The following is a 144,179-nucleotide window of genomic DNA, read 5'->3' as shown; positions in this document are numbered from 1 at the left end:
GGAAAAGAGAGGTAGAAATCTGAGCAGCAAAACAATGCAGCAGGACAGACATTGAGAAAATTGAAGTGAAATTTCTGCTAGGCCTTGCAGCATGATACTCAAAAAAAAAAATATTAGAGGGAGATTTGGAAATGTGAACAGAGAAAACTTCTAACTCTCTCCTCCATGTCTCTCTCAAATCCTCCCTGCAATAACACAAATATTAGCAAACTGCCCCAAACAAAAATCAACTGCAATGGTATAAGTGTGGTCTATGTGATGGCTACAGCATTGACCTTATCAAAATCAGACAGGAGAATAAGAATCTGTTTAAAACTCATTGCTGAACACTAGGTTATTCACATTCTTGTTCTGCCTGGAAACATTTGCAAGAGAATATTTCAGACAGGAACAGCCCGATTCTATTAATAAAATTGCTGGCAAGATATGAAAAAGCCCAAAGATTACGTGACTGCTCCGGTTAGGTGAGCTAAACAAACACTAGTTTAAGTAATTGCTTTGTATATAGAAAAACTCTCCTGAAAGAACAAGAATTAGCCCATTAAAAAATTAAATAAGCTACACCTAAATGAATGCTTGTAAGGTCTATAGCATTGCAAATAAAGACACACTGTATGGGTCCATAGCTCCTACAGAGATGCATGTTAAATACACATTACCCTAAAACTCACAGATCATTCAAACACAGTTAAACTCAGGAAATTGAAGCTGTAGATTTTGGAGTTAATCTTTTGGTGAACACATCCAATAGGTGCACAGTTCCCCATATGACTGAAATTCTTACGAGCTCTCTGCTGGCACTGCTGGTGGTGTTAAAGTTCCTGCATGGTTTCCATTATAGACTCCTTTTCATCCAAGCACTATTTTCAATTTGACCATCACAATTCACTCCAGAGCTGCAATCGGACAGGAACTACTTATTCATTCTGTATGTCTGTGTTCCTAAAACCATCTTTTATTTTTAGAAAGAAATAGAGTAGTTTTCTGAACTGGGTGTTTTTCCCCCAGCAGTAATAATGAAATCTACCCCCAAGCTAAAGGTATGTACCTCAGTCTCACTTTAGCCCCACTTGGAACAAATCCTGCAAACTATTATTCAATATAGAGATTTCCAAATGTAAGTACTATCAATGAGGTGGATAGGTTTACTTATGCAGAAAAATTTATGTTTTCAGGGTCAGACCATAGGCTCAAGACATTTGCATTGTCCTGCCTTTTCACAAAAATAAATAAAAACCAGCTCTCCTCACTTATCTGAGAACAAAAATTCCTGAAAATCAAACAGTAAAAAATTTCCAGTTTTAATTTTTTAACTTTTCCATTTTTAACTTTTCCATGCCATCTAAATAACCTGTCACATTTTGTTTGGTTGGTTGGTTTTGGTTTTTTGGAGAAGGGGAGGGTTGGTTGGTTAGTTAGTTGGCTGGGTGGTTTGGAGGGGGCAGGGATTGGTTTGGGGGTTTTGTTTGGTTTTGGGGGGTTGGGTTTTTTGTTTCTTGGTTAATTGTTTGTTCTTTTCCTACCCAAGGGAAAAATTTTCTCAGATATTGTGTCATGAGAAGAGGAGAGGATGTACTGGTGGGAGACCAGAGGCCTGAAATAATTTTAGAGGAGATTTTTTTTCTGTTTTATTATGAAAATGTAATTAAACAAAGCCACCACTCATTCAGATCCTGCCTTTGACAGAAAAATACATGCAGTCAGTGAATGATCATGTGTTTTCATCACCACACTCACACAAGGTTCAAGCAATGTCTGGACTGCTGAAAAGCACCAACAGGAGCAAGACAGAGCTCTCTGCATTTCAGGGCTTTTCCTTCCTGTCCAGTCTAGGAAGGACACAATTGAATTTTGGAAGGAAAATGTTCTTTAGGTGTTATGCAAATGAAAACATATTTATTGATGGCTTGGGTGTTGTGACAGGTTTGATTCAGTTTTTTCGTGTCTCATCACAATAACTAATATTTCTAACCTTGTTTAATTGGCTACCTTGTTTGCCAGCCTGAGCGGGGTGTGTTGGGGGGATGTTCAGAGGCACTCAGTTATGGCTTTAGGCTCCATATGCTTCCTCTACCGTCACAAGAGGGCAATAAACACCTCAGCAAGGCAATTCAAAGCATCAAAGCAGACCCTTTAGTCAGCTGGGTCTCTCTGTAGACCTACAGGCTTCCTGGGATGAGTCTTTGCTGACTACAGGAAGAGTTTAAACACTTAGCTCATGTACAGGCACACATTTTTACATCCATAAGCACAAGTGTCTTCATGAATCTCCTGCTGAATGAGTGAGGTGAAGCAGCATAACTCTCTTAGACCCCCCCTAAATTTGCAGACATAAGGAAAGATTTTTCTCAGTTTAAGGAAAAAACGAAACCCTACATTCTATCAATTCTGTAATCTGCTATTTTATTGTAATCCTATGTTACATATAGGTTATGGATTTATGGCTCAAAGAAATCTTGCAAAGCAAAAAAACTTAAGAAGTGGGGAGAGATCAGTGCATGAGTTCATTTTATTACAAACCTGACTCAAGGCAAAGACACCCTTGTTCATCAATACAGAGTGTAAAGGAGTGAAAAGTTTCATGTGACACATGACAGAAGAGCTTTTTCTGGGGAGATGAATGTTTCTTCTCCTTTATTTCTCATTTAATACATCCATGGACACTTTCTTCAGAAAGCAACTTTTCTAGGTATTTCTCAAAATCTGCCTGTTAACATTTGTTAGGTATAATTCCTTCAGCTTCTCAGTTGAAGGCAGTGATCCAAGTCATCACCAGACCCTTGGTGTTCAAACAACAGGGCTGGGAACTGACTGCAAGTCCTGAGGGCTTGACTAGAGATCCATGGAGTGAAGCCTTTCTGCCGTGTATTTAAGCATAGGTAGCCTCCATCCCAGATGCCACATAACCAATATTGGGACAGCCTGGGGTTTGAAATACTGAGGCTTGCTGAGAGCTACAGTATGTTAGAATGAGCACAGCATGGTGCAGACATGGCTATATGATTTCTACAGGGGATATTGACTCAAAAGGAGCATTCCATTAATGCAGTTACTTGGCTTCCCAACAGGAGCTTGCCCTCAGATTAATAAATAGGTATAATCTGTATGTGTCACTGGTTTCACAGGACAGTCTGCCTGTGCAAACTACAAGATAAACTCTGCTGTGGCTGAAGAAAATGTAACAAGTGTTATTAAATGTGCTCAAAAAAGATTTTTTTTCTACCCATAATTATTTGAAATGTAAAATTACCGCATGCTTCATGTACAAAGAACTTTAAAGAGAATTTTTAATATTCTTCAGGAGCTTTCCAAACTTGTCCACAATCCTTCAGATCTGAGATAAAAGACAGTCTGTACCTGCTGGCTCTACTAATAAATGATCTTCCATGCCGTAAACTCAGAATGTTTTGAGGCATTCTACCTTTACACAGAAAATATTAAACCTCATACTTAATGATATTGGCCTCGTTTTCAGTGTCAGATCCTCAGCTAGTATCAGCTGATTCATTAGCTTCTTTGAATGGCTTAAATTTACACCAGCTGAGGATCTGGCTCCTGTTCTTGAAAATCCAAGCCAACACAAAAGGACTTTCCTTCCTGCTTCTTATAGGTCTTTCCAGCATTACAGCTACTAATCCCAGATGTAGCTTGTGCTGCTGACAGATGTCCTCAATAATTATATTGTTGGGTCTTCTGCTTACTATGTTTAGCATGATACTGACATATGGCAGGGCTGCGACGATAGTGGGGCACGGAGCCAATGTTGTCATTTCCTATTTACAAAGTAATATGTTTGGGAACCAACACGAATTCAAATAGGAAGGAGCTTTCTGATGAGGACCCCACAGTCAGTGCTGGTTAGTGGGAGGCACAATATGTAAATTGAGAGATTAAGTGCTTTATTTTAATTAATCAATTACTTAATTAAAGGGGCAGGGCTGACAGCTGCATAATCACAGTTGGATCTTTGGAGGTTGAAACATTTTCTTTCTCTTTTCAGGCTTTCAACCTTCATGTCACCTTTCATTTCTTTCACCCCTTTTCCCACCCTAACGTCCTGCTGCTCCTTTTTCCACTGTACCAACAAAATCAGTCTCGTCCTCAACATCCCTGCTGCCCAGACATATTGCCTGTTTGGCATAATTTCTCTTCTAGACTACATGACCTCCCTTCTTCCCTTATTTTCCACATAATTTCATGTACAGCTGTAGTTGTTTTCTGCTTGTCTTCCACTGTTGTGGGGGCTCTCCTGCTCTTTCATTTCTCTATTCTGCAGTGCCATGATTTTCCACAGGGATAATTTAGCTATACCCTTTTCCGTTTGATGCTCAAGGACTTTGTATCTCTTCTGAATTCCACTCCATAAGGGACTCTCTACAGTTCCTCCTTTGATATTCCTGCTTAGAAAACAGTTGAGCCTTGAAGCTAGTTTCAGTTTACAGAAGGTGTGAGTGCTCTGCTCAGGTGTCTTGCCAGTCTCTTTTATTTACAGATTGCACAAATTTCTGTTCAACTGAATTTAGGAGCAAACAACTGGAGATTTTTTCCCGTTAGAAGAGTTTCATGCCTTTTTCAGCCAGCACTTTACCCCCTAGAAAAATCATTCTTGATAAGATCTCTTTTATTTGTTTTGAGAACCAGGCTCTCAACCCTTGTTTAGAGAGTGACCAGTGTTTCTCTCTTGTTTTTTTCACCTCAGTGTCCTGGACATAAATACATCTCTCCTAAGCCAGTATTCCCCTAAATCCTTTGTCAGCCTGAACATCACAAGGGCACTGGTTTTGATGTATGTACTTCATAGGTTTTCTACAGATTTGGCCACATGTTTGCAAGGTGTTTAATTTCATGTTGTCTGAAAAGATCTTATAGGCTTCTGCTTGTGAGGCTCAGCTCAGACCATAATTCTGAAACAAAATGTCCAAAGGCAAAGATTCAAGTCAGACGGGTCTAAGAGAAGGATCCCTTGCAATCAGATACTGTTCCCCATTGTTTGTGACTCACACCTATTGACAGTGAAGACACTTTTGTGGAACAGAATATTCTTTCCTGGTGTCACCTAGGTTGTTTTATCTCCAGCTCAGGTTTAAAGGCAGAGACAACACAGAAAGATTTCTGGGCCTCAGGTCTTTTCTTAAGAGAGCAACACAAAACTTCACACCAGCCCTTTATAAGGATGGTGATGCTCAAATGGAGATAAGGGCATGGTTTGAGTCAGAGGTCCTGCAGCCCACAAGCCACTTGCAACCTGTGTTTTACAGGCAAAGAGAAAATTATATGCAAAGAGAAATTCTACCAGTTTTGACAGAATAAACCAACCATAAAATCTGTACCAATACCTTTTCAGTTGTGCTGGTCCCAGCATGAATAACTGGGCACTCAGGGCCTGAAGTTGGCAGCCAATTAGAAGATGGAGCAGCCTGTCTTGCTGAGTTAGTAGCTAAGCTCCCTGGCTTTAGTCCAGAAAATCCTACATACCAGACTCCAGCTGGTTCTCTTGAATCCTGTCTCATTCCAACAGCAAATCTGCTGCAATAGCATCATACCTAGATCAAAGAGTTTGAGTTTCATCCATTTATTTTTCAGGTCAATCAACCATACCAGTTAAAACTAGAGCATTAGAAGTCTGATAGTTCACCCTGGGGAGTACAGGTACCACAGATCCTTCAGTGACAACCTGAAGGAACAGGAGACTATTTCCCTTGTGCTGTCCAGATTTGTGTCCAGACAGATTAGACAAGCCTAGGTGTATTACTGGGGCTGTGGCTGGTTGGTGCTTTTGTGGTTAGCAAGGGAGAGAGCACCTAAATCAAGAGACAAACTTATAGACCTCAAAATGTGAAAAGAGATGCTTTCTGTCACATCCACACAGTCAAAGAGGCAGTGAATAAAGGACTTGGGACAAGGAGAGATAGAGGGGCAATGGAAAAGACCACATGAATTGGGCTGCCACAAGCAGCTGTATCAGACTGAACTGGCGAATGTGAGGGCCAAGTGTTGCTCACAGAACTTGGGGTGTGTAGAGTGCAAATCAACAGGCGTTAACAAAATATGGCTCATTTCAGCAGAGATTCACCACTGTCAGTCTGCTGAACTGCCAGTCCTCCCAGTTATTAACCCTCCTGGAGTTCATACACCTGTGAGGAATCATATCCCTGGAGCACCATGTGCCTTGGTGTGTATGTGTGTTCAGGCTGAGAACACAGCTGAAAAATGGCACTCTGACTCCACTGTTCACAATGAATCACATTTGGAATCAAAACAGTCTCCAAAGTTTGGTAGTGACAGTCAAGTGTACCCTTCCCACTCAAACATGAATTTAGCAATGATAGTGATCTTTACCTTACTTGAAATTTTGTACTATGTCAGGTATTTCCAGCTCCCTCTATTGAACACTCAATAGTGATTTCAATGTACAATACCTCCATTGCCACAGATGCTACCCTTTTACTCCAAAATCCTACCAGCCATGGTCTGTGGATTAAAGGTTGATTGAGGATTTCCATGAATCAAAAACTATAATTGAATGAAACACTGATGTTTTAGGCAGAAAATCAAGAAAATCTCAATGACTACTTTGATGTCAGCTCACTCTTTAAGTTCACGATTATGGAGAACCCACACACTATGAATAAGAATTTGTTTTTGGCTTGCTATTCATGAAGATGTATTACAAACTGAACTGTGAAGAATTTTTTTTGTTTAGGACCTTCTTTTCTCTTGCTTAAGAGAGCAATAAATAAACTGTGAGAGAATTGACTGAGAGGAGACAATTGGTGCTCAGGGATGGGTTGGGCATTGGTCAGTGGATGGTGTCATGCATCACTTGCTTTTCTTGGATATTTTCTCTCCATCTCCTTTTTATTAGTAGTATTAGTGTATTTTACTTTGTATCAATTATTACACTGTTCTTATCTCAACCCATCAGTTTTACTTTTTTGCTCCTGATTCTCCTCCTCATCCTGCTGGGGAAGGGGGGAGGACTGAGTGAGTGCCTGCACAGAGCTTAGCTGCTGGCTGGGGTGAACTCATGATTCCCTATGATCCTTAGCAAGGCACTTCATCCAGTTTAATGGCTCCTTCCAGCTTCTTGAAACATATCTCCAATGACTCCACATCACTAGGGGAGCCAAAGTAACTATAGCCTTTGAAACAATCAGGTTAACATGCAATGTGCAGAGAAAAGTCATGCAAATGTGTCTGTCTTTTTTATCTCTGTAATATGAGAGGGATGTCAAGCATTGAGGGCCTTTTCTTCATCCTCCCATGCCCTTTATTCTTGTGCCCTCTTACTCTGTGGGTCTAAAGTTCACAGTGTCTTTACAGTAAAGTTCCTTTCTGACAGAACAGGCAGGGGGCTTGGTGAGACCTGCCCTCTGTGATGGAGGCAAACTTCCCTCTGCAGGCTGCACCAGGACAAACTGCTTGGGAAGAACTGGAATCCCCTTTGCAATTATGTAACCCCCTTGACTTCAGTGACAGTAAAAATTTTGACTACAGCATCATTTTTTATGATGTAGTGGTTAAAAACCCTGTTATTATCATATGAAGAAATCAATTTAAATCACTCTGTTTCTTTGGCAAAGTCCTGAGCCCTCTGGATCTGATATTTCTAGGGCTTAGTATGTGGGCTGGTTACCATGCAACTGGAGCTTTTGTTTGTTTTGGAAATACGATTTCTTTTTTTTCAGTGCACAGATTGGATGAAATTGCCAAGTGCAATAAAGGAAATCTGACACAATTAACAAAAAATTATCCCAGCACATATTTTCCTTTTATGAACCTGAAATAAAGGTATAAAGAGGGAAGTGTCTGTGGATACTACTGCCCTAGGATAATCTCCCTATTTTCTTGGCCTTTTCAGAGATCACAAATTAATAGATTAAACGTGCTATTATTGTAACCTCTAAAGTATTTTTTCTTTCAAATCTGTAATTTTCAGAAAAATTCTGTTTTTACTGCCTAGCAACAGATTGATAGGGGATTGTTTCTTCTTCCTCTAGTATGCAGAGGAAGGCATTAGGCAATCATTGAAATTTTAACATAGCATATGCATGAAATACATTGGTAGATAACACATCTTGCTGACCCCATTCCCAGAAAGTCCTATGATGCAATAGTCTAAAATATAGACAATCTGGAGAAGGGGTGGAAAACACACATGGGAGAGGAAAGTGCTGACAGCAGCTGGCTGATTCTTCCAGATGGAAATAGAAATGTATCTGAAAAATGTTCATCTCTCTTTGTCTCAAATTTTGCCATCCAATGTTTTCATCTAATTGATGTTTGCTTCTCAGTTAAGCCAGAATGCAGATCTTTGCTGTCCTGTTTGTTTGTGAGCAGCTACAAAATCAGGTGTTTTGCTACCAATAACCAGAACAGAAGAAAGACCTTCTTAGCTTAAGGGAACAGAATTCATATCTCTGCTCTAAGAGGATAAACACAAGGTGATAGGTAAATTCACCGCTCTTCAAGCAGTTCACATGGTAACCACAGTGTGGGACCAAAAATACAGCAAGTGAGACAAGGTGTAATATCATTTTATATTCTGCTGCTGAGGATTGCTCCTGCATTTCCATTGAAGCAGACAAACACACATAAAATAAAATTATGTACAGAGCAGAACCAGTTCTGTCCTCTTCCAACAATGCTTAAATCACTGGGCTATAAAATTATGCTTTCTTTTGCCTGTTCTTTCTTTGGTCCCACGCCTTTTACATCCTTTGCTGCAGAGTTGCCCATTTCCAACAGCAAAGGAAAAAAAAAAAGAGTTGCAGTTTGAAGTATGATATTTCAAATTAAATATACAAGACAATTAATGCTCTGGAACCACTTTTTGTTGTGTTTCACTGTGAAACTCATTGTTACTTTTATTTATTTTATTCTGCACTTGGTGCTCTCAGCATGTGTTAAATCTGACTTAAGGGGTAGAACATACCCCTTAAGAAACATATACATAAGAAACCCCATACATTAAGAAGCATCCAATGTCTAAACAGATTCAGGGCTTTAGATAAGACTGATGTCTTGAATTTAGAGGTCTATACTCTGTTTCAGAAACGTAAGTGGTATTTTGGGATTTTCACAATAAACTCATTTTCAAACTGTGGCAAGTATGTAATGTTATTTCATACATATTGCATGTTATTTATGGCCTTAAATGTGATATCTTGGTTTTGGCAGAGCTCAGGATCTTCTCCTGGGTGTCATTAGAATTTTCTGTCACATTTCATGTCAGAAGAATAATTTTTTTTCATTTAGTTCTTAAATGAAAATTTAGGATTTTAATGCTCGGAATAAAAAATGGACATTTTGTCCTCAAATCCCCTAGCTCCCAAATGCTGAGGAAGTGTCAGTGATGTTTTACACCCACTGACACTCTGACCCCAGATAGCCAGCTCGCTGCTTTCAGAGCTTAAAATGACCATTTAGGCATTTAACCTTAGACATGCAACTTCAGGTCTTAACTGCTCAGTACTCATCTCCATAAGAGAAACACCTCCCTCAGGAAGATTTCACATGTTATCAGGTCTGGTTTTCATTTAATCAACAAGTAGCATAGCAACTGCCTTGTCTCTTATTAGCTGTGAGAGCCTAAGTAGATACTTCAAAGCCCCTCTTGAAATTATAATGAAAAACAATTTCTGGCTGAGAACAGAAGAATCATTTGCTTTATGTTCCCACGGCACCAGCAAAGACAGAAGAGCACAATGAAGCTGAAGAGTAATGTGTTGACAGAGAGAGAGGCTGAAGGCTATAAAGACATGTAAAACAATAAACAGTATATGTCATGCCAACAAAACATTTCAGAGAGAAAAGCAGTTCAGGAAAACAATCTGCTTTGCAGGCTTACAGTTTGCTTTTTTCAAAATCTATTTATTGCACTAAAACTATACTGGATGTCCCTTAAGTTTCCATTGTAGGAAATGGCCAGCAATCAAACTATATTGTTACCCAAAAGGCTATCAGAAATAGTCATTTAAATTTTGAAACACATTTTTGCAGAAGAGCCTTTATTACTGCAGGTGTTTAAGTCCTTTTTTTTTTTCCGCTTACACATTCATATTTTATGCATCCTGCAAGAATTGCTCTGGTTTTATGCTCAGAATTTTCATATTTTCTTCTCCTTAGTCCTGTTAATGTTTATTGTGATATTGCAGAAACCAAGAAGGAAAAGATAGCCTAAAACCAGGCTAGAGAGTCCATCTCCCTAAAGCTGAGTTTCTCCTGAGAATGCAGGGAGGAGAGGAGGATAAGGTCCCCGACATGAAATCCAGCTTCTTGCTTTGCTGCACCAGACACGTGGCTGGGCCTGTGATGCCATTGCTCACAGATAAAGCAGGTGTATGCTCCATCCTCTAACCAGGACTCACCGGCTACCACAACAAGCCTTTGCAGAACTGACTGACGCACTTGAGGAAGCAAATGCTGTGAAAACTTCAGGAGAATTGGGGTGACACAAAAGAAGACCTGGAGACACCAACACAGTCTGAAAAGGCTGAGGAAACATCATCCAGGAACCATTTACTGAGTACACCAATCCTGCATCTTACTACTGAATGGAACACCGAGGTTGTAGCAATGGCCAACCCACATCCATGAGACCTCCACTCACTAAGAAACTGGTGTTTAGTCCTTCCTGTGACCACAGAATTGGCTTATTTTGCCTTTCTCATATTCCTGTCATATTCAGCCTTTCAGCATAATTCAGTGCTGAGTCTACACTTCACTTTTCTCCCGTATTCTTCACTTCTCCAAACAGCTGAGAAACATTCTGCATTATTGTATTTCTCAACAGTTAATTTTTCAGTGACTCAAGCAATGGAGGAAAGAGGAGCTTCTATAGATTTTTACCCAGCTAATAAAGATGTAAATACTGTGTGTAGAAATAAGCACATCCATGCCTTTTCTCTCAGTCTTCGAGCACACAGAGCACAAACTGATGCTCCACCTTTATCCAATGGCTAATTACTCCTCCCATAATGAACTCATTTACGTACTTATGTCATGAACAGATGTATTTGTGCAGTTGCAGACTGAGGCTACCCCTCTGCATGGGCTGCATGTTCCCCTGGTGGATATGCCACTTTATTCAGATTTAGAATGAGATTCTGCATTTCCACAATAAACAGATCTAAACAGGCCACCTAGGTAATTAGGAAGTATGTTTAATAATTACTAATACTCTTTTTAGTACCTTTGGTAATGTAAGTTTGTAAAATTTATTCATTTATGTGGGCCTCATTATTTATTTATCTGATACCTTCTACTTTCTAAATTCTTAAATTTATCCCTTTCCAAACCCAGAAAAAAATTCTTCTCTTTTCCCCTCCCAAGCACTACCCATTTTGATGTGATATTTCATTATTTCTATATTTCACTCACAAAATTCTGTATAAAATCTCATTAGGATTTTTCTTTCTTTCTCACATTTCTATTTGACATGCTCAGTTGCTGAAGCGTTTGTTTCTGGGCTGATAACTGGTCAAGCTGTTCCCAGGTCTGGAGCCAATCTGTAGGTCAGCCAGCCGGAGCAATGACAGAAACACTGAGCTGTGTTTCATCCTTCAGAGGCCAGCCGCTGTCCTCTCAAAATGTGTTAATTCTTTTCTCATGTTCTGCTGGACAGTGGCCCTTCACTTGACATCCACTCCTTCACCTTCTGAGCTGGCAGTTCTTTTTTGGTTCTACAGTAGCTACATCTGAGTAGCAAAGCCCATAATAGGAATGTTCTATGACAAAATATTATTACAATGTTTAAATAAATATTAAATTAATCAAAAACATCATCTTGAGTAAAGTTTATGCATTCAGGACTGCTGAAGTCTGCACATGTATGAAAAATCACAGCTGAAGCCTCTACTCTTTGTACTTGTGCATTGCATCAAAGAGAACTAGTGAGTTCAAAGAGCTCTGCAGAGCTGAGCGCAATGAGGCAGTTGGGGGTACAGAGGAAAAGCTGTCATTCTGAAGCTACATCACCTTTGTCATTTAATGGTTCAAGTTAAAAATTCAGGGTCAATTCCTGCCCCAGGCGAGAAAGAGGACAGTACAGCACATAGTGCTTGATTGAGCACAGCGATCTACAGTTCCAGGCAATGAAGAAGTGCTGTATGGAGGTGTTCAGATGAGGGTAGCCAGCAAAGACAGAATATGCTGCTACTGTTCACTCCTGTAAATGAATCTGTTATGTGAGTTTTTGCCAGAGTAACTCTTTAGAAAGTTACAGCAATATAAGCTTGTGCTTATAGTGAAACATGAGTAGTGTTCCAACAGTAGTGTTTCATTTATTAAGAACTCTATTTTAGATAACGTCAGAGACAAGAAGCAGAGCAGCTAATCCAATCCACACTGCAGAAACTAAGAAACACATTTGCTGAGCACATCCTGAGGCAGCTTAAAGGTTTTCCTTTGCGGTCTGGCATAATGAGCCAACACGTTCTCTACCTTAAAGCAAAGAGAAATTTAGTGTCCATATAAGTAACACAGTGTAACAAGGGTTAATAGAACCTAAGTCTACCAGAATGCTTAGATCTTCTACATGAAACCTTTTGCATGTTCCTCTCCTCTGATGCATGAGGTTCTAGGGTTTGGTTTACTTGAGAAAAGTAGTATCTGACCTACTTTAGAGAGACTATATAAATTCCTCTAATTTGTCTTTATCAATTTAATCCCATAAATTCACAGACTCATAGAATCATAGACTCATAGAATTATAGAATATTTGGTCTGGAAGGGACTTCAAAGATTATCCAGTTCCAACCTCCCCACCATGGGCAGGGACAATTTCCACTAGATGAGATTGATCAGGACCCCTTCCAGCCTGGCCTTAAACACTGCCAGGGATGGAGTATTGCAGGTGTCTCTTCCACCTGTGTTTACTAACCAGAGGAAGACAGTATGGTAAGCCCACAAAGAAGCAGAAGTAATCCCCCACTGTTATGGGAGAGGCTATTTTGGCTGCTCTCCATCGTCCTGATCAGCAAGCCTTGGAATTTGGATAGTAAATACATAACCCCCTTGGTATTTCTCATCAAGCAGTGACTCCAGCCTGTGACCACAGAATTGTCATTGAGTGTATCGGCTGGGATTGGCACTGCAAAGCAAACATTATCGCAAAGGAGATTGCTTGTGATGACCCTTAGAGGAAGAAGCACCAGGAGACACAGGCTGCTGCTGCACTGACTTTGGTGTTGGGAGAGACTGGCAATGCCATCTGTGTGATCTGAGTTTGAGCAGAGGTCTACATGCCACATGTTGACTGTTAAAGCCACATTCCCACCTTGTGTATAAATATCTGCGAATGGAAGGACAACTGATCTGGTGTTCCAGTGGTAATTCCCACACATGTCCCTCTGCTGCACCTGTTGGTTTCTGCCAACTTTCACTTTTGACTCAACTTTTTAGATATTTTAAAACTGGGTTGAGAACAATCTTTTCATTGTGTGTGCATCATGCAGCATAAGAGAGTCTGTGAAGCACTGTGGTGATGTCTGTACCTCTTGCTCAAGCAGTGTGACATCAAGCCAGGGCCTGAGCCAACCCTGCTGCACAGATGTGTGGCCAGAGCTCCCATGTAAAACAGAACTCCTGCCTGGGGACTTCTCCACTTACCTTGGACAAGAGCTGGTCTATCAGGAACTTGGGGATCCAGGCTAACTTGACAAAAGAGACTTCAAGTGTGGTTTCACAGCTGCCTTGACCTCATCTACCCTTCTTCTGACAGGCTAATCCTGCTCTCTCCTTAGCCCAATTTTTTCCCAATTAATACAGGTTCTCATAGAGGTGCAAGTGCTTTATAATGGAATCTACACTCCTTTTCTCAAAATTTGTTCTCCCTTAAGGAAATAAAGAATGTAAAAATTAATTTCAATTTCTCAGTCTTTGTAAATTACAAACCATAGGTTTCTGTGCTGACTGGTAAAAGGATCCAAGGGAATGGCCTGAAGTTGTGTCAGGAGAGGTTTAGGTTGGATGTTAGAAAAAGGTTCTTCATTCAGAGGGTGATTGGGCACTGGAACAGGCTCCCCAGGGAAGTGGTCACAGCTCCAGCCTGACAGAGCTCAAGAAGCATTTGCACAGTGCTCTCAGGCACGTGGCGTGACTCTTGGGGTGCCCTGAGCACGGCTAGGAGCTGCAGTCGAAGATCCTTGTGGGTTCCTTCTAACTCAGCATATTCTGTGATTCTGTAAAATATATTGTTCTTGACAGACACCACTGTGATAGTGAGTGGGAGCAGAAAGAGACTATGGAATTCATAGGATCATAGAATGGTTTCAGCTGGAAGGGACTTAAAAGATCATTCAGTTCCAGCCCCACTGCCATGATTAGGGACACCTTACACAGACCATGTTGCTCAGAGCCTCATCCAAACTGTTCTCAAAACTTCCTGGGATGAGGCATTCACAACTACCCTGGACAACCTGTTCCTGAGTCACACAGCTCTCACAGGAAAGAAATTTTCCTTAATACCTCATCTAAGCTTGCCCCCTTTCAGTTTGAAGCCATTCATCCTATTGCAATGCACACTTGTCAAAAGTCCCTCTCCGGCTCTCTTTCAGCTCCTTTGGGTGCTGGAAGGTGCAATTGGATCTCCCCAGAGTCTTATCCAGGCCAAACAGCCCCAGCCCTCTCCATCTGTCTTCATAGGAGAGGTGCTACAGTCTTCTGAGCATCTTTGTGATCTCCTCTGGACTATTTTTAGGTCAAGCCTTGCTTATTACAACTGATGCAGGGCTGTCAATTCTACATCTTTTTATGTCTTTGTCTGGGATTTGTAAGATATCATTTGAGTAGATTGTGTCAATCATTGTCTTACAAAAGTAACAGTTCAGATGTTCCCAAAGCAGCTGTATCAGTGCTTTTATATTTCTTACATTATTTTGTCTAGAAGGAAGGAGAATACCTCTTTCAATATTGTGGTCAATATTTAAATATTTGTATTTAAATCATTAATGGAAGAGCACCTTCATCCCCAAATAATTCATGGTGGAAAATGAACGCTGCCAGCAATCTGCCTATCTTACAACAACTTTTCCTAAATGAAGTTGTACTAAAGATGTACAACTATATACCATCTAAAAATACTGAATAAGCTGTGATTTTTAACGTCATTTTACCGAGAAAATATTTCAATATCACTCTTTCACTGCAAACTACTGTGATTTTCCAAATCAATAATCTTTAATTTAAAGATCCCTGACAATCTTTTTGTCAGGCGGGATAAGTGATTCTACAGGAACTGAAATCCAGAAGGATTAGTTTCAGCAATGGGCAGAAGAAGAGTTACAAGCAAGTTAGTGTATTGACTACAGAATCTTTCTATGAAATTGAATTTAAAACAGGGAGTCTTTTCTATTTTGAGAAGTTTGGTCACTTGGAACAGTAGTTGATCTCACTGCTCTCATTCTGCTGTTGAAATACAACTTTTCACACTACCTGGACTTACTCAGGGTCAGGACACTCTTTAATCTTTGACTCAAACTATTTACAATACACAGATTTGAAGCCTGGAGTCTCTGAGAGAACAACACATTTGGGGAATTTTAAGGATTCTTCTGGAAGAGTCCAAACATTCACAGGTTTTATGAGAAGCTGCTGTTATTTCCTTGCAATGCCTGGGATAGGGGGACCTCAGTTGGATTAGAAGTCATTTATGTTGTTGCTGTAAGACATTTTTTATACCTGTGAGTTTAACATTACTGGCATTTCATTTTTCTCTTAATCAGCTTTCAATGGAGTTGATCTTGACTTAAGATAGGGGATGACCTCTCAAGGTCATAGCCTTTCTGTCATCTGAAAAGCATTAAGCATGGGCAATCCAAGACTTTTTTCAATTGGCAGGCTTGTTGCCTGAGAGCAGAGTTTCAGATTCAACTTTTAGTGTATTATATTATTATCTTTCTTTTTCTTTACAGATTCTTCTGTACATATTATGTACTTTGCCTGTAAATATAAGATTTCTGCCCTTTCCCCTCCAAAATCAGTGTCAGCAAGCTACCTGTTCTGAGCAAGAAACAGAACTTGCAACCAGGTCTCTGTTTTTAAAAAAACAATAATGAGAAAGTTACACAGTGCTTTTTACACCTAGGTCTCATGGATTGCCACCCCCTTTCACAAAATTACATGCTTCCAAAGGCACAGGCTTGACTAAAGCTGGACATTCCCCAGATAATTTCTTCCAGTGATGTGTATATAGGAACAATAATACATTTTAACTCAAATGAGCATGTCTTCAACTTCCAGACATTGGTTCTTGTTACTTCCTTCCTCTTAGATTGAAGGGTTATTTAATACCCATTACATTCTCCCTGTGCAAGTAGTGTGATTGTGATCAAGGGCAAAATTACATCATGCTGGCAGAGGCATCCAAGGCATCTGAGCTGTCTCAGTTCGTACAAACCAGCACAAGAGGAAGGGCAGGGAAGAGCAGCACAGACACCCCAGTGCTGATTGCACACTCAAGAGCCAGGAGCCAGAGAACAGCAGAGCTGCATTTGCAGGTAGACTGCAATTACAGCTAATTATCAGCACTTTCACCATGCTGAGACCCCACATTAGGTCACTCCTTCATTTTGATCCCTAGGTCTTTTTCAGGGTCCTGTTTATGAAAAGATCATCTTGCCTCATTGCCTTATCCTTGTGTACTATTTTACCAACTTGCTTTTCTTTTCTCAGTTTTAATTACAAATGTTATCATAAGTAATTAATTATTTACTTTCAAAAATAATCAGTGAAGTCGTTGAATGGTATCAGGTCTGCTACTGATCCCCATGAAACTCCATTATAAGTATGTTCAGCTGTTGATAATTTCCTGGAGACAATCTCTTTCTAAGATCTATCACTTAACCAGTTCTTAATTCATAAAACATTTGCTTTATTAATAGTATATGATGCCAATGTTTAAATCAGAACATGCTGTGCTGCCAAATTCAAATATTTTACAAAAATCAGATTACTCAAACAAGCTTACAATTTCATCAAAGAATAAAGTGAGATTTCTTTGACATGATCTGCTTTTCATAAAACCATGTTGTCTGGAAATAATTTTATTTCTATCCTTTAATTATTTCTCAGCTGATTCTCTTCCCAGCTTTTCTGTTATATTTTCTGGAACAGATGTCAGACTAATTGACCTACACTGAACTCCAGTCATCTTGTCAGATTTTAAGTATTGGCTCACTCCAAACTCAATTTCAGTCTTCTGGAATTTTCCTTGCTGGAATTCTGCATTCCAGAATTTGTCAAAAATGAGGATTAAAGATTAAAGATTTCCTAGAGCAATTTGTGTGCAAAACATCTGTTTCCAGTGAATTAGAAGTGTTTAATTCTACTTAAAGTTGTTTTCTATTTTCCTCAGACCATGACAAGCCACAAAGAAATTTGTTTTTCTTGTATGGTAGAAGTACAGCATCTGTATTTTATTTCTAGGAATCCAGCTATTTTTATAGAATTTTGGAATAGAATTTTAACTATTATATGTCTTCTAAAAATAATTTCATTATTTGTTTCCAACGTCATGACACTGATATTTTCCAACATCACTCTATCTTCAGATACAGTTTTATACCAGCATACATTACAAACCTACATTTTACCATGCTAACATTTTCCTCCCTAATTTTAGTTTCTCACATTATTTTCTTCAGTATTTTTTAGCATGCAAGTTACATATTTTATATTGTGTTTGGGGTTTTTCTCCCAACTGCTTACTTCTTAATGTAATCAAGTTTTATTTATAAACAATTGAGAGACTTGGATGTGCATCATTAGAAGGTTTAAATATGTAGCAAATATGCATTAAAGCAAAACGCGTTGTCAGCCTAAATCTCCAATCCAATCCCTCCTCACCATCAAGCTGGTTTTGCCTTTAGAAACTGAACCCTGCTGAAGACTCTTTGAAGAAAATACTAAATAATATTTGAGATATTTATTCTTCACGTTAAATACTGCAATCGCTGGTTTTTGAGCAGCATGTTTCCAGTCCAACACCATTCTTACCTTTATTAATCACTAAACCAACACCATTCTTACCTTTACTAATCACTTAACACATTCTATTACACCACTATGAAGGCTTGAAAATGTAGAAAGAAGCTTCACTTGTTTCTGAAGAAATTTATCAGCAAAACTGACTTTTATGATTGCATCAGTTTCTGTCCTGAAGAGTGAAGTTGTTCCCACTCCAGTGAAGTGCCTCTCCTCATTCCTTTACGAATGGCTCTACACATGAACTCTTTTTGCAGACATGTTTGCTGTGACTGACCATACAGGTAAAAAAAGGGCAAATTTGGAAAAAATATAGCAACTTCACAGGTAAAGAGCCATTGAAAAGTGTCACAGAGAAAGAACATCAAGCCTGCCTGCAAAGGCTTCAGGTTTCAGCCAAAGCCAATGAGTTGGGTAATTTGCAAAATATTACAGTTTTTCATAAGATGTTTAAATTAACTCGTTATTTGAGCATGTCATGAGCTTTGCAACACTCCTGCAGGACAGAATTGTTTCCCTACATAAGTACCTTCCATATCTTAGTTTTTAGCTAATAGGAAACTCCAAATGAATTATTGAGGATCAAAAAATGAGCAGAAGAGGAGGGATTTGAACCGTCTTCTCCAAAAACTTATGAGATGTTAACTCATAGACTGAACTTCCTTTCTGAAAAAAACCTACAGCTGTTCTTTGCCTGAATGTACTTGTGCAGTCAATTCACCTCCAGCATCTCTCAGATTTACTTTCCCAATTCTCTTTTGCTCCTAAACACAAACAGCAGATAGAGAATTGGGCAAGTCTGGAATGAACTTTGTGATGAAATGAATAATATAAATGTCAGCTAGCTAACTAAACTTTCATCAGTCTACAATGACAATAAGCTCACAATAATCTATATTCCCATCTTCATCTTTCATTGTTCTAGTTAGGTTGTTTGTTTAAGCCTCTTAACCTAATTACTGAGATTCATTGTTCTCATTAGTGCCATTTGTTGCCAAACAAGAAAAAAAAAGGGTTTTCTGACAGAGCTGGAAAAATCCCAAAGTATGTGGCTGGCTCCAGCACTTTTCTCATTCTCTCAAGCTTAGGCCAGCACAGAACATCTTTGTTTTGCAGTTGTCAAGGCTCTAACCAGTTGTTGGGGTCTTTGCACACTTGTCATCATTTAAGGACAATGTAAAATATATTGACAGCAACATGGATATAATTCCCATAAGGAATTACTAAAGGTAATTCTTCAGGAAATGGAAATACTGTGAACTGATGCTAGTGTAAAGATTTACAAGAAGAGAACACAAACAAAGACTTCACTGTGTCAAATATCATTCTTGTATTGTGATAAACCTAACTAGATGTTGCCAGAGGACTTTGCAAGAATTATAGCTTGCATTCCTGTCCATCTCATTCCAGTTCATTGGCCAGACTCATTTTCCCACAGTATATCTATACTCATGACTATCTTTTTGTACAAAATTAGGTTTATCTAAGAAGCTCATCCTCTACTTAATTGAAAACATGGGAAAAGTGAGGGTCTGTGAAAGCATTTCTTCAAGTCCCATCCTCAGGCTCTTGTATTTCGCTTTTCAGTTGCAAGCCAGCTTTTAGTACAGAATGTGGACATGGTCAGATAAAATTTCAGTTGGCAGTGCAATTTTCATTTGTGTAACAGGTGCACTGGAAATATGTGGTGTAAACCCTTGGCAATGATATTGGAGTGAGTGTCATTTTTTTGCATGTGACACAAATGAAAAAATGTGTATTGTTCTTGTATACATTTTGAGAACCCCCTTGTAAAAAAATCTGATTTTTCAGGATGACATCACAATTTTCTAAACTTAGTGGATTTCAAGAGCTCTAGGACATGTTCATTTAGACATCTACACCATATGTGAAAACCTGTTTCTAAAATACAGAATTGCTATGTTCTCTGTGTTTGAACACAGAAATGTGTTGCATCTCTATTTAGCAAGTCTGTATTCTTGAAGTTCTCTTTCTGAAACTACACTTTTGGACTCTTAGTTTTGAATCTATATTAATAGATTCAAAAAACATTGCAACTCCTTCACAAGCAGAAATAACTGACCAAAATTACCTGACACAAAATCATATCCTCATTATTCAAAGTTATTTTAATGAGGTTTAAGGAAACAGTTTAGCTAGGAAGTAATGTTTTAAGTTAAAGCTTTACCTTAAGTCATGAGAGAGGGAAGGGAAGGGAAGGGAAGGGAAGGGAAGGGAAGGGAAGGGAAGGGAAGGGAAGGGAAGGGAAGGGAAGGGAAGGGAAGGGAAGGGAAGGGAAGGGAAGGGAAGGGAAGGGAAGGGAAGGGAAGGGAAGGGAAGGGAAGGGAAGGGAAGGGAAGGGAAGGGAAGGGAAGGGAAGGGAAGGGAAGGGAAGGGAAGGGAAGGGAAGGGAAGGGAAGGGAAGGGAAGGGAAGGGAAGGGAAGGGAAGGGAAGGGAAGGGAAGGGAAGGGAAGGGAAGGGAAGGGAAGGGAAGGGAAGGGAAGGGAAGGGAAGGGAAGGGAAGGGAGGCAAAGGAGAGAGAGGAGTGTTGCAATTTCTGTTTTGTTTTACACTTCTGCCTGTTATCACTGAGCAAGCAGGGCATGGGTTTAAGAGTTAGAAAATCACGTTTAACCTCCAGTCCTGCCAGCCACCTGTTGTCTGTCCATAGACAAGTTACTTCAACTTCAGATGTTTCTTCCCCTGATATTCGTCCATCTAATATATACATACTGCTCTCTCCAGCAGTGCTTGACACAGAAATAGTGCCAAGTCCCATCAATAGAATCATGTCATCCAGTGGGACATGTGCACTCTATTTAATATAAAATTACACCTTGGTTCTGCCTGAAAATGGAAAGGTGCTTGTGCCAGTTATTCCACACTGGTAGAATGTGGTAAAACACTATTGCTCATGAGATGTCCAGCACCAAAGCATCTTGCAATGTAAATATGGACTAAAAATATGCAGTAGATTTCCTTTTTCACCTCTCCTTCTTTTTCTCCCTTCCCTTCACCTCCATCTTGAGCTTAGTAGTAGACACAATCTCTTCCTTTCTACCTTTCAAAGCTTCTATTCTTCAGATCACAGATCATAACCACACATTTTTTTCCTGAATTTTTTTCTTCTGCTGTAGTGAATAACCTGATCAGTTCTCACAGAAACATTCCTTCCTGAGACCATGGCGGATCACAAATCCTTTCGATACAAAGGAGACTGAGTCAATTTCAGGGAGAGAATCCAGAGACTAACACTTCATCTTGTAAACAAGACCAGCCCTTCTAGTGTTTAAACCAAATATATTAGAAAAAATAAATTAGGAACCAGTTTAAATTAACTATACCTATAGAATGTTCTTTTATCCTTTGTAAGAAAAAGAAGCATTGACTACACTGAATCATGATCCTGAACTATTGTTATTTCAAAGTGTTAAAGCTAGGAGATAAGGAGATAGAATTCTTCAATATGATGAACTGAAGAAGAAATGAACATAAATCCTAACTTCAGTGGATCAAGGGGATGGCAGCATTTATTTCAATGGCTGAGATTTCACCTTCTGTAGCAAACTCAGCAATTCTCTTTGCTTGCCAAGTGCTTGGATCAGGCCCCTAGGACATTGCAAAGACCAAAGCATTTTCCTCTTCAGAAGCTTTTCAGAAAGCCCTAGAAATAAAAGGTACCTTTTGATTTGGATGGATCTGTAGGGTGGACTCCACTGGGGCAGGAAGGTCACCCCTTCTTCCTTCCTGCAGCTCAGGGGAATGGGAAAGAGAAGATCCCCAGAGGACATGTAAGTCCCCCTCAGAAATGAACCCCATGCTTGTTACTAAGCAAGCATAGTAATTACATTATATCCATCTGCAGATTTTCATACTTGAATTAACTGACTTTTATTAGCACATTATTTTATTAATTTTGCAGTATATAAAAATAAGCCTCATTTTTTGAGGCTAGATTTCCCAAGTTTTAGTATTTTATTTTGAACATTTATTTATTGCAGCATGGAAACAATGTTTGCACCAGTAAATTAAATTTGAGCCAAAACATTCTCTGCCACTGAGGTCAAAGGACAAAGCAAAACCTAAATTGAGAACATTGCACCCAGCATGAATACACAAATGGAAGCCATTCACCCAAAGGGCCTCCTGGAATTGGTATTTGCCCTGTGATGTCTTCTGAGGCATTTGGGATAGGGAGGATGGCTCTAGCTAAAGCTGTGCCAGGGATCTTCCTAAGAGTTCAATACCACAGGTGATGAAATTCCAGTTGCTGGAACATCCAGTGGAGCTTTTCAATGTGCATTAAATCAAGACACAACCAAACAGCAGCAGGACTGAGCAGATCCATCTGAGAGCACCCAGCACCATGCTCTACCTCTTTTCTCTGCCTTCTACTGCAGGATTTGAAGGTGCTATGAAGTGTGGAGGAGGATGATGGCAGAGGAGATAAGATAGATGGCCCAGTAGAGCCAGCCAAATGACTAATTGAAGTGGTTCTGTGATTAAATACGGAGTTGACAGCTGATCTCCGACTGCAGGATGGGATGAGGTGTATTTAGCACTACGAGTTAATTTCACCAAGTAGGTGCAAATCCTCTGCAGTTTTCTCTTCTGAGCTAATTCCCTGACCCTTGATTAATAAGACTTGGTGGAAATTAGACAAGCTTAGAGCATCAACACAAACTGAAAATGCATTCTATCCTCAAATCAATTGAATCAGCATCTTATCTACATTTCCTGCCTTTTACAAGTGCCAGTATTTAGCTCACCACAGTGACTTCAGAGTGTCAGTATATTTCACAATTCAATTAGTCATTCCCAAGTGAAGTATTGTAATTGATTCTTTTTTGGTCTCCACGGGTGATAAAGGTAATGGATGTTTTCGTGAAGCAAATGGACTTCCTCTAAATATCTGCTTCTCCATGTCACTGCTCTGAAGTAAACGATGAGATGTATTTCTATAAATAGGCAAGTAGCTGGCAAACATGGGGAAAAAAAAGGAACGGGGAAAAAAAGAGTAGAGAACCATATATTTCCTGACACTGCACTTCCAGGACGGTTTAATTACCACAAACGTACATTCTTGAACCGCTCTTATCTTAGGGAGCATGGCAGGAAGCAGAGAATAATTTGAATGCTAACAGTTATTGCTTTAAAAACAAAAAGAAAATGAATCAAACGTCCCTGTACAGTGTCCAAGGTTTCAGTCTGGGGGAACCCATGCCCCCAGAAAAGGCTGCAGTAGCACCTCAGACTAAGAGCTGTGCCTTACAGCAAGAATTGGTGTAACATCTTCCAGCAGCTGGTCTGCACTTGGAAAACAGCAATAGAAAAGCAATCAATCAGCTGCATTTGTCACAGCTCTCTGAAGTCGCCAGCTATGGATATCATTAACTGAACAGAGTTTCCCTGCGTGCAGTGAGGGGCAGCGCGCCAGGAGCAGGGGTAGGGTTACCTCCAGAAACACCCTGACTGCCAGGTTTTAGGCCCTTCCTCCTCACAACCCTTCCTTATACCACACAGAAAATACTTACAGACCTCAGAAACATCCTGGATCACATCAAAATCCCATCACATAGAAACTCACTGGGAAGAATTTTTTTCCTCATGGAAAGCAAAACTGCTGATTCCTTGGCTTGGTGCCAGTGCTGCAATGTAACCAAACCAGGAATACCTGGCATCTTGCCAGGAATATGCACATCTGTCAGTAATGGCCATCTCTTTCCTGATATTCACATGAAGATAATAAAGTAAGAAATTCTGGTATTCTATGGTTTCAAAAAATTCAAAGGCAATAGGAGTACTGTGGTCCCATCTTTCCATTTAGCTGATTTTATGAAAGAATATCATGCATCACACATAATGGAATATGCTCCACTGTAGTCATCAAACCTGTCAGATCTAACATAAATCAAGGACTTGTAGAACTGTACCTAGAGATGAAATATTTCAGAAAATTTTGATGATATTTTCCCTAAATTCTGTTGAAGCCCTCTATGCTGTTGCCCCTGTGTGACATAAAAATGTCATGGAAGATTTTGCATATTGCAGGGTCTGTTTTCCAAGGCAAAAAGATATTAACCTTCAGCCAAACTTGTTTGGGGATAGGCAGTTTTCTCAGTTTTTTCAGCTACCTCAATAAGTTACAGCTGTTCTCCTTTAGCCTGTCTTAAAATCTGGAGTAGTACTTAATCTCATCTCATATACTTCCAAAATACTGTAGAATTTTACATTAAAATGGATAAAGAGATTAATATTTTTATAATTATAAGGAAAGTAATCTGAATCAAACATCCTTATATGTTAATATAAAATAGGATTTATTGTAATTAAAGATGTAAAGAATTGATTAGATCCCATAAGGATAAGATATAATTTTGAAAAAATATTAACTGTTGCTTTTCCTTGTAACCTGTATAAAGGGCCTGAGCATTTAGAGGAATTTGAGAATCTGGTAGTTAAAGGAGCTCATCTGATTTGAACCTGAGCATGACAGCTTAAGGGTTTTCCTCCTTCCATAGGTAAAGAGCACTACAAATAAAACATGACGTGGCCCCTCATGCTAACACCTCTATGAGTCCATTGTCATCATGGGGAATTGTACCTTGTTGTCCCCTCTGGGGTGGAAATAGACTGACTTCACTGGCCTCTTGTCCATTTGAGTTGCCACTTTCTTGTGTGTCAGCATTTCTTCCCTGCTGATAGAGATGGGCATAGAGAAAGTATGGCTTTGCTTGGCTCTTCTCAAGTCCACAGCTGCCTCCCAAGGTTTTTCTATCTAGTGAAAATAATATACTGTTAAGTCCACATCCTTAGCTGCTGTTTTATTACATGATCTTATTGATTTTGATGGCTGCTGATGCCAGTTTATTTCAAATGAGGATTGGGCTGTCACCAAAAAATCACTTAATTTCCAATTGAGAAAGGAGGTTTGAAAATTATGTCCTGCTTTATGTTATGTATGTCACAGATTATAGTCCATATATTTGGAGTAATATTTTGTAACATTTTAAACCCCGTTCAAGTTTAGATACCCAATCAAAGCTACTCATCAAGAACTCCCCTCCTGCACATTAGAAATATGCACAGGCACTGTGAAGGAGTGCCTACAATACGTCCTAAAAACAGCTGGCCTGAATGTCTGCCATCAGAGATGCCTGCCTTTCTCTGTAGAGAGAAATCCTTTAAGCAATTCTCACAGAGAGGAAAATCTGCAGTTTATAGAGACAGGAAAAACCACTTTATTGATAAAAGGAGGTTGTACCAAGCTTGCTCAGACAACTGGATTTAGTTTAGGGAGAAGTACACATGCGCCAAAACCAACTCACTGTCTCCATTAGCAAACACTGGCATACTAGAGGTGGTCTTTTTGGAAAAGGAAGACAAATAATGGAGTTGCAGACATTTTTTTGCTCTGTAAATATAAGAGGGCTCTCTGTTAAACCTTCACTGATCCACAGCTGCCCTGTGATATAGCTCAAAGTGCGCAGAGATCAGAAAGGGAGCAGATGTGGCAGAATCATTCAGCACTGAAATGGCACAAGCCAGGTTTGCCAAGCAGCAGTCAGGGACCACATCCAGCTGTTCCTCAGAGCTCAGCAGGCCAGCTGTGACGGAGAGAGATTAGCTCAAATGAAATGGAACATGAAAAGTCTGATGAAATTGCCACAAATACAGTAAAGGGTGGTTCCTGGAGAGACAAGCAGCTCCATCTGCAACAGATCTAATGAAGCTTGGGGTTTTTTAATGGATTTGTGCCTTGTGGTTGGATTCTTTGCTGTGAGTACCAATTAAAACTCTTCCTGTGGTTGGGGTAGTCATAATAGTTGTCTTCTGTGTGAATTCTGCAGTGGGTGGAGAGCACACTGCAACCTCACGATCAGGGAAGGTCTGACTTGATTAGACCACTGGTGACACCTCTTTTTCCTGCTCTGCCACCTGTTCCTACAAAACTGGATACTTAATTCCTGCTCCCTACTGCTATCCTGGGTTGAAACTAGTTAAGTGATTCAGAGTTTTTGGGATGTAGAAGAGCAGTATGGCAGACCCACATGCACAGATTCCTGTATGTGCACAAGTGGAGTGTAATCTCACACTGCTTACTGCAGGGACCATCACATGGGCCTAGGGTATTATCTCCTGGGTAATGCTGGCTTGTGATTTAAATAACAAAAGCTGAAACATGCCTGTGTCAAGGTGATGATGTCTGCTGAGATGCCAGTGAGTACAGATGTGTTCTTGAAGACAAACACCTTTTGGCTTGAGTCAGTCCAGGCTTGAGGGTAGAGCACTGTATGAGACAAAGGAAACATGAAATCTAACTTTATGCTTTATTTGGAAAAGCAGCTTCAACTACAGCTCCTGTTTGTAAAAGAAAATATTAATTCCTTCCATCCACATTGTTAGCCTCTTAATTACTTTTACATCACATTCTCACTGTCCCTGCAAGCTGAAGAGTTCTCACCCTATATGATGATGATGATGGCCATGACTGTTGATTGCTGGCTATCCCACTTATGTGACTGTGGAGCAGATATTTCATGTAACAGCCATTTCATTTTTGGGAAGCAGAAGTCCCCTTTAAGAGAAAGTCCACAGCTGTAATGTAAAAGTCTGCAAAATTAAAATTAATTTTCTTCATGCTCAGTTCTCCTTGGCAGGGGGACAAGGGGATCAGTTTTTTGAGCTACTTACTTAACTCTTATTTTTAGTAGTCATTAAAGAGTGACAAGAAAATAGAAAAGATGGTGTTATATTTGGCACTACCCTGACTTAATTTCCTGACTTGGTCACAGTCCTTCTTTGTGACTTGAAATCTTGTACCATTTTTCACCCTAACAGGGTCCTTCCTCTTTTTAGGTATAATGATACAAAAGCATAGAAGTCTATACACACCCATGTAAATCTTCAGTCAAGATTAATATAATTCCAGAGCTATTTAGTCACTCACAGAGATAGGATAAACAACTGAGTTCAGAAAAAAGGCTAACTTTTTATAGACCACAGGAAATTATTTGCAGAATTCTTATTTTGTTCCATTATTTAAAACCAACAAAACAAATAAAAAACCTTCCCTCAGCTAGAGATTTAAGCATTAAACAGAACATTTTTGTCAGGGCAATTATTTCACATTGTTTCCAATGATTATTTTAATTATAATGCGTTGCTCCAGAACTATGGCTGTGGATTTTGTTATAATAGGACTCTCAAAACAAGACCATTTCTTAGTTCCAGTCAAAGTGGTGTTCTGGTTGCTGTCAGAGCTGGAACATAGACTGGAACCAAATCTTCTCAGGTGGCAGCAGAGAATTTTCATATATTAGTGGATTGTACTCTTGAGAAATACTATGCCAAGAACACCCCCACTTGGTCAAGGAAAGAAATGGAGTCAGAGAAAGATTACCACATCTGAAATATATTGCACAAAAGCCCCTACTATTCTGTGCTTATCTTTTGAAAGCTGCTCTCCATGAATGTCAGCATGAATGAAATTCTACAGGTCAATGAGAGAAAAAATAAAGTTATATATGAGTTATAAATGGTTTTAGCGTTTTCATATTGTTCATTGAAAATTTCTCACACAAACTACACATCTCAGACTGTAGTGTAAATACTCAAGTCAACTTGCCTGGCATCAGCACCCAGCCTTCTACAACATCATCCTAAGTACAAACTAATTTCTTTTATTGTTACCAGAGAACACATTTTCTACAATAATAATCTCAACTCTACAGTAATTCTTGTGTCTACAGGAACTGTACACAGCCCAGACACAGTCATTGAAAGAATGCTGGGAATGTTAGCACCTTTTAAAATTTTTATTATCATTTGTTTCTTTCTTTTAGCATGAAGTTTTCAGCAGTGTTGAAGAGTCACAAGGAGAAGCCACCTACATACAGCCACATGTAAAGCACAACATCAACGCAAACATTTTTTTCTGCAGCCATTCTCAGCTTTCCCAGAAGAGTGGAAAAGAAAGTCAACAATGCCTATTTTATTTTCTGTAGACAATCAACTTTGAATCATCCCTAATTAGCTTCCAACAAGATGTCTGGTTCCAATCCAGAAGTTCCTAATTAGTGTCTATAGCCATTGATTTCAGGGAGTTTTACCTGAGTGAGGATTTTGAATGAGGTCATGAGGTGTGAGTGAGCCCTGAGGAAGAAAATGGAGCCTCACCCTTGTGCAGGTGTGCAGGTGAAATTTCAAGGAGCTTCACCACTCCTTCTAATATTTTTAGTCCCCTATAGGGAAAAGGCTGCTGTTTTAGCACGGCACTACAGGAATTTAGAAGCATCCAGACAGGGTCAAATGTGCCTCAGAAAAGGAAAAGATCCCAGGAAAACTGAGAGGAAAAAATGTCGGGAAAAGGAATCCACAATAAATTTCACAAACAGCAAAGCTTTAGGAATATGAAATGAGGGTTTGAACTTGACATTGTGTTTCTGTGAAAAAAAAAACACCCAAACAACAAAACAACCTAATAATGATAATAAAAATAAAAATAACAATAACAATAAAGCAGTTTGTGGCAGGAGACTGGGAGGAAATTGTGAGCAGGATGTGAGGAGCTGAGGCTGGGCAGAGAAACAGAGGTCAAAGCAGCTTCCAGGGCTGGGCCTTTGGGAGGTCTCTGCCCAAGCTCCCACACATGCACAAAAAAAGCCTTGGCCTGAGAATATGTGGGTCTGTAAAACTGCAGACAATGAAATGAGAAAAGGAATGACCTTACAGGAAAAATATGGTGACACGTGCTGCTGCTGTGGGAAGATGAAGACCAATATGTTGCAAAATGCAGAGTCTCCCCCTTTTCCATATTTAAGGTCTCATGGCATGTGGGTAACTCAATCACTTAAAGTAAATCACCTCTCTGTAACAGCTATAAAAACATATTTTTCTTAAAGCTCATGTATTAGTTTTCAGAAACAGCTGAAGAATTTTCAATAAAAACTTCTGTGCATAGGCACTGAATCCCATACAAGACAGACTCTTGGATTAAAAAAAAAAATAGCCAAGAAAATAGGAAAACTTCTAAACAACTGAAATTGGTTTCCTGTATGCAGAAATTCCTCTAGCCTTAATACCTAATAACCCTAACAATATCCTTAATATTGGTCCTCCTCTAGGACTAAAAAAGGAAAGATCTGGCAGACTTGTGTGTGCATGTAAGAGTAGATAGATGATGAAGGTCAGTAAACACAATTGCAGCAATCAATAGATATGTATTGGCTTTGTAATTATCTTCCTATTAATGCTAAATTAGCTAAGGTATATTTCAGGCATCTGTTATAATTTAAAGGATTGCCAATAATTCTTATCTTAGTGAAAAATAGATTACTCCTTATTGGAAAGACCATAAAGCAAACCTGAAAATCTTTATTTACGAGTTTGTCTCACAGTGTGCGGTGTCATCAATAAAACATCTCATGGTCCACTCACTGCTGCTGTGCAGACTGAGGACCATTAAAAGTAGGAGGTGTTGATAATTTTCTGTCCTGACATAGCCTAACACATGTTTTAATGGTGGTATTGGTCTTGCATCCTATCTCACTCCTTTAGGACATGTCAGTTCATCACCCAGCCGACCTATCCAGCATTCCTGGCATACCTTCAGTTAAGTGCCATGAGCTGATATCCATAAAAATCCACTTTAGCTGACAGAAGGTGTATAATATCCTGATTTTAACTGCCTGTTTTTAAAAATCTGCTTTGTAAAACTTATTTTTGACTGCCTCCCTGCCTTATCCCCAGCTCAGGGTGTTTTTTACACTTCAGGTGGCTGCTTGTGTCTTCCCCTCTAGCCCTTACCAAACAATCTGAGGGAGGAGAAGGCATTGGTTAAATATCTCACAGCCCAAATGTTAACTCTCACAAATCACCTGTGGGGGGAAGAGTCTGCCTTTCCACACACTCTTGCATATTCTGTGCATGATGCAGTTTCTCTCCTCTGCAGCCCTGGCAGCTTTCTCAGGATTATGTGATTTACATTCTGCACAGGCCTATGTGGATCCATACAGCTCAGCAGGAGTGATTTTTACAGATTTACTGCAGCAACCACAGGCCAGGGTAGGATTTGAATTTTTTTCTTACTTAGATGTGATTCACAGCAAAATGTCAAGAGCAGAACACCCTCCAGCTGCTGCAGGCTTAAACTCCTGGGAAAATCATACCTGTCCAAGGTGGAAGGTACTTCCCAAGGTCCAATCCCTGCCTAAGACTTTTTAAAGGAGCTAAAGAAAATAGAAGGCTCTGACACATGATCAAGTTATTGAATATTAATGAATTACCTTGCCTCAGCTGAACCACAGCAGCTCCTGTGTACTTAATCGCAGCCCATTGCTGCCACCAAGGATAACACACAAGTATTACCTTTTTCACTGAGGTCTAGTGAGACTCCTTTTACATTTGCTACAAACTGAATGCACACACAAAATGTGAGCCACTGACACTCAGCTGGCAGGCACTAAGCCATGAAAGTCTGGTCACAGGGGATACATGGAAATCAGGAGTCAGGTTCATCAAAGTTGCTCATTCACTTGTGAAATGCAATGTCAATTGTCAGTTTCACAGAAAAAGCACTAGCAAATATCTCCTGAGTTAAAAAAGACATCCTTCAGCTGTCAAGAGAACAGCCTCAGTAAATGCTGAGCACTACTTTCAGTAGCTCTGTTTCTAAGCTCTACCTCCACCTAAGCAGCTTGTATATCACGCCAAAAGACCTTGTTTCTCACCAGAACATCTGTTCTTCTCCTATTCAATATGTAGCACAACAAAGTTTTTAAACAATATCAAGTTTATGCACACAAAGACATCTTGAAAAGTGGGTCTTCTGGGTTTGGGTGGATTAATTTGGGTTTTTTTTTGTTTTTGGTTTTTTTTTTTTTTTTTTTTTTTGTTTTTTGTTTTTGTTTTTTGCTACTGCAGAAAATGGTACATGGAGTCTATCCACAAGAAATATTTTGATTTTAGATAACACCAGCCAGTTGGGAGCAGGGAGTAGGAATACTACCAGGTAATTGGCATTTTGTGTGATCTCAGGGGGTAGAAGCCACTGAACACTCTTAAAATGTTATTGCTAAGGAGGAAAAATATGCTATGTTACAGTGATCATCAAAAGTTTATGAACACAAATGCTAGGAGAGGAGAAGTTTCTATGGGCCACCAGGTGTAAGAAATCCTGGATCCTTGCTTTCAAAATTCCTTCCCTGAAATACGTTTCATGGGTGGCACTTTAATGAGACTTGGTGTTGTTCATATTTGTTCTTATTTTGGTATTTTGCAGTTGCAATTCAGCCTCACTATTCTAAGGAACTGAGTCTTCTTATGGGCCAAGAGAAGCAAAATCTCACCTTGAGAAGCAAAATTTCTCACCTAAATTCAAGCTAGCAGCATACAAACACAAGAGTACAGCACATGTGTTTGTGACACCTGTGCATCCAGACCTCCTGTGCATTAATGACAAAAATTACCTTTGGTTGGGTTGGTTGCACTGAGAAAACCTGCAGTGTAGAAATCTCTTTGCAAGTCCCGGTTCTTTCCCCAGTTCTTGTAAAAACTGATTGAAAATGCATCATATTGCCTTATTATTTATGCATTACCTGTATTCTGTCAACCTTATTGATTGTTTCCCACTATAATCTGATTTTTCCAACAGCTTCTAAATGAAAACTCTACGGTGGAATTTCAAAAAGCATGTCATTAAGTGAATATTGCACAAACTAAAGTCACTGGAAAAATTCCAGAAAGAGGAATGTCAAAGGTAGCAGGTTTCTAGAGAAAAAATAAAAACAACAAAACAATCCAAAGAATCATTAACCAAGAACTCCTTTGCCCATTACTGCAAAATGACTTAAAGTGAGACAGAACCCCCCAGTTTTGGCTGGTGAAGAAATAACAGTACGAGGCTAACGTTAACATGAAAAAGACATTTCTTGCTTTTCATAGCATTTAAATTCCAGTTTGGTTACAATTCCATATTGGTGATAGGCAGGTGTAACATTGATTGAAAACATGATTGTATTTTATTTCCAGAACTCTTAGCCCTCTCCTAGAAATTTATGCTTTTCCATACAAGGTAGTTCAAGACCTTATAAAAAGGCACAAATTTTGCAAATAGCCTTTGCTTTTTGTACATTGTTATATCAATGGACTTTTGCAGTCTCACTTTCTCCTCTTCATGTGAGCTCCCTTGGAGACTTGAATCCTGGGAGCACGAAAGAGGCAAAGTCCTGTCCTGGGCTCCCAGGTCAGTCAGCATGAGCTGACTGTATCCACAATATTGAGCTCTTAGCACCAGTGAATAGTTTGGGTTGGAAGGCATCTTTAAAGGTAATCTAGTCCAGTCCCCCTGCAAAAGTGCATCTTCCACTAGATCAGGTAGCTCAGGACGCTGTCCAGCAGGACCTTAAATGCTTCCAGGGATGAGGCATCTAGAACCTCTCTGGGTAACCTGCTTCATTGTTCCACCATCCTCATCCTTCCAGCCTGACTCTACACTCTAAGTTTAAAATCATTACCCCTTGATCTGTTGCTACAAATCCTACTAAAAAGTTGTGTCCTCGTCTTTCTTATCAGCTCCCTTTATGTGTTGAAAGGCTGGATTAAGGTCTCCCCAAAGCCTTCTCCTCTCCAGACTGAACAATCCAATGCTCTTAACCTGTCCTCACAGGGCAGGTGTTCCATCCCTCTGATCATCTTAGTGGCCTCTTCTGAAAGTGCTCCGACAGGTCCATGTCCTTCCTATGCTGGGGACCCAGGGCTGGGTGCAGCACTGCAGGTGGGGTCTCACCAGGGCAGGGCAGAGCAGAGGGGCAGAATCCCCTCCCTCCCCTGCTGCCCACACTGCTCTGGATGCAGCCCAGGATATGTTTGGCTTTCTGGGCTGCAAGGGCACATGGCTGGGTCATGTCCAGCCTCTCACCCACAGCACCCCCAAGTCCTTCTCAGCAGGGCTGCTCTCAATGAGTTCTTCTCCCAGTCGCCACTTGATCCCAATGTTACCAATAAAGGTATTAAACAGCAGTGGTTCCAATACAGACCCTGAGGGACATCATTCATCACCACTCTTGGTGCTTCCAGAACAGGTTGTCCTTGTTCAGATTGCTACTGGGACAAGGTGCTCCTTGCAGAATGGTAGATGCAGACTCTTGTTCCTGTAGTGTTGAGATACCACTCCTTACACTCCACTAGCACATGTTTAATAGATAATTTAAAAATTCATTCTGTGCTTAACAGATAACTAAAAGCTTGCAGGGAGTTGTGTGCAGCTTTGCAGAGTTCACGCTGTCAGCGATGCCACTGCCGGGGCAGGGGACTGTAGGCACAGCCGAGCCAGACATGGAGCCCTGGCTATGATGGGGAAATGCTCAGGGCCTGTGGCAAAGCTCCAAAGCCACATAGCAGCAAGGGAATTGCAGGGAAGGAAATGTAGGGGGATAGAACATAAGTAAATAAAGGTAGTATAGAATGTAATCTTACCCCCTAAAGAGTTGCAGCTGGGTTAATTATTAAGGATTAGGAGCAGGCCTGATGTTAACAGGCCACAGCTGTGGCAAATCAGCAGAGTGTTATAAAAGAGTGGATTGGTTGGCTGAGGGGAACTGGAGTCAGTGGCTGCTGTGAGGGCAAGGAAGAGTCAGTGCCTGGAGGAGCTGCCTACAAGAAGCATCAAGGAGGTATGGAACTCCAGTAATGTGGAACCTTTACAATATAATGATAATAGAACCTTTGCGTTATAATGACAACAAGCAAGTGCAACAGAATCTGCCCCAAAGCAATAGGGGTGTGACGTTGCTGTGACACTCCTCCAGTGTGTGTCACTGCTGGAGGGGTGACGCTGCTGTCCGGGTGTCACAGTGTTCTGTGTGTCTGCTGAGGGCACCCAAGTCTGTGGAAATTTCGTTGGTCCATGTCCCTGGGTGTTGGCTGCCATCAGCCCCTCACACTTTTAATCCCTGCTGGCACTGGATGGCCTTCTCATCAATCATGTACTCTTGTGTGGCTGTAATTGCCATCAGATGTGACTGCTGCACAAATGTTATGGACTGTACTCCTCAAGGCTCATGAAGGGAGACACTTGGAGAGGAACAGGAGGATAAGAGGTGGATTACTCCTGCTCCATCCTTCACTGGACCATAGAATCCAGTTTTTCACAAGTCCCAACTCAAGAAGATTTTAGCCTGTGAACATATATGGTTCTTGTCCAAAAGACAGAAACTGTGTAACCTCCTTAGCAGGTCAAGACTTTGTGGTCCAGTTCATATCCGCACCTCTACAGCAGCTTGTTTAGCTCTCCAGTGTTAGAAGCATTTAACTCTGTGATTCACTCACTTCCCTCAAGACTGTCTAGGATCACAGAATAGTTAAGGCTGAAAGGGACCATTGGAAGTCATGTCCTCCAACCTCTGCTCAAGCAGGGTTCCCTGGGGCACATCATTCAGAGTTGTGCTCAAGTAGCTTTGAACACCTCCAGTGAGGGAGATCCACAGCCTCTCTGGACAATCTGTTCTGGTGTGTGGTCACCTGCACAGTAAAGAATTTTTCCTTATGTTCAGGTGAAACTTCCTGTACATCAGTTTCTTCCTGTTGTCTCTCATTACTTGGCACAACCAAGGAAAGCCTGGTCCATCCTCTTGATAGCCTCCTCTCAGATAATTACAGACATTGATGAGATCTCCTCTCAGTGTTCTCCAGGCTGAACAGTCCCAGCTCCCTCAGCTGTCCCTTCTAAGAGAGATGCTCCCCTCCCCTGATCATCTTTGTAGCCCTATTGATGCTCTCAAGTATCTAAAGTTCTCTTGGATAAGTACTTCAAACTCGTACTTACTAAGAAAAAAAAAAAACCAAAGGCTTTAAAAATTCTGTTAGCACAGCAGTAGTGCCACTTTTAAGCTAAAAAAGATCTCTGATTAGAAAGCAGGAGCTACCCTGCAGTTTAACCTGGATTTTTTCACTCACTTTCTATTATTATATTTCAGATAATGAGATAAGAAGGGTCATGAATGATTAAGTACAAACATTTTAAAAGAGATAATGTAATTAATTAGCCTTGGAAGTGGATAAGGACAGAATGAAAAAGAATTGATCTTTAAAAAGAGTTCAGCTTAATGGAGAGCTATGTGTACAAAATTGAGACTATTTCTAGCTGTTGTCATTAAAACAAGTCTAGAAATACCATATCCATGGCCTTTATAATGCACCAGCATAAGGGTGAGCTTTCTCTGCAAACAGAGTTATTGAGCACAGCTGATTTGGCAGGAGGGGGACTGGGCTTTAGGGAGGGGACTAAATGCTCATCTTCGATGTGCACATAGGGTGGAGTAGTTGCACGTGTAGATGATGATTCGGAGACATAAAAAGAAGCTTTAGGAAGCAACCAGAAATGGTCTGAGCTTGCTCCTGATGGACCTTGCCCAATGTACCCAGTATTGCCCAAGTAGCAGTCAATACCCAAAAACACTTCAGTGAAACACAGGAACACGGACCGACAGAGGCCTCTGCGTCTGCAGCGTTACCCAGCTCACAGCTCACACACCCAAACTCCAGGTGAGCAGTGAGGAATGCAGGCTGCTACGTGGGTAATAACAGAGACACTGAGTGAGAAAGCTCCAGTGAGCAACAGCTACTGGACTGAAAAAACAACAGGATTGAAAGCTGAGGTGAACTGCTCGGCTTCCAAAGGTGAAAGGGAAACCTGGTGTCAAGTTTTAGCTCCTAGGTCTGGCAACTTCCTCACCTCACAAAACACACAGACCTGCTCTTGCTAATTTCATTAAGCATTTGATTCTGCCGATGGACGGGTTTTATTTAAATTTTGTCAGCATATAAACAGGCCATTTAAAAGCAGTTCAGTAAAGTCATTTTAGGCAGTGATACTTTAATTTAAATTTTTAAAAAATTGAATTCAATACAGTATTTGAGAGACTTCCAAAAAATTCAAGTTATGATTGGCATTGTATACCAAATGCTACCCTTCTTGTTGAATAAATCAGCTGCAAGCTGTATGGATTTACATTTAAAAAAATAAAACCCCTAATTCCTTTATTTCTATAACTTGCAAAGGATTATTTTAGGCTGCTTGTTCTCAAACCATTGCTGGCATTTCCATGCTGTTCAATGAATTTGATGCAAGCACTCTTCTGTGCTCAGTTTAAGGCATGAACTGGTGATATCTATGAATAATTTTCTGTGACACTTTGCAGAAAGTGAGAGTGGTTCTAATTAATTTATAAATGGTTTAAACAATTTGTATTTTACTGATTAGCTAATAGAGATGGGTTTGGGACACTGGTGAAATTCCTTAACTGCTGCCTTACAGGTTCCTCCTGCACCTCCCTTTAAACTTGCTCACTTTCTGGTGCTGGATTTCTGTGTTCCTGAGATCAGCTTTAATGAGGCTGTTGGGGTGCTGGAGCACAACTGTTTGCAAGCACATAATATTTTCTTTGAAATCACAGGTGATGTTGACATTTCCAGCAGGCGGAACTTGCACTGGTGTAAAGTTGCTGGATCCAGTCCAGAGGATTTTACTTGGATGAGTGAATAGAGCTGGAGAGAAACCCTGGGAATACCTCTCCTCACTATGACGCAGAGAAGCAGTGCTGAGCACAGGCAGAATGTTAAATTACAATTAAAACCCCACTTGCTTTGTCATTCATGTGTTCCTCATGGCTTTAATGAAACTATTCACATGGTGGAATTGTGAAACATTTATCCCATTTTCTGGGGAACACTACCATATGGTATAACATCATGCCATTAATGTTTGGCTACCTGCGTAATAAAGTTATTTATTTTTGATTGCCCTTATAATATGCTCCCATAAATTATAGTACCTGATCCTTCTGTGCACAGTCCCTGTCCATTTGTTAAAACTCCAACCTGTTCCTTACTGTTCTTACTGATGAAAAATTTTGCTATGAGTAATTTTCTATACATATATATTAGTTTTGGATTACTGAGATTGCCTAATGAGATTACAATCAGCTGTTAAATATTTCTGACAGAAAGTATGCAGTACAGAATTTGGAAAACATCTGTACTTCATGATGAAATCAACTTCTAGAAGATTTTGTTAGAAATATAATCCTTTATACTTTGGCAAGAAATTATCTTGCACAATGCTAATAAAGCAGAATTAGTTGAGGTTGCTGCTGGCAGCAAAAGGTTCTCCATTATTTCACTCCATCAGGCACACTTGAAAATTATTACAAGTAACTGCTAGAAACAAGAAGATGAACATGAGAAAAAGTGGAGAGAGAATCTGGGTTTTGGCCCCTTGGGATGATCATCCTAAAGAGGATCCCAGCTCAGTCAGCTGGGTGAAATTGCCTCCAGTGAAGCACAATTCCAGACATGGGAAAAAATTCAGACTGGTTTCCTAGGAATTCTAAGTTTTACAGAATGGTGAGATTTTGTTTTATTACTCAACACTGCAACAGCAGAATTTTAAAGGGAAGTTCATTTTTATGAAAATAATTTGGAAGTAAGCTGCTGCATAGTAGTGTGCTTTACTCACTGATACTCACAGGCAGGAGTTCACCTGGTTGTAGGGAACTGGACTTTGCTAGTTTTTGGTATAATTCTCTGTTACATCTTCCTGTGATTGCTGAGAGATCAGACAAGTGGCTGAGCAGTTTACCACCATGTCCAGTTGATTGTGGTAAAAAGCATTGTAACAAGTGTATACTAAAGTTCTGACCAATGTTAAATAATAATGGATTTGACCCAATTTTCTTTTGTGGCTGAAAAACAGTGAAGCTGTCATGGTGCTGACATTGTCCCCTGTATGCACATTTTGGAGGTTTTACATAAGACCAGATCTATTCTGGTGACATGAATTGAATGCCCATGAGAAGCCAGAGCTGTGAAAGAAACTTTTGGAGCACATCACCTGGTTTGTTATCAGGGCAAAGTAGTTTTTTGTGTGCTCCAAGACATTTTCACCATATGGGTCAGAGACCTGCTTCAAAGACTCCAATCCCCTGATATATATTAAAAAAACTAAATACGTTGCTCAACTATTACCATGGGCCTGTTGTATATGGATGCAAACTCTGCCACGTCATTCTCCCTCATCTCAGAGGCAGCCATGCAAAATGCTACAGTATTTTGCCGATGCAAAATAAGCCACAGCAGTCCTATGACCACCACACATATTTCATTTGATGGAGAAGAGGGGGTAAATGCAACTCATGTTTCTTCAACGTGAACTGCAGACTGGACATTAAAGAAGTGGGAAATATGTGTCATCAGGCTATGTCTGTGCTTGTAAATAAACCATGCCAAAGATCACAGCTTGGCTCACACCCATACATGTAAGATCTCTTTCCACCAAAACTGGGGTCTTCTCGGGTAAAAGCCTTATTTTCTTGTAGTGAAATTGCACATACCTCTTACCCATCTCCTGATTTTTCTTGTTTAATTTTTTTTTTTGAGAGTTGAATAAAAAGTTTCCTCAGAGTCAGATAAATCTCTCTCTTCAAAAGAGTGGCACTGCAGCTTTTTTTCCTGGGAAAGACAAAGCCTTCTGAATTTGTTGTCTACTCCAGCAGAGACTGGTGAAAGAGGATGTGATGATGAAATTGTATTTCTGTTTGGGAAGTCAGCAAGGTGTACCCATCCCTTATTTTACCATCTCCAAGAAGCAGAAAGCAGAGTGCATGAGCACACTTAAGGTCTGCAGCACCTCCCACCTGACCTCAGACACCAATGCATCCAAAATCCTCCATGCTTTGCACAAAACTAGTACAGCTAAAACCCATTCTGCAGGTTCTGTGTGTGTAGCTTTCCTGGCACAGATGAAGGTGCTGCTGATATCCAGGGGTCCCAATCAAAATAATTTCTAGAGCTGGTAGTTCTGTAGGTGCTGTGGAGTATTGGGTAAAAATTACATTTTATCCTCAGCTCACACTGAAATCTTCCCTGTCTTCTATTTTTGCCTTTTTTATACAGTTATATAACTGAAGACCAAAAATAGGAGCCTGTATTTCTACAGACAACATAGTTCCACAGGGTTCAAGCATAAACTGTCCATATTTTGCCTTAGAATGCAGTGCTAGGTAAGTTCACATCCTGTTCTTTGATTAATTAGAGATACTCATTAAATAGAGCTATTCTGACTTGTTCCAAATTAGGAGATGTTTTGATATGGAGAAAAACTCCCTAAAAATTAGACACAGCATCCTTGAAGACTGATGAAGCAATATATTGCTCACAGTTGGCAGGGACAGTTTTTTGATTTAACATCTCTGCACATATAAAGCTCCTGTCCAAGGATACCCTAGAAGTGCAAAACAATACTTGTCCTAGGAAATTACCAACTTAGCATGAACGTTGTTGCAGGCATATCTGCCTATAAAAATAATAATAAAAAAAACCTCAACAAAATAAACAAAAAAATCCATATTAATCCAAAATAATTAGCTTAAATGAATCTCTTAATGGAAAAATCAGTAATCAGTAGTTCACTGCCAGAAGGAAGGTGTGTAACAAAAGATTTGTAGGTGTCAATTTCTTCTCCCAAGGAAAAAAAGTCATGGCAAGTGGACTAGAGAATATTTCCAACACATTTGTAAGTAATAGCAATGTAAGAATGACTGAGAATGCAAGAAAAAGGCTCAGGTACATCTTGCTACTAAAAATGGTGCTGTTTTCCTGTTTTCTCTCAGACACATTCATGCTGGAGTTGACATTGCACATGGTATATGGGGAAGTGACACCTGGCTCAGAACAGTGAGCCACAGACTTTGTAAAGGCACCTTGCAACTGCACCCCAATAAACACTGAAAAACAGAAACAGAGTTTAAAATCTTGACAAGTGGGATATTCACAGGAAATAGGATTAAATAGGATAGGAGTAAAGTACTGTACTTAAGAAATACAGATGTCCATTGTAGGCAACTTACAGGATTGCAATTCACCCTTTGGAGTTGGGTTTTTGTTTTGGGATTTTGTTGTATTGTTTTGGGTTTTTTTTGGTTGGGTTTTTTTTTTTTTTCTGTTTTGTTGTTGCTGTTTTTTGGGGGTTTTGTGTTAGGGTTTTTTTTGGGAGAGGGGGGGTTGGTTTTTTGGGTTTTTTTATGCCCATGGTGACTTCTGATTGCACCATCTTGATCCTGTACTTCTGTGCTACCTGTGTGGGTTTTGGGTTGTCTTTCCAGTTTGGTTATGATTAAGTAGTAGGGCAAAACAGAGAGAAGGCTGTCTCACAAGTCAGTGAGCTCACAAGTCAGTGAACCTGCTGCCAATGCTTACTGCACATAACACCTGTAGCAATCCCTGTGTTCTGTATAATTGTTTCACCTACAGCCTCCAGCTTCTGCCTTTTCAAACAAGGCAGGAGACAAAACAAGCAAAAAATCTGCTCTCCCAAGCAAAAATCACAACCTAAATGACGTGGTTAGGTGGCTTCACATCTCTCCTACTGTTTATCCAGAATTAAAGCTGACACTGATCTCTCCTCTGTTTTCAAGGAGACCTTACTCAGGTGTAAACCTTGTGGAAGGGTTCAATTCAGCAGACATCTCAGCTGCCTTGTCTAGATATCATTCTATCTTTATATGAATTTGCTTTAATAGACAGATACTCAAAAACTGTACCTGCACCCTTCTATGCTTCAACAGGATACAAGGAATATATAATTTCCATACTGCACTGCCCATGTTACCTTCCCACCATGAATGGAGCAATATTATGTGTATCTAACAGATGAGATTTATCTTCTTAGGCTTTTACCAGAGGGATAACAATTTATTTTCCTAACTTTTAGATGAAAGAAAATGCTTGGTGTCTTTTTATTTTGAGAATTGCCTTCTGATGGGATTTAAATAAATAGAATTACATAAAAACATAAACAATATGCAAAAGAAGAGACTTGGGCTCCTCATCCATGTTTACACAGGCGTCTGAGTGAAGAAACCCTTGTTCTGAGCCACACACATCATTCTCCATGGAATGTGGTTTGTAAAAAGCTGTGTTTTTCCCTCTTCCAACTCACTCTGAGGCCTTTCTGTGGTTTTTTCTGCTTTCCTCTCCTCCAGTTCTGTACACAGCCCATTTTTCGCCTTTTATTCTTACTGCTGCTGTGTTCTGCTTCTTTCTTTGGCCTCTCTGCAGGATGTATCAGAGCTCGGATTCCCGCCTTTCAGCAGGACGAGCAGCCTGCAGAGCAGAGGAACACACTGCAGGGTCAGCCCTGCTGGGGACAGAGGGCTCCTCCAAGCAGGTCCTGAGACCTTTGGCTGCTGGCAGCAAAGGGAGCCAGAGGGTGGGGAACTCCACGGCTCAGCATTCAGCCAGGGTCAGCCGTAACTCACATGGCCCTGGTTTCACTCACATCCATACTGACAAAAAAAAACAAAACAAAAAAACCCAACAAACCAAACCTAACCAAAGGAAAGAAAAAAAAAAAAAAAGGAAGAGATCATAAAATGTGTTAATACTTAAGTTTGCTGCCAAAACATTGTTCTCAACAGTTTATGCTGAAAAGAGAGGAGACTTTTCATCCCCAGGTAAGATCAAGCACTGATGGAAGTGAGACAAAAAATGGGTCACAAAATTTTGCTGTTGTTTGGCATCTATGTTTATTAAATCTGTCATTATAACAATTAGATTTTCATTTGTTCTTGTCTTACCTATTTTGACTATCTGCTGATAAATATTATACAGCAGGAATATAGGAATGAGAGCAACATTTTACCCATATTCAATTATGCTACACTTCACCTTTCTCAGATTATATTTAATTAAAATTCATGGCTTTCACAAACCACTCATAGTTAAAGGGCAGTCAAATAAGGAAGAAAAACAAATGTAATCTCTGACTCCAGGGTATTCATGCAAGCCCTGTTAACCCGCTGATTAAATTATCCAGCCTTGCATAATTATTCCTGCTCTATGAACTGGTAAATAAAGGCAAAATGGTGGCTTTCCTCATGAGTCCCAGCACAAGGAGATCTTACCCACTAATTTCTACTGAAGCTCTAAAAATATTATTGTTAGAATGTTAGTATTTTGCCTTAACATTCATAAAGGTCAGTCAGGACTATTACATTTTAAATCAATTATGGTGTTCTGGCAGGGTACAAGGTACAAGAGATGACATCTAAGTGTTTCACATTTTAGACTCCATGGGAGTGGCTGTATTTTTCATCAGCTAGCTACATTTTTATTAAATATCACCTAATAATTAACCACTTCATTGGACATTTTTCTTGATACAAAAGAACAGATTATGGTGTTTGCTTAAAGGAATAACTACATAAAAAGTATAATGAAATACAAAACCTGTTGGATGAACCATTTTTTCCCCCACCCAACAGCTCTGTCTCCTCGAACCACTGCTACCTGGAGTAAGATGCAAACTGTCTACACAAAAAGGCTTCATCACTACTAATAAATTGAACATGTGCAGTCTCTGGCCAGTGGGCTGACTTGCAGGATGTGGCTACAGCCACGTCCTTGCTCCACCTCTGCCTCCAAAACAGCCCAGTCCCAACAGACAGAGCAAAGGCTCAAGCTGTACATAGACCTTGGTGGGTTCTCAGGTCACAGGTTGGGAGCATGGCTGAAGAGGCTCTCAGTCCTCACCCTGTGTCCTGTAGGGCTGGAATGTCTGCATTCCAGAAAGACTGTTTGTTTATCCTGTCTAGATTTATCTAGACCACATTGCTCTAGCTGCTTACAGGCCACCAGTGTGGGGTAGTATCCAAAGACTCATGGAGGCAAATAAACTTGATATTGCTGCTTCTTCTGTGCTTCTTCCTTCTCTTAAGGAACTACTGCTGCTTGGACATGGTCTGGCACAGTCTGTTATCTATGCAGGCTCGTTTTCACACCCCTACCTGACTTCTAAGGGCAGGCACATGACACCTCTCATTTGGAAGTAACTACACACTGTGCTAACCCAGTTCATCAAATTCCTTACAATGAAGTTCACCAGGCCCAATCTACCTGAAGATATTGCAATTAGCTAAAGCTGGGAAGCATGGAATCAATATTTAAGGATATTACTTGCAGTGTATGAGATCAGCTCAGCTGGTCAGGGCAGGGTGTTAATAATACCACAATTGTGGGTTTGATCCCCATATGGGCCTTTCGCTTAAGAGCTGGATTTGATGATCCTTGTGGGGCCCTTCCAACTCCAAATATTCTGTGATTCTGTGATACCTCCTACTTGGTGTGGAATAACAGTGAATAAACCCTAGCTAATGGACTGAGCAGCAAGTAGCACTACAAAGCTCTTCTGTTACCAGGGTTCTGTTTTCTCATCTCAGTATTGTGCCACTGGAAGCATAATTCCTTTCCTTTCTCCATCCATTTTAATGCTTCCACATTTTTAATATTTTATGTTGAGAAAGTTTATTTCTCTATAAATATCTCCACTACTATCAATGTAGAAGTAGAGTACCTCTACCAAGTCAATGGTTATAGGAAACCGTCTCTGTTTTTAAGCATTCCAAAGAGCTGAACTGCTCTGCAATGTCTCAAGTTCACTGCCTAGTTCTAGAGGCTTTTTGTGGATCTTAAATATTTCCAGGTCTCCCTGTCTCTGGTTGTTTGCATTCACCTCTCACATTCTGATTTCACTGTTTAAAGGGCAAGGAAAGTTTACTGAATGGAAAGACCTTGGAGTCTACAATATCAAACAGCAGAGTGACCTCAAAGGAAAACATATTTCATTAAAAAGAAAAAAGAGTTTCCTTGCAAATCCAGCTTGTTTTACCCACCCAGATCTGCCTTTTTGCTGCCTCTGTGGTGACACATGTTTTATATGAATCTATATTAAGATGAATTTTAACCTACACACAAATAACTAGATACAGCTATGCAGTAGGAGGGAATTCCTACAATATGATGTAAGGTTTTTTAAGCAGTAAAATTAAAAATAGCACGTAAAACCTGACCAGTAGATTTGGATTTGAACCAAGGTAACACATTTGGGAAACATTATCAAGTTTATCAGGGGTAACATATCACAGAAAATCTGCTTCTGTTTATATGCCATTTATTATTCATTTTTGACATTTCCCTTTTTTCCTCAACCTTTTTTACCCCTAAGCAAATATATGTTAGACTTAAGTGAAACGTGAGATAACGGACCAGTCTCTTAGTTTTATTTCTCTATAAGACAAAAGCAGATCTGAGTAGAAGTAAAATAAAAAAGTTCTATGAAATCTAAGTACAAGGGAAAAAAAGTTGCCAGAGTAGGACTGGCAATAAGGGAGAAATCTGTCTCACAATGAAACCTCAGAAAAGATAATTGCCTAATAAGATTAAACTCAGGGCCAAACTGTCCTTCCCTATGCTGTCTTGAATTTCATGATGTATAAATAGCACATGAAAGCCTTTGCTTCATGTAACACACCACATGTGTGATAAAGGCTGTTTTTTATGTCTAGGACACTTACATTAATGGGATTATCCCAGCAGAGAGTTCTTTGCCCAGGGTTGGCAGCATGTTTGCAGTTTATAGTAATCAAGTCCAACTCAGGGAAAAATACAAGCAATAAAAGCAATTTCACTTTATTATTAAACAATCCAGTCCTCCAACTTTAGTTTAAAAAAATTCTCACTTACACCATCACAATAAATTTTGAGAATGAGCTGTATGTTTGATCAGCTGCACCTGATCTGATCAAAACAAAGGCAATCATTACAAGTCAGCTTAAAGCTGGTCCAAAGTCAGAGAAGACTGATGCAGTCTTTCTACTGAATGCAAGTTGAAGCTCAATTTTGAATTCTTTAGTAATTTTTTTCCATCAGTCAGTAGTGTGTAAATTTCTTGGATTCCAATGCAAAATATCAATATTTTTTGAAAGCTGTTATTGAACAGTGGTTTGTTTCAATGCTGAAATCTCTAGCTGAGCTGAATATTTACTATTCTTTGTTAGGATGAGGAAAAGTTTTGGAGTGGTTTCAGGAGCAAATTTTTTCTCTGTGTGCTCTAGAATTCACACTTAGACTTTGCTCTATCAGTAAACACTCCTTATATCTCAAAGAAAACAAACACAGTAATGGGCATAAAATGGGGAATATATTTGTTTTAAAATGCAAGCAAATCCCCAGAATATAATAATATAAATAGATGTTATTTATATTTATTGTTTAGTTTTATTTTAGTAAGTGCTGTTGTTTCTAGAATCTATGCGATAAAAAAGCTCTGCGATTTTATGAGTTGCTGCACAGTGGCTGATGTAAATGCTTTGATTATCTATTGAATAGTTCCATTTGAACAATTATTTGTAATTAGAATTAAGAATTACTTGTAATTACAATTAAGATTCTTGTTATTAAGACATACAATGAGTGCAGAATTGCACCCAGACCTTACTAAAGAAATGTTGAGTAACTCTCCACTACTGCAGCAGAGCAAAAAACTTGTGTTTTGGCAAATGTAAGGTAACATGTCTTAAAACGTGGTATTTAGAGGACATTTATTCTAAGTGGATACAGATGGAAGAGACCAGAGAGAGTAAGTCAAAGGAGTTCCTAGTAACCCAGTAAGGTTGAACTGCTGACCCCTGTTGAGGAAATTAGCATTGCTGGTGATGCTGTCAGGTAGCTGAGTGCTACTAGACAGAGAAGATGATTTATAAGCACACATGAAGAAAAAGGTACAACTTGTAAGAGTGAAGAAGTTTTGCTTGACCTTTTTAAGGTTTATTTTCAGCTTGGCAATTTGAAAGCTAATGACTCAAACAGACTTTGAATCAGATCCTCAAAGATAAACTAAATTAGAATGAAAACCATGTCATTTATTTTATAATGCTGCTTGTGTTGTCTCCCTCTTGCTGTTGCAGAAATCCCAGAACAGGATAGCAACAGATACTGCTCAAAGCAAAAAAACTTTCAGATACTGAGAACACTTAGATGCTTTGATGCCCCTCTTGAAGATGAGTGTAAGAGCTGGCATTTAGTTTAAGGTAATAGCCCATGTTCGTCACAGGCAACAGCGGAGAGACAGAGAATGATGCCCATGGGAGTCTCATGAGCTGCAACAAGAGCAAGTGCTGGTGCTGCACCAGGGTTGGGGCAACCCCTGGTGTCACTCCAGGCTGGGGGATGAGCAAACAGATCACAGCAGCCTGCCTGAGGACTTTGGGGTGCTCTGGGTGGGAGGCTGGACATGGCCCAGCCATGTGCCCCTGCAGCCCAGAAAGCCAAACGTGTCCTGGGCTGCATCCAAAGCAGTGTGGGCAGCAGGGGAGGGAGGGGATTCTGCCCCTCTGCTCTGCCCTGCCCTGGTGAGACTCCACCTGCAGCCAGCCCTGGGTTCCCAGTCCAGAGGAGGCCACTGAGATTATTTGAGGGATGGAGTATCTCTTTTGTGAGGAAAAGCTGAGAGAGTTGGGATTGCTCAACCTGGAAAAGAGTAGGCTCTGGGATGATCTAAATGTGACCTTCCAGCACCGGAAGGGAGCCACCAAAAAAGATGGAGTTTTTACAAGAGCCTGAAGTGACAGGACAGGCAGGAATGGCTTCAGAGTAGGTTCAGTTTAGGTATTAGGAAGAAATTCTTTAATGTGAAGGTGGTGACACATTAATGGAAGGTTGTCCAAAGAAGCTGTGGATGCCCCAGCCCTGGAAGTGTTCAGGGCCAGGTTGGATGAGGCTCTTGAGCAATCTGGTCTAGCAGGAGGTGTCCCTGAGCACTGCAAGGGGGTCAGAATTGCATGAACACTAATGTCCCTTCCAACTCAAACCACTCTATGATTTCTGGGGACAAATTAGTCTTCCCTAACACAAAGAACAAGGGTCTTTAGAGGTCTTTCTCTCCATACCCTTTGGAGGACTGCAAATGTGGTATAATTTGCTACCTCAAATATTTAAAACCTATGGGTGTTTCAAGTGCTCTGCCTTGAAATATCACATGAGTAAGTTTGTAACACCTGTCACCTGTATTTGCAAGATATTTGTGTCAGGCAGGATAAAAAAAATCCATGCTTCAAACAGCCTATCAGGTTAATATCTATATAAGCAAAGCTGTGGAAGAACTGATCTATTTCAAATGGAGGCAAAAATACATTTCTAATTTTGAAAAGAGAATTTAAAAAAATAAAATTAGAAAAATAAAAATTACTGCCATTAAAAAGAAGGCAAGAGGATGACATTTTAGGAACTCTGCTACCAGTATTATGACCATGAATTAGTTTTCACTTTGCTCTTAAGATCAGGGAGGTAAATGACCTGACACTGCCATGTCTAGAACACTATCTTTCATTTTTATGCTTTTTGACCCATAAAGTCAATAGAAGATGTCCCAGAATTATTCCAGCATTAGTTTCCAATACAGTTGGATACAACTGAATGAAAGCCCCAGGAGAATTAACTTTTCACATACATGCAAAACCCCACGCTGACTTTGGCAAGGCCAAATCTCTGCTGTTCCCTGGGCCTTTTGTTTCACGTGGTAATGTTCTCACTAGTACCTGGCATGAAAATAATCTGAGTTAAATGGAAGCCAGTGCCTTTCAAAGCTAAACCCCACAATGTTTGCTTGTTAGACTGGCTAAATTTTATTAAGTATGGCATTTCAAATTGTACTTGGGGTCAAAGACAAATGAATTTTTTTTTCTTCTAATTTAATCAGTATGAAAGAACTGAGAAATCTCTAACTTTCCAACATGAACAGAGATCAGTTTCTTGGGCACCTATATCAAACTCTAACAAAATTGTTGTCTTTTCTCAGCTCAGTTACACTGTACCTCTTGATTTAAACTACTCACATACTCAGGCAATATCTGTAACAGTAAACCCTCAGTTTCTATTTCAAAAAAACAAAATACAAAAATACTTTTACTTGTTTATAAAATAATCTTGTCTCAGAAGTAATATTTTTCAACAAAATAATGTAAAGTAATTTTCATGTAGTATACATTTACTTTTGCTGATTCTATATAACCTAAACATGCATCATTTTAAACTCTGGTCAATTATATAGTAAATGACAAGAATAAAAGAAAAAAAATTTGGTCTTATCTGTGTATCTAAATTAATTACAATTGTACAATATATAATCAGAACAGTGGGTCTCAATGTGAATCTGAAACCACTGAACAAAAGGAATCTTAAGCTTCAAATTTAATAAAGCAAATACCAATCTGACAGGCTGTGTAAAACAAATGTGGTATTCACTCTGTAGTTTCAAAACACCGCTGCAAACAGGCTAAGTCAGTGGTTACAAAAAAACTTTCATTGTATAAGTATCATAAATATTACTATGAATGTATACCTGAATATGGGGAATTCAAAATTAATCAGAATATGTTAATTTAATTTGATACACAAAAAAATCTCCAGAAAATGCTTTAATTAGGTTGGTTATATACCACAACTTTTCTTTCCCCAAACTAAAAATTTCCCCAGAGATGTAATACTTGCTTCAGTCTTGTATTGATATAATTCAGTATCTCAGCAACTAGAACCACACTTACCTGTTCAGTAAATTAATCCTAGACATCTAATTCAAGTCTCCTGGAAGGCATCTTGTTTGGGAAGGTTTCTATTAAAGAACCTTTGAGCTCTGCTGCTGCACATTATTTAAGCCTGAGTTTAATAGTCAAAGTGCCTGTAGTTAAACACAGCTTCATATGCAATACAAAAAAATTGCCTAAACAAAACCAAAACCAAACAAAAAGAAAACAAAACCAAAACAATCTCCAACTTATATGAAATGGATCCTCACAGGATGAGAATTATCACAAGCTGTAATAGCACTTTTGATTCAAGCCACATACAAATAGTCTAACCTTAAAGTTCTGGGAGCAATTTTAAAATGTGAAAAGGTATGTCAAGTTCTTAATAACCAAGTCTACATATTTAATTGCCAACAGCCAAAATATGCAAGACAAGAAAGTTATATTAATTCCAGCTCGAACCCAAATTAATATGTGCTGGAAAATAATGTTTCTTCCTCTTAAACTAGGGAACAGTGTTTGGCTGGCCTGTATTTTAACTATATCCTTATTTTCTAGAACACCTACTACATTGTTCATTTTAGCTTTATTTTCAAAGCAGTTCAGCACAGGAGATCTCTGCAAGACTATCATGTTACACCATTGATCCTCACAAGGAGAAGACTCAATTTGCTCAGTAATAAGCAACCTAGGTCAAAGGCCACGACTGAGAAAAGACAAAGGGCATTGTTTACACCTGTGTCAATCAGAAAAAGCTCTATTGAAGTCCATTGAGTTATATTTGACTCAAATCCATATGAAAAACTTCTGTGTTTGCTGAATCTGGATTATGTGGCAGCCAGGAATTCACATTTATTAGTCTGTACCAGGAAGCATTACAGACTGCTACATTAAAATACTAGTTTGCTACACTGGCTTTTTAATCAAAACTGGGTTTTATTCTCTTATTGGCAATTCAAATTCATGTCACTGCTTCAGCCTGCTCACTTGCACTGTGTTACCTAGTGTGCTGCACAGTACGAAGTTATAGATTCTGTAATTTTGGATAAGGGAATTCATCTGAGGCAAGGAAACAGTAATTAGTGTCCCACATTTTAAAGAAAAAGAACCAAAATTCTACCTCTTCCAACTATTTGCAACTACAAGCAAACTTTGGATATGCAAGACTTTGTATTTCTTGACCTTTGATGTTCAAAAAACACTTCTAAGAGTCCAAAAACATTAAAAGCTATTTCTGACTACACAGCCACAAGATGATTTACAAAAAAAGCTTGGGAATTTCAATTTAGCTTGTCCAGGGAGCTGGCTGGAAGCATTGCATGGAATACAACCCCAGAGAGATTTGTCCAGGAGAACTGGCTTATTTTCAAGGACCACCTCCTTCAACTTCATAAAGGTCTTTCCTGACAAGCATGAAACCAAGCAAAGATGGCATGGTTGGACTTAGGAAAGCTAAGGCCCTTCTGAAGTGAAATTTGGTGAAGGACATGAAAGTCAATAAAAAAGGGATTCTATAGGTATATTGGCATCAACTGGAAAGTTACAGAAAATGTCTGCCTGCTGCTAAATGGGCTATGGGACCAGTGACAAAGAATACTGAAAAGATCAAGGAATTCAGTCCACTCTGCCTCAGTCTTTTAATGGTAGGATTTGCCTTCAGGAATCCCAGGCCTCTGAAACCAGGAAGTCTGAAGCAAGAGAGACTTAACTCTGGGCAGATCATAGATCAGGGTGGGAAGACTTAAACAAGCCAGACCTACACAATCAGTGAGACATGATAGGATGCACCATAAATGTGGAGTGAGCTGGCTGATGTCTTGTTTATCTTGACTTCAAGGCTTCTGGCACTTTAACTTCCTCAGAGGCAAACCGGTGAACTCTGGATGAGATAAACTGGCAGTGGGGTGCACTGAGAACTGGCTGCACCCTAAGCTCAAAGGAGTTGTCATCAGCAGCACAAAATGCATCTTGACAGTCACTAGTGGTGCTCCCCTGTGGCTGTTACTGGGATCAATACTATTTAACACCTTCATAAATGAGCCAGAGGATGGGGCAGAATGACCCTCAGGAATTTTGCAGCTGATACAAGACTGGGAGGAGCTGTTGAGACACCAGATGGCTGTGCTGCCATTCAGAGGGACCTTGACAGACTGAGAAATGGACATCTGTACTGCTTTGGTTCAGATGTGGCATGAAAATGTGATGCACCATTTCCCAAATGGGAATCTACTGAAATGACACTGTATTGTCATAGGAATATATTGATTGCACCTAACTGATCAAGAAATAAATGGGGGAGGGGGAGGACAGATCATTTAATATGAAGAATTTATGTCTGACATTGTTTAATTCAGTACGTAAGAATGCAAGCAATTGCATACATTTATGTTCTACTTCCAGTTCAGATTTAGCTGAAATACAACAGAGAAAGCAACAGAGAGAGGACTTCCTGTTGGTTTGTAAATTTTAGTACACATGGAAAATGTAAGACAATTTATCTGAGAGACGTGGTCTACCAGAGACCTGTAAATGCAATTTCAGAAGCTATCTTTCATGACAGCCACTCAGTAGCAGCAGAAAGCTTAGAAGTCATAAATCATGTTTCAAACACATTCTATTGTTCAAAGTGACAAATCATAGTCTTTCAAATTCATACAACCTTAAAATAGTATTTTCTTCCACCACAAGACTAGTAAAATTTTTAGGACTCTTCTGAATCAAACTATTCACACCTATTTATGAGCATTCTGAAGTTTGAATATTATGAAGCTTAAATGTTTATCATACCACAAACATTTACTCTTACATAACAATGAGACAAAATAAGAAGAAGCATTGACAAAATGGAGATCAATAACTTTGATCTCCATTAGTCTATATGGATCTTCTTCCAAAAGCTATTCATTTGAATTTATCTTACAATTAAATGAATAATCCTCTGGTAACCTTATTGATTATAAACATAACCTGAGCTGGCCCCCACAGGTCAGGATGACTAATGTGAAGATATAAAAGTCAGAGAAGGGATTCATGCCCTCAGCAGTATCAGCAATTCCCCTTGGCCATGATGACAAACAAGTGCTAATATATGTCAGAAAAACAGGATTTTTTAGGTGATGTGAGGTTATACTGTTGTAGCACACAAGTGAAACAAGTGCTTTTAGGACACATAAAGGTGAACCTATGATCCAAAACTTTAAATGACGTATTTCTCAACCTGTTTATGTTGTCACTAAATATAGGGAGTCCCAAAGCTTACTGTACCAAATTTTTTATTATTTCAAACAAACTCCTGTACAAAAACATCAAAGCAGGCCAAGAAATCCCGTGACTTCACAAACAGCACATGACAACTCACAGAATGCTTTAAGGTTTACATTTTTATTATACAAGTGACAAATAGTTTTTCTCTGGGCTACTTAAAGATAAGACTTCATTGTTTGACAAAAAATTGCAGGTAAGCATATATTAACTTCAGTTACCAAAGCTCAACAGAATAGCCTGTCATCCACCTAATTTACCTAACTGGAAGTGACTATGAACAAAGCAGGATTTTCCCTAACATACATTTTAAAATGTCCCCCCATTAAAAATGGAGCCTGTAAACAGTGGATTTGCTACTGTGAAAAAAAGTGTGGTCATTGCTTTCAGAAAAAGAAAAAGATCTAATGTGAGTGAGTTCTACCTCTCTCCCCAAAAACATCATAGCAACCGGCTGCTGCACCTGCAGGGGTGTGACATGAATGCTGGAGTTGTGGCGCTGTCCAGCATCAGGACATGCATGACATTGGCACCTGTGGGTTCTGATTGGGTCTGAGAAACCTCACAGGGGTTGCTCTGCCCAGAAATAAGCTCTCAAGTTAATCCCTACTCCAGAGAACTTGTGACATTAATACTGTTTAAGGACTGAGTTCAAAGACACAGTTTGTCACAGTGCAGCCGAGTTCCAGCAGACCAAATGCATCTTCAAAGTCTTAAGGTAATGTTTTTAGAAGAGATGTGCATGAAAATTCCAGTGAAAGCACACAAACCCTGATTTATCTATATGGGGATAAGCAAATGCAAATCTGAATCTGTGCACAAGCACTGGAGTTTCCACACATACATGCAAGCAAAGTACACAAAATCAAACACATTTTCTGAACGTGACCTCTGCAAGAATATGTACAGCAACTGCAGACCACCCAGTAGACACACATAACAGAGCATGAGCACTTTGCTGCTTTTGGCAAAGTATTTCTATTCCATTAACTGGAACATTTACCAGAAAGTAAGAACAAACAACTCAGCAAGGAAGTTAACTTTTTGAAGTATCAATCACATCTCAAAAGCCAGTGAAGAGCAGTCAGCTGATAAATATTTCTGTGTTGATTCTGAGTCATCTAATGAATAACACTACCAGGAACTTAATGGAGTTCCTAAGAAAAGATCAGCTCTTAATTTTAAACCATCCCTAGTCTGATGCAGCTGATATGACACCAGGAAGTTTGCTACAGAAGAGTGTACTAGTTTAGATCAGCCAAAAAATTACTGGCTAAAGCAGTCTGGTAGTTAATGTTCACTGTGATATATTTACACTGACAAACCTTTTCCAGTTAAGTCAAGGTATTAGTATTTTCCCTTTCCTTTCTAAATCTAATAAAATTATATAGAATTTTCAGAATCTATCAATGATCTTTAAGCATATTTTCTCTTCATTTATACTGCATCTGAAAAAGGATATTAATTTCCTAGGCTGTTGAAAGGTACAGGTTATACTTAATTAAAAAGGTAAAATTACCTGTTTGAAATACATTTTTGAATGCCAGACAGCACATAATCCATAAAATCCACTTATTACAGGAAAGACAATGCATTTTGTGAGTAATGAACATTCAGGTATTCTCCTATTCATACTAGTTTGACAAGATCCTAAAACTGACCAAAAAACTGTGCACATGTTCTTCAAAACACACGAAATGAATTTTGCTTTCTCTTATATTAACTTTCTTCTTCTTTAAAGTTCCTTTTCTGTGGTACCTTTGACATTTCAGTTTGATTTCCATTTTGTCTTCACTACAACTTCTCTGATAGAGAAGGTGTTTATGGATTAAAATGCACAGGTAAATTGTCTTAACTGAAGTATCTAAGTAAAAAAGTATTTTAAAAGTCAAAAGATAAAGGCTGGAATAAGAACTTAGGTTGTACTATATAAAGTCAGTCAGGTTATGAACAGATTTATATATTTTAGCAATGTGAAGAAAATGGTTATGTAAATACACACAAGTATTAACATCAAACTGTATTAAATTATGTAAACATACACATCTTCTGTGATCAATACAAACATCTACTTGTCTGTGGGTACTACTGCAGCATAGCTCGAATTTGTTTTGAAGTAGATTCATCATTCAGGTGTTTTGTAGTGAACCTAGAAATTACAAGTTAAAACAATAATTTACAAAATGAACAGAGACAGGAAAAGTCTGAACACTTGAGCCTGTTTTTGAAATCAGCACAGTTCAGTTACACAAAGGAGAAATTTACATGTTCCTCTACTGATCACTGGAATTTAACTGGCAAGAATCTGGTGCTCTTTATCTTCTAAATACCCTATGCAATAAATTATTCCCTGCTTAAAGGTGGAGAACTGTGGCTAAATCCTGTCTGGTATCTGTCTATGACATTGTCATAATCTTGGGTCAAAATTATCTCTTATTTTTTCTAGTTAAAAGCTTCAAAATAAGAAAAATAATGAAAAGACATAAGAAATATGGTAAATACTAAAATCACTTAGGAATCTAGACTGAATTTTGGCATAATCTATAACTTCAGGCAGTTTTCTTAAATATTCTGAGAGGACTGAAGAGCCTTAGTGTGTTTTTTTCCATTTAAATCCAGGCATTCTCCACTGTTTATGCTAATAGGGAGACTGATTATAACATAAGCTTGAAACACACTTGATACCTGTACATTTAACTCCACATCAACTTTAATTCAAAAGATATGATAAGCAAGTGTAGATATGATAAGGAAGTAAAGCTCTCCCTCTATCCAAGCATTCAACAGCTAGAGAACTCAAAACAGCTCTGAAAAACTTGGGTTTGACAACATTCTCAGCTTCAGAGAAGTATCAGACCCCTCGGTGTCTTCCTTCCCAGGACAGCACCATGAACAGGACTGGGATTTAGGATGCTGTTTTTTTGAAGCTGAGTAATTTAGCAAGATTAAAAAAAAAAACAAACAACCCAGTCTTACTGAGATGGAAAGGGCGAGGGAGAAGGGAAGTACTTAGAGTTTGAGAAATAGAAATGACACTTCATTTCTAAAATGTTCTATAGATTCTGGGGTATTTTATATAGTAAATCTTAGCTAGGATATACTGTTTAAAATATTAACATTTGTTGTTTATTCAAATGAAATGAAATGGGAAGAAATTAATATTTAAAAACCCAGGTGATGAAGAGAAAACCTGAGAGGATAATCTTATTAAAGCAATGCTCTAAAGTGAAGAATCTTAAATATAAAGAGATTGGGAGAAAAACAAAGAGGAATTTTCTATGGCTGAATCACACATACCTGAGAGCATTCAGAAGTCCTTCCACAGAGTCAGGTGGTTGTTCCTTTAAAACTTTTATGCATCCCTTCATCTGGGAACAGAAGCATGCCACTATTGAACAATAATATATGAATTGCACTAGCAGAAAACAAGGAAAAAATTCACCATATACAGGCAGGTTTCTTTTCTTACTGAGTGTTAATGCTGCTTTACATGACACAATAAAAGCATTACAACTTATTAAAAATTATCTCAAAGTTAAAAACTTAACTTTGGAGAAAATATCTACTTTAATAAGTGTTTGTAGAGTGTAAATTATGTATCAAGGGTCTATATTTTAACTTGCACACTGCTTCTTCAAGCCAAGTAAAAAACACAAAAATCAAAACTATCTGATACAAGCTGAAAAAAAGAGATTTTGTGAGTTCTGTGTCATTGCTGTTAACTCTAAGAAGAGATGTTTCAACTCTGACTTATTTTTATATTTGCATACAAGGAAGTAATTTTCAGTATTCAGTTTTTAGTTGTGAACCTAACCAGCGACAACTTATTGTTTCATAACTAGTGGTTAAAAATTTAATCTAAGAAGTCCATGGTGTTGATTTTAACACCACACTGAATGAACATCTTTGTGGAGACTGTAAAAAACAGGCTGAAACTCTGTCCAAATTTACAAAAGGGGAAATGAAGCAGAGAAAGCAGGAGCAGAACTCATTTGACCCATTGTACAGACTCCCTAGCTGGTCAATAGAGAAACAAGGAATTCTTCTAACCTTTTCAGAATATATCTTCCCTAGTAGTACTTTTTTCTTCCCACTGCTATGAAGACACCAAATCTAGCTATTCAGAAATTAACCTAGATTAATTCCATCTTATTCAAAATGACAGACAACAACAGCTGAGTCAAGATTTGAATCCTTTAATTTTCCAAGTCACATTGGAGTGCTAAATCTACATGTAGACATTTCTTTGCAGCTGAAGAGCACCTCTGCCTTATTAAGGAAGCAGATGATGAAACACTTAATTTAAGTCAGGGTCCCAGCAAAAAATAGTTAGAAAATGTAGCTCAGCATCCCTGACAGGGAGCAGCCCAACAAACACTGCTCACTGCTCAGCTGGTTCATTTCTACCTGGAAAGTGTAACTAGCTTTGCAAATACCAGATCAGATGAGATTGTCAGGCTAGCACCATGTGTTCTGAAGTGACACACAGTTATTTTTCCTAAATTAGAGAAGCTCAAGTCTATGTGCACATCACTCAGTACTGGTTTACATGCCCCAGCAGGTCTGATCAGACCTGACCAAGTCAAAGGGGATAAAAATTCAAACAATCATTTTTCATTTCTGTTACAATCAGAATACCTAAACCAAGTAGGATAATGTTGGGGTTTAGGATTCTTCCTTTTGTTTCTTTCTCTCAAGGAATTTTTCTCCCCTTTGTGTTGCTAGGAGACAATAACGACTGCATACTCAAGAGAGACAAAAGTTGCCACAGCTCAGGGGAGGAGAGCAGCTGGCTACTCTCTCTTTTTACCCGGGTGTTTCTCTGGGAAGAGCAGAGACACAACGAAAACTGGATTGGGAAAAAGGGGCTGGGTGCAGCCCCCAGCTCTCTTGTACTCTGGGCATTCAGAGGGGAGAGAGGCTGCAGTCGCTGTGGGGAGAATTCATCACCAGTGCAGGGCTCCATCTCCTGCTGCCTTTATTCTACTGCGAGTGGAGCTCTGCTCTGAAGAGTGGCTGTTGCACTGGGACCTTACGAACACCTCACCTTATTAACACCCCACCTAAGCAAAAAAAGTACTCTTCCCCATCCGCTGTGGCTGCCCGGCCCCTCCGCTCTTTTGGCTGCACTGTAGCCCTGCACTCCCTGCCCTTCAGGACACGCTGCGGTTCCAGCTACAGCTGTAGAGTTTCTCATACAACTCCTCCCTCCACCATGCCAGGACTTGTGCTCCTTCCTGCCATTCCAGCTTGCTGCTCCCGAGGAGCCGCTGGGGCAGTGGGATCGCTGTCCCTGGGGCTTTGTACAGATCGCTTTTTACCCTCCCGCCATTGCCGTGCTCCCGAGCCCGCCCCACAGCGCCCCCTGCAGCCGCGGGGGAATCACCGCGCCCGCCCCACAGCGCCCCCTGCAGCCGCGGGGGAATCACCGCGCCCGCCCTGCCCGCCGGGAGCCAGCAGCGCCCCTGCCGGCCGTGCCCGGAACTGCACCCAAGGGAACAGGGCTTGGAGAGCAGGAACTGTTTGTTGGGTTTTCTGGGATTTTTCTTTTGTTTGTTTTCGCTGCCATTGTTGTCGTTTGCTTGCCTTGTTATACACATACATACTAGTAAAGAACTGTTATTGCTTTCCCCGTATCTTTGCCTTGCACTTAATTTCAAAGGTATAATAATTCAGAGAGAAGGGGTCATATTTTCCATTCCAAGGGAGGTTCCTGCCTTCCTTGGCAGACACCTGTCTTTCAAACCAAGACAGATGTCTAAGCTAGGAGACAGTCATTAAGAGCTTAAAATACAGCCTCCAATCTTGAAAGAGTAAGGAAAGGGTAATATACTCCACTGTCCCTGAAATTATCTTGAAATGGCTTGAATGGCTGAAGTGAATAGTTTGGAGAAAAAAATTGTTTACCACAGTAAAACAAACTCATAATCTGCAATGTTAGGAGATTTTTTGAATTAAAAAAAAAATCATGGAGCTAATTACGCAAATCAAGATTTGGGACCATGTACTCATTTTTCAAAACTGAGTCGTATGTCTCCTGCCTCCCATTTACACCTACCTAACTTTCCTGCACGATGACAGGGCTTTAGGATAAACGTGAGAAACAAAGTACACCCAATGTACATTTGATCCTATCAGAATTTCATTTGTGTTGCCTCTGTAGGCAAGAGACTGAACCAGCATTCAAGAAATCTGCATTCAAGTCCCAGGCTCTATCTCTTTCATGACCTTGAGCAACTCTATTCACCTCTGTGAAAAATCTTTCCCTCTGTAGAGAGCCAAAGAGGAGACATGACAAAATTCTGGTATCCGCAGATGCAAAATGCTAAGGAAGACCCAGTGTCATGGAGAGCAATAATATTTGGTTTTTCCTTCTCTTTTGAAAAAGTCTCTCATGTAAATCGAAAGACTTGGCATCTTTTTCATTATTAAAAGCTTATTTCTGCTGAAAAAAGTGGTGTGTGAGATTTAGGTTTGTAAAAACATGTAGAAAAGACAAGAGTACTCTTTTCATGTGTGCCTGCAATTTCTAAAATGGAAAAATAAGACTGATGTCTCTGTGACTGGCCATGCCAAAGATAAAACTGAAGGGTCATTATCAACATTACAACAGTAACATTTCAGTTCTGTTACTTCAGATGTCAGACAAAGCAGAGACAACATTGAATATCTACTTTTTACAAGAGATCTACTGCCAAAGATGAGCATTTCACCACTGATATACTACATGATAAAAAAAAAATTATGACCACAGAACATATTCCACGCTAAGTGTAATATAAAATTATTTTAGCCTAACTATACAGTTGGCAAAAAAGCAGAGGTAACTGAGAAAAATTATTATCTGTGTCTGTAAAAAAATAAAAAGCTAAAAAGCTAGTCAAAACTGATGTATTGAAGAGCACAAGTGAAGACAAATTCTAAACTGCCATTCAAAAGTAATTAAAATTATTTCTACCAAGCATAAGCTTGTGCTGAAAAAGAGCTGCAGACTAGTACTCAAACCTACAGAGTATTAAAGAAAGACTTCTCTTACATCAATCTTTGATGTCTTTGAGAAAGCTCCCACAGGATGAACGTGATCGTACAGGATAATAACTCCCACCATCACTCGCATGCAGAACATAAGGGTCTCTTCACTGGTGAATCTACTCCTGTACTCTCTGCAAGACAGAACAAAAGAAATAAACATTCCAGACCTTTTACTAGACAATTTAAAAAACTATACTGGGAGTGCGTGAAATCTGAACCAAAAGTATATTTTAAGGTTGTAGATGCACATTAGTAGGACACTGAATATCAGTGAATTCTGTAAGCCTGTGCCAATTTACAAGAATGGTTAGAGAGTAGATAGATGTAAATCTCTCGTCATACCCATGCACAGCTGAGATCCTCAAAATCTACATAGAAAACTTAATGAAATATAATGCAGACTGATCTGAAACACTCCAGTTTAATCACAGAAACACCACATGCCAGGACCTCAAAGGAAAGCCACTGCTTTTGCTTAAATTCCTACTTTGGAATAGTCCAGTGGGACCCAAGTTCAGCAGCTGGAAAGTTCAGGGTTTCACCAAGATGGATTTTACCAGTCATGCTCTCTCTCTCTCTCTTTCTCTGTGTGTGTATTGGAGTACCTCTCAGTCTACAATAACTTCAACTTTTATTCTTCCACAGCATTGTAACATGAACAGACTTAAAGGTGATAGAAGTTTTGATGTGAAAATGCCTCATTATCCCACAATTAGAATTAAATATCAGATAACCTTCTAGATGACTCACAACTTTTTTCTCTCCTTTTGCCAAACAAAGAGCTGACTCGTAAGGCTACTTTTCAATTACCACTTCTATGATGTCTCAAGACTGTGAGATGAGTCCTACCCCTACAGACACTCCTCCAGAATCTTCATGAACAAGCACAAACCTCAGGAGTTCTACCCTTTACAAGGCTCCATGAACAAATGACTCATAGGTAGAAAGACTACCTTGACTTATATGTGTTTTCCAGTTGAAGAGACATCTAACCTAAAATATACTCCACTAAATGCAGAGCAAAATAAAGAACCCTACTGGCTATTATTGCCTACACCAGCAGATATGAACACAATTGTACAGCTGAATACATTTATATGAATGAAAATTCATACAGCTGACTTTTTTCCTATCTAGAATAAGATGGCTGCATCCAAAAAAAATCTACTTAAATGATCCTTGAAATAGCCCCTGTGTATTTGCTAAAGTACTGCCTGGAAGAGGCAAAATCTTGCCCTCTGTGTGCTAATAACTGAGCAGCATGGGCAAGCAGGAGGCCTTTTGCCCTGGTTAGACAAGACACAGACACTGAAGCCTGCGAGTACATAAGATTATTACACTGTATTTTAACCTTTTGTGAAATGCAGGCTGACCATGTAAGCTCTCCCCAATAGAACTCAACACTGACTAATGAAAGATGTCATAAGGTGGTAAGAACAGGAGGCATGGCTTTCTAACACCAGGCCATACTTTTTATACAAAAGAAGTCACAACTTAAGGCAAAGATACAGGAATTCACTTGGAAAAGAATGTATTATCCCAGGTGGCTAATTAAAATATAAGTTCTATCATACAAACCCCCCAAGATTTAAGATAAAACTTACGGCGTTTCCAACATGACTTTACAAACACTGGCCATAGTACTTAGACAGTCCGTTGTATTTTCAATTGGTAATGTTTTGTTCTGGAAGGGTAAGAAAAAGGCAGTGTTCAGTAAACTATCTTGTAAAATTAAAATCAAGAATGTCTGTGTTAGACCTTTCTTCCCCTTTACATACTTCTGATACAAAATGTGTCGTTGCATTACTGAGGGTTTTCAGCATTGGTGTGGCCTCTGCATAGAACAGGGACATCCTATTGGCCATTTCATTGTTCACTTCATTCTCAATGTCTAGCTGATAAAAACAGGAGAAAAAATAGTCAGTAAAGCTCTTTAAAATCTTGCCACCAGCAAGAAAAAGATACACTACATGCTCATGTCATAAAGCAGATTGTTACTTGAATAGTCCTCTTTAATCACTTCATCCGGACTGCTGATTAACACTCAGTGTGAAGGAAAGAACATGACAGCTACTGAATCAAAAGCAAAAACTTTACCAAAAATGGCATAAACACATCCTGATAGATAAATACCTCACTGCATGCAGCACACCAGAGTTTATTTACTTACATGCATGTTGTTTATTCTGTTGCGACTTATTGTCCGCCTGTAATAACTGAAGTCATTCTGAATTGCTGGGTTTCTCATCTTCCAGGAAGAGAAACAGAAAATAATCAGTTTTGGTTCAAAATACACAGCAACAATCAACATATACGGAAAGACTTTATTAACCTTAAGTTCATCAAAACGAAGAGTAAAATGTAAGATTTCTGCAAACTCTTTTGCTAGAGCCTGTTCCCGTTCCAGGTGCTGAGTTGGAGTGTAGGGAGGGCATGTCAAGGATTCCAGTAAACTCTGCAGGGCTTTCTCTGAATAAAAATCAGAAGCACAAATTGTAGTCAGTCCACACCAAGTTTTAACAACATATCTAAAAATACTGCATTTGAAGGAAAGAAACCCTCCAAACATGCCAAGCCCTAAAGATATTTTTTTTTACTATTCTGAAGTGAGAAGCATTAATTAAAGACACCTGCCTCTTCAGGCTCTGCTATTTCTCTCCATTTTGTATGACTGAATTATTTTCCATTTTTGTCACCCTTTATCTGGGATCCTTATCAAAAATTCTAGAGGAGGCATTTTTCTTGCATTCAGATATTCAACACTTTCATCCTCCTCAATTAGCCATCAGCTCAGTATAAAGATTATTCTGGCATCTCTGTTACTAAAAGTGTACTCTTGGGCAGTGATAGCAATATAAATCAGCTTCTGTGCCTGTAATTACAAGCATAACTCAAAAAGTGAAAGACACAGTTAGAAGATGTTGTAGAAGAAACCCCTTGCGCTAGGAGCCCTCTCTCTTCATACATGTATTTTCATTCCAGTGTCCTAATTCAAAGAGTAATTACATCACCTTCTGTGTTTGTTGGGATGACAAAGCCAGTGTACAACAGATCCAACTTTGGATTTTCACCCTCTGAGAGAGTTTATTGATACACTTTCCCCATTATCCCTGCTCTTAAAAAGTCTCAAAATATGACTAGCTTACACTCCTTTAAAGCTCCAGGGGATCCAAATTACAAAAAATAAATTGCATTAATCCAACATGGACCGGAGAAGTGCAGAAAAGTGACAGGAAATAAGAGAAAAACAGCATAGTTTTATCATGTTCTTTTGCTTGTATGCTATTTAGGTAATATAGACAAACTAACAAAATATGAAATTAAGATTAAAGAGATGCCTTGATAAATGCAATTACTGTTAAATGTCCATTGATATCAAACAGAAATAATAATAACTCTATAAGTCTTTTAAAAAGTTTGTGGAAAGACAAAATTTCCTCTTTCATTATATATAAAGAACATATAAAATGGAGATACTAAAACAGGGCTCACCTAATCTGAGTGAAAACTCATAAAAGCGCTTTAGCCTTACAACCAGGGGGCAGACTGAATTCCATGCTTTTTCTTGCAGCTGGATATCATTGGGATTTTGTATTGCCTGAAATGAAAATATTACTGTAAAGACCTGTGATAAATAAATAACAAGCAAGAGGTGGTTTGGAATTTTCTTACATTATTTTAAAAAGTATTGTAAAACATAGAAGGATTCTGAGAAATTACATTCCAAAGGATTAAAAAAAATACCATGTTTTTCACCTTCCCTCTCCCCCTGTAACGTACTGTTTCAAAATCATTCATTACACTGAACCACTGACACACAGAAATATGTTCTAACATATTCTTTTGGAAGCGAAACTACTGTAAAAACATCAGGTAAAACCTTTTGTGTAACTAGTGGTTGCAAAAGTTGTCTTTTTTTTCAGGTTTTAATGCGTTTGAACACTTCAGCGTGTTGAGGTTCTTAAGTAAGCAACATGTCACACTAAGAGTACCCACAAATCTGATACAGGAAAAGTTTTGGTCACCTGAGAAAAATTCTAAGTTACAGTTCAGAAGTGTACTTCAGGACCAGCTTCAGAGAATAAGATGCCTCTAAAGTGGATGGGAAGTTATAATTTCTGAGGTTCATTATTCCACGTACAGAACAGAACTATCTGTATCATGTATTTCTGACAGCTGAGTATTACTTCTTCCATGTCCTCAAATTTGACTTCTGCCATGAGATACATGAAACAATGTATATGAAATGGTGTTTCTTGAAGTGAAAAATAGTAACTAGTTACTAACAGAAAACCAGAAAGAAGTTCCAACCGCCACCATTTAATGATTTCAAGCTAGAGCTTCATACTGAATGCTATGCATAATCTGGTATGTATTTTATAAATACATTTTAAGGAGATTTTCACTTCAGTTCATAGAATGTGCTTGGATAGAGAACAGAAGCAAGGAACACATCAAGTTTTGCCTGATTTTGCTTCTAAAGAATTGTCATTAACAAACATACATCTCTAATTTCTTGTCCAGCTCCTTTGTAAGCCTGAAGGTCTGCAAGCATGCTTTCTGAGTCCTGTAAAACTGCACTGATCTGGTTCCAGACCTCCCTTTCTCCATCCGTGGGCTGTGCATCTAAGAAAGAGAAAAGCAAAACGCACCAAGTCAAAAGGAAGCTGCAGTACAAAAGGCAAGATTACACAGTTCTACTTAACAATACCATATGCAGCTTGAGTATGTGTAACTCCATTCTGATGTAGCTTTTTTCCAAATATACAATTATACAGCCATTCTGCTAACATCCAAGCTTCTGCTTTTTATAGCAAGGAAGGAAGAACAGTACAGTTTTTGTATGCTCTGGCTCATAATGCCTCTTCTCATAATGCAGCATTTTAAAGAGCAGCAGTATCATAAAGCAATGTTATTGGAAAATAGGATAATGCATCAGTCCCTCTCTTTCATGAGCTCCATGGCTCAATTACAAAGAACTGCTCACTTTTCTTGCAGCTTGGGGATTAAATCAGGCCTTTCAATAGATAGAGCAGTCGGATATTGCTCCACTTTGACTTCCCTCCAGGCTCCCTCAACCAGGGTAATTTATTTCTCCTTTTGTAAAACAGATACAGTACTATTAAAAATAATTTTTTCTTATGTATGTCAGGGATCATTCCTGCCACTAAAATAAATCCAGCTCTGCCAGTTATCAGTTTTCAGGGTGTGAGTGACCTGTAGACCTTTACTGTTGAGAGAAATGACATTTGAAATTAGATCAATTATCCTATTCAAATCTCTTCCTATGGGATTTACACGGCAGTATGACACCAGGGAGTTATGTTATCCCCAGAACACTGACACATTAGACAAGGTAGAGATTTTCTGTCTTCTTTTGCTTTAAAACATAAAGATGACAGGCACTGACCAAAGACTGGATGACCTACATATGGGATTGCAGTCTATATGTGAAGGGACAATGGGAGCTCTACAGAGACACAACTATTTCTTCGCTTAGATTTGTTTTAGCCTCTAAAGGTAGAATGTTAATTTTTATGAAAGAAAAAAATCACCTTGAAGTTGAATCTTAGAACTTAAAGACTATTTGTTTGAATTAAAAGCAGTGAGGTAAGTTCAGTTCAAAACTCAAGAACTAGGATGAGCTACTGTATTAAAGTCTACATTAATAGACAAGAAATATTAAAAACACCTATTCTATTTAGGTTGTCTCACTCTCCTTAAGAAAACTGACAGAATTTTCTACCCATGTATCAGTATGGGATTCATTTATCCAGTCCCCATTAGAAACAAATGAACTGGTTCACACTGGAGTATACGGAAAACAGGCATTCTCTCCATGGTGTTTCAGGATAATTTGTTTAAATGTATGAAGTTACCTACGGACCTCGCACAAACAGGACACAAATGTAAACTAGATTTACACGTCTGTAGCTTCAAAGCAACTCATACTTAAAACCCTTCCCATACTCCTATGGAACCATGAGTTCCAAGAGACTGGGCACATAATACTGACTAGACTTTCCTTTTGTTCTGAAGTTTTCTTTTCTCTCATTTAAAAAGTTAAAATAAATATAAATTGGGTTTACTTAGCTGGGTTTTATAGTCAAAATATTTCATCTAGCTAAAATATTCCACTATCCTACAAAAAGTGAGGGAAAGGAGCACCAAAGGGAAAAACTCCCCACAGGAAGATCCCATCTGGGACGTGGCTGTTGAACTGACCCATCACTCACTTTAAATTTACAGTGTTCCAGACTGGTTCTTTCCTCAAGCTGCAAGAAATCTCAGGTACACACCGTAAGGGGTTTGCCATCTTGTGATAAAGAAGCAGAACAGAAAACTCTTCTGACTTTAATGAGGAAAGCAGTGATCCTGAGAAACAGTTTCACACCATACAACAACATAGCAGGGGAAGGTGGGAGTCACATAAAAATCAGTATCTATATTTTATTAGCTAAGATAATGAAAATAAATTTCAGTGAATACTAACACAAAAGAGAATAAATAACTTGTTAGTGCAGTTCATGAATGTCAAATTTGCATGTGCAGGTAACCTGAAGCATCTTGTTTAACCTTGTTGGTTAACAAGGTACTTCTATGTTAATTTTTACAACTTGTTTGCTTTAAAAGTACTAGTGCTTAAGGGGGATGCAAATGCTATAGACTGCCCAGCACTTAAAGACTTCAAAAAGGCCTTTAGTAACATCTTTTATTGTAAGTCTTTTTCAAAAGTTCCCAATTCATCTTTTAGAAGTTGGTGGAAGGAGGAATATTAGAAACTCATTGAGCTTTCTGTAGTATCCCAGCACCTGGAGATAGAGTAGGAGCAAGAGCCAGGTAGGTGTGTGGAAGAGGGAAAGAAAGGGAAGGGAGAGGAAGAGGGCTGCAAAAGCTCCGGAGCAGCAGGCTTAGCTTGCACTTGCAGAAGCAGTTTACATTTATGTTGGAAGTATTTAGCTTAAAAAGAAAGGTAGGGAGGATGATTCAGGCTTCTTTTTTTTTTTAAAAAAAAAAAACATGCATTTATTTATGAAATAGAAGTTAAGCAAACAGATGTTCTGATAAGACCATGGCCATTTTTCAAAAGGGATTTTACAAGAAGATCCTGCCAAAAATGGTCAGCTAAAATAACTGAAATGGATCACTTTGAAAACAATTTCATCTTACTGTCAACAACAATAATAATAATAGCAGCAGCAACAACTAAACGGAATTGAGACTTCTTCATGACATATTTTGACTTTTAGAACTGACTTGCTATGTCAATGAAACCAAAGCTTGTTTCTCTGCTCTGAATTAAACAATGCCAGTCCTGAACCATGGTGTGGAATCACTGGTTGGCCGTGCTCACCTCTTATCCCCACACTGCCAGGGAAGCAGCAAGAGCTTCAGAAACCTGAGCCCATTCATAAATAAAACCATTCCCACTGGCCAACCCAGGTGAATGCAAACCGCCTCAGCAGCAAGTTACCATAATGGCCAGACTCACTGCATCTCAAGGCTGAGTTTTTAGAATGCTCAGGATTAGCAATCAGAGCATTCTGTCTTTAGACAAAATAGAAAACCCTTTTACCTCCCTTTGGACAGATGTTTCTGATGTGAACCCTAAACCAAACACCTACATGAATCCTGTATCAAATTAATGCAAGAGTCAGATGAGGCCTGAATCTCCCATATACAGATTCTACCAGCAAAATTTGAAAATTTTAAATCTAGAAAGAAATACACTTCCACTGGCTCATCAGAAATAACCAGGACATGGTAATTCATCCATTCCAATGAACACATGCTCTTTTTCACATTTACACATGGCCTATGCCATGTTTTGGATGGAACTTCAGTCTTCAAAAAGAACAAGAGGAAACCTGGAGCGACTACAGTTCATTTGTGGATGCATTAAGAATTTCAGGTGAATGCTGGGGCATGAAAGTGGGGTCATGATTATTTTCTTAGCAAAATACCTGTCATTTGTTTCAGAAAAACCCTCCTAACAGAGTTAGTTAGGGTTAGTTATCTACCTCATCCTTCACCAGGTGTGCATTAGAAACAAACACAGAAACTTCTAGATAGGTAAAACATTAGTATTCATAGGATAAGACTAAATATAGAAAGGATGTGATGCCTTTACCAATACCAAATGAAGTACAAAAATACTTCAGTAATCAATTTTAATGAAGAAAGAACAGTACTATGAAGAGTACTAGCAACAGGACTACAAGAAGCACTTCCAACTCACACACCCTTTCTGAATCTGAGAACTTTATTCCACCCCTTCGGTGGTTAAGAAGATTCCTACTGAGGCTGGTTAGTTCTTCCATTACAGTGAATGCAGAATCATATTTGTTGTAAAAATACCATGCCCTTCTGGCCTCCACAGCATAGCAAAAGAAAGTGAGTTAAACAAGAGCTTTCATGGGTTCTGCTTTCAGCTTTCACTGCTGAACATGGCAAATAATTCCTCAGTCAGCAAGTTAGAGTGCAGTATACGTATTTAACTGCATAATGCTGAAGTCCTATTTCAGATTTTGTCACCATGACAATGATTTTTTCCATGCCAATCTGGGACAAAATTAAAAGAAAAGCTCAGAAATGAGCAAAGGCATTATAATTACAGTGAGTAATGCACTTTTGAGGGTACCAGAACCTGCTCCACTCCATACATTAACGAATCCCCAGTACTGGACAGAAACAGTACCCTATCCAGGCTACACGGGATTTTTGAATTTCGTTCTGTCTGAACTAGCTAGAATAAAGTGAAGCTCACAAAACTGTTAATTCTGGCTCCAGGCAGGGTGCTGTGCCAGGGAGATCAGTGCCTGGGTTCAGCTCTGTGGTGGATGGGGGATGGACACACAGCACCTCTCTGGCTGAGCAGCAGTTTCTGCCTCAGGGCATTCCACAGCTCAGGAACTGAGTGCAAACCTCCCACAGGCTGGACCCAGATTATATCCTCAGCCTTGCTGCCTGAGCAACAAGAGTATTAATTAATAGCCTATTATGTGAAAAGTGGGCAGTTGCTCTGCTGCCAGACACATTCTAATAATAGACCCTTTTAATGGTACATGAATAATAACTGAAAATTTCATTAATCTTTCTGGGGATATGGGGACTCCTAGAAAATAAGATTCTTGGAGGGGATGAGAGAGATTTAACTAGGCTCAAGTGAAATTCACCTAGCTAAGAGTAAAAAAAAAAAAAAAAAAAAAGAACCTGCTCACATTAAGGATAAAAAACATAAAAAGTATTTGAGGAGAGGATGGAACTGTAGGTGTCACTTAAGGACATCTTTGAATAATCTATAAGCATAGTCTTTTAGATCCAAGTTAAATTGTTGCCTCAACTTTCAAATTATTTCCAAGAATTCATGTGGAATTATTTGTTTACTTTGCCTGAAATGGCAGTGATCTGACAACAGATTTTCTGCAAAAAGAGCAATTTTAAGATGGAGAGAAAGAACTCAAATACCCAGAAATAATTTATCTGCAACTAATTTAAATAAGGTCAACATTTAAAGTACAAAACAGCTTTTGAACTGACAAAACTGACAAATCCATTTCAAGAGAATTTGATGTGAAATCCCGAAAGCCACAGACACTCAAGACTTGCCACTCTCAAGATTTGCCAGGCACTCACTTTTCCTAACATGACTTTCAAGCTGAGCACTAAGAAGGAATTAAGGTAAAGTAAATGATATATAATCAAACCAAGAGGTAGTAGCTTGATTAAAAATACTCCCATAAAATGGTGCACTTTCTAATAAGGATGAAATTATTTTTCTCTATTTAAACCTTTCAGTAGACCTTAAAAAAGAGTAATTTGGCTGAATGCATTAATTTTGCAATACCCCTTTAAAGAAAAGGTCTTTCCACCTGCATGGAGAATGTTATTCTCCACACAGACCCAGTATAACTGCCCAACTCTAAAATGAGTACTGGGGAGCAAACAGAACTGCATTTGCTATACAACATTAAGTGAAATTAATGCTGGATTCAAGTATTTTCAAGTATGACCATGGAGTTGCAAAACTTGATTTCCAGTTTGAAGAATAATGTTAAGTGTCAAAAAGAATTGCAAGTGACAATGTGGACACCTGCATGAAAGTAGGGGAAAAGAGACGATGTAAAACTTTTTCTTTTTTTCTGTTTTTTTTTTTTTAGTAGACAGCTAATGAGAAAGCCCACAGAAATGAAAAAGCAAGATGCTGATGCAAATAATGAATACAGTAAACACATCAGCTCAGCACACCTGTCATCCTCTGAATGGCCAAGTGTAGTGACCATGTTCACCCATGAGCTCAAAGCCACACGTCCAGCAAGGCCACACCAGACTCTGCTCCATGTCCACTCACTCAGAGCGTCCTTTTTCACTGTACAATAGCCAGCTACAGGAGACCAAAGCACAAAACTACAGCCCTTTTTTTAGTCACATCCCTTTGAGCCGCAACAGATTTTTGTGCCACTAAAAACCTCTGGGACTGTACTTTGTGAGAAAAACTTTTAAACTTTCACTTACAAGCATGAAATTCTCTGAAATTTGGAGTTGACAGTTTTGTTCCTCTCCAGGCAGGTGTGCCTGACTAGTGTGCCCTAACCACTGGCACCTCCTGTGGGACAGGGTACTTCATTCAGTTCTTGGCCACGTGCTTTTGGAAAGAAAAACAACCTTCACTGCCAAGGCAACAAATTTGGTATTTCCCCCTCTCACCACCCCCTCTACCAAGGCTCCCCACTGCCAGAGCAGCTGTTTCCTGCCAAGCCTGCAGCCTGGGTCAGGAACACTTGCTTGCCAACAAGGACACAATGGGGCTGATTAAACCTGTAAGCTCAGGGCAGCTGAAAGTTTTCACAATAGCTTGGCAAAGCCACAGAGCACTGCCAAGGCCCTCAAAAGTTTGGTCGAAAAAAATTAAGTGGTGATTTAGATAGAGGTTTGACATCCTGGGGTGACAGCAAAGTTTTACAAATTATATAGACAGAGAAGAAGGAATAGGGCTCCTCCTAAACCCAAACTAACCAATTAACCATTTTTTCATATTTTAAAACTAATTTTTCATAATGAGGTAATTAAGCTCTAGATGAGAAGATTAAGGTTTGTGCACAGTTCTAGTCATACATTCTAGCTCTCATCTAAGAATGCATGTTTGAACAATTTCATCAGATTTAAATATGTATTTAAATGACTTTTTGAAGCAGTGCTTCTGAATGTACACAGACACACATGCTTATAACATGCCAGTTACTTCTTTCAGAAAATAATTCAGGAATAAATTATTAAAGAACAAAACTATTTCAAGATGACAAAATATGTGTCTAATCACCTGAAATGCTCTTTTAAACCATGCTACAAAAGGAAAATATTTTAAAAACACTAGATTTTCTCAAAACTTTTTGGTTGGGTTATGTTTTTTTCTTTTTAGAACAGAGGTATTAAGAGAGAAAACGTCACAAACTGTGTGTTTCAAATAAAATACATTTCATGTATGTGGTGAAGACAGATTTAACCCATATTAAAGGATTTGGTGACAGTGTCTAGAAGTAGATGCAGGGAAACTGTAGTCAGCAAAAGCGAGAACAGCTTTGGATCAAATATGGATGTGACAAGAGAACTGGAATGGGAAACACTGTTCTGCAACTGATAACCATGCCTGATAACTGATAATCATTTAGAGAGATGCAATCAAGCACATACACTTTGACCATTTCACTACTTTTTAGAAACTATAAACCCAGCTAAATCATCACCAAACCAAGCAAAAATAGTTCCACCTCCATTGCTTTTTTCCCCAGCTTTTTATTTCCACATGTATTTCTATTCAAGAAAGAATCATAATTTTTTTAACCCTGATTTGTTAAAGAAAGCTGAGGTTGAGTTCATTCATATGTAAGTTTAACAATGGTTCATAAATGTTTTGAATTTAATTCAAGATAGGGTTTTGCTTGCATATCTGCCTCTCTGCCCTTTTCTCTGCTCAGAATAAAGTAATTTTGTATTGTTTTATAAATATCAGAAAGTAATATTCTACTGAAGTGTAATTTGATTTGTTTGCAAATCCCTTTTGAATTGCTTTATGATGCATAAGCACATGCAGTTTATTAGGAAATAAGCAAAGAAGGCAAGCCAGGCAAGAAGCTTTGCTCACTTTCAAAGTCAAGGAAAAAATTTGGCCCCTGATCAAGCTCTGTGCAAGTGAGAACTTTTAAAAGATTTCCCATTTGGTTCCTGAAAAATAGAAAAGGAAGAGAAAAGGAGTCCTGAGTGAACAAATTATTTTAGAGACAAGGACTTGGACAGACTGGTTGTGCTGGAAAATACACACTGTAAGCAATCAGATTTTAAAAGTTTTTCCTCAGTTTGCTGCTAAGTCAAGGAAAAGATTTTCTCATTGTCTTGTAATTGTTTGAACTTACTTTCAAAATCCAGGAAAAAATGTGGATAGTTTTCAATTTCCCTGGTAAGGACCTTAAGAAGATTACCCATCCCAGCAAACCTAGTAAATGCAACAAAATCATAAACAGTTATACATGTAAACTCAGAATACTACAGTTAAGAGCTTGACACAGTCTGCATCATAAAATCAACATTTTGGCAAGTTCTGGACCATGAGAAACATTTTGATGGTCAATTCTGTGATATTTATGCAGGAAGAGGAAGACCTCAGATAAACACAGAAATAATTCTGTTTAACAAATTGGAATTTAAACATCAGGATAACATCCTACTGTATAAACAGATATTTATGAATTTATTCACTTAGCAAGAGAAATAAACTCAGAGCTATATCTCTATTTGTTAATTCCCTAAATTGCTGGACTCCAGATTACTTAAAACCATTTCAAATTAAAAACTGACATCTTAACACTTGTCTTAGATCTTCAGCAAAAATCCATGTCATTTTAAGAAAATAACTGACTATAAGGAAAAAAATCTAGTTGTTTCTAGTCAGTAAGATTTATAACAAGTTTACTACAAAATTCTATCAAAAAGGACAGCTAAAAAGCTTTTTAGCTTTTAAAAGTTTAAGCATGCATTTAAAAAAAAAAAAGAGAGTAAAAAGGGGAGGTTTGAACCTTATTTTTTATCTGTTACTCCTATCTTTTATCATCTTGGAATTCTTTGCATTTCAAGTTATGAACAACTTCCAAAAGGAAAAGTGACTAGTTCTTAAAAAAGCAAGTCTCCACAGAAGATAAAAAAGAAAGAGATTTGAAAAAAGGTTCTTTTGCCAGTACAGTCTTTAGAAGGTAAGTTATTCTAACGCCGTGTAGAAGAAGAGCTTTCTTGGTCAAACTTAAACTTTCTCTCAGAAGATAGAAAAATTAAACCATGAAAAGCACGTATCAGGATAAAGAGATCTGCCTGGAGGGATGTAGAAAAATGTAATTTTAGATTTAAAACACAGATTGAAAACTGATTTTTGCCTCAAAGAGAAATATTCTCATTACTTTAAACCACGGCTCTTGGGGATCACATCTGATGTTCATCTGTGATTCAGTTTAACTCTTTTCCCACTTAAGAAATCAGACCACAAAAAATTATTCTAAGCATGTACATGGCTGATACTCCATAAAAGGACAAAAAGCTTTTTTCAAGTTTTCCCACAAGCATTACAGTAGGAAAAGAATCATCAACCCCAATTTCTATGTGCATATAAAGGATGTATTTCTACATCAGTAAAACCTAGGAAAGTAATGTGAGGCTTGGAGATTTCAAAGCAGCCACAGTCATAACATAAAATGATATAAATTTAATCAATAGTCTGTTCAGAACATGCAGTTTCATGTAAGCAAGGCTTTTGTTAAATAAATGGCTTTGTTTTGCATTAAATACTTCTTCAAAGTTTTCTCTCCAGAACAAATCCAGTGAGCAGACTGTCAAGCCCTTCCTAATTAGCAACATCTTGCATACACAAAATTGAAACACAAAGAAACATTTTCCATTATTCATAAAGTTACATTCATTATATGCAGGAAAAATATTTACACTTTTACTCTCAGAACAAAATCAGCACCTTATACACCGAGTTTGACTTTCTGATTAGCCTACAAAGGGGAAAAACATGCAAACAGAGCAAAATAGATTTTATACAGAGTTAAAACTTCTATCTTCAATAATTTAATATTTTCATCACACTGGTATAATACATTTTATCAGCATCAGCTAGGAGAAACACGATAAAGTACACACATTTATTTTCCTTTTCATAACCTTGGAAAAAAAAATTATGTAATAGCATCACAATCGACATGACTGACTCAGCTTGGACTCTTCACCTTCAACTCTTTTTACGCCATAACTTACCTCATTGCCTTCAATCTTCAGAGAGTACCCAAGCATTTCTTCTGCTGCCAAAGCTTGCACTGCATCCAGAACTGGTTTAGCTGATAGCATGCTTCGAACAGCGAGGAAGCCTTTGTGCCAAAAACCTGAGGATACGCTCCCTCATTTGCATGGAGTCGCTTGGGGTCATGTGCCCAAGCTCTGCCTCTGATCCTTCTTAAACAAGTACAGCACATCTCGGCTTGGGAGATTTCGGAGTGCTTTTCCAGAACTTTTGTTACATTTCCTAGCTTGTTTTTTACATTATTCCCTCTCCTTCAATCCCTGTGTGGAAACTGATCCAGCTATTCAGGTTACAAGTATGGAACAGAAGCCTACCACAAACTTACTATACTCACACATGTTCATGCAGGTGACATTTTCCAGTGATCCTGGAGGCTCTGGTTTGACACCACCCATTTTCAAAGCACACCAACCCCAAAAATAGTCGTATTCAACATCAAAATCCAGAAAAATATGGTTGAGGCAGCTGCTAAACATGTTTTAATTATTTTTTATATTATTTCTTAATGGTTTCCTAAAAAACGAAACTAAAAGCAACATCTGGTTCCATGAAACTTACCCTTTCAAGTGTAATTCATCATTCAACACTAAATTTTAGTTTCAAATTAAAAGGCAAAACTTAAAGGAAGTGCTAATAAAATGCAAATCTTTGCCTCAAACTGTATTATTTTATTCTGCATAGCCTGCTGCTTCTCAGTACTTGGCTCTTTCAAACTGTCTTTCCTCAAAAACTCTAATAACATATTCCAAACCTCAGGAACTGAAAGCCACCTCCAGGATAATTTTAATGAGATTTCAAAGTAACTAACAGCACACATTCTGAGCAGGTCTATATATATATCCTGTGATTGCAAGAGAAATGCAAATAACAGCTGATGTACAGAAGCAAATCATAAAGGTTTAACATAGTAGCATAAAACCCTATTTCATTAAACCGGAAAGCATTTTATTTTACTTACTGTAAAATCAGTTTAAATGTTGAACTGAGACTCAATGCATATTTAAAAATATTGCTGATGCTGCACCACTAAATGCTAGCAGCTTCTCCTTAGTTTTTTAATCTCTTAAAATTCCAATTTGTAACTATGCTTTAAAAACTATGACATGTTGACAACGATGTCTGCATTTTTCCCTATTGTTTTCCAAACCATTAAAGCTTACCCTAAGATATTATGTAAGCATATAGAAAATAGTTTTTAAGCTATTGTTGACATTTTAAAGCTCATTGCTTAATTTTTGATGCTCAACATTTAATTAGTAGCACAGAGACACAAATAAACCATAACCCAGCAATGAACAGGAAGGTACATTTAGCATTTTGCATTTTATTTACCATTATCCAGTAGTGGGTTTTAAAACTTGAGCTTTGAACAAAATATCACAGGCTGCTTTTTCAACAAATAACTGTGTTCCTAAGATTCCACTGATTTAGTTTCAACGTTCTAGAGGTATTACCTTGTATGGGAAAATAAATTCCTTCTACCCCACTAAAGCAATCAGTTTATTTCTGAATTGTGATATATAAAATACTATCTCCCCCAAAAAAATCAGAATTCAACCCCACAAATCTGCCATGGATTTTACATACATGTACTGAAAGTATACTGAAATATATCTATTATATGCTTAAATCCACTTTTGAAAATACCGTAAGTGTTCCCAAACTGCGTATTACTAACTGAAGACTGAGTATCATGTTATTCAACACTTCTTTAAAATTTTGGTTTACACTGTTTTAAGCAACTACCCAATTCTCAAGCGTGGAGTTTTGTACCCCTTTCAAGTAACAGCTACAGTACTATACAAACTGCTAGAGAAGTACTGATTGATTTCTTCTCTTACAGGACTAATTTAATCAGTATCAATCCAAAACCAGCAGCAGCACTGCAGTACACTGAAGATTTAACAGAGAGACAAAGCTTTAAAACTTTGTGTTAGTGTAAAAGGACACATTCACCAGCTCAAGCCTTTGCAGCTCATCAGTGCTCCTTTGCCAGATAATATTTCCTAAATCTGTCTGCTCACATAAACATGGTCTGAAAGGCTTTTGTCAAAATGAGCTGGATCAGCAAATACCTACTGCTTAACCCCATTTAGATCATCCTAACGAAAGCAAGGCTTCTGCATGTTTTCATGAGCAGCTCCACTGGGAGTTTCAGGAGAAAGGCTCTCAAGCTCAGGAGTGGCAATGGATGATTCAGAATGATGACTTCTAGTGGCACACCTAAGTGGGTAGAGACAGGAGGCATCCAGTCCACAGTCTGAGGGAAATGTACTAAGCACATCAACATCATTAAGATACTGGAACTGACCTTACTGCATGAATAATTAATTGTGGCTTCAAAAATATACCAGAATCTGAAAAAACTCAAGACCTCTCAGATCAAAAGTATGATTTCAAATCACTGTGATATTCACTCATACAGTTTGTCTAAGTGCTTGTAAGGAAACAGAAGTGCAAGATTCAAAAAATTATCTTGGGGAAACTGGCTGCTCATGGCCTGGACAGGTACACAGGGTGAAAAAAACATGGTGGTGAATGGAGTTAGATCCAAATGGTGGCTGGACACCAGTGGTGTTCCCCAGGGCTCAGTACTGGGGCCAGTCCCAGTCAATATATTTACCAGGGACCTGGATTTGTAGTTGTGAGGCCACACCTCAAGTGCTGTGTCCAGTTCTGAGCCCCTCACTACAAGAAAGGCATGAGGGGCTGGAGTGTGTCCAGAGAAGGGCAGGGAGCTGGGGAAGGCTCTGGGACACAAGCCTGATGAGGAGCAGCTGAGGGAGCTGGGGGTGTTTGCCTGGAGAAAAGGAGCCTCAGGGGAGACCTTAACGCTCTGAACAACCGCCTGAAAGGTGGCTGGAGCCAGGGGGGTTTGGTCTTTTGGTCTCTTCTCCCAGGCAACTGGTGTTAGGATGACAGGACATGGCCTCGAGCTGCACCAGTGGAGGCCCACGTTGGATACCAGGAAGGATTTCCTCAAGGAAAGAGTGGTTAAACACAGGAACAGACTGGCCAGGGAGGTGGTGGAGTCACCACTCCAAAAGTGTTCAAGAAACAACTGGATATGGTACTTGGCACTAGTTGGCATGATGGTGCTCAATCAGAGGTTGGACTCGATAATCTTGGAGCTCTTTTCCAACCTCAATGATTCTGTGATCAACTCTCAGTCAGTTCACAGACAACACCAAGTTGGGCAGGAGTGCTGACCTGCTGGAGGGCAGGAAGGCTCTGCAGGGGGATCTGGACAGGCTGGACTGATGCTGAGGCCAATGGTGTGAGGTTCAACAAGGCCCAGTGCTGGGTCCTGCCCTTGGGCCACAACAACCCCTGCAGTGCTACAGGCTGGGGAAGAGCAGCTGGAAAGCGGCCAAGAGGAAAACAACCTGGGGGTGCTGGTCAGCAGCAGCTGAGCATGAGCCAGGCTGGGCCCAGAGTGGCCGGCAGGACCAGCAAAGTGGTGACGGACAATAAGACAAGAGGAAACTGGCCTTAAGTTGCACCAGGGAGGTTTAGATTGGATATTAGGAAAAATTTCTTTTCTGAGAGGGCAGTCAAGCACTGGCACAAGCTGCCGGGCGAAGTGGGTGAGCCAACATCTCTGGAGGTATTTAAAAGACTTGTAGATGTCGTGCTCAGGGACATGGTGGGTTTGGCAGGATCAGATCAACATCTGAACTCAATGAACTCAGAGATCTTTTCCAACCTAAATGATTCTATGTTTTTATTACTTCTTCCCATCAAATTCCACAGTAGGTTTCTTTTCAATAATCTCTTCAATTTTCTTAAAGTTGAGAATATTTGCATGGATATGGTATTATTACTGTCTTCAGCTGTTTTACTGCTAAGTGTTTAAATCTTATAAATGGCAGTTGCATTGATGAAGAAAAATATAACACCTGATATTTAATATATTTAACATATAACTGATATTTAGTCTCAGTTCTGCAAATACAATCAGTTTGCAAAAATGGTATTACTTCTCTACAGTATTTTCAACTTATTTTTATTCTAAAAATAAGTTTAAAAATGTACAGTTATACTAAGAAAAAAGTAATAATAGTCACCATATATTTGTGTTGAGGTGATAATTGCACAAAACCTCCAAAGATATTTGATAATGAAGTATGTACAGTTTCTCTAGAAAAGCACATACAAAAACATAACCAAACTCTTTCCAGAAAGCAAGCCATATTCATTTTCCAGAAAAATGAAATTATCCCAATGCTGGCCTCTTAACACTGGATTTATAAGGTTTTCATAACACAAATAACATACATAAAGAGCATTAAGTGGCAACCTATACACAAGCAAAGAAAAATCAGCGCCACACATTCCTTAGGCTGGTAAGTATAAACAGACAAAAAGAAACCCCAACAAAACTCAAAGCCAGAAAACAGCTATAAAGAAGTGAAAAGTAGAATAAGAGAAGAAAGTTGCTCAAGGTGAAAATAACTCAAGATAAAAGAATCATTCCCTCTTTGAACAAACATTTTATTAAAATTCCTAGTTAAGGAACACTTCTAGCCAAGAGCTTTTGGTGTTAACTGATATGCAGATTGCAGGACACAATTAAAACCTACAAAAAAGTGATGCAAGTCAAAGGGATTTAATAAATGGGTTGTAATGACAAGTATGTCTTTCAGTAATCATAAAATGTTTAAAGAGTTGGCCAACATTAATGCCTGTAGCCTCAAGGATTACAGAGCTTGGCTTGTGGTTTCTCTAAAATTAAAAGTAAAAAAAGAAAAAATCACCTTAGATGAACCTAAAACCTGTCCAGCAGGGGGATTTTTCTATACGCCAACCCTCACACCTGAATTTACTTTGAACAGAACTCCTGTATATTTTCAGAGTCTAAAATGTCAGAGCAGCCATCATGAAAGAATGAAAACCAGGCATCCAAAATATCTGGATTTTGATTCATATGTCATAATAAAAAACAAAACAAAACACAAACCAGACAAACAAAAAACACCAACAAAAACGTAGAATGGAATCCAATTAAGCAATTAGAGTAAAATTACATTTGAATTTAAGAAAGCTGCACTTTGATCCTTCTGCCTGAGCAGAGAGTAACTAGAGTAACCTAGTCTGAACAGATGCTTTACACAAACCAGGGACACAATTCCTCTGTACACAACAAATGAAGCCTATATCAATTTTCACAGCAGGGAGACACCTTTAGAAGACACAGGACAGGTTTGGATAGTTTGTGTGTTTCTTCCTTCAAAATAAAATCACTATATATTGTTCCAAGTGGAGTTTTACTTAGTTCCTCTAATATCTTGTAAGAGAGCCACAATTTTCCTCTTAAAAGTTTTCTTGTCCTCATCATCTCCCACCAAATTCACAGTGGGAAAAGAAATAAGCCATCTTAGAATCCATTCAGTTTTGGAAATCTAATGATTTGAACATCTGAACATGATGAGAAGGTATCTGGTTTCAATATTTGTGAATATAATGAGTGAAAAATCTATGCTAGATCAGGTAAGAATTAGAATCAGAAGCAGGACTTTTGGGTGAAAACTCAGAAACAGAAAACAAAAAGTTTCTGGTCCTTTCCACCTATAAATACTGCTGATCATTCAGTCTTCTGCCTATGCCATACAGAGTATTTTTATTATACACACAGAAAATCCAATGCAAGTGTCTGAAAGACAGGATGAAAACCATCATATTCTAGTTCTCTGGGCAACTATGGTAAAAACTTTCCTCAAAGTGATTTTATTTTACAGTTATTTCTTGTGCCAGTTGATAACAGGAGTAAGTCTTTACATGCTAGCTTTCTTTTTCTATTTTACTTCTCATTTTAACACATAAATGCCAAAACAGCACATCTAATCTTAGTAAGTCAAACATAAATCCTACAGGGACTGGATTTCTTAGTGCACACTTCCTAGTGATCTGCTCTGAATGTGTCACTATGTAGGATATAATGCATTTTGCCATTTTGTATGTATGGTTTGGAGGGTAATAATTTAGAAGATATGGATCAGAGCAGTCTTTACAAGTATGGTTTCCTAGGAAAGGGAAAAGAAGGTAAAGAATATCTTAAAATACTAAAAGGACAATTAATTCAATCAAAGATATTGACCTTAGTGGAATTAAGACAGCTATGGCTGGCAATAGTTACCAACAGCTCAAGATTTGGGGAATTAGAAATGAAATGTGGATCTTTCTAGGGATTTGCTGCTTTTAGTTTAAAAATTTGTCATAGTGGTCCTATTTAATATCTCCTTACAAAAATAAGAAAACTTGCTGACCTATTACAAGGCTGTTACAAGGCTGCTGATGGATAACAAGAGTTCCACTAGAAAAAAAAATCAAAATCCACCTTAAATAAATTGGAGGATAATGTATACTTTTAAGATGTACTTAAAATTTCAGAAAAAGATAAAACAAAAATTTCTATGTGTGTCTGGGTAAGGAGAAAAAAAGAAACAACAGGTACCATCCCAAAACAGTAACTTGAGAGACCACATAACCCAGGGAAGTGCTTAAGAAGGTTCTGCTGAAGTATGGAGGCATACAAGTAACAGAATGGGGCAAGAAGCTTCAGGAGCATTAATTAACCATGCATCTCTACAAGCTTCTGGAGTAATAAAAGTCCTTCTGAGAGGCTATTATTGACTTTTTTGGTAGTTATGGGGAGAATTAACCAAATATAAGGATGGAAACATGAGAAATTAAAAATAGAGGAGGTTACTAAAGAAGAAAACAGCAAATTAAACTGATTTCACAAAAGCTGTTTCAGTACTCTCAGGTACCTGGAAGGACAGGTCTCTTGGAAAGTTGATTTAATGGATAAGGGAGTGCAAGAAACTTAGCAGAAAATACACAACAGGTTATTCGGATGAACGAGAGAGACAAAACTGAGGCTCAGGAATCAATACACCTGCATAAGCATAGGGCAGAATTGAAAAAATATACAGAGGGAACTTGGACAAAGCACTGGAGACGAGGAAAATGTTATTTACTTCCATAAATTAGCTAGAACACTGAAAATCTGAAAAAGTAGCTGTCAGCAGTTTACTGGCAAAAAAAAAGATGATGGTATTTTTAAACAGTATTTGTTGTGTAGATCTGGTTTTGTTCAATACTTTTAATTAGTGACAGGTAGAGAAGAAGAAAATACCCTTTTAAAATATGCACTAAGCTAGAAGGGAATTAAAATATTCTGGAAAATAGTATTGTAATTCAAAATACTTTAATAAACTAGAGATACTATACAGAAGACATTCCATAAATGCAAATGTAAATTATTCCACTCAATGATAAAGAAATCAATCCCACAGAGCTAGACAGACTGGTAAGCAGAAAGACCAAGGAAAAATATTTAATCATTATACTGGACTATAAATTAAACATAAGGCAGGTTAGAAAGGTGCTAAACTCTGGAATTTTTCAATGTCTGCTCTCACAGTCAAGTTAAGGGAGGAGGAGACTGAATATTGAACAATAAAAGGTTTTCTCCAAAACATTAGCTTAACCTGTAAGTATGCAGGAGTTACTAAAAAGTATAAATTTCAATAAAATGCCTCCTTTCTTTCTTAATTAATTCTGTGTCATTTTTTTAAAAATCCTCCTGATATTATTTTGTTAGTGCACATACTTTCAAATTAAAGACTCAGTTCATTAAGGCATACGGAGCAGAATGGGTTTGTGGCATTTTTCTGCAAAAGAGCCTGCCTGGAAAACTGTGTTAATAGACAAGCACATTAGCCCTCTTAATGATGCAAACACAAAGAGATTCTTAATTCTGCATTGTGCCTAATACTTTAAGAAGCACATTCCCGAGTAAATCTATTTTCAAATAATGTGTTTTACTTACACTGATTGGCAAACAAGCCTTGTGCCTCAACATGAGCTGCTAAAACCACTGCAACTTTTCTGAGTATATTAACAATTCTGTCATTTGCCTGAAATGACAAACAGGGAAGGACTAGTATGGATGGTGCCGAATTAAAACCATCCTTTTAATTAAAAATTAGATTTCTTGTAAGTGTAAATGAAAATTGAAAGCATGTACTGACCCTGGCAGGCTCTGCAGTAATTAATTCCAATCACTCCTGGAAGCCATTCCTAGTATAGTAATGAAATTTGCACAATAACTTTTTATTAAGACCGTAAAATGGATGCACGGTAGTGACTTTATACCCTACTCTCACTTTCCTGCAGGTATGTATGTACTGCTGACTGACCAGTGCGGATGGTGGCTGCTCCCAGACCCATCCATGCCCATCGGTTCCCCACCCTGGGAGGCGCACAGGCCTGCAGAGGCTCATTATTCCTCAGCCATTACCCACCATCCATTATCCTTTATCCACCATCCATTATATGGGATGCGGAGCGCGGCCGGGACGGCGTGGGAGCGCCCCCTGCTGCCGCACGGCCGCCACCGCACCGCCCCAGGCTTTGGAACAGCTCCGGCGAGGCAGATCAACCCACAGCCCGCCCGGGGTATCCACAGCCCCTCCGGGCCATCCACAGCCCCTGTGGGTGATCCACAGCCTCTCCGGGCCATCCACAGCCCCTGTGGGTGATCCACAGCCCCTCCCGACCATCCACAGCCCCTCCTGGCTATTCACAGCCCCTGTGGGTGATCCACAGCCTCTCCGGGCCATCCACAGCCCCTGTGGGTGATCCACAGCCCCTCCGGGCCATCCACAACCCCTCCAGGCCATCCACAGCCCCTGTGGGTGATCCACAGTCCCCCTGGGCAATCCACAGCCCGTCAGGGTGATTCACAGCCCCTGTGGGCGATCCACAGCTCTTCAGGGCAATCTACAGCCCCTCTGGGTGATCCACAGCCCCTGTGGGCCATCCACAGCTCCTGTGGGACATCCACAGCCCTTCAGGACAATCCACAGCCTCCCTGGGCAATCCACAGCCTCCCTGGGCAATCCACAGCTCCCCAGGGTGATCCACAGCCCCTTAGGGCAATCTGCTCCCCCACAGAGAAGTTCTTTCTCATGTTTAGGTGAAACTTCCTGTGCATCAGTTTCTGCCCATTCCCTGTTGTCCTACTGCTGGGCACCACCAGAGAGCTTGGTCCATCCTCTTGACACCCTCCCTTTCACACACATTGACGGGGTCTACTCTCACTTTTCTCCTCTCCGAGTTAAACAGCCTCTGCTCCCTCAGCCTTTCCTTATAAATGAGGTGCATCAGTTCCCTGACTGTCTCCACAGCTCACGTTCCCACCTAAAGAAAGGCCATGGAGCCCTCACAGCAGTTGAAATCAGCCCAACAGTACCAACCTCCCTCTGCACGATCAGCCAGCAGTTCTGCATGGGCTCCAGCTCCAGGGCATGACCTTCTCCTCTACTCTTGCAGCTCAAACAAAACCCAAATTAATCCAGACAATGTAATAACCACATTTCAGAACTAATACCTGCATTAGAAACCAAATCATACTGCTTTCCTTTTCTTCTGGCTGAAACTCAGAATTTAGCTTAAAAGTAACTGTGACTGCATCTGAAATGATCAGAAGTGTCATTTCCACTCAAAGGCTGAGTGGAACACACATGGGGGCTGCTCAGGCTTAGCACGGTGAGATCCCGAGGCTGGTGAGGGTTCTCAGCAGGGCATCGCCGCCTGGCATCTGCCATGAGCCACATCAGCTCTGGCACCAGTACAACTGGTACAGAAACACTGGCTTTATTTACACTTTCTCAAGAAGGATGGATTAACATTATTTCTTTTGAATTCAAGAAGCAGCTTAGAAGTTGAGAATGAAGAAATGGTTTTGTAGTCTGAAAAAAAGAGATACACATGATGAGATCTCTAATTTTAAAATGCCAGTTACCTGCTACCAAAAAAGGAGGGAAGCGGTCACATCCAAGACTTCCTTACTGCCTTTCCTGAATCCCATTTCAAAGACAAATCATGCCTTGTAGAACTAGGAACTATACAAGATATTTAATATTTAGATTTAGAGCAAAATTTAAAATTTTACTTTGGCATAACCCTGTCTCATTTTGACTTGTAACTAACTTGCCATCACACTTAGAGATGACAGAAGTCACATCTAAAATAATGACATCCTTGAAAAGGTACTATCCATTAGTTTCTGAGAACATTCCAAATTATAACTATTTAAATAGGAAATGTAAAAACATTTTAAAACTTTGTTGAAAAACTTAAATTTTGTAAGAAGTAAACGTGCAGACATGCAAACACCGACTGCGTGCATGTACAGAGGGACTTGCAAATGAGCTTGCTTAACCAAGAACTCAAAACTGGCTGCTTATTACAGAAAAAAACGTTAGATATATCCAGATTACAACTGTAACCAAATCAAAAGATTAAACCCATTGACTTAACCAAAGCTTTCTGTTTGGTGACTGAGAGCCATCTATGGGCAGGAGGAATGCCTGGATGACTTCAGCTGCATTAAGAAGAATCCTACAGCTCACGTTCCTCTTATCTCATAACCTATGATGATGTGAGTTCTCTGGAGGATGGCAGAAGGCAGATAAAACCCTGCAATTATTCCTAATTTCATTGTAAACAAATGGAAGATAAGAAATTTTCTAAAAAATATTGTTACTCACAACACCCAAAGTCTTTGCATTGTCTTTCAATCTTCATGTTAATTTAACCAGCCCGTAATACAGCAGTAAAACATGTCTGGAAATTGAATTGTGGTTTATCTTCCTCTGAGCCAATTACTATTTTAGTTGCAAATTATTCAACTGATTTACTAATAAAAAGAGCATACAAAAAAGCCCGAGAGATTAGGTAAAAAATACATAGTGATTGAAAATTATCACGGTTGTTGGAAAATAATGAAAATTTAGTGAAGTAAACAAGAAAGTTCAAAGAACAGAGTTCACAGACTAAAAAGATATTGAAAGACCTAAATCGTACACATTTCAGAAGTCAAAATTTTTTTTCCATTAAAAACAGCCTTTAAATTGCAAAACGGATATCTTTTTGTATAGACTAGATTTTTTTTTAAACACTAAGATTAAAAAAAAAAATTACACAATATAGATTATATATGTATTGGTATCAGACAAAAGATGGAATTTTATACATTTACATTTTGTATCAAATATACCAAGTTATTAATATTACCATCCAAACTACTTAGCAAAAAAAATTATATTTAAAAATATACTCAGGAAATTATAACTTTCACTGACAGTGGTAGAATATACATTTGGTGTCTATCTCACCTTTCAGATCTTCCAAAGGATAATTACAGGATCACAGAATATTGGGAGTTGGAAGGGACCCACGAGGACCATCGAGTCCTGCCCTGAAGTGAATGGCCCATGTGGGGGATCCAACACCCAACCTGGGCATTATCAGCACCCTGCTCTCACCAGTTATTTGAAGTGTGAAGAAGTCCAATTACAGCAGAGCCTATCCCACGCCCATTTTGGATACATCAAACAAAACATATTCACTATTTCCTTTGAATCAGTTCTTGAACTATCAGCTTGTTCCACGTTTGCTGAGCCACCAACCAAAAGGGCTAAAGCAAAGCATTTCCTAAACCACCAAAATTATCACCTTACTATCAATTAATATTTCATTAACCTAAAGAATCAGTGCAAAGTGACCAAGACTGTTGTTTAATGTTTCAAATCACATTAAATATGCAATTAAGATCCTTATTTTTCCTCTAAGTTCAAAATTCTGTAATAAATAATTCCGACATTTTAACAAATTTAATTTAAAAAATGAACTAAGTAAGAAACTTCCTAAAATGTACCTGATAATTAAGTTTCTTGAAAACATGCTATAGTCAACATATTCTAGGCAGGAGGAAAACTCCAATATACAAATTAAGAGAGCTGTCTGGCACCTGATTTGGCTTTGGAACAGGCTGCAGTTAAGGCAGATATCCACTAAGTGGCATTAGCAACCCAAACACCTAATTTTGACAAAAAATAATCGTAATACAGAACACTTTCTCTCCCACAAACAAATTGATGGAAAACATTTCCTTTGAATGATTAATTTTATTCAATTTTGTTATAAGCTTTGGTATAATTCCAAACAGCATTGGCAATTTCCTTTTCAGATCAAGACATCTGCAAATATTTATCAGGATGGTCTGATTAAAAATAAAACAATCATGACAAATGCATTAAACAAAGCAACCAAAATATGGGAGCAATGTGACATCAAATTAGGACACATAAAATTACAGCAAGATATTTTAAAAGTATTTGGGGTTTCAGAAGTGCTGTAAATCAGCAAGCCTGTTGTGAAGTGCAAAAGTACAAAAGTCACACCAAATATTTACTTTACACAAGCCTTTAAAAAAAAGATCATTCTAATAATTTAGATATACTGATGTTACCCGATTCTAGGGAGTATAAAAGATTATGACAACTGGGAAAGTAAGAAAACGACGACACTAATTAAGAATTTGTTTTCAAAATATTAATTAATGGTTAACAACCGTAAATATAGGGTTCTGAAAATTGTTTACTAGAAAAACGCCTTTAGGAACAATATGAACACCAGAGAAAAGTATTAGAACAGAATGCTCATTTTAAAATAGCTTTCCCCTATTCCTATTGTTTGTCTCTGGTCTTTTATCACTGTCAGTTTGTTCATACATAAACAGCTCATGAATTTAAAGGGGGTGGAAAAGTCAGTACTACTGTATACAAGATTACAGAAAAATTAAATGAGCAAGTACTTCCATCTCTCTGCCTCATCAAAGTATATATTTTAAGCTTGTGAAATATCCTATATATGCACTCAAAATTCTCAGCATACTTCAATGCTACAAGGAGTAAGACATTCCTTTTCCTTTTTTTTTAAGTGATTTTTAAGTGATTTTTTTTCTCCTCACTGGCCACAGAGGAATTGCATTAGGACATAGTCCTTCTTCCCTACATCCGCCTACGACAAACATTTGCTGCAAGTCAGCGACTCCAAAACCAAATTGTTTACAATTAACTCAAAAAGCCATTAAAAAATTGTTTCTTTGTTCCAGTTGGAAAGAGAGAGAGCCAGATGTGTGGCTTGTTGATCTTGCTCTTTGCTGACCTCTGAGTGTAGGAAGAACTGCAGCTGAGGAAGGAAGTCAGCAAGTTGTGTTAATGAAGGTGAACATTGCAAAAAAGGGCTTGCAATTTTTTTCATTAAAAAAAAATGTATTTGAAAGACTTTTTATTAAAAAAGAGATAGTACAAGGCCTTATTTTTGCCTGTGGATGAAGAATTTGAGCCTTTGTTTCAGAAGAATTAACTGAGTTTGTGTTTTGCTATTTTGAAAAATGTTACCCTTAATTTCAAAAACTTCATGAAGTTTCACTGAGGAGCCTGTAAATTAGCAGACAACTCATAATTAACACCTGCTGGAAAACCATCATTCTTTGAGGATGTAATACTCAGGAAAAGCCTTTTAATTTTAGGTTCTGAGTCACAGTCTAGCACTACCGACCAAAATCTGGCATAAAGCTGAATTCCAGATTGAGAGTGTGCCCAGTTCTTGGGAAAGCACATCTGCCCAACAATACAAGGCAATCCCAACAATTACCACAGTACTTTTCTTCACAGTTCTCCCTGAAACACATTTATGCATTGTATCTGTAAAATACCTGGCAATGAATTAACTAGAGGTCTGAGTTAAAAACTTCATTATGTGGTACTCCTCATAACCGTACAGAACATGTCGGTACAAGATACTCTGTGAGATAAAAACAGGCTCAAAAACTGAACGGCAGTAGGTGTGAAACGTTATCAACTTGTTTATAAACTTTTAATAACTTTCTAAAATAATGTTTGAAATGCATTCTGAAATTCTACAACCACAGTGCTCCTCTTTTTATCAAGATACCTGAGATGTTAGTAAGTTATCATGGCCTAAGGTAAACTAAGGACACATTTGTGTGTGAAGTACAAATTCACTCCAGAGATTCAACTTCAGATATTAATTCTGGCACTCAACATCAATGCTTAAGCAGTTAGTGAAGACTTCTTTAGACATCCAACTTAATTGTCTGGATTAGGCTAAATGTTTGATCTTACTCTCCCTGCATTGCTAACTTCATCTTTAACACTTCACACTACTTTTGGTGGAAAATGATGCCTAATTCTTGTCAAGCAGTTACTACTTTAAGAACATATTTACCATGTAAAGACCTGAATATAATCACAGTTCATCTTCCAACTGTCTATTATGATATTATTTAATTAAGAAACTTTCCAAAGTATTCTTAGAAAACAGGAAATTGAAAATGAAAAGCAGTTTACTCCCTTCCCACCCCATATTCTCCTGCTCCCAAGGTCATTTAAAAAAAAACAACAGTAACAGATCACCATATACATGTATACACAAAACACTTCTGAAAACAGTTATACTATTATTTAATCTGATAGAGACATTCAAACTCTGGAGAACTAAAGCAATAATTCATGTCACATTTTTCAAAAGTAAGCAATACTGGCCATTTTAAAAACAGTCTACAAGATTCAATTTTCCTCTTTGCACTGACAGAAATGAAAACCTTATCATGTAAAGTTCCCAGCACAGCTCAAACAGCTCACACTTCAGAACACAAAAAATTGCTTCTGCTGTATTAGTATTTAGAATTTAGTATTGGCTTTTCACTTTTATATTAAGATTTGATCTTCAGAACTTTTCCTTTTAGAAACAAAAAAAAATCTTGTATTTAGTTAGTCTGAAAAAAAATATTTTTAAGATCAGTAAAGTCATATTTGAGGGTTTCATTTTGAAAAAAAGTCTTAACTATAAAAGGTCTAACAGCCAGCAGTTAGGACTTCAAACATATATCAGGTAAAAAAAACTAACTAATTTTCTTACCAGATGTAATTACAACCAGTTTATTACCTTCTAACAATGAACTTAATAAGAACAGTTAATCATGCTATAGTAGTATTAACTTTATATGGAATAATATTAAGGAGTGCATAATTTAACAAATCTTTATTTCCTCATTTCACTGCCCTTTTTTCCTCCCCATTTCCTGTTTTCTTCTATCTCATCAAGAGTATTCATCTCCACTCCTACCATTTTTCTTTTTATTTTTTCTTTTCCTTCTATTTGTCCTGTCTCTAAGATTTCCCTTCACCTCCTCTCAGTCCCAGACACTGGAGTGGATAAATCCATGCTGAACAGCTGGATTTCAGATTCTCTCCTCTCTGGATCAGGATCATCCTGGACCATTAACCTTAGTTGAAATGTTATTATAAAATTTAATAGGTATGTCATTTGCATAATTCCTATTTCAACTCCCATATGACTGTAACCAAAAAGGAGATTGGAAGCTCTTTTAACAGAGAAAGTAAAACTTAGAAATAAAAGATGCAAAATAGGTTTGCTGGTTGTGTACACAGTCCTTACAAGTTCACATCAGTAGTTTAAACCACAGAGAATAATTTTCTACCCTGTAGAAATTGTCAAAGCTCTGACTGCAGTCTTTCATCTTAAGTCTCTCCTGCCACCCCTCCCATCCACCTCCTCCCTTGGACCTGGGTTTGTTGACCCATCCACTGAAATAAAACAGGAATATTGCTGTCTTTCAGCTATGCTGGTTCCACATCCTTTGTAACCTTAAACTGATGAACCTCTACACCTTCCACCTCTGCAGGTGGCTTTATTTCTTTTGAACAAATCTCCACATGATCAGTAAACACCTTTATTTTGACAGACTGCCCTGACTCTGCCTGGGTACTGTGAACCTGCTTTGACAGAAACCCAGTCAGGCTGCTGCTGCTGTGTTGGGCTTGTTTTCACCTGCAAGTGGAAGTTTTTGTGGTCTTTTGCCCACAGCACCACTTGTTGGATGCCCCTCACAGCAAGCTGAATTAATGACAGAATGCACTGTTACTAAAGCAGGGTTAACTCAGAGAATCCTTTCTATACTCAGTGGCTTCCACCTCTCTGAGAAGCCACTGGATCAAAGCCACCATCTTCCAACAGTATGGTTAAGATACCACTGCCTCAGATTTTAGGTGTTACATGCTGCAAGCAGTCCAGGTCAGATGTCCTGTCTGCTTCACACTTCCCAGGAATCCAGGAAGGGCTGGCAAACAGCACTGTTTGGGTCACAACCAGAACCAATGTCCGTGAATCTCAGCCCTGAAGCCCTGCTCACAACTCAGCTGCATGTGAAATGTGACAGAGATGTCCCTTCTGGTCCCTATAGTCTTTGTAGAAAGCACAAGAAGCTGGACTGGCACAACCTCTAGTATTTCACTAAGAAGTAGTTTGTTTCCAGTGACAAATTTTCTTTTAATTACATCTACAGATCAAAACCTTCTAGTTCATTTCTATCACCCCGCTGCTTCCCCCTCAGCTATTGAAGTTTGCAGCTGTTCACAACCTCTTCATAGTCCTTCTCATGTATCCTTTTCTTGGAGCAGAGAGAAATAAGAAGTTTAAAGCCAATAAAATGATTTGTTACTGCAGGTACTGGCACTGATTCCCTTGTGTTGATACCAGTACTTGTGTGAATCTGCAGTGAGCTGATGCAGAGGCCTAAACTGACAGAAGAGTAATCCTCCGGGAAGCCTTTGCAATCCCACAGATTTTCAGCAGCAAATTCCCTAAACCACTACATCCTGCTCAGTGAAGGTGTTGATGCAAGAGAAGGGGCAGACAGCACTCAGCTAACTCCTCAAGGTGGCAATGAGCTAACAGAACAACTATACATCTGATCACAAAATAAACTCCTGTACATGTATTGACCATACAGAGTGGCTGGTGTGGTCTCTCTCAGGGAACAAAGACATTTTGGACAAATGAGCACTTAAAATCTCAAGTTACATTGGACTCATTCAACAAACACATCAACAGTGCATAAAGCAAAGTCCAGCATACTGCACTCTTCAGCTTTCTCACAACTCACATATAAAAGGAAGAGGGTACTTAACACAAACCCACAGTTATGTCTTACCTAGAAATAAAGTGGTTCCAATTCACATGCAAAACTCCAAAGAGGCGATGCTAAACATTCAATGTCCGTCTGTCATGAAAAACATTCAAGATTACACTTGGGGTCAGTTTCGCTCTTCCCTATCTCAATTTTGCAACAGAACTTTCTAGTTTAAAAAAGAAATTTCCATGAGAAATAGAGGTTATTCTATTGAAAGTGAGATTTGTAACATCCAAAAATTTTTGTAGTCATATCATTAAATACTGCAGCTGGGTTGAAATGATCAGGTATTCAAACTAAATTTTATATCATATAATTCTGCTGAATAGATGCAGAAGATAAGTTAGATTTTATAACGAGCTGTTGCCAAGACTAGTACAGCCAAAGGAAAATAATGTGCACTGATAGTGGTATGCATTATATTAAGAATTAAAAGATATAATAATGAAATCATGGAAATGGAATACATTTCCAAAACATTTAGCAATTTAGTATAAAGGCTATATTTATTTAAAGCAATATTTATAATGAAAAAAAGTCCAGTTCTAAGCAGTTCTAAGTTCAGAAATTAATTTTCCAATCTTTTGAAACTACTGAAATAAAGAATGTAATTTAAATGTCCAATAGTGATCATTTCATTTTCCAAGTGTTGGGGCAGGGGATGTCACTAGAAAAACAAGGAGACCAGGTGCTTCATAAGGTTCTATACAGACAGCTATTTTAATGTTACTTTTTCAACTCTCTAAATAAAATAACTTAAGAGAGATGCAAGCTTGCTCCCAGAATAAAGGTGAAAGTAATAAGGAAAATAAGTCCACTACAGAAAAGTTTGGAAGTGAACTTCAATTTCAACCATAACCTTAATAATGGTAATAGAGCTCCCCAAACACTTTTCCCAAATATTGAGTTTCACTATCCTCATAGCCTCAGAGGTCAAGCCATCCCGTCCATAAATCAGCTTAATTCAGCTTCATTAGGTTTTGGCTTTGAAAAACACATGGTTGTGTTTCTGCAGCTATATTTATAAATATGTGACTAAAAACTTGGTTTAATCTAATTATCGACTTTTATTCATTTAATTTCAAAATAGTAACCTTGATTGCTGCCTAAAGAGGAATTATCTCTCGAAACTCATGTGGTACAGTGCAGATTGGGTTTTTTTCCCTAAAAATACATTCCTTACTGCAAATTGTAACAATTCATTATAAAAGCAGATTATATCAAAATGTAATACTAATTTCCCAAGTAGAACACCCACACAGGGAACTAATTAGGAATTGCTCCTCTGTGTAAACAAATCTTTGTACCAATTAGTAGCTGGTCAAGTCAGGGAACTCCCTCTCTCTAGGGGAAAAACAATTTTTTTTTTTTTAGCATTGATTTATTTTGCTTCTGGCTGCAAATTCTCTCCAGTTATGTAGCAATGAATGGTATTTGCAACTTGTATTTAAGACACTTTGATGGGAAATTGGTCAAGATCTGGAAAAAAAAATGGCAGTAGAAGACCCATAAAAATCACAGAACCAGGACTTCAAACGGGATGTGAACAAATCCTGCTCTCTCCCTAAGCCAATTCTGTCCCAAGGGTTTAGACAGACCAGAACAATAACAGTGACATGACTCAAAACAAACAGTGGAGTAAATGAAAAAAGTACATGGGAAGAAGAATTCTCAATTGTTGTTCTACAACAAGAAAAGCAAACAAATAAAAACCTCAAGGCGAGAATCTTATGCCCAGATAGCGTTCTGAAAGCATCAGTGAGGTGCAACAGCAAAACTGCATAAAGGATGGTATTCAATGAGGGCTGAGCATTCATTTATCATTGATGATGTTCAAATCTGCTCCACAGCTGTTCTGTGCAAGTCTGAAAGGATGAAAGGACCAGAGGTGACTCTTACCTTGTTGAAGATGATCCAGAGCCTTCCCAATACTTAAACAGAGGCTGCAATCTGTGGATTTTAAAATTTATTTAAAAGGATCGTTATTAATGAAACTGCTTTAATTAATGAGTAAAAATCAGAAAAGTTACTTAAATGCCTTCAATGGAGAATAACTTCCATTTTTTCAAAAGCAAAGAGTACTCTGCAAGGTGTCTTCTACTGTGCATTGCTTCCAGAGCCAAAGGTCAATTAGTCTCACACTAGTGCACACCGGGGTAGTGAAGGACTGCTGCAGGGCAGGGAAAGGACTGGCACAGAACCCAGACACCCACCCATTCCCACAGAGCAGTGATGGAGTACGAGACAACTCCTGACCCTCCAGTTCTACAGGGCTGCAAAAATCAGCTCTAAATACCACTGTTTAGTACAGCATTTACTGCTAGAAGAGGTAAGAAAACATGTCGCCTTCCCTCTTGACCCAACAACAAAAATCACAGGTCTGAAAGACTCTGGAATTCCAGCGCTAGTTACATTTGTATAGAAAATGTAAAAAAAAAACAAAACTAAATTTTGGAAAGAAAACCCCAGCAACTATCAAGGAGAACCTCCTGTTCATCTGAGTTATAAAACTACAAAACCGTTGCAACTTATACAGAATAGCTATCCCTCATAATAGCATAACTCAGGTAGTAGCTAGGACTGAACTTCTGGAAGTCTGCTTTTTAATATATTAAAAAAATTTCTCAGATATCTAAATTTTGTTCACTATAAAAAAAAAAAAAACCACAAAATCAAACGGGATATAAAAACAACGTCAGTGTAATTTACAGGGTTAATGTGATTAGCAGGTATGAAATGGGCATTAAAAAAAAGACTACAAACAGATGCCAAAAACCATTTGTTATCTGTGAGCAATAACTGCATGGAATGGGCAGCAAGGCAAGTTCACTGAGGTATCACATTTGGATTGAGAGAGATGCCATTGAGTGAGAAAGCCAAAGCCAATGCCATGGGTGGGAAGGAGGATAAACTACTCTGAAAAGTTTAGTTTCCAGTTTGGTATCTTTAAAATATTCCTTTAAAAGTGGAGATAAACATCCCAAGACTGGTATCAGTTTTCCACAGGAAAGCTGAGGGAGGGAAGAGGAACAACACTTTAATAACTTCAGAAAAAAACTAAGTATCAAGACACTTTCTTACAGCACTGTGACTTAACCACAGCATGAAGAAATGTATTTATGAGCAACCACTCTTGTTCTTGGGAGAACTGGGAGTCAGAAAGAAAGGAAAGTGATCATTTCTTAAACACCAGCCTGACAAAAATGGACTGAAGTAAATAAGGCACCCTGAAACTCTAGTAAAATGTTGCTCAAAGGAAAGGGTATTAGCAAGGAGGCAAACCATAATATATATTAACACAGAAGAGAAGATCCTCTTTTACTATTTTGGGAAACTACAGCAAGTCAATTTATCTCTAGTTAAAATGCATTTATACAGTGAAACACAGGAGTCAGTTCGGTTCCCTTAGCATAGTAGTCTGGGGGACCTGCTGGGAGTAAAGCTTATTATCCTCCCAGGGATTTGAGCAGTCGTAGTTCACAACCAATTTGACTTAAGGAAAAACACAGCTGCTATTTTGAAGGTTTCCTGCTGTGTAAGAAATAATTAAGGCTGTACGATCAGTATTCAACAAAGCATAAATAGAAGAGATGCTAAATTAATTCTATTTGGAAATAAGGAGTTAAGAGAAGCTACATTACAGAATGGACTACATAATGTTCAAAGGCAAAAAGAGGAGAGTTAAATGAGAGGAAGTGTGTGTCAGAGGCCAAACTCTCTATCCTAACTACGCAACCACAACATTATTTCATGTTTTAGAAGTCCTTTACTCAAGAAGTAGAAAGTACAAGTTCCAAAACAAAGCAACGAGTTTTATTCTGATTTAAAATACAAAACCAAAAAAAGGAGCAGCAACTGAACACACTTATCAATGTAAAAACTGAAAAAACCACAGACTCATTAAAAACTCTACTACCAACCTGGTAATGTTTCTATCTTATGCAAAAAAATGCAAGAGATGGCAATGGCAATCCCAGTAATTCCGGGCAGTTCATCCTTAGAGCATCCTGACCTGAGCTTTGATGCTCACCCCACACAGCCCTCAAAGCACAAACTGCAGCAGGAATTGCCAGCCCAGGAATGGCACTGTCCCCGTGGGCACTGGGAGGTCAGTTTCTGACCACTGGAGCACAGCCAGCTGGAGGAGCACATGACAAGAAGCCCATGCCATCCCAAGAGCTATTCCTCATGTCCTGTAGGAGCGGGGTGGTGAGACAGATGGCCGAGCCCCACGGACTAGAGTCAACCCCCGAGTTGTCTGTCGGACCAGACACTGTTAAGTCATTAGGATGCTAATAGCTTTAACACTGCTTAAAGGAAAAAAAAACACCCACACTCAAAACTTCACACCCTACAGTTTTTGCTAAATAGAAGGTTAGACTTGCACCTCCTAGACATGAGGCAAACAGACAATTATAAGAGGGCTGAGGCATCTGCTGAAGACAGGGATTCTCCAGGGAAAAGCTAAGGATCATGACAACTCAGGTTTGCACTAGCACTGCTCCTTTAGCTAACAGAAAGCAAAGCTTAGGTTAGGGATAAGTTTTACTCTACTGCCAGGATTTACATCCTCTGGTTGAGAACATTGTAGATGCCATCTGCTTAATACTCAGGTTATTAATTTTGATTTAAAATGCCAGGCCATAATTCTTCAAATATATATATATATTTTAAACAATTGCTTTCAAAATGGCTGATTATACTTGTGTATTCTCTGGGGCTTGTCTTATAAAACAAATATGAAACTCAATTATTCCATGATTTTAAGTTGCTCTGGCTCATTTTTCCAGCTTCCCAGACAGCTTCTGACTGCCAGGCTTGAAAGAATTGTTCTTCTACCTTCCTAAGCACACACTGACAATGCTGCTACTGCCTCCCTAAAGAAGCTGCTAAATCCCAGCTTCCTGGAAAGCAGGATCTGTGGCCACATATATGTCAAAAAATAAAACAGACCAGGGCACACAGCCATGTTCTGGGCTTGGAACCAGCAAACACGTTACAGCTTGTAGCTGGACAACTAAAATCCTACTCCTCCATACAGCCCAGCCAGATCCAAACAGACTTTTGGAAACAGTCCATCGTCCCTCCCAACCCCAGAACTATGCTTGGGCATTATCTGGGAGAGTGTTAGCTGGCATAGAACAAAACTGTGTCATGAGCAGGACTAAAAATGTAACAGTAGAGTTGCATGCCATACCCACTCCTTATTTAGTTCCTGCTATGAACATGCATCATAAATACAGTACTCAGTTGTTTCTGGAGAACATCACTTTTATTAGTTAATATGGAAGTTAATTCCATAAACGGCCAAATGTGTTTCAGAATTAACAGATCACCCTTGCCTAGGTGGCTGTTGCTTTCAAATCAGGGAAACAGAATCACAAAATCATGTAATATCTGAGCATTTGTGTTTCCACAATGAGTATCATATGCAGCACACGAGAAAATCTGCACTCTCTAGGTTTTGGAGCTTTTTAATGTGTTCAGATGGATTGAACATGAGCATCTGATTTCTTAATTTCGGCAAGCCTGGACTGCTGCCAGTACCACATTAGTCCTGATTGTCAGCTGGTATAGAATGGGCATAGCTCTATCAACTGCATTCCAATGCACAGCTGAGATTCTGCTTCTCCAAACTTCACCCACACAGGAGTGATGGGCAAGGAAGAAATTCATCTTACAAGATCAGCATTTTAGGAACAAATCTGTGGGTTTATTTCAATAATTCACAAAGTTCATATGTCTTCACAAATTTGTTTTTTTACATCTAAGTCAGAATTCCCAATTACTTTTTAAAAATTCATGCAAACCTGAATTGAAAGCATTTACCCTTATTTTGCACAAAAAGGAACACGAGCAAGAAGTTGTTGTAAAGACAAGAGAGGCATATAAAACTTTCCAAAGGAAAACACAACTACCGTGGTGCAAATATGGACATAAATATTGTACTTGGCAAGAATTACTGTGTGTGAAACTTTGTATAGATGTGATTATGCAGTGTCACAGGGGACTGAAAAATCATTCTGACAATACAAAAACATACAACCCTTTCACAACTGCTGACCCACAGATCATCATCCTCAGTGCCAACTCCTCACCTTGGAGTCTTAAGTGCAGTGGCACTGTGTACTGGGTTTCCGTGGCCAGGTTTTGGTAGTGGGGAGGGCAGTGAAGGGGAACAGGATGGGATGATACAACTTGCCACTGGCCAAGGCCAACCCCATCAGTGATGGTGGCAGCACCTCTGGCATAACTGACTTAAGAAGGGGGAAAAAATCTGCTGCAGAAGAGCATCTGAAGAGAAAGTGAGAACATGAGCACAATAGCCCTGCAGACCCAAGGCCAGTGCAGAAGGAGGGGCAGGAGGTGCTCCAGGTGCTGGAGCAGATTCCCCTACAGCCCCTGGTGCAGCCCATGGAGAGGCAGCTGTGCCCACAGAGCCCATGAAGGACCATGGGGAGCAGAGATCCACCTGCAGCCCATGGAGAGGCAGCTGTGCCCCTGCAGCCCATGAAGGACCATGGGGAGCAGAGATCCACCTGCAGCCCATGGAGAGGCAGCTGTGCCCACAGAGCCCATGAAGGACCATGGGGAGCAGAGATCCACCTGCAGCCCATGGAGAGGCAGCTGCGCCCACAGAGCCCATGAAGGACCATGGGGGAGCAGAGATCCACCTGCAGCCCATGGAGAGGCAGCTGTGCCCCTGCAGCCCATGAAGGACCATGGGGGAGCAGAGATCCACCTGCAGCCCATGGAGAGGCAGCTGGGCCCACAGAGCCCATGAAGGACCATGGGGGTGCAGAGATCCACCTGCAGCCCATGGAGGACCCCACAGTGGAGCTGTGGGTGCCTGAAGGAGGCTGTGACCCTGCGGGAAGCCTACCCTGGAACAGGCTCCTGGTAGGACCTGTGGCCTATGGAGAGAGGAGCCCGCACTGGAGGAGATTTGCTGGTAGCACTTGTGACCCCATGGGGGACCCATGCTGGAACAGCCTGTTCCTGAGGGACTGCATCCCTTGGGAGGGTCCACACTAGAACACTACATGAAAAACTGCAGGCCATGGGAAGGACTCAAATTAGAAAAGTTTATGAAGAACTGTCTCCTGTGAGAGGGGGCCCATGCTGGAGAAGAGAAAGAATGTCAGGAGGAAGGAGTGGCAGAGGTGGGCTGAACTGACTGCAACCTCTGTTCTCCTTCTTCTCTCATTTTTGAGGGAAAGAAGTAGAAAAATTGACAGTGAAGTTGAGCACAGGAAGAAGAGTGTGGTGGGAAGAAGGTGTTTTAAGATTTGGGTTTATTTCTCAATATCCTACTCTGATATGACTGGTAGTAAGTTAAACTAATTTCCCCAGGTGGAGTCTGTTTTGCCTATGACAGTCACTGATGAGGGATCTCTCTCCCTGCCCTTATCTCAAACCACAAGCTTTTCATTATGTTCTCTGTTCTCTGCCAGCTGAGGAGGGCAGTGACAGAGCAGCTTTGGTGGGCACCTGCCATCCAACCAGGGTCAACCCACGGCAATATTGACAAAACTGCTTATTACTCTGTAAAATCTTGAGCACCCATTTATAACTGTTGCAATACCAGCTGCCTATCTGGTCCAGTGAGTCCACCTAATAATCTACCTAATAACCATCTGCTCCAGCCTAATAGTCCCACACTGGTTTACCTGTGAATACTTTAACTGTAGTGCCTTCAACTACAGGTACAATTTCAGTCTTCCAAAGAGATGAAAAGATGACAAATACATCTCAACAATGACATCAACACTCAACTAAAGACCATCACTCCAATAAACCACAAAACTGTCTGATCTTTCAAGAAAAACTACCAGAAGTCTACAACACAATAAAAACCCACCCACATACATGAACTAACAAATTTATTAAATCCCAGTGATGATAACACTGTAGGCATGAGACAGACATCTGTTTTTCACAGATCTTGGCCTACATCCTAGCTCTGACGTGTAAAAAAAAAAAAAAAAAAAAAAAAAAAGGCAAAAAAAAAGCCAAAAACCAACAGCTAGGGAAAAAGAGATTACTTTAGATCCATAATTAGTATGGTCCTTTTGCTCTCTCCCCAGGATACCTACAGTGATAGTAGAAAAGGGTGATGTTAGGAAATGTAGGAAATGACTGTTCATTAGTAAGATCTCAATTTTCTCCAGATCCCTTTGGACTCCTTGACAAAATGCTTCACTTTGTATGAAAGGAAATGTTTGGGTCGAAGATCTCCATAATTGTCAAAGAACCAAGTCTGGTTTGCACAGATATTCTGCTGTGATTTCTAAAACTTCTTGTTTTGGACTGAGCAAGAAGAGAGACAGCTGATTTGTATGTTGCCACATCAAATCACTTCACAGCATCAGTAAATAAAGGGAACAGCAAGGCTGACTAAACCCAAGCTGATCAATACTGTGAATCATTGACTCAGAGATGGCTTTGAACACACACAGGACTTTAGCTGGCAGCATGGTTGGGAGTTGACCATCCTGGTGCTTGCTGAGCACTCTGATGCAGAATCAGTACCCCACCAAACACCATCTAGTAACCCATGCCAGAAACTGGGTGGAACTCATTCAGAGCTGCTAATGCCTTAGCTCTGTGGAGAAACTGTGACCCTCATCAGTGGGAGGGCTGTGCTTTTTGTCAGAATATGCCAAAGGAAGGCAGGCAATTCTTGCTTTACTGTAAAAGAGAGTCACCGAGAGACTGCAGAGTAAGAGAGCTCAAGGACTTTGTGAAAAGGCACGGAGTGGTCCAGATTTGATCTCTGAGGAAATCTTCAGAGAATCACCTAATTAGTCTGCTTTCTGGAAAAACCGGAGATGAAGCTTTTTAACAGCACAAAATTAGGCAATGAATTCAGGCATGTCTACCTACAGTCACTGGCACTAGATGGGAGAATACCACATACAGTCATTCCTCAACAACCAGCAGGAAACTGTCTGCAAGTTTGGAGGACAGCCTAATAGCCTAATCCCTAAGAACTGAAGTTATCTCCTTCCAAACTCATTTATATCCCTTCCCTTCAGAATCTCTCATCCATGGAAAAGCAAAAGAAAAAAAAAAAAAAAAAAGAAGTTATTACAAGAATTAAATGTCTGATTGCAATGTCAGTTGAAGGAAATACTACAACATACTTTGCTAGTAATACCACAGAAATAAACACAGAAAGCACAATGTTTTGTATCATGTACAAGAAACAAAGCTACCTGAATAACTTCCCCCCCCCACCACTCCCTCCCTCCCTCTGGCCCCAACCTCATCTTGTGATTCTCTCTAAAGAGAGTCATATGGCAGCACTTTTCTCCTTTTATGGGCAAAAAAAAAGGATAAAGGAAGTCAGCAGCTGAGCGGGACTGCAGTGCCACATGAATTAAGCAGCTCAGAGCTGTGCTGCTCCTCTTGCATCTCTACCTCAGTGCATTATGGATAGGTACTCTCAGAGAGGGACACCATGAATCAACATCCACTTAATGCATATATAATTACATGTCACTGAGTGTTTCACACTGAACTCGTCACCACAGCATGTATTAAAAACCAAAGGATAGAAGGCATGTAATATATTTGCATTTGCTTATCTACCATCTCCTTCCTTTGTGTGAATGTCCTGTCAATAGCAGGCAAACCTCTTATTTGGGAAACTGCTGTAGTGATAGTATGACACTGAGCAGCAATTAAAATTATAGTACTTTCTGCTGCAAGAATTTCCACATGTTCCACACTGCCCCAGTGCCTACCACCCACACCCACGCCGGTGCTTTTCACCAGCAGCTCTATAAGATAGAATCGGGGAAAGTTATTAATAATCCAGTTTAGCCAATTTGGTGCTTTTTTTGAGAGCAGAAACTGTGTAAATTTCATTAGCTCAATGTAGGGAAAGGTAAATGACACACAAAATTCCCTATGTATCGAGAATAAAAGCCTTATTGTTATTTTGTCAATGGAAAGAAAGGAATCATTGTTTCTGCCTCAATAACTGATACTAGACAATATGAGGACTCACATCCATAACAGCTACAGTATTGAGAAATTATATAGAAACCCACCTCCTCTCCATGAACAGGTGATGGGATCCAGAACTTGTAAGTACTCCCACCTCCCACCCAAGCACAGGCGGCAGGATCCATCAGCCAGTGAACCACAGCGTGCACATGGTCACGGACAGAATACCTGCTGTGGGTACTGGAACACACCTGTCAGCCTTACAAGTACCACCACTGAGTCAGAGCCACCCTGCCTTCCTCCAGCTTCTTATGCATGCTCATTCTGAGTTATATGTGACTATTACAACTTAATTTGACTACTAGAACTTGACTACTTTGTTTGGAAGTGATGCTGAAAACAACTGAATTTAATTACATGAGCTAGGCTTGCTGGGTCACAACCCACACACTTCAAAGCTAAAATGTAGATAAGCATTTCCAGGGTCACAGGCCCTGTCCTTAAAACTTTTTTTGGTTTTTTTTTTTGGCTTTTTTTTAGGAAGGAAGCAGTCTCTCTGGTTATCAGATCATTATAAGGTCAGATCAGAGGGCCAAAACAACAGAGTTCAGTAAGGAGTTTAAAATAATCCCATCATTTTTTGAAGTCTAGCACTACTCTTGCATGAAACATGGAATTTGTTAAATACATGTATACATGTATATTTCTTATTGTTAAAGATTAACTATTTAGTCCTTAGAAGCTTTCAAGTGTTAACTACAGTGTATTTAATTCTCTATTGACAAACGTTATTTCTTTATAAACACTGACTATTTCTTTAAAAAGTAGTATTTAAAACCTGTAGGTGTCCCTTTGCCTTATGAATAAATTAGAAGACACTGAATAACAGCAACCGACAAAGTACAAACACTTTATTACAATTGTGGTGACTCAGACTGTCAGGATTTGGCAGCCCACAGTGTTCCTCAGCAGCAGAACAAAAGGGGATTTTTTTTTTGGCAGTTTTACTTCTAGTTCAGTAAAGGACAACATGATACTGTCTGTGCCTTAATGAATCAAAATCTCTGCAAAACAAAGGCATAAGTAGTCAGACCCCAATCATTTTCAGGCTCACAGTATAAAACTGGACAAACATATTATCTATACATCTAGGACCTCTAATATGTGTGATATGACCTTGTCTTTCTGGGAAAAAACAAAATAAATAAAAGCAGGAAGATTATCTAGCTACAGAAATACAAATCAGTTCTACAGGCAACACAGTCCCAAAATACTTCAAGATCAGGAAATATTTTCTGTTTTCCTGTTGAATACAAGAGATATTGATAAAAAATTCTAAGTGGATTTTTTAAAACACCTTCACTAACTAAAAACATTAACCCCAAAGACCTAAGTATTACACTATAATAACACAATCTGTAATGTATTCAGAGCATAAAATACATTTTAAGGGCGACTCATTTTCCAGCACCCCCATCATGATCTCATCTGGAGCAGCAAAACCATCCCTGCAGTAATTGGTATTACAGAGCCCTGCTGCAGCACAGCCTTGGGAGAGGAAAGCATTCCAGTCAGTCCTACAGGGCTTTTATGCTTTAATAATAAAAAAATAAGGAAAAGAGTTACAAGATATCAGAACCCATTTCCTCTGCCACCATCCCATTCTTAGGGAGAGGATTACAGGCTTATTTCCAGAAGCTTCTAAAGATGCCAATGTCCATCATGAAATCTGGATTTGAAGAAGTCGCCAACTGCCTACAGATGATCCTTGAAGCAAAATACTGCAATTACAGAGCAATACAGTACAGACTGTGTGTATGTGGGTGGGACAAAGTACAACTGAGACAAAATTAGACTGTTCCTGGAGATAAAACATAACAAATTTAACAATCTAGCCTTCTCAAATCTAAACAGATCTCAAAAACTCTGAGAAATGTTACCGAATTTTCCCCTTGCCATTACTTCCTCCTCAGTTTCCTCAGTATTATAGCAATCCCCTCTGAAAAGTCAGGACCAACAGATCACCCATACGAAATAAATATTACTGTATGTCTCCCATGGAGGCTATTTAAATACAATTCTGGAATCAATTTACTGGAGATAGAATCATAAGGACCAGTTACCAGAGAGAATTTTCCTTCTTCTCCAAAACCAATTCTGCTCTGTAAGTGGCACTATCACTCAGCATTCTGATAACAGCTAAAAAAACCAGTAATGAATTTTTGCCCCACAGCTCCATACCATTATTAACATGCATGAGAGAAACCAGAGGATGAACCTTCTCCCCTCTTTCCAGAAAGCCATTAACTCAAGCTAACCTTCCAGATTTTATCTGGGGCAGCTGCAAAATGAAAATTATAATGATTAAGCTAGGTATTAAATACACTCACAATAAGAAAATAAAACAGAAACCAGGTTTGCTCTGAAATATCTTTGAAAAACATGAAAACAACCCTTTCCTCCCACTTCTCAGAATAACCACACACAGCTTAGGCAACAACACTCCTAGGACACTACTGGGCTCCGTTCAGTTGCAGAGGCAAATAATACTGAGCTGTTTTGAAATATCCCAGTAGGTGCTCCGGGACATGGGTCTATGCAGGACATGGGTCTTCTGGCCTCCTTGTGCCTGCTAACCAAGTATAGATGCAACAGCTGTTGCAAAGCATCTCATCCAGGACAAAACATTTACCTGGACAACTGAATCAAACCAGACTCAAACTGCATCCTAAAACCAAAAGACTTTTTCCAGAAGTCTTCAGTCTTGCCAAAGTCTGGCCTTCATCCCTTCAAAATCTACACTCTTCCTAGATTTACTTATCCATATAAGTCTAGAAACCAAGTTGGACTCACAAGAGAATTTTGAGCATGGCTGCAACAAATTTGGGTATAGAAGGGAAAGTAAGATAACTGGGATAGCAAGCAGGAAGCCACCTAACCTAATAGGTAAGAAAGTTGTGAAGGCTGTTCCTGGAAGCTCAAGAGGTACCTATGTTATTAAAAAGGGTTGTAAAACCCTCAGGGCTCTCTAGAAGCAAGATACATTCCTTTCACAAGCTCCTGAGGAAAGGAGTCATGCAATCTTGAAGTTTCGGATGAGAGGGCAGGAGCATGCTCTCAAGCACCATGGAGCTATTTAACAGCATCAGGAAAGCAACCACAGAGGAAGTAGAAGTGGGTGGCAGGCTCCTCTCAGGTTGAGAGACTGCCTCCCAACCACATCTCTGCACACCAGGGTAGAGCCCTAAACCACAGGCTATTGTCTGTCCTAAGACTATTCCTGCAGAAGTTCTGAAATGGAAATATGTTTACTGGATTCAAGAATGAAACACCCATAGAAACCAGATTTCCCTCACCTGAATGCCTTAATCACAGACATTAGGCCTCTGGCCTAATGACTGTTTTTATTTTTTTTTTTTCAGAGGTTGCAGGTGAAATAAAGGACAGCTTATGACACTCTGCTTGTTTCGGTCTTTTGGGAAGAGGGTGATGTGAGCTCAAGGTGCTTAAAGCTAAAAAGGACAGAGAATAAAGTGTCATACTTAATGAATGTGTGATGCAACTAATGCACCATAAAACATGAAGAGGAGAGAGATTAACATAATTGCAAATGCTTTTACTCAAGTTTGAGTAAATAGATTACACTTATTTCATAGCAAAACAAGCTTTTCTAATCCTGAGGGAACATTGCTATCTCTGGATGCCAAAGGCAGTGAGGCAGGAGAGAGATTCCACTCTCCAGAACAGTCTCAGTGAGTAACAGCTATTGACGGATGCAGAACTGTGCATCTCATTTTCTTCACAGTAAAAAATGTAGAAAAGTGTGCTTTCAGACATGGGTTTTAGGACCATCAACCTCAGCTTTGAGGCATCTAGTTGTAAAATAGGCCACTCAAATAATTCATGAACTCAGGCAGTAATACAGCAGAGAGAAGAATTTTCCCCCCTCGACAAATCCCATAAATTATATATAAGAAAGCTTCTAGCAACTATTTAAACTTTAAGTTAAACCTATGTGTATCAGAGAGATACAGGACAGTACAGAATGACTTTTATCTAAAATGTCAGTTTAAGTCTACACATTCCCTTAAAAACACCAAACCACCTCCACAGTGTTTTTATATCGTGAGAACTTGCACTCTGTCATCCTGAGCTCATCACAGACAAATGGGATCAAACTGAACATTTCAGCATGCTCCATGCCACATTCTAGTCACGACAACTCCCATGCTGAATGGATGTTATGGAGGCCCTTCACCAGGCCTGAGGAACACAGGTTCATTAATCACATTTAATAACCCAAGACTTGAACCAAACCAGACTGGCACTTTTGATAGGCACACTTAACACCACAATCTGCACTGCTACTGGAACCTTCAAAATTAATGTTTCACACATTATAAACATTGCAAATTCCTTATACAGATTTACTCAAAGATAAAATTAGAACTTATGCATTAGCTTCACCTTTTGCACTGCTGGTCATCCAAACCATGTTAAAATCTGTCAACTCGTCCACAATGAAAAGCACTACCGAAGTACTGTCATGGACAGGAACAAAAAAAGGTAATATGCACAAAGAAGTCCCTCAGAGCCCTGGTCTTCTAGTCTATTGACAAGCTCATAAATTAGACAAGAGTATTTCAGTTGTTTAGCATGCCAAAGTAACCATTCCTGAGTTAAGGCTGAGTGATATTTAACTAAATCTCATGGCTGGCATCTTCATGTTGGCATCATTTCTAAACATTTTAAACCTACTAAAATACTAAATAAAATAAAATACTAAATATAAATCTTTCAAGCACTTGTGTGTCAGTGCTGCACTGGCTGAGTCCTGAAAGGTTATGTCCTATACCTATTACTGTTATTTTTTTCTGTAGGATCAGCTGCTGCTACCAGTTTAAATCAAGAACTTGTATTGAGCAGTATGTAAAGATAGAAAATAAGACACGTTTTTCATTTTAATTGAAAGCAGGAATTGGAATTCTGTCTAAGTAGAAGAATGGCAAATTCCAGGTACTTCATAACAATTAGGACCTCTACAGCTCAAATCATTCAGATTGCTCTTGTCATCATTCACACGAGTGCAGAGCAGCTTCTATTACAATTTTAATTTAAACAACAAAATTCAAATTTATGACTGCATTTTTTGCAGCTCTCAAACTGCCCCATATATTAAACATTTTAATTCATGCCTCTCAAACTGTTTTCTCTGATTTAGTGTTACTGTTTTGCATTCCTAGATAACATGAGTAGAAAGCACTGCTAAAAGAATGATTGATAATACTGAAATGGATCCAAAGACATACTGAATTCAGTACAGAGGAAACACTAAGATGTTTGGCTGCTTCAAATTAACATACATTGTTAGCATTCATACACCCCTATCCACTGACATTATAGGTCCCAATAAAATACCCTGTTTGTCTCCAGGGATTTTAACGGGAGACTTAATGATGTCTGGATCATATACAGGGCTTAGACATAGAATAGCATTTTCCTAGTTTGTATAAAATGTGAATTGAATGATTAACTTCATATGCTACTGCATGTAATATACATCTAGTGCTCAAGAATGTCAGTAATTCTACAAAAAATATTCTACTTTCTCCAAAAACTCTAATTGGAATGGCATTTGGAAGTAGATAAAAATATGATAAACAGATCTTACTTATAGTACCTGTACACCTACAAAATATTATTTATGTCAAAGTACAGAAATAGTTATTCATCTGCATAACATATAGCATTTAAGCTCGTTTTGTATATCACACAATGTGGAAATCTGCAACATACTGCACATGCAAATCCTCAATGCCTTTGTAAGGCTGCCATACTGCTGAGGACCAGATATTTCAGCCTGACAAAACAGCGTCAAAAGTGATGTCATGAGGACAAGCTAAGCACACTAACAATGAATTATTTTCTCAGCACTGTAAAATTCACTATAGACTCACTGTCATGGCAAAATGACATCTGACGACAGTAATTATGCAATAGTATCCAAGATGATCACCATTTTTCCTTTCTGACTTAATCAAGGGGGTTTCATTCTAATTACTGATATACACTGTCTTTTCAATCGCTTGTGGTTTGTTTATTTTCAGTTTTTAAGAACAGAAGTTCTTGGGGGAAAAAACAAAGCGTCACTGCAAAAGCAGCACAGGAGGGTACTGAAGAAGTACAGAACAGAATACAGCAAAATATTGCACAGTCTTTGAGAAACCATGTAAGTAACTCAGAGAGCCTTGCTTATACTTGCCATAGTTTACACTGAGTGAAACTTTAAAGATCAGCAGTTAAACTATACTACAGCAGTTTAAGTTGAAGAATTAAATTCTTAGAATTTTATTCATGGTTGCTACTCTATGCTCTTTATAAAATTAAGTCAAACCTTTCATGATATTCCCATAACCTGTAATTTATTTTCATTAAAACATTTATTTTAAAGTGTGCCATAGGAAACAGTAGGAGTTTATAATTAATTTTTAATTTGGGCCTGGTGAGATGGAAGATTGGGGGTATTACAGAAGAGTAGAAAAGAGACTTAAATTTACAAGGTTTATTTTTAAAATTACTTTTAAAAAGTATATTGCTGATGTAACAGTCTTCCTTACATGTTACAGAAATACGAAAGTTACCATAACAGAGAAAAAGGAAGTATCAGCTCAGTTCTTCCCTGTGTAACAGGAGTTGGGGTATTTTTGTAGAGCTGTGCTGAGCATGTGAAAATCTCTGCCCACAAGGCAACCTCATGTCACGACAGCATTTCATTCCAAATCCCCCCCACTGCCAAAGTAATTTTAATTTTTTTATGGCCTTGCAGATGATCATAACAGAAGAAGCAAAGCAAAGATATCTCTGTCCCCCTTAACCCACCCTTTCCCCAAACATATAAAAACTGACTTCAGAACTGGTAACAAAAATGCAGTGTAAAGATGGTCAGCATGGCAATTAGAGACCAGGAACAGGCTGGAAATCAACTCACATCACCACCCTCGGCAAGTTATTAGCAGCACCACTGAAAGCCTGTGCAGTTAAGAGCCTCGCTGTGTTGCCAGTGAATTACGGAGCATTCGATTCTACACAGTAGCACAATGTGTTACTGAGCCCTTAGCAAAACAAACCCCAGATAAAGATAAATAAAACTAAACGGTCTTGGAATCAAATGAAAAGAAAAACAGTAATAGGAATAACAGATGCAAGCGTGCTATCTGTTCGCTGTAACACCTCCCAACATGGACAGCAATTTAAACGAGATGAAAGCAGCATTACAGAGCCTTTCATCTCCTGTCTAGGTACATCCCTCTGGAAACACCACGCTTGTGGCACCCTGCAATCACCAGCAGCTGGACTAGAAAGTTTTCGGTGTAATCAAAGTTTGAAGCCTAATCTCCCTATGCCCCCCGCCCTCCCCGCCGCCCTCAGCGCAGGCAGGCACAGCGACGCGCGGTCAGACCGACAGCCCGGGCCGGCGCGGGGCTCCCCGGGCCCAGCCGGCTCCGCCAGGCGCTGCTCGTCCCTGCAGCCGCGGCGGCTCCGGCACCCACCGGCCGGCACCGAAAACCCGGAGACGTCCACCGGGGAGAGCCCAGTGGCCGGGAAAGCGCCTGCCCGGCTCGGCGAGGCCAATCGGGAATCTCAGCTCGGGCTCGCACCGCACGCGATGCCTCTCCAAGCGGGGCTGGGGGCGAAGCCAGCCCCCGGCGCTCCCCGCCCCGGGGCCGCGGGCAGCGCTCCGGGGCCGGCGCTTCCCAGGCAACAGTTGGCCGTGTCCCTCCCGCCACCGCCCGCAGCCCCCCCGGTGCGAGGGGCAGGGGCACCTCGGGGCCGGGGAGCGGGCACAAAGGCGGCTGAGCAGGCTCAGAGGGCGAGGGGAGCGAGGAGACTCCGGGGCTGCAGCGCGCCGTCCCCGCCCCGCCGCGATGCGGGGGCGCCGAGAGAAGGAGCAGCAGAGGCGGCTCAGCCCCTACCCCGCGCAGCCCCGGGCTCCGCCGTCTCTCCCGGCTCTTACCTGGGCCGCCCGTCGCCGCTGGCCGCCGCAGGTACCCTCGTCCATCCCCCGCCGCCGCCTCCGAATCAGCCGCCGGCGCTGCGGCGCGGCCCAGCCCGCCCGGCCCAGCGCGACGCTGGCAGAGCCGCCCCGCCCCGCGGTGGCTGCGTGCGGCTCCCGCCGGCGGCCGCCCCGGGCGCGGCTGCCCGGACCCGCCTCCCGCCGCCGCGGGGCGAGGCGCCCTCCGATGGGGATGGGGATGGAGATGGAGACAGGGATGGGTCTCCCCCCTCGTGCGGACCGTACACGGACACCCCCTGGCTCCCCAGGCGGCGGGTCGGGGCGCCGGGCTGTCCGCTCGGCGGGATCAGGGCAGGGTGCGTGTGACTGTCATCCGCGCTGCGCCCCGCCCGGGGACATCGGCGCTGCCCCAAACCCTCCCCGTTCCGCAGGCATCCCATCCCCCTCTCTCCGGTGGCCTCTGTTGTGGGGTGGGGGGAAGTGGGACGGGACGGTTTCCGTGTGATTCTGCGACTCTGAACCCTGGAGTTCGGAACTTCACATACATTTTTTTTGTGTTTCTGGCTTTGCAGAAGGCAGCGCTTCCTCAAGACGTCAAAACTAGATCTGAGCCCATTCACAGCTCGTGAAAATACTTTGTACTTCCTCTTGCTGTGCTGAGGGTTAAATGAGGTTAAAGTCGCCAGAATGGCTGTGCAGCACTTGGTTTCTCCCTTCCCCAAAAGCCAGTCTGTGCGTCATTTAGAGTGAGAAAGCAAGAAAAGAGAAGCAAAACAAAAAGTGGCAATATTAGAAGTACAGTACAGAAATACCTGCTCAGTTGTTCAAAGGGCTTTGCTTGCTGAGCTCTTTAAATGTGAGAAATGCTGTGATGCTGACCACAAAGCCATCACAGCTCCGTGCCAGTGAACCCGAGAGTTCACAGCTGCGTTCTGCCTCGGGCAAATATGTTGAGGAGAGCTGTGTGCTCAGAGAGGTGTGATTCTCATGAATAAGGCAAGTTTTGGAGTGCTGCAAAGTGGAGTGGTTTGGTGGAGCTGAGAACGTGTGGGACCTGCTGCTGCTGCTTTGACCTTCTGGCCTGTCGCTCCCTCTGAGCAAGCAGTCCAAAGCAGCATCACTTTCATGATTTAACTTCTGCCCTTTACCCAGGCTTGATCCAGATGTCCTTGAATTGTTCTTTTTTTGGTCTGAAAATTCCAAATTGTCTAGTTAGAAAATAATTCAAGTGACATACTTAGTCTATTAAAAGGCTGTGTCTCTGCTGCTGTACCACATTTAGTATAGCTACCCTTACAGCACCCAGCTTAGTAGAACACTGAGCTGCTGGCTTGCATTTTTTACCCACAAGTCTCAAAGTACCTTTTAAAAGAAGTAAATAGCATTGCTCCACTTTCAAGCGGGAAGAACAGTCACATGGAAAACTGGAACCAGGAGAAAGAACTGAACCTCAGATTCCCAGCTAGCAACGTAATGTCCCCTTTTAATTATTTTTCTGGGGCATGCATTCTGACTGCTTTTATAATGGTTGTGTCTTGAACTGGATGCTTTTACAAAAGGAGAGGCAGCTGTCACCCATCTTTTGGAAATATCCTAAGTCTATGACTGCATGCTATGTATGCTCTCAAGTTGTCTGTACGGAATACATCAAGGACTTTGCCAGGAGAATATTTTTATTCTGCATACAGGTAATATTTAGGAGTTAGAAAAATCCAACTTTTAAATCCCGCCAAATAAAGGGACTGGTAGATATTGGTGAAATGAACTGTAGAACACCTACATGTAGTGTCACATACTACCATAAGACTGAAGTTGATCAGCCAGTAGGGGAAATGGCAGGCGAGTGATAGATTTCAGATTCTCAGCTTTGGACAATGACGTTAGAGACCAGGAAACAATTATTTAACAGCCTACTGGCTTAGTAGCCAGGCCACAGCTGTCTGTGTGAAACTGTTATCTTGGTGCTTGTGTGAGACAAAATCAGTTTGCAGCACATTGGGTAGGGATTAGATTCCTTGGTAATTTCTTATCACATGGACTCTGTGAGTGATCTCACATATCAGCCAGTTTTTCTTTGAAAAGATTCAGGATACCCATGATTTTCTGTCTTATCTCTGCTAGCCCCATCCCTAAATACCTCAAGCACTAACACCTAAACTTTCTCAGGTTAAAGGATGTGCTTGCATTTACGCTGGCGAATTGTGCCTCTAAATTTTGTGCCATAGATTTGGGTATGCAGACACCCCTATTTCTCAGACGTTATTTAGGTGTCTAATCTTCCATTACAGGCAGTGCTAAAGTCCAGGTCTGGTGCTTTCATGAAGTAGTTTCAACATCACAAGAAGAAGGTAGGCATCTAAAATCAGTTCTCTGGTGAGCAATGCAAGGGCCAGCCAGTAACAGTCTGGTTATCACAGCTGAAAGCTGGCCCGGTCTTGATCCAAGAACATCCATAAGAACAAACATCCAGAGGTTTTGAGGTTACCCTTGGGTATCTTGCCTTATTTTCTACTCATCTTCCAGAAGCACCTGTAGGTCCTGTGACCTGTAGATGTAGGTCAGAATGCCCATTGCTACCTATGTGAATCTGTCATCACTGCAGTGGAAATTTAAGTCACTCAGCTAAAGACACCTGCTGACAGACATCCAAAACTTAGAAGTCTGAATCTCACACTGAATCCCATCCAAACTGATTTGCAGTCTGAAATCCGAGGGGATTTTTACACATTTTATTTCATGGTTATGACATAACCAGTTGTCATGGCTCAACTGGGACATTGGAGCATAGCAGCAATCTCTGGATTTTTTTAGGTGCTGGTCTTATAACATCTGGTGAAATTTGAATGGTGACATAAATTCTTTTTTTAAACAGAAATGATTCATAGAAGTCATCTGCAATACTGGTAAATACTTGTATTTTTATCTACCTGGAACAGTGCTGTTTAGTCTTTTGTAGAGTATGGTGCCTTTCAAATTCTGAAACTCATTGCTTTATGCAGAATTGCATTCAAAATCACCTGGATGCAACCAGCAGTCTCTGAACAGATGGGCAAGTGACTTTTCAGCTTTTGATGTTTAACTTGCTAAGCAGAACTAATGTATTTATCTAGCACTTTTCTCCAGTATTACATGTAGGAGTTTATTTGTAGAATGAAGGGAAATCTTCCTTAATGCTCATTTTAGCTCTGTGCAGACTGAAAGGAAACAGGTTATTACAAAGAGCATTTTGATGAAAAGAAAGGTTTAGAGCTCTGTTCAGAAATTACTAAATTCAAAGGAGAGGGTCTTTAATTTCAGTGCCCATTCCATCAGCCCCTTAATCATTTCCTCAGTCTGCAAGCCCTTTATTTTTGTGGTTAACAGAGGAAATAAAAGATAATTATATATTCTATGAAGTAAATTATATGAATATTCAATATGGTCCTGTCATCACTTGTATAATTCACAGTACCACTGATATTGTTTGCAATGGCAACTTGTGAAGAGGAACCTCAGTGCTATTTTATAATTTAGCGACATATTCTTCTTTTTCAGTTATGTGACTGAAAATTAGGAATGAAGCCAGTAGCTTCCAAGACACAACAAATCAAAAGAGGAGAGGAGGGAGTTAATCTATAATTTTACAACTCCGAATTGTGTCTGAAATTTTTTCCTATGAAAGAACAGTGCTGCTGTGGTTTTGTCGGTACTTTTCTCTCCTGTGAAAGAATCAACCATTAGTAAGGGGGTATAAACTTCCTCATCTCAATTGTCTCAGGTATCTTCAGCATTAAGAGTTTTTTTTCTCAGAGCACACTGCGCCTTGACTGTAATAACCCCCAGTTTCTCTCTGGGATCAAGTGGCACGTGACATCGGCAGAGGCATGGGCAGCCAGCCCTTTGCTGACAAGGGACCAGCCACGGCAGGTCAGGGCAGCTACACCACTCACCAAAAACATGTCATTATTTTATGCATTAAGTATCTTCATTAGGCATTCAATGCAAATTAAACAAATTTACTCAAAAAAGTGATATAGCTTAACTTCTGGCACGTGCTTTAAAAAATATTGATATGCATGCGTACAGCTTAAAAATTGGGATGTATAAAGCATGATGCTTCAAATAAAAATAAATCATATTTTTGTCATTTTTAGCAAGTAAGAATACCTTAAATAAGAGTTTGTCAGTGTCTTTGTATAGAAATGTGGTTAGATCCTAGGGCTTCTTTTTTGTTATGGTTGTCAACTATGACTATTTTATGCACATATTAGGCATGGACAAAGCATAATAATAGTGTTTCTATGCACTGATAGATGCTTGTTGTTAAGGCTGTAGCACTGAAAATCATAAAAACAATTAACAAAAAACTTATCATTTAAATTCAAAAGTTTATAAAGAAGCAAGCATGAAATATTCACTTTGAATGCTGCTTCTACAGTAAAACCTCAGGGTATTTTAATAGAATTACATTGTACAACCATTAGTTCAGATTTGCTTGAAGTAAAATTCCTTTTGCCAAACAAATATTAATAATTTCAATAGCTCACTGGATATGTAGTATTTCATTTATCACTATTAATGTTAATAAGAACATGTCTAAGTTCCAAACTACTTTAATCTGGTCGGCACAAACCCATTTTCATTTGCATCGAGCAAGATGTATCCTGGCAACCGTATATTTTTGGATTCGTAACAATTTATTCTATTCATTTTATGCAAATGAGGTAACCAATACTGCAGGAATCATGAGAATACAAGATGGATAACTTCCATCGTTCAGAGCTATAGATAGATGATTAGGAACTTATGTGAGTTAGATTTTGAAAAAATAATCTGTTAGACATTTTCTTCAGTGTATTTATCTAGCTTAAATGTGTATCCGGCATGATTCACGTATTTTTCACTCAAACATGGAAAGCAAGCAGCAACCCCACCTAAGTCCTATGCCATCATGATTATCCCAAACCACAGCCCTGCTTCTTCTCTGTAATTTTCTGTGTTGAAAATCTTGTATTTTTCACCAAACTCACATAGAACTTATGCAGAGAAGCAGAGGATCAAGGGCTCCCAACATTCCCACACCTAGGAATGCTGACTTGAAAGCTTGAGAAGCTAACACAGCATCTACAGCAATATGAAGTAGAAGTGCTATATATATGTGTTATATCATTTGTGAATGTCATTGAAAGGACATTTTTCAGAGAGCTGTATTCTGGTTTTGGTGGTTAGGTGTCAGTTAATTTTTTTACATTTGGTATAGAAGGCAGTTTACAGAAACCTGTGTATCTTTGTTATATTACAGTATTTTAAAACAAATTTTTAAAATTTTTGGTAAGCTCTATAGAGTTCATCAGGGACAAAGCTTGTTCATAGAAATGTACCATGTATAATACCCTGTAAATGCAGCATATTTAGAAAAATTGATTTTTCTTTCCTGGGTTTTTTAATTAGTGTTCCTCAAGAGCTCTCAGCCTGGATCAAAATCATGGAATCTGAATACTCTGAACAGCCAGGCCTATGTGGTTCCTTTCAAAGCAACAACAATAAATGAAGCTTTTTCTAGCAGCATGGCTGGTAAGCTGAACCAAAACCCTACAGCTGCTCCTCAGTGAACATGATAGCTATTGTTGTTCTACTCCTAAAATTATTTTCCTCAGCTGACCAGTAGGACTCAGTTATACCCAGAATAAATTCAAGTTAGACAACTGAAATGGTCCTCAGTCACTTTTCCTGTGCTCATGTCAAGAGTTAAATGTACATATAGCAAAAGAACTGTTTCTGAAGCAGCTCCTGAGCCACTGAACTCTTGGTGGCCTAGGACCCTTCTTTCAATTTACATTCATATAGCTACTGACCAGCACAATATTTGGAATAAGCTTCAGGAAATAAGCAGTAGAGCTTTCCTTGAGTACAGGAGGCTCTTTCAAAGGAGAGGAGGACAGACCTGATGGAAATGGAAATTTCAGCCATCTAATTTTTCTCCATTGCTGCGTGGCAGTCACCAAACTTCAATTGAGCTGAATCTTTTTCGGTAATTTAAAAGGCCAGGACTCCAATTTGAAGATGTATGAAGTGATGAGCAGTTGTTATAGGAAATTACACAAGTGTTTTGAAGTAACAGTTGGGTTGCTAAATTAGTCTTTTGTAATAGGAAAAGCCAGGCTTTGAATTTCCCATATTATATCGGTGTGGATCCAACTTTTGCAAAATCCTTATACATGAATGCCCGTTGTTTATAAACCAATTTCCCAAGCCTCTGCTTTTCAGCCAGAAAGAAGGGTAGGTGTCCAACTGGACTATGCCCAACTGAAAATGTACATGAAAATCTTGATTCTGGTATTTCCTAATTCCTAAAATCTTAACTTTGCAGCTTTAAATAAGTTTTTTACCAAATGCTTTATGTATGCAGCACCATTGTTTAAAGAATACATCAAACCAAATATGATCTAATACCCTGTCTTGCATTAACTATTTGGAAAGGATTTGCAGGATCCAGACCCTCCTTTGCAGGAGCATTAAGGTGTGAATGGATGTCATCTTCTCAGTTCCATTACATTGGTACTATCACATCACCACTCACAGCTTGCCTCTGTTTATTGTCCCCGAAGATTTGTGGGGGTGATTTGCTATTGTAGTCAAAATGAGACAGGTTAGATGAAACAGTTTAAGAAGTAGTTCTCTCCTGGGTCACTCCATTTTGACTGAACCATATTAAGATGTGCTCACCCTGTCAGCTCTAGAAGACATGAGTAGATGTGTCAGCCTCCAGCACAGTGTGGAGAGAGATGAGCTGGTTGTTCCTGGAGTGGGCATCTGCTTAGAGTCCAGCAAACTCAAGGAACTTAAAAAACTGAGTTCTCCTACAATTATTTGGCTCTTCTCCTATAGCAAATAACTTAAACCACATGCTATAGCTCTTATCAAAGTCACTTGGATTTGTCTGTTCTTTGCTGTATCAGGATGTATAAAAATCACTTGGTGTAAATCTCGTAAGTTTTTTTCTACAGGGCCCTTCTTTCTCTTTATCCATGTTTCCCAAAATGTAGAACTATACTACATGCAAGCCAGTAGGAGACTGACCTTTCTCTTTTTTCTTCTTTTTATTTATCTGAGAACAAGGAAGGTAAGTTTAAAACTGTGTCTTACGTGTCATTTGACAAAATAATCCTCACATCCTTATAATTATTTTTTCACCTAAAATCTGAAGAATCAAGAATGCCACCTCTTTACAAAGGAGTGAAAAATTCAAATAAAATATAAGTGTATCAGTACTGTTAGATTCCATTTGAGATGAAAACATGAAAACAATTTAAGCCCTCTACAATTTACACTTTCCAAGCCTAGACTCTCATTTGTCTAGCATGTAATACCAACAGCACAGCAATAGAAGTGTTAGGGACATTGAAATAATGCTTTCCTCACTTCCCATTATTCTTTTTTCTGTCTTATTGGAATTAGAATGATTATAGCTCATCTAGCTCCTTTGACTGTTAAAATGATGTTAAAACTACCTAAAAAAAAAAGTAAATATCCTTATTCTTTGTAAAGTATTCTGGCCTTTTCTGGCATCTGAACTAGAAAAGCTGAACATGCTCTTCCGGGTTCTCTAAATAACCTTACATCTCTTCTTGCAAGCACTGAGTCTATATGTAAATGAAATAAAATCTCACTAAACTGAAAGGTAAATACACCAGTAATTATGGAAAGTCAATAGTCAGCAGTCAAACAGATGTTTATAATGAACAATAGTGAATTCTGAGTCAATTATAAGGATAAATGGAAGGTTCATTTATATGTGTGGAAAAAGACCTGTGTCCACAAAAAATTGAAAAATCTTAGGCTCAAAGGGCCATAAAATAATTCCTGTTGGAAGGGATCTCAGGGAGTTTCTAGCCCAACATCCTGTTCCAAGTAGGGTCAACTCAGACCATGTTGCTCTGGTTTTCATCCAGATGGATCTTGCAAACCCTCAAGGAAGTAAAGTGCACAACCTTTGTGTGAAAGCTGTTCTGCTTGTCACTGTCCTCGTGTTGAGGACACTGCCTTACAACAAGTCTGAACTACTGTTTTCAGCATACATGTGTTGAAACTCCTCCACCTGCCATGCACCACTCAGGAGAGCCTGTCCCTCTCTTGGAATCAATCACGGAGTAGTTTGGGTTGGAAGGGACCTTAAAAAACATCTAATTCCACAAGGCCATATTGCTCAGGACTCCATACAACTTGGCCTTGAAAAATTCCAGGGATGCAGAAGGGATGGTTCTTCTTGATAACCTTCTCAAGGGCCTTAGAGAGATGCCATTAGTTCCAACCTAATAGAGATAAACAACACAGTAAAACTTTGCCTCATTTTCCCCATCAAATGCTATGATTAGGAAATAAATATCTTATACCATCTCACTTTTTTCTGTTTACCCAATAACATCACCTTTCCTAATCTCACCCTCCTCCCTGTTTTATCTTTGGAGACCCATTCATCCCAAAGCCCACAAAGCCATCTTCCATGATGTTGTTCCAATGTTCCAGTGTTGCCTTGAGCTTTCATTCAGGGGAGAGGAGCTTCTCACCCTTGGTGACAAGACCTCAGAGGGTCTCCTTGCAGTGGCACTGCTCTTGCAGTGGTGCCAGTTAGACATGCTGCACTTCTACCTTGTAGAGTGATTTCAGTTTGTCACTTCATTGCAAAATAAAGTGTTTTTCAGACAACAGGTTATGCCAACAGTCTGTTCTAGCTCACTAATAGGTGACAATAGAAAACTATCTCTTCCATGACAAAAATTCTGTTCATTCAGTTTTTAGAGGAGCATCTGAGCACTGAATTATAGAACAATTGATTTTGCATAAAACAAATGAAACTTAAAAATGGAATGAAGCATATTCTTTAAGTCTTTCAGTGTATTTTCTGCATGTCTTTGCTTAAAATAAGTGGTTACTGCTGCTGGTATCCCTTTAAGAAGGATCTATTAGAACCATAGAACCAAGAACTCTGTCTCAGTGCAGCCTTAACAAGAAAATGCTTAACTGCATCACAGCTTCCATCAGGATGAAAATTGAAAAAGGATTAAAAAATTTCCTAGAGATGACAGCTTCTCTGTCTCAAGGATGGCACAGAAGAAATCAAGTAAAATAGCTTTTCTTGTCATCATTACTAGATCAAATCCCAGGCATATCTATCTGCATCACAGAGTTTGAAATTCAGTCAAAATCTGGGGGAAAAATGTGATTTAGTTGCATGCTAGTCTTCCTAGTAACACATGCAGAGCAGAAAAGAGCCCTGCCTTTTTCTGAGGTTGAAGATGAGGGAATGAATTTCCTTTCTGTGTGTTCTATTTGTGCAGCCATGATTACAGATGGTATTTTCTTTATCCTGAAAGCTCAGCAATAATAGAGAAAGCCATGCAATTGACAACACTTAATGCGCTATTAGAGTTTTTTCTCCTTTCCAAGCATTAGTTTGTATCACATTTTGTGCTGAATTGTACCAACTCCTTCCCACCAAGAAAAGCACAGCAAAAAGAGAAGGCTTAATGCAAAAGAGTCAGTGAGGTAATTAGTATTTTATTCAAACAAGCAGGTTCAATTCATGCAGTACCAAATAAGCATTTCCAGCTCTGCTTCCCTGACAATCTTCACTATTAATTGAGCACATCTAGCTTGCAGTTTGCTGAATAGCACAAAGATGACGCCATGGGCCACGCTGCTGCACATGGCTTGCACTCCATTGATTACCCTACAGCAAACAGAGGGGAAAAAAAGGAGAAGGTTAAAAGTTGTATTTTAACCTCTTAATGGCCATGAAACCTACAGAGTTTAGTGTCTGTTACAGGGTTTCAGTATCTGGCAGTAGCAGCTTTCAGATCTCTAAAGGGTTCCTCTGCCTTGGAGGGGAGCTGCCCTGTGAAGCTCGGGAGAAGCACAGATATGCATATTCAGTCCTGGGCACAATAGCTCCATTCTCACTGTCAGGTCAGCAGTCAAGTTCAGTGTAACTCCTCCTTCTGTTTCTGAATCAGGACTTTATGGAAATGCTGAGGATTTTTAATAAAGCAACTCTGCTGTGAAACAAATCTGCCCTTCGTGACAGCTCTTTGCTAAGCAGCGCCACTGCAAAGCTTATTAAGTCAAAATTTTAAAGTTCAAAGGCAGCATCAGGTTTCAGTAGGCGTCTCTCCTCATCTGCTCTTCACAGCAATATAATTTGCTACCACCCATATTTTTATTACACAAGTAACGTCTACAAGCTCTTGCTGTTGTAACACTCGATCTATTTTAGTAACTAGTGAACCATTCACACTTTTTTTTCCGAAGCTAGAACTTCACATCTTTATGCTGATTCTCAGCCATTTGTTCCTAAATTCAGGGGCACTCAATGGTTTCTAATTGGTGGCAAGCTCTTCCATAACCCTGGAAATGGTCATTTTCAGTGATCCGTACCGCTGCGCAAAATTAAATTCATGCATCACAGAGCAGAGAAGAATATTATTCCATGATTCTAAATTTAGTCATTCATATGAACTGACTTATGGTCAAATCTTGCTTCACAGGTTATAATTTATCATGTGGGTCAATGACATCCTTTTAAATTTTAGTGTTATAGCCTTTGCAAAAGAATGGTTGCAGGTGATTCTGGGATGAAATAAGCATCCAAATCTTTCATTTTTAAAACAAAGATGCAAAGCTTGCTATTTCTTGCAACACTCAAATTAATAGTTATTTTCTTATATCTTTGTTTTTTAGAAAGCCTAGAAATATTTTACAAAAAGTAGTTTTTGCACCAATTAATGGGAATTTCTCCTAGTCTTATATTAATTTCAGTGTTTTGAATTGCAATCACATTGAGCCCAGTTTTTTAGCGCAGAGGACTTGTAGGAGAGTTAAATCCATGGAAAATTATTTCCCTTAAATTTCCAGCTCCTGTGGTGCCCATCTGTAGGCAGGGTAACTGTGAGCCCTGCAGTTCCCCCAGATTGTTATGAATCCAACCACTGGCTTGCATGTGGTTGTCTCCAACACAGTGATTGTGTCTCTGGGTCCATTTTATGAGGATTTATGAGTGCAAACCTACTGCTGTCCTTCTTAATCCCACAGTAATCCTATGGATAGCTGTTGAGGATTATTGTCCAATGCCACTGGATGTTACTTCTCTGTCCAGGAATCCTTCCTCAGCCACTGCCAGAAAAATTATCTTAAGTCATAATTGAAAGGTTTTGGAAAAAGTATTTTGAAGACAGCCAGTCCTCTCAGTGAGTAGAATGCAGTGGGTTTAAAAAAAATAAAGTGGGCTTTTTTTAATTACGCCCAGTAATTCTTCATAATCCTCTGTGATCAAGTTCATATGTGATCAGTGGGCTCAGTAGAAGCTGGGCGGGTAGATCTGAGGAAAGATCTCACTGGTACATTTTTTTCCCAGGGCAGACTACTCAGCTTTTTTTTTTTTTTTTTTTTTTTTTTTTTTTTTTTTTTTCAAAGTTTCCATTTTCTGTGCAGGAAGTTTTCACTAAAAGAGTTTTGGTGTCTGAAATGGCATGTGGCATATCATGGGAGGTGACAGTAGAGTAAATAGGATGCCTGCTAACGAAAGTGAGTTTCCTTCTACACAGTCATTACTTTTGTCATGCTAACTTTCCATATCCTGTAAATATGAATCTCACCTCAAGCAGGAAACACATGTGCACACGTTCTTGTCATAGAAAAAAGTGATAGAAGGCAAAGTTAGCTGGCACTGAACTTACAGTCTGCAGTGTTTAGAAAAGTCACAAATATACCACGAGAAGATTTTATTTAGAAAACATGAAGCATGAAGTTGTAAAGTAAAAAATGAAAATAAGCTGCAGTATTCATTAGATTTTCTTAAATAAACAATGTTCTGATTCCCTTTTCTTCTGGTTGTAACCATTTCTTGTGCATATAACAGAACCTCCAAAACGCTCTAATAGCGAGAATTCATCTTTGAAGTCTTAAAATGTTATGATACTGTATCTACATAGACACATAACTGTCAAGGGTATGTTTATGTTAGTGCAGGCTGATGAAACCCAAACTGCAAACAAAGTACTTGCATGTGTACAGTGACGTGTGTTCCTGTATATACAGAAATATTAAAACTACTTTAAAGCACAGTAAAAGCTCATCACTACACAAACAATTGTTCTCAAGGGGACTTTATGCCTTGCACAGGAAAACATTGAACAGATCGTTTTTTAATAAAGTTTGGGAGTGGAACTTCAGGGAGCCATGGGAGAATCCAATGAAGAAAATCTCCAGTAGCTTTAATTACTACCTGCATGCAGTAAGGAAAAATGTGACTCCATCCCTGATTCCCATTCACAGCTGGAGCATTAGTACTGTGCTGTGCTATGTGCATCTCAGCAAGTCATAATGGCTATCATGGCCTGGATAATTTGCTAAGAACAGCAATAAAGGGCTGAAATAATTGACATAGTTATAGCAGTGATATGTGCTATGAAGGAAAGAAAAAGAAGAAATTTCACAATGTATTTCACAAAATCGTGTTGTGATTATAGAAATCTTTTTTTTTTTTCTTAGCAACTGTCACCTCAAAACATATAGGTGATGCTCGTAGTGGTAAGTGCAAGTTGTATTTGTGGCTGAGGCTGAAATTAGACATCTTAATCTGGAAAGTAGTTCTCAAAATCCCCGCTTTATTTCACAGATACCACAATATTTCATCAGTCGTGCTTCCTACGGCCTTGGTTTAAACCTTTCCTTAAAATTGCTATGATTTTAGAGCAAGGATCTACAAATCAAGCCCATTCTAGGAACCAGGAAGAGGCTCTCTGCTTCGGCCTGGTGATGAGCACAAACTGTCAGCACCTTCCTGGTGCCCACAGAGGGTGGGAGCAGAGCTCGGCCCGCCAGCCCAGCCTCTCCTTGGAATCAAAGCTGCCCTTGGAGGTTCCCTGCAAAGGACACGGCATATTGAGCTTCTTCCTTTCATTTTCTGCAGAAGGCACCTTGGGGAGGGCTGGGGATCTCTGTGTTTCAAATGAAGTGTCACGAGCAGCAGGGTGCAGGTGGTTTGGGGAGTGCCCTTGCTCTGCCAGCACTGCTCCCCAGTGCCAGAGCCCAGGATGGGGGGACAGGGTCAGTCATGGCCCCTGCCATGGTGCCACAAGGCCAAGGCCAGAAAAAAGCAGTTCTGTTATAATTATTTAACAGTATATTTCTGTTAGAAACATGAATTTTAATGGAATTTAATGTCTCTTAGGCTCAAGCAAAAAGTTTTATAAGAAAAGCAAAGCTCCTAAATTCTGTCTTCCCACTGGTCAGAAAGTAGTAATTATTTTTCTTAACAGTTAAAAATCCAATGACCCTTTTTTGTACATGTCTGCTCTAAATCTTCATCAGAGGCCAGTGTTTCTGTCAGACCTGCAAATGCATGCAGGAGCATTTCATCACTTTTTGCCTCAGAGATCCATATGTGGCACTACAGATATTCAAATGTAGTGTGAGGTCTGTCACAAGTCAAATGTTTGTAGGCAGTTGTAAAGGCACAGATTGGTTCTTGATCAAACCTTGTATGGCTTTATTTCTTTATAGATACACACTTGCAGTTACTCTTGTTTATAAGCATGCTAAAAGAAAAGGAACAGAGTGTAGGGCTGGTGGCCCAACTGCGACCAGAGAGGTCACTTGAGAGAAGGCTTAACTGTTCAAAGAACTGGCAAATATGGGTCTTGGCAGCTTCTGTGCAACCAGTTCTAAAAAGCCCTTACAAAAGATCTAGTGAAATAGGATCTCCTTAAAAAAAATAAAAAATTACTGCACATACTAAAGTGCTGATTGTAGAAAGTGACACTAGGAACATTAGATGTTTGTGCCATAGTCAATGAGGACAGCCCTTAAGAGTCATCGCACGTTGTTAAAATGTCGCTACTTTTTTTTTCCTTTTTTTTCCTGTTTTTTTTTTTTTTCCCCCTTTGGGATGCCTTGTAACAGAGTCAGACCAGTTATGGTAGCAGGCTTAGGCTTCAGGAGGTATTCATTCCAACTGTGACAATATTTGTAATAGAACATTCCTGGGAGGTCTACTGGTTTATTTCAAGATGATCTTTTTTGTAGATACTGTCTTTCATATGAATACATGTTCAAAGTTTTTTTTCCCTTTGTTCCCTTTATTTTTTTGTGAAAAAAGCTAGGATGCAAAATTCAAGACAGCAAAATAAATTTAATACTCACAACTTTCACAGAGACACAATAGTTATAGATAATATAGAATGCATGGAGGTGGAACAAAAAATGCCATGTTACAATATTCATCAATGTGCTTTAAAAGTAGAGCCAAAAAGAATTCCTAAGGCACATAACATCCCTTTTAATAAAGACTCACATCTCCCTGACTGCTGCAAACCACAGGTTATTTTTGCTATCTCTTTTTGCTGTCTATGAAGCTTTTTTTTTTTTGTGGGTCTCTCAGTTTTCCATTGTGAAAGAAATAGCAAGGTGTTAAACATAACTTAACTTTAATCCATTACTGTGGTGTCCACCTCTTGCAAGTTCCAAGCTTTGGGGATGTAGAATCAGGTCATCCAACTGGGAGTTGCTAAAATGAACAGCCTTCTATTAAGAAGGCATATAAGCCTTCTTATGAGTGAATAATGCCATAAAGGCTTAAAAAACACAGTTTTCATGTAAATTCTAATAACATTTATGTAACATTTATGCAATATTTAGATTCTAAAGATCTCTCTCATCCTTTGTCTGACTAACTAATAGATACTTCACAGTTGTCTGGCTAAGGATATGTGTATACCTCCCTCAGGATTAAATCTCCATGCTGCACAAGAACTGGCACAAATCTGAACTCATAAAGTTCTTCTGAACTGCTTTGAAGGACATTCAGGTCTAGTCCTCCAACTCTTTGCCTCCTTTAAGGATTTCTGGGTCCTCAACTCCATCAGGAAGTATTTTCAGCTTTCCTGTCATTTTGTGGTTGTTCAGCCCCTTGAGCTTATTAACTTGCATATGCATATGTCATGGCCATATGCAGTAATTTATTGCCTAGCAGTAAACATGTGGCATTTTCTTGACACCAAAGCCAGTTTGACAGTGAAGCTCCCTCATCCCCTTCATCCCTGCTTTCTACTCTTTCTTCTGCTCCTGTTTTAGATGCTTTTAGATGCTGCCAGTTATTTTTAACTTCCATAATTCCACTGATCTGTGTACAATCCAGTTTCACTAGGAATTGTATTTGCATAAAGGAAGATTTGATGAATTGGATCAAAAGTGAAGAGGATTATTCTGTGCTGAACAAAGCACTTGCTAAAATATTCATCCCAGCAAGGCCTCATTCAACTCTGAGTCTTTGTTTAGAGGACAGAGTAAATTTAGGTCTAGGACTCCTAGTACCAGAACAAAATAATCACATGATAATCATAATTATTCTGGTATAAACCAGCTGTGTAAATTCAAGCCTTTTTAAATGATTAATTTATGTGAGGCATGGACCTTGCACTGCTAGGTTTTATGCATAGTAAGTCATTGTCTATATGGTCCCCCTTGTGCTGCATAAAATGCTTGCTGTTCTCCTGTGTTCACAATGGCAGAAAGACATAAAGCCAACAATTTTTGTGCCATAAGTTTGAGACTGATGCTGTGAAAGCATTATTATCTTCTCCTTTTTAAACCAAATAATTTTAAAATGCTCAGTTGAATGTTGATGATGATATACCTATTTTCCCACGGTAAAACTTTTCACTTGTTGAGACTTACAAACAATAACATGCAAAATGACGATCATACTTCATACAAATATGCAAGTGAAATTAATCTTTCTGACTTCTGACAACACTGTGGTAACAAGTCGCTTCGGAAGGAATGCAGCTCCTCCCTCCAATTCTGTCCTTGAGGGATACCACACTGCATGATTCATCTGACCTGACTTTAGATGTGTACACCTGACTTAGCCATCCTGTATAAACAATCAGGAGAAATGGGCATGTGATTCATCTGACCTATTTTGACCATGTACTTTAGGACACATTTAATTGCAGTCTAAAAATGTGTTGTAGCTCCCTTGACTAGAAAATTATTCTGTGAGATCAGATCTTATAAAAGTGTGTAAAATAGGACAGATGAATGCAATTTGAACTATCTGAAAGCAGAGACCAGACTATGTAAGACATAGTCTTGCATAGGGGAAAAAAGGATACTGAAGTCACTCGGTGCCAGGAAAATTATAGATGTTGGGTGCTTGCTGAGCCCTTCTTGTTCTGTAAAGGGATACTGAAACTCAAAATATCCTCTGTTCGGTTGCTCACTCATAAATATCCACTGCTTTTTCAGATGCCTTGCACATTTAGAAGCCTTGAAGAGATGTGTTAAATGCAAAGGTGATCCAGGCCATTCTGCAGTGGCAGGTAGGGACCAAATCAACACTAACACCTATCTAACAGTCCCAGAAGTCAAGGCGTGGACAATCACATCAGCTCTCTAATGGTCTTCTAGAAATACATCTGGGATGGAATTCAGCTCAAGATGGAGGCACCTGTGCTTCTATAGGAGTCTGTAAGTGTGCTCGGTGTTTAATACTGTTTGACAAGACTATCCAGTCCAGAGGATGTTATCAATGAAAGAGACTTTATCAAGTGAGGTACAGACACTGAACCCTCCCCAGGTTCCTGTCCAGCTGAGCTACTGTTCTATATAGAGTTATATAGCAAATTGTATTGACTATACATTGACCTCCAGTGTTCCCAGTCAGAATGTTGCTAAACACCTACCTTGGCATATTTAATGAATAAATAAAACTCTCATATCTTCAATAGCACCAACTTTATCATGATGGCAAAATTCACACTTTTACTACATCATTTGAGCTGTTATTATCTTCTCTCTATTCTGTGCTATAGAATGCTGTTTTTGTGCTGTAAAAGTCAATCAATTATAGTAGACTTAGTCAGTCATGTTGAAGTGTTACCAGTTACCTTAATGCAAGTGCAAAAAAAGAAAAAACTCCAGTTTTCAAGTCTAATAAATACTGGTTTATTCCTAATCTTCAGAACATTGGTTTTCCATTTTAAAATATTAATTTGTTTCTTGTACCATTTTAAATGAATGTTGTGAATTACCAGAAAGATTTAAGTCTAATTTGTGACATTTTTTATTAAAAAATAAATATAATTATGTAAATATATAAATATACATGGAATAGGCATAACATACTTCATATTTGTATGTTGCAATTTAGAAGTGTACTTCTAACAGAATTATGAAATGTTTTTCTTTCCATGATTCAACTCAATTTATTTCTAGATTTAGAGTATGCATTTATTACTATTTACATGAATGTTTCGTGTCATTTAGATCACAAGTGCTGGAAAAAATGTGTATTTTACATAAAGGTATAACAGTAACAGGTAAAGGGCATTGCCCACAATTTTGAGCATTACTCAGAACTCTGAATATGAATACTTCTAGATTATATGAATATTGAAAAATAATAGGCTTTATGAAGGTCTTAAAGCCATGACAATATTTATTCCCCTACTTACTGTGACAAGAAAGAAATCATTAAATAAAGATTCAGATCTGGCTTAAAATTTATGCACATTTGAGGCAATTTACTCTCTGTTACTGCAAGTGCATTTTATAGATCTTGTTGCTTAGAGACATGACAAGGCTGGACTATCTGCAGAATAGGAACTCTCTACAAACACATATTTCAGGGTCCTGAGCCAATCTTCCAAACACTATGTCTGTTTCTCCCCCCTCCTGTCTCTCCTCCCTTCCCAGCAAACACATAAAGATCTGAGCTGAGAAATCATTTGCCAAGATTCAGACTTATTATTCTCTTTCTGTCATAATGGATTGAAGTATTCCAAACCTCTGATGCTACTCCCCCTTTTTTTTTTTTTTTTTTTTTTTTTTTTTTGTTTTGTTTTGTTTTTTTTTTTTTTTTTGTTTTTTTTTTTTTTTTTTTTGTTTCCTCCTCCATGAAGGCTGCTAAAATAATGCCTGAATTTTTTCCCCAATAGTAGAGAGGAATGGACTTTGATCAATGAAGTCATAGCTTTTCCAGACAGATTGTGCCAGTGCATTTTACCAGGGTGGGTGGTGGTGCAGGTGTCAATCTCTTTTCCCAAGTAACAAGCAGCAGGGCGACAGGAAATGGCCTCAGGTTGCAGCAGGGCAGGTTTAAATTGGATATTAGGAAAAATCTATTCACTAGAAGAGTTGTCAAACATTGGGACAGGGAAGTGAGTCACCGTCCCTGCAGGCATGTAGATGTGGTGCTTAGGGACATGGTGTAGTGCTGGACTTGGCAGTTCTGGGTTGATGGTTGAACTCAATCTTAAGGTCTTTTCCAACCTAAACGGTTCCACTATTAAGAAAGGGCTGGGAAATGTTTTAGAATAGCAAATTAATACTTTTTAGAAAGGCTTCTAGCAATGCTTAACAAATTTGAAGTTTCATACTTGAGGTAATATTGTTATACACAGACATACACATTTTGTAGTTAAATACTTTCTTTTCCTGTATGTTCCAAATACAGAAGTAGAAAAAAATATGGGTAATATTTAAATAATCCAAAAAGGAAAGAATTTCAGACATTAAATGCAGCATAGATTTTCCTTTTATCTTTGGCTTTATTTGAATACACAGCTCTACTTGTGATGAATTGCAACTCAAAACTCAGTCAAAGGTCTTAGGCGTGTTTTCCTAAGACATGCCTGAAAAATATTGTAAATTGACATTTTCCCACAAGAGAGAAAGTTGCCCTCCCCTGCATTGACATAAAGACAAGCTGTACATTAATTGGGTGACATGCTCCCCAGCAGGACTTGTACACAGAACTAAAGACTGCTAACCAGGCAAAGATTTAATGGCCTACATTTTCCCAGTGAAGTCAGTGGGAATGAATGCCTTCATCCATAGGCCTTTGGGAACACAGTGTTCCCTGAGAAATGCAAAGAAGGTCTAGGACAAGACCTTCCAGGTAAAGTTGATCTTGACATTCATGAAGGAATGTGAGTAATAAAGCTACTTGACCTTTATGGAGCTGCCCACTAATAGAAGAGGCACAACTTTTTAGGTCTGAATAAGCATCAGCTGTTTTAAGTTTCAACCAACAATACCAAACTGAATGTATTGGGTGTGCCCAAGAAGTTCTTTTGATCCACCTTTCTCCCAACTTGAAACAAATTCCTATTCTCTGGGATGGAAACATGGTGCTCTGAGTCACACTGTTGTTCTGGGGAGCTTGGGTACAATTCTTCTTAGGCCTGTCAATAATGTCAATGCACACACTCTGCACAAATGCCTAAGTGCCCATACTACAGAATTCCTTTCTTCTGTAAAATACATTTTCTAACCAGTGAAAGAGAGAGGTTTTGTACAGATACCAGTGTAGATGAATTTTATGTTTCAAAGGAAAGAAAAAGGTTGAGGAATGCTGTGAGGACAAATATTTCCTCAATCTTAAGTCTTTGAAAGCTTTAATACTAGACAATCTTAATGAGTTCTTTACTTCCAGGCCCTCTGCACCTCTGGATAATATTGAGGCAAATATGAGGCATTGCTGAATGAGTTCTAGCCTATTTCTACGGAACCTGCTATTTAACAAACTTTTAAATTTTTTTTATTAATATAATTTCATATTTATAAGCCTATACATGTATCTTTTTGCTGGTTTTATTTTATCATCTCTGTTAATCTATTAGTAGCTTTAGGATGCATAAAATCGAGCCGATGGCATGAAGCAGTGCCATCTTGTGGAACTCATCACTTGTATGGTTATTTCCTGATTTTTCTGTTCTATTACTTTATAAAATGTTGACATTTTCAAGAATGTTAATTTTTGTTGTGATACAATAAAAACCTATAATTTTAAGGTCTTTAAGATTATTCTTGATGTGTTGTCTAACAACACAATAAAATAAAATCTCCCTGTTCACCCAGGAACATTTTTGAGATCTTTTATTTCACTTTAAAAAAATCATATCATTAAATAGAAAGAAAAAGTCCTTACAACTTCTAAATGATATTTCAGGATTTGCAGATAAGCAAATGTCTTATCATGCTGTGAAAATATGTGGTCAAGAAGGTAGCTTGACAGGCTGCCCTGATAAAAATGGTTTGTGGGGTATAATTTATTTACAATGTGTGAAAAATGTTCTGGATATCAATGTATTGTACATAAACACTAAATATCTGAATTAAAAAATGGTTAAAAACCCACTATCTACTACTATTACATCCATCCACTCTCTAGCTGACTATTTTTATTCCCCAGAATTGTGGAACTAACCGATTTTCCCTCTTTTTCTCTGTGTTGCTCCCAATGGGAATGTTAGAATATGGGTAGGAGGAATCTGATTCACTGCTTATGAGTATGATATGCATAAATAAATTAAAGGATTAGGAGTGGAGCTTCCTTTTGACTTCTGTTCTCTGCTTGACCTTGAGTTAGAAAAGGTAGCTTGAGATTTTCAAAAGCATTTAGCCTTGACCCAGTTCTCCTCTAATTAAATCATTCCTAAAACTCCCACTCACTAAGAGGTCATTTAGGCCATAAATGCGGACTTAAAAATTAGTTCAGTTGCTTATTTATGCTTCAGTTCCTCCCCTCTGCATAATGTAATAATTATCTGCTCTGTAGGAGTTCTACAAACTTCATTAGTGTTGGATAAAACTAACTGCAGCAGTGCAAAGGGGTGTGTGCTTCTACTGCAGTTGCATTTGCTGTGTCTTCCACATGGTAGTTTGTTCTATAGCTCTTAGGAGGGATTCTCCAGCTTACAAAACTTTGTTAAGACATTATCTTTAAAATAGATAACATGGCTTACAAGTTATGTTTATTAATTAAATAACAACTGCAGTTAATGACACATTTTCCTCTGGAAATTCAGTTACAGTCCAGCACAACAACATTACAATTATATTAGAGCAACACAATACCCAGCAGTGTTTGGTTTATATGCAGCTGGTTTGTATGTACTGCAGTGAAGCCTAAGAACATCAAAGACTGTACCAGTAGAGACCACAGGCACAGGAAGAGGGATGTGATTGCTGCTGGCTATTCAGTGCAGCAGTCCCAAGACTGCCTTGAAAGTACTACATCCAATTTTGTGCTTCTCAGCACAAAGAGGACACTGATTAGCTGAGCTGAGTATGGCAGAGGGCCATCAAGATGACCAGAGGACTGGCACATGAGACATGGAGACACTTGTAGAGAGATGGGTTTGTCCAGCCCATGGAAGAGCAAACAAGCTGCTTTTTCTCCAACAGTTTAGTGAGTGTTTACGGTGAGGATGGAGCCAGATTCCTCCTAGAGATGTACAGCCTCCACTGCTGGGGGAAGTGGGCACAAGCTGCAGACAGCTAAAATCCCAATTAAGAAGTAAGACAAAGCCAATTACTGTAATGAGGTTGATAAATGGTTGGAATGGGTTGCTCAGAGGGACTGTGGGATCTTGATCCTTAGATACAAAGTTAGGCTTGACAAAGCTCTGACCACCTTATGGTTTCAAAGTTGGATTCAGCTTTGCAAGTGGCTCTACTTTGAGTGGGGAGCTGGATACATGACTTCCAACAATCCATTTCAACCTATATTATGGCACAACTCCCTGATTTTACCTCAGTAGATGTGTTTTAATATTGTCAGACATTACAAGAACATTTTCAGGCAATAAGAACATCAACTTCCTTGATCTTTCCATAAATCTTAAATATTTTTGTTTCTACTTAGTTGGATCACAGTGGCAATAGTGGTATGCCATCTAGAGTAATTTATTAACAATAGTGTTGTTGATTTCATCTTTTGATGATGGCGTAAAATGGTTTCTCTTTTTTTTTTTATTTTGACCCCCAGCAATCTATTACTTTGCTTATAAACCCGTGAATACTATATTTTGGAATACTAGAGCAAGCACAATGGGACTAAGGAAGGAAAAAAAAAAAGAAACATTTTCACATTTTCATAATCTTTTTCCTTTCAGAAAAGAAAGTCTCTAAGGAGATTATGAGGGTGTTTTAACATATACAATGATTGTTCATGATGTACTCTTTGCAGACACATACTATTCCCTAGACTCCCATATTCTTCATAAAGTCACAATAAAATCCAATGTAGAAGGAATTTATTTCTAGTAAACACTGTAGATGGTATATTTGATTTGGCCTATGTATCCTGTGCTGCCAAAGGAAAACTGACAAGTGAAAATTGTCCTGAAGTGGTTTCTGTTTGCATGTGCTCTTTATGGAGTAAGTGGCTTGCATTTTAGGGCACATGGATAGAATCCCTCTCAAATATGATTCAAGACGTTCTGTTTTGCTCCTTCACTCTGCACTAGTTAGTTTTGCCTTTGCCCTTAGCAACATCTTCATTTGCCTCAGTTTTCAGGGAGAAATCAGGGAGTTTGTGGCAAAAAATAAAAGACAATTCTGGAAGAGATGGTTCCTTCTTTATCTCATTCCCTCTTCAAAGTATAGCTCTGTCAAGGATACTTTTCTGCTCAAAAGAGTTTTGTTCTCTTCATAACTGTATCAGGTCCACACAGATAATGATTGTATTTTAGTGACTCAGCACAGATAACAATGTACAACATTACTATATTTCCCCTAAGATTTGCATGAACACCTGCCAAAGCCCCTAATGTTTGCAAAATTAATGTAAAAATAAATTAAGCAGCAGCTAATAAAGACCATTGTGGACACTTTAATATCATGGCTTACATACACATAGTTTGAGAAGCTTCTAAAGTAGGTGTCTTGAGGATTACAAATGAGATCAGATTGTGTTTTCCTTATACAAGTCTAATAGGCTCTAATGGGGAGGAGGTACTGGAGTCAGTGAAATTTTGGAGAAACATTTTAGAGAAATTCTGTTGGAATTTTCTAAGGAACAAACGCATCAGATTGTGGTCACAAGGCAGGGTGGCAAGCCTAAAACAAAAATGGAAGTTTAAACTCTTCTTTTTACACCTTTTAGCACCAAGTAAACATGAGTCTGATAATTAGGATTAAAGCTTGTCTTTGTCCAAGCACACTCTGTGCCTGTCTAAGAGCAGATTAGTGCCTGACACAGGAGCACTCAGCTGTACCACTGACCACTGATTTATTTTAGCACTTCCAACACTGATGCAACCCATGACCTATGTGTGCCTCTCCTGTGTTTAAAAATAAATGATAAAACATATGTCAGTTGCCTATGTTATATGAGGATTGGGAGGATATTTATATGAAGGGTGGTGTCTGTTTGTGACAGCAGGGTCTGCCTCACTCAGCTTGTGTGTGTGAATAACCTGTTCTCACTCTGGCAGGGATGTTAGTGCAAGCTGGCAACATCCAGCAGATGGTGCTCAGAACAAACAAAATGAAATATATTAGGAGAAAAGAAGAAGAAGAAGAAGAAGAGGAGGAAGGAGAAGAAGGGAATGCTTGTTGTTTATATTTCCCTATGACTAACAACTACTTTGGTGTTTTATGGGGGTTTTATGGGGGTTTTTTGTGTTTTTTTTTGTTTTCTTTTCTTTTATTTATTTTGTTTCGTTTGTTTTTTTATGTTTTTGTTTCTTTGTTTGTTTCTTTTGTGATTTATCATCCAGCAGCAAATATTATGATTTCACTGACATTTGTTCATAATTAGTTTAATTACTTTTAGGTGGTGGATGGGTGAGAGTACTGACTAGTTGTTGACAGGCCTTCTGCAAGCTCCTTAATGGCATCCTCAAGGGTCCAGACTGCTCTGAAATTCCTATAAATTCCTATAGGGTTCATCATAACGTGAGTGTGAAGGATTGTTAAAAGAAAAACACCAGATTCTTAAAGAGAACTTCTGCACATCCTTTAGAGATCTAGTCCTAGTACAGATTGTTAACTATATTACCCTAATTAGCATTTGGCAGAAGAATCACATCTGTTAATTGCTTAAGATAATAAGTTAGGTTAAATATTGTCCATATTTACAAGTGACATGTTTCCAGTCATATTATATATTATGAAGTAAAATCAGGGAAATATCAGATATTTGTTTTGTTTTCATACAAGAAAGAGGAGCCTTGAGGTCTGTTGTCAATGGGATCTGACAATGGCTTGGAAACTGCCTAGGGGATTTTCAAGAGGCTGGAGCTGTGACATCTCCATGCCTCAGGGCCGGTGCAGAGCCGCTGGCAGCTGGGCAGAGTTGTGGAGTCCATGCAGAGTTCAGAGGATGGCTTTTCATGTCCCTGATGCCACTGTGGAGGGAGCTGTGCCCTTGCTGGCAAACCCAGTGAAAACTCCTGGCTGTTGCCCTGGTGCAGAAATGCCAGGACACTTCCTCAGGGATGGTCATTCCCTTTTTAGTGCACTGCTGTCCTGTCCCATGGCAGATCTAACTCCATGTTTAATTCTGACCTTTTAAGCACATCACTGTGTTGACATTTGTTCCTCTTTCTATTTTCCTCCTTCATCAATGCAGAAAATAACTGGTATAATTCCAGGCCTAGGGAAAGATCAGGGGCAGATGTCCAAAGTTACTGATAATAAAACTACAGCCCCTGAACCCTCTCCCTTCAATGGGAGATCAGATCTCACTACATTTTAAATGCAAGAAATCTTTATTTCAATTTGTATCCTAACTATGTAAATAGCTGAAGCAGAATAAAAAGTGTGGAACAAAAAATATGATTTCTTTTGCTAAGATCTTTCAAAACATGAAGCACCTGTATCCTCCTCTTGAACTGAATTGGGGCAAAGAGTGAGTGCAGAATCTTCATGACAGCTCCTTGCTTTAAATAATGCTGCTAGTGCCTAGGACCCAAGCACTGCATGCAGTAGATATATTGCTGTGTTCCAAAGTAATCATACAATTTCATAAGGTAATTTAACCTGTGTAAACCCCTAGAATCTATCTACTCTCAGCAAGTGCACTGATGACATAAAAAAGCTGGTAGAAAAATGTGCCATTGTAAGAGTCTGTAGAAAACTGGGATTGTGACAAATTTTACACTGACAATATGCTTTTATTTGCTAAGCAGTAGCTTTTCTCAGTTGCAATATATGTATACAAGCACATATGTATTTTTCAAACAAAAAGAAATGATAAAATTTTCAGGACTGGCATCAACAATGTATATAATTGCACTGATGTAATTTTCTGTGTCTTTAAGGCCAATTCTAAGAAGAGTTTCACTGGTAGAAATGGATAATAATAAATTTTTCTTTGTTTTAGGGAGACTGATGGTGAAGGAGTAAGAATATTGAGTAAATTAAACTCATAATTTAAAACAACCCCCAGTCCTGATCTATCTCCCTCTGTGACAGACTGCATGTGACCATATAGCACAGCACTAAGCCACATGCCCACATCTGATGAACTTAGGGTCCAAAAAATCCATTTTTGCAGCTTTTCTGCAGGTATGGTGCAACCTGCCTGCTGCCTCGCATGAGTGAGAGTAAGGGACGCTTGCATTTGGAAAATGGGTAATGATATTGCCTCCTAGCAGGTATCATTATGTCCCCCAAGATTGCCATAGGATTTGTCTTGGAGACATATTGTTGGAAATTTCCAGAAGCAGGCAGGGAAATAACAGTGCTGAGTGTAGGAAAAGGGTCTCAGTGCTGAGCATTCCCCCCAGGACATTTCTCATTCTGCAGTGCAGACAGATGAAGACACCATGGAGAAGGAGGAGGAAGAGGAGAACAAGAATGAAGAGGAGGCAGTTGTGGATTCAAGATCCCAATAATAAGGCAGTCCACCAGATCTGAGAAGATGTCCAGATGAGGAAGCCTGCATGATAAAAGAAGTCAGAAATTGAGAGAGACAAATTTTCCTTATTCAAATTCTCCAGATTCCATCCATAGCCAATGATGTGGGAACCCCCATGCTAGTGGCTCAAAATGATGAGAGGGACAACAAATAGAAGAAACAAAATCAGTTAAACAGAGCATATTAATCAAATTAACAGTATTCATGGTAGAAGATCTTTGGACACTTCTGTATTGCAATGGTCATGCAAAAAGTAGAAGTCTATCAGATAAGAAGTCCTCTATTCCCAGAATCATTCATAGCTTCCAGGAACTATATCAAATATGATTAAAGTAGAATTCAAAAAGACTGCTATGGAGAACTATGTTATAGTTACAAATTACATTACATTATATTATTCATTTAATTATATTTTCAACATCAATCATGGTCTCACTTCACTAGGGAGAGTCTCAGTTGCAATAGGCTTTATTTTAAGCCCAGAAATAAAATGTTATTTTGGATTAAGGCAGAGAATGATTGTAATCTATAGTATTTTTTCCTGAATACCAATGTATTTAGAAATCTTCATTAGGGTACTTTATCACCATTTAAATTACTTCAGAAATTAAATCAGGCTAAAAGTAAGATTCAAAAGCAGGAATATTCAAAAGGAGTTGCTAAATTAATTTCATGTGCAGACAAGGTCCCAAGAAACCAGTAAAAAGGCAAAGAGTATCAAAGAGTGTGCTGAAAGGAGGGGAAGAAAATATTAAATAGAAGTACAAATGGAATCTGACAGGAGGTTGAGTCTGAGTATTTATAGGTGACAGGGTGTTAATGTATTATGCAAAAGGAAATACAAAGTTGGTTTCTTTTTCCAGATATTACACACAGAAAGCAGTTTAGTAGGAGCATATTCTATTGACAATGCCATGTTCCTTCTACAGCTAAAACGGAGCAGTCTGAAGGAAGGATGTTTAAATTATCTTTATTATCCTGCACAGTTCCTCAGGTGGGTGGGAAAAGGCTGGTGTATGCATTTCCAGAAAAGATGCCTGAAACAGCATGACCATTACAATGCTTTGTGCCATTCTAGTGTTGACTTTTGCTAGTCCATCTTCAAAAATCAGTGGGCCTATTTGCTAACAAAGGTGAGTCATTCAGATGATGTTGGGGGGTTAATGCTTTATGACATACAACTGCAGGTTTAACTTTAGAGCTGCTTAGTGGAAGAGAAGCAGATGTTAATGTCTGAAATTGCATGGCCAGTTACTAATGGACCCAATAAGGCATCCCATAAGCAAATCTTCAACATAAAACAAAGGTTCACATGTTGTGATAAACCACTTAACAATTAAAAGGTCTCAGTGTGAGTCTACCTGATTTATCATGCTCTCTATGCCATATGAAACATGCTGTATTCTCCTGCTCAGCTGTTGCTGTGTTCCCACCATGGTTTTAGGTGTGGGACAGAAAGTCATACCATCCTTTCTTCAGTGCTCCCTTTCCCTGGTGGCAATTTATGGCAACCACTACATCAGTGCTGGTAGGAGACTTGCTCAGGAAAGGATTGCCAGAGCTTTTGATGTAGATTCATATTCCAGGTAACCTGAAATAAATTTGACCCAGGGTACTTTGGAAAAACTATCACATTTGCCCTGCTAATAACATACAACTATATTTTTCAAGTTACCCTGTAGAGCTTTTCACTTTCTTTGACTCTAAGGTGAGCATCCTTTTAATGGGAAATACGGATGCTACAGCTTTTCAGCATGTTTTCATCCCATTTGATTAGCTATGTGAAAGCATACTGCACTTCTACATGAAAACTCTCATTTATACAGAAACAGTCTACCCAGCCTGGAGATGAGACACTGGTGCTTGCTCTGCTTGAACTTCAACATGAGTCGAAGCATAGCAGCCAGTAAATGTATTTATTTTTCTTCCAAGGCAAGCAGTAAAGCCTAAGACAGTTGCCTGTCAGCAACAGACCTGTTAGCATAGCAGTAAGCTGTGTTCCTGGAAGCTGGAGTTCTCAAGGTTACAGGGAAAAGACAAATAGCTCTATTCCATGTCAGCTGCTATCCAGAAAGATTTCTTAATTTTGCCTGAACACAAGCTCTGCAGGAGATGTGCTAACTCCTGCAGATCCTCTTGTGGGCGTTACTGCTAGAAAAAAAAACACAGAAAATTCATTCTACAATGCCATAGCACACTGGGAGTTAGAAGTACAGAAGGAAAGAAAAATAGCTTGTTTTTTTCAGACTGAAAAAATCACATTTTCTAATAAAGTACTTAGCCTTAAACCCAAAATCCTTTCAATGAACAACATTTCATGTCTCATATATTCACTTTTTTTAATGCTCTAGTCTTGTTTGGTATCATCATTCTCAGAAACACCTAATTTTCCAGAAAGGAACATTACTACCATCTTCTCCTCTAATCTCTAATTAAATTGCATATTTGTTACAGTTTAAGCATTAATGTGTATATGAATTGCAGTTCACAAAAAACACCATGGCATGTCAGTTTCTTAGACTCTTACCATAATCAAAGTATGATGACCAATATAGAAAACAAATATATAGTTGCTTGCTTCCAAGCACTGCAGGTTTGAGAAATCATGTGATTACAGGAAATACCTGGCTTTTATAAAAGATGTAAGCTCTGAGCCCTCTTGATATTGGAGAAAAGGCCTAAAAATGTGATGAGGTGCTACTAAAGCATGCACAAATTAGACTAAATAGAATGAGGAATGCTGACGCTGCATTGTAGGAGCACTGCTACCACATACAAACTGTCATATTGAGCTGCTCATTTATGTTGGGGTCATTAGGTTGAATGTTTGAGAATATCCTCTACACAAGTATAATTCTAGGGCCAAGATAGAAAGGCTAAAGTCTTTGAAATCCTTCTTGTAGCATGAAGCTTGCAGCCAGCCTCACATGTCAGAATGTGAAGCCTGGAGCTGCAGAAGGTTAACAGCCTCTATGCTCTTTTAGTCTTTGATGTTTATTAAATAGAGTGAGTTTCATAGAATTAGTCCTCTAAAATTGCTGTCTCCTTTAGCTGGTCTCTTTCTCCAGCTTAGTCTTCTGTTCCTGTGCTTTGATAATTCTGTTCACAGCGCAGCCTCATGAAGCATGCAAGAAATGTGCATATAATAAAGCTCTCTTGAGCAGTTGCTTGGTAACTCTATGTGTTAAAATGCTTCTAATATTCAAGAGATACATGGATTACAATAATAAAAATACAGGGATACAGCAGGGAATCACTAACAGCTGTTTGGGATTTAACACCCACGTCCAGATGCTTGAAAAAAACATGTTGTACTAATAAGCAATGGATTATTAGCTGTTTGAGTAATTGCTTTGGATTCAGCAAAAAGATGATTTTTCAAAAATCTTTTGCCTTTTTTCATACTACCTAAAGAATAATTATAGGATTTACCTTCAGTTGCTGTACTGGATCCTTGCCTGGCTCTGGAGCTTCTGTGGAAGCAGACACAGTCTGTGATGGGGCACCTGACCAACTCTGCAGGGTGGGGTTGGGACAGACCCCTGAGAAGTCAGGCATCTGCTTTTTAATCCATGGGCCAAAGACTATTAAGGTGTGTTTGCACAAATCTGAACAGATCAGTCAGGAAAGATTAGAAGGATATTGTACCGTTGTGGCCAAGAAATTATTGCAAATTAAAAAAGTAAAAATGCTTAAACTGGAGAGGCCTAACTAACTTTATAACTTTTGAACTACTCATTTGCTGGGACTTCAGCGCCAGGAAGCTATGGAAGATACCACTTTGTGTGGTTTATTAACATATTTGTAAAAGTATCCAATAGAGGTTTTTTCTCCAAAAGTTCATTATCTTCTGTGTTGACATATCTGACAATTGCAATAACAACAGCAACACAAAAAGTATTCCAGTCCTCTTTTTAAAGACTTACCCACAGATCGTTACTCCTAATTAATCTCCAATGGCTTTGTCCTAGTAGAAGATTAAGTTTCACAATGGGAGGACAACCTTAATGTTTACTGACACTTTTGAGAAGACTGGGTGGTGCTTCCAATTTGGGTGTGATTTTTGAATTTGATATTATGAAATATTACTGTTTGAATATTTTTTTTCCATTTTTGTCAGTTATGATGAACACATATTTAGTGGCAAGAATAGCCACAGAAACCAGCTGAATGAAATCCCTCAACTCTCTCTGCTAAATGGACAGAAAGGGTAGGTACCTCCTCCTAATGCACTTCATCACTGTGAGCGACATGGCTCAAACAAAGAGGATGAGTTATATTTTGAACATGTCCATATATGTGGTCTCAACTCAGACCCCCAAACACGTGGTTTGGGATGTCCCACTCTGCCCAAGCACCTGCATGGTGTTGACAATTGCAACACACATCTTGGCACGTCACGCACCGTTCTGTAGCAGCAGCTGGAGGCATCTCTAGGCTAACTCAAATGGACAGGAATGCTTAGGCTCAGGCAGCTGAATTGTCTGTTGTCTCTCTGTTTTGGATAGAGAGCAGATGTTTTGGGTTTGCATGGCAGTGTTCTCATAGCAGTGGGTCCAATAGGGAGGCTTCTCTGAGGAGCTGCCTGGAGCTTCCTCACATCCAACAGAGCCAAGGTCAGCAGCTCTAAGAGGGACTCAGTGCTGGCCAAGGCCAGGCCAGTCAGCAGTGGCGGCAACAGCTCTGTGATATCGCATTTTAGAAGGAAAAATAAATGTATTGGGCAGAAGTAATTGTGGACATAGAGGAGTAGAGTGGGGTGAGAACACAAGAGAGCAACAAGCCTGAAGATCCCAAGGTCAGTGCAGAAGGAGGGGTGCTTCAGGCAGAGATTTTCCTGCAGCCCTTGGTGCAGCCTCTGGTGAGGCAGCTTTGCCCTGCTGCCCAAGGAGATCCATGGGGGAGCAGGGATCCACCTGCAGCCCATGGAGGACCCCACAGTGGAGCTGTGGGTGCCTGAAGGAGGCTGTGGCCCTGTGGGAAGCCTACCCTGGAACAGGCCCCAGGCAGGACCTGTGGCCTATGGAGAGAGGAGCCCAAACTGGAGATTTGCTGCTTGTGACCCCATGGGGGACCCATGCTGGAACAGCCTGTTCCTGAGGGACTGCATCCCTTGGGAGGGATTCACTCTAAGGACCCTCTCACAAGGAGCTGCAGCCCATGGGAAGCTCTCAGGTTGCACAAGTTCTTGGAAGCCTGTCTCCTGTGGGAGGGACCCTGTGCTGGAGTAGAGGAAAGACTCCTCTCCCTGAGGGGAAAGCAACAGGAGAAACAACATGTGATGAACTGACCATAACCCCACTTTCCACACCTCCCTGAGCCACTGGGACGGGAAAATAAAGAACTGTGAATTAAGTTAAGCTAGAGGGAGGGAGGGGAAAGGAAAAAAGGTGTCTTAAAATTTTGTTTTATTTCTTATTTTCCTGCTCTGCTTTTGATTGTTAATAAGTTTAACTAATTTGCCAGGCTCAGTCTGTTCTGCCCATGACAGTCACTGGGGAGTGATCTCTCCCTGCCCTTACCTCAACCATAAGCCTTTTGTTTCATTTTCTCTTACCTGCCCAGGTGAGGAGGGCAGAGATAGAGTGGCTTTGGTGGGCATCCAAAACACCACAGCAAGAGATAGAAGTCAGGAAAAACAAATCAAATTAAATGCATAGAGAACCAAGTGAAATTGGTGTGATGGATGGCAGTATTGTGTAGATGTGATAAAAGTTTTGTACCATAGACAAAAACTCTCCCTTCTATCTCATGTACTTTTTCCAAAATTAATTATCTGATTACTTTAGGGTGCTTTCTTGTCTTTTATTACAAAAGAAGTTGTGATTGCACTGGAACCAGTGAATATTATGAAGAAAAAGAATTTGTTTTCTTAAATTTTTCACAGAAATGTAATGTCAGTAATATAAGAAATATAGAATGCTTTCACCTGTCTCCTTTTCTGACATTTAGTAATTATTCCCATTTCACTGTTGATATTTTATTCTCTGTTGATAAATAGTACAATAGCAATTCCACCAGCATTAGGCCTTCCATAATCCTGAATAGGGTGTAACATAGTAGAAAACAAGAAATAGAGGCCAAATGATGTGGTTGAAGGGTAAAGAAAAGATATATGATAGATAACTTTCAATAGTTACCTATCACATGTAGTCAGCCTTTTAGAGGAGAGGTGCTATGCAAATGCAGAATACTACAGCAAAAAGAAGTAATCTTAGCTGTTTGAACTCTCCTAACAATTATAATTTATTTACTCAAGCAAATAAGAAAATCAAGGTTTACTGAGCGTTTACAGAGGCACAAAAATCTAACTTTTTGTAATATTCTTCTGCATGTTAACAGTTAAAATATTCTACTGCTCCATTTTAATGCTTCTTGTAATGGAGTCCAATAATGTTATGTATACTAGAAGTTATGGACCAGATAATGAGACTATATAGAGAAAAACGCAACTTTGTTCTAAGACTACTGAATTTTTATCTGGAGCTGCTAGAGCTCAAAGATATTTAATGACAGTATTTTCCCTTTATGGATCAAGTGATGAGAAATGCATCCTTGCACAACTCATTTTATGAAAGAGATTGCTTACTTTTTAATAAATAGACTTGGCTGCCACAAATATAGCTTTTATTTGCTGGGCAAAGCTAATTCCCATCTAATTGTCATTAGATCAATCATATATAGTAACAATAATTAGATATTTTTTAGTTTTAAAGTTATTCTCAAATAAAAACCCCTACCTTTGGTAACTTTATCAGCCAGATAGAATAAAGGAATTCATATTATTATAGCAACTGCCACAGGTGGTTCTTAATAAAATACTTTGAATGTAGAATCATAAAACTGTAGAACAGATTTCCTTTAAAGGGACAGTGAAGATGATCGAGTTCCATGCCCTGCCTTGGGCAGAGACACCTTCCACTAGGCCAGGTTGCTCAAAGCCCCATCCAACTGGCCTGGAACACTGACAGGAACGGGGAGTTCAAAACTTCTCTGGGCAGCCTGTGCCAATGTCTGATCAACCCCATAATGAAGAATTTCTTCCTTGTGTCTGATATAAACCTGCCCTCTTTCAGTTTGAAGCCATTTCCCCTTATCCTGTTGTCACATGTCCTTTGAAAAGTCCCTCTCCAGCCCAATAGAATCCCCTTTAGGTACTACTGAAAGGTGCCATAAGGTCTTCCAGAAGCCTTTTATTCTCCAGTCTGAACAACCCCAACTCTCTCAGCCTGTCTTCATAGGAGATGTGCTCAAGCCTTCTGAGCATCTTTGTGACCTCATCTGGACTTGCTCCAACAGATCCATGTCCATGTCATGCTGAGAACTCCAGAGCAGGACACAGTACTCCAGGTGAGGGCTCATGAGAGCCTTGCCCCGCTGGTCACAGTGCTCATTGCAGGCTCATGGAGGCTGAAAGAGACATTCAAGATAATGTAGTCCCACTGTCAACCCAGCACTAACAAAATCACCCCTAAACTATATCCCCAAATGTCACATCCAGACACCTCTTGAACACTTCCAGAGATGGTGACTCCTCCCTCTTCCTGGGCAGTTTATTCCAGTGTCTGACCCTCTCAGTGATTTTTGCCCCCATTATCTAATCTGAACCATATAATCCTTTGATACAGCCCAAGAAGTGCTTGGCTTTCTAGGATGTGAGTGCACATGTCCAGGTTTTCATCCACAAACACTCCCAAGTCCTTTCTCCCAGGGCTGCTCTCAGTCCATTTTCCACCCAGGCTGGACTTGTACTTGGGATTACCCAGGGCCAGGTGCAGGACCTTGCACTTGGCCTTGTTGATCCAACTTCATGAGGTTTGCACAGGTGTTTGATCACATCACACAGCCTGGTGTCAGTGCCATGAGCAAACTGGCTGAGGTTGCACTCAATATATTTATAAAAGTATTTTCATTACATGATTACAGAAAACGTGTGGGCTATTTATTGATTGTATGTTCAATTTTATTTGTGAATAGTTGACAAGTATTCTGCTTGTGATTGTCTTTTATTGTCATATTTGCCACGTTTTGAGTTGTTTGAGTATACTTTTTCATCAGTAGGCCATGTACAGTCATCAGATAATTATGGCTTGGTTGTATGGATAAATATATTTGTAATGACAGAGAGAAGGGACATTTAATTAACAGTCCATAAATCATATCATTTTGCCAATGTGATATAGTTACACTGGAAGGCTTTGAACTAATGTTAATTTCTGTACACACCAAGTCAAATTTCCTTCTCTTTCCTCAATCACCAATTGTTTTGGTACTATGACAGATAATAATAAATTATGTACTTATAGTAAAAGGCTCTGAAAAATTTCATTGCTATTTTCACCTTCACAATTTCACACCTTGATTTTCAACTTAAATTGTCAAGAAATTTCACAGAAAGGTTTCCCTGCAAATTGGATGACTCCCACTTGCAACAAATCTGCATGCATAGCAATGTGGGAAACTCTTCTGATTTGTGCATGTTTGTTTATTTGGTACACTTCAGATGGCTGCAGACAGAGAAAGAAAAAACTAAAATATATAACCCCAAAGAATGGAAAATTCAGTATTATCTTTAAGTCATACAGGATGTCATTTTTATTTCTGCAGTAGAAGTCAAAGAGTTCATTTGGCATTAACTGATTATTTCCAATCACCTTCTCTCTTTCACTAAAAAGCCATGTTCATATTTTCTCCAATATTTAGCCTGGCTAGGGTCTAACTAAGCTTAGGAAATCTTGAACATTGTTTTAAACAGAACAGAGAATTCCGTAGCCAACCTACAGTATTAACTTTGGTCTTTCTAGTCCTGATTATGTGCATTAATCATAACATTATCACTATTCTTATCGGCACTTTCTCAGAATTAGGTCTGTCTGAAAGGTGTCAAAACTGTTAATTAAAACCAGAAATAATCATAACAATCTGGGATCTTTGACAGAGCCACCACCCCCTCCACCACAACCCTTTTCAGAGGGAACTGCTGGGAAATGTACTATAGCTCTGCAAGAAAACTTTCATCTGCAGAGGATAGAGAAATCATAAATCTTTCTTCATATTTGTCAAGGAGCATAATTGCTTTTTTCTTTTTATTTCTTCTGCTATGGTCTGTATATCCATGATATCTGACATTGAAGCTATAAGTCATTTATCAAAGACAGAAAGAAATTACAGGAAAGGAAGTAGGACATTCTAGCATTAGAGTGCTAATGGATGGATGTTTTCTGCAGTTTGTGACAAATTTACTGAATAATAAGGGAAATAATTCATGTTTCCTTGGTTACAAATTTCTCTACTTAAGGCATTAGAATTTGAAGGTCAAGCGCAGACTAAAAGAGTACAGGTTAATACAGTCCAGACTGCATTTCTGGATCTCGTTCCAGAACAGGATAAAAATCTATGTATGTTTTGAATCCCAGTCAGATTCTTCATAAATCAGAGGTCTAATAATTGAAAGCATGATCATCCCCCTGTCTCAGGCAGCAGGATCATTTTGCTATAACCAAGGAAGTAGCCAAATCAGCAAAACAACTTGTAAATCTTCAAGAAGTCCCACGCATAGTGTCCAGAACGAGCATATCATGAGCACCAGCAATAGTGAACCGCATCAGAAAACAACAAATCAAAATTGAAATTATCTCATCTCCAGCAAGGTTTTCTTTAGCCAGTACTAAAGATAAGGACACTCAAGTGTGTTGGGGTACTGGGATAACCAAAAGTGTCTGAAAAATAGCTCTAGGGAGGAAAGTCCCCCAGCCATGGTGCAGGACTCATCTCTCCATCTATGGGGCTCATGGAGCAGGGAAGAGCCCATGAAAACCCCCCAGCAGGAACCTACTGCTCAGTACCAAGGCTCCCAGCAGGACAAAGAGGTTGTGTACCCCTGTTGTGTATCCATGTTAACCCAACTGGCTTCTCTTCCCCACTGCACCATCTCCACCACAGCCCAGGGAAGTCATCTCATTAACAAAACTGAAAATATCTGTGATTTAAGTGCTGTAGTATCCAATTATATTTACTGTCCATAGAGTTATTTGTGTTCATGTTTGTCATGTGCAGGGTCCCATGTACTTAGGAAAAGGGGGGTCAGTGGAAGCAAATCTAATACAACTGCAAGCTCTAGGGGCTTAGAGACAGCAAATGGATGGTTATTTACAACTTTGATCCTTTTTGGAGATGAATACTATTGAAAAACTCTCAGATCTGAGTGAGGAATCTGCAAGTGAAATGTGCTGACACTGTGACTGCTTGCACTTTGAGAGAAAGAAAAGACAATTTAGAGACATCTTTTCATGTGGCTGCTTGCATTAACATGATCTGTTCAATACCTCGAAATTTTCCACTCTTTTGCATAGAAATGATTTTAATTATTTTTTATTTAAATGCAAAAATCTTAATGAAAAGTTTCTCAGATTCTACTTGACTTAGATAAAGTATATAATTAAGCGGGGACAAAATGCCAAATGAAATAGAAATTATCAGTGTGATGGAAAGCAATCTGCCTTTTACTTATCTAGCTGACCCTTACGTGTTGGCTGAGCACTATCTCTGAGCCTCCAGTATCTTATTGGCATTTGTAACCTTTCACAGGGAGCAGTAATTTGCAGTAAAT

General features: G+C 39.2%; 1 protein-coding gene across 11 annotated transcripts; it reads right to left on the bottom strand.

The window, feature by feature from the left end:
- Positions 1-51,764: 51,764 nt before the first annotated feature.
- On the bottom strand, positions 51,765-107,982 carry CYRIA (CYFIP related Rac1 interactor A). 11 transcript variants are annotated; one of them, XM_058019573.1, is made up of 13 exons: positions 107,881-107,982; positions 91,812-91,862; positions 89,934-90,002; positions 71,106-71,185; positions 63,200-63,321; positions 62,188-62,293; positions 61,028-61,164; positions 60,866-60,943; positions 60,474-60,590; positions 60,300-60,379; positions 58,700-58,826; positions 54,961-55,031; positions 51,765-53,812 (listed from the first exon to the last, which is right to left on the bottom strand). In XM_058019573.1, exons 4-13 carry the CDS (start codon positions 71,173-71,175, stop codon positions 53,749-53,751), a joined length of 972 nt encoding a protein of 323 aa, XP_057875556.1. In that variant the 5' UTR covers positions 71,176-71,185; positions 89,934-90,002; positions 91,812-91,862; positions 107,881-107,982; the 3' UTR covers positions 51,765-53,748. The 11 variants fall into 11 exon arrangements, with proteins under 11 accessions (XP_057875556.1, XP_057875552.1, XP_057875559.1 ...); XM_058019569.1 differs by lacking the exon at positions 71,106-71,185 and adding an exon at positions 70,838-70,917; XM_058019576.1 differs by lacking the exon at positions 71,106-71,185.
- Between the last annotated feature and the right edge of the window lie 36,197 nt (positions 107,983-144,179).

This window comes from Melospiza georgiana, chromosome 3, assembly GCF_028018845.1.
Source record: "Melospiza georgiana isolate bMelGeo1 chromosome 3, bMelGeo1.pri, whole genome shotgun sequence".
NCBI classification, from domain to species: domain Eukaryota; kingdom Metazoa; phylum Chordata; class Aves; order Passeriformes; family Passerellidae; genus Melospiza; species Melospiza georgiana.
This window is presented reverse-complemented; position numbering and strand designations above follow the sequence as displayed.

Bases quoted from the DNA above. Each gene is read 5' to 3' on its own strand.
- CYRIA (XM_058019568.1), bottom strand. The intron at 62,294-63,199 runs GTATGTTTGTTA...TTTTCATTTCAG, and splicing joins CTGGACAAGAAATTAGAGAT to GCAATACAAAATCCCAATGA. The intron at 60,591-60,865 runs GTAAGTAAATAA...TGTTTTTATCAG, and splicing joins ACAGAATAAACAACATGCAT to CTAGACATTGAGAATGAAGT.